The 144179-nt window shown below is 38.6% G+C and overlaps 3 protein-coding genes and 2 long non-coding RNA genes across 8 annotated transcripts; 1 reads left to right on the plus strand and 4 right to left on the minus strand.

Annotated features, from left to right (window-relative positions):
- Window positions 1-16246: 16246 nt before the first annotated feature.
- On the minus strand, window positions 16247-16798 carry LOC148803680 (uncharacterized). The gene has a single exon (XM_088897136.1). The coding sequence runs from the start codon at window positions 16796-16798 to the stop codon at window positions 16247-16249; it is 552 nt and encodes a 183-aa protein (XP_088753262.1).
- Window positions 16799-51849: 35051 nt separating this feature from the next.
- Window positions 51850-54076, minus strand: LOC104605951 (uncharacterized). The gene is made up of 2 exons (XR_736714.2): window positions 52489-54076; window positions 51850-52234 (listed from the first exon to the last, which is right to left on the minus strand). It is a non-coding gene; the product is annotated as an uncharacterized LOC104605951 (long non-coding RNA).
- A 3165-nt stretch (window positions 54077-57241) lies between these two features.
- On the plus strand, window positions 57242-107713 carry LOC104605949 (uncharacterized). Of its 4 annotated transcripts, XM_088891946.1 has the most exons (14): window positions 57347-57512; window positions 57614-57841; window positions 78082-78155; window positions 78766-78849; window positions 79052-79132; window positions 79556-79636; window positions 80134-80226; window positions 82531-82710; window positions 82825-82892; window positions 83013-83064; window positions 94864-94917; window positions 95012-95104; window positions 105434-105500; window positions 107425-107713. In XM_088891946.1, the coding sequence occupies exons 2-14, from the start codon at window positions 57700-57702 to the stop codon at window positions 107514-107516; spliced, it is 1161 nt and encodes a 386-aa protein (XP_088748072.1). In that variant the 5' UTR covers window positions 57347-57512; window positions 57614-57699; the 3' UTR covers window positions 107517-107713. The 4 variants fall into 4 exon arrangements, with proteins under 4 accessions (XP_010269216.1, XP_010269217.1, XP_088748072.1 ...); XM_010270914.3 differs by having other exon boundaries at window positions 57242-57841; XM_010270915.3 differs by lacking the exon at window positions 95012-95104 and having other exon boundaries at window positions 57242-57841.
- A 23199-nt stretch (window positions 107714-130912) lies between these two features.
- On the minus strand, window positions 130913-133224 carry LOC104605948 (ethylene-responsive transcription factor RAP2-4). The gene has a single exon (XM_010270913.3). The coding sequence runs from the start codon at window positions 132491-132493 to the stop codon at window positions 131318-131320; it is 1176 nt and encodes a 391-aa protein (XP_010269215.1). The 5' UTR covers window positions 132494-133224; the 3' UTR covers window positions 130913-131317.
- A 2904-nt stretch (window positions 133225-136128) lies between these two features.
- Window positions 136129-139944, minus strand: LOC148803681 (uncharacterized). Its single transcript, XR_016081460.1, has 3 exons — window positions 139434-139944; window positions 138929-139058; window positions 136129-136683 (listed from the first exon to the last, which is right to left on the minus strand). It is a non-coding gene; the product is annotated as an uncharacterized LOC148803681 (long non-coding RNA).
- Window positions 139945-144179: the final 4235 nt, after the last annotated feature.

Genomic DNA, 144179 nt, shown 5'->3' on the forward strand with positions numbered 1-144179 from the left:
CTATTTAGAAAATCATATTTTCAAGGATCAATCTTGAACCATAAACTGAACCAGATCTGAACCAAAAGTAGTAGGAGAAGATTATACCTGATACGGAGAAGTAATATCTCCCAACGAAGGTGTTCACACCCAAGGAAGGATCCAAAGATTGCTCCCACTGAAGATGGCACAGTGCAGGATGGAGCAGAATCAACAGTATTCTTCTCCAAGAATTCTGTACTTTGCAAGAAACAGCAGGATGGCACGTGAGCACAACTTTCAATCAATTCTTCCACAAAGAACTGATGTCAAGATCGAATCTTGACTTCTCCCACAGAGTTGGAGATCAAACTGGATGTCTGGCGGCTGCAGGAAGGAGGCGGCAAAAAGATTTTCGCAGGGATTGCAAAAATCTTTCTTCTGTGTTTTTTATCACTAAAGAGGATGTGGATAATCTCTGCTAAAGGCTTCCGCCCCCTCCTTAATTGTAACCCCAAAGGATCAGCTCCTAATCCTATTACGAGTTGCTGATCCAAATCTTATTTGGATCAAAACATCTCTTTAGGTGATAAGGATTAACCCCTATCTTATCTGCAGATTAGATTAGCTTTCTCCTAATCTCATTAGGAGGTTTCTAGATCTGAATCACATTTAGATCTGGACTCTCTGAGTGGATAGGGTCAAGACCTTATCCAATTTGCTAATCCATCTCAGAATTCTTCCCATATTTAACTAATTAAATTGCCCAGTTTGAAATGGGCTTTAGGCCCATTAAGCTTATATGCTCACTTAACCTTCCTAACTGCTGCCCAATTGGGCTTCCTTGTATGGCGTGGGACCCAAGCATTGATCTACACATCAACCACATGGGTTCGGCCCAGCCTTTGTTACAAGGCCTGGCCGAATACACTGTTATGGACAGTGCACCCCCTGAAACCCATCAAATGGGCTCTATGGGCCCAACACTTACCCTAAGTGGTCCCTGGGCCAAGCAACCTTGTAACTCCCAGGGACTGTGGGCAGATGCAAGATTAGCCCATCAGGTATTATCCTCAATAGTCTTACACTTAACCTCTTAGCCCATAATGATCATACACTGCCCGACAAGAGAGGACCTCTCCCTCGGCTGCAAGGAACAGTGTTGCACTCTCTACTTATATGGATCCCGGGAATTAAAACCTTTTTGCAAACCTTTTAGAAACCATAATATATATACTTTTATATCTCATATAAAATATACTTTGCAAAACAAATCTCAACGATTGAAATCGGTTGCCGGTAGTCTTGGTTTCCATCAGTGAGAGTGCATCCCCAGTCATCACCTTTGTCCCACAAAGGGGCTGATCCTGTCACTATGATCACCCACTCAGATGACTTCTCAGACTGTCCCAACATACCCAGGTTTTGACCCCCTCTAAGGATCTCACTGATTGGTACATCAAAGACAGCCCAATCCGACACCTAGTGCAGTATCATAATCGAGTCTAGGGGTCGGGTGCAACTTTCCAGTTACCCATCAATCTCCAAGGTCCAGGGCAATATTGGAAATCTGGTCCAGTTCAAAGATTCAATTAATCCTACATTGTATGCACCTAGGGTCTCACCCTGGCAGCTGAGACAGGCCACCCCAACCAACTTGGTGGCACAACAGTGTCAGCCTTATCGGATAGGTCTCCCCAGACCAACCCACTGGCTGTGAACATTCTAAACTAACACGAGTCTCATTAAGTGTCCAGTTTAAGGGTATTACACAAAAACATACCAAGGGAACATGAATCAAATATGTACTTTTATTCATTTACATTAAACCCATAATGTATATCATTTTGATTGAAGCTAAGGGCATACAAAACTGTCTAACAGAGGGACCATAGATGTAATCCCTGGAGGCTCGATAATAGTAGGTTGCACCACATCAGCTAGCAAGATTGCGGTGCTAGAACTGAAGCAAGAGGACAGCCAGCCATGCAAGCGTCCCCGGAAGGAGGAAGTAATTTATTTTATGGAAGACAATATGTGTGGGGTTCAGTTCCCCCTTGATGATGCCCTAGTGGTAAAATTACTCATTAACGATTTCAAGGTAAAGAGGATCCTAGTAGATTCGGGTAGCTCAACAGATGTTTTGTTCGTAGAAGCATTTAACAGGATGGAACTCAGAAAAGGCAACCTGCAGCCCGCCGATGTACCTTTAGTGGGATTCAACGGTGAGGTAGTTCGCTTGATTGGCAGGGTCAAGTTGCTAGTTGAGGCAGGCTCTCTACCCCACACGGTGCGTTTCGAGCATGATTTCCTAGTAGTGGCCGCATCCTCACCTTACAATGCAATTTTAGGGCGACCAATTTTACATGCACTACGGGCTGTGGTTTCAACATTTCACCTAGCACTAAAATTCTCGATAGACACAAGGGTAGGAGTGTTATGAGGCAACCAACTAGAGTCCCGGAAATGTTTTGTGGCTTCGTTGAAGGCCAAAGCCAAGATGAGAGTTGACATAGACTTAGAGCCGCCACCAGAGAATGTAGAGGAAAGAGCTCGCCCCATCGAGGAAACGGTTGCAGTACAGGTCTCCGAAGTTGAGCCTGAGAAAACATTCCCAATAGGAGCCCACTTGAAGGAACCTTTGTGATCTGAACTAGTAAGCTTTTTATTAAATAATTTATATGTTTTCGCCTAGTCAGCTGCTGAAATCCCTGGTATAGACCCTAGTTTAATAACTCATAAGCTTAATGTGCACCCTACAGTCAGACCAGTCCGGTAGAGGAAGAGAAACCTTGCCTCGGAAAGGTGGAACATAGTGAACGATGAGGTGGGGAAGCTATTAGCAGCGGACTTCATAGAGGAAGTCTAATACCCGAGCTGGGTGGCAAACCCGGTCCAAGTAAAGAAAGCAAATGGTGAATGGTGAATGTGCATAGATTTTACAGGCGTGAACTGAGCCTGCCCAAAAGACAGCTTCCCCTTGCCCAATATAGACCGCCTAGTGGATGCAACCTCTGGATATGAACTACTCAGTTTTATGGGTGCCTATTCAGGCTACAATCAAATTCTAATGGACCCAAGAGACCGCAAGAAGACTGCCTTCATCACCGAGACAGGCTTGTACTACTACAAGGTCTTGCGATTTGGTTTAAAAAATGCTGGGGCAACCTATCAACACTTAATAAACTTTGCTTCTTCTGAATTGATTGGCAATAAAGTCAAATGTTATGTCGATGATATGGTTATAAAAATGCTTTTTCTAAAGATCTAGTTTCCGATTTAAATCTTGTGTTTGATGTTTTGCGAAAACATGACTTAAAATTAAATCTGAACAAGTGCGCTTTCGGTGTAACCTCTGTCAAGTTCCTGGGTTACATTGTTAGCAAATGCAGTATAGAGGCCAACCTTGAGAAGATCCAAACTATCCTAGACATGAGACCACCTAGGTCGGTTAAAGAAACCCATAGACTAACAGGACGAATAGCGGCCTTTAACTGGTTTATGTCTAAACCGGCTAGGAAGTGCCTTCCCTTTTTTTAAGGCCATAAAAAAGAACCAGGCCTTTGAGTGGACCGAAGAGTGTCAGCTCACTTTTGACGAGCTGAAGCATTCGCCCCCCCTATTGACCAGGCCAAAGGTGGGAGACGAACTCAAACTCTATCTCTCTACAAGTGACAAGGTGATAAGCTCAGTCCTTGTAAGGGAGGTAGACAAAGTACAATGACTTGTGTATTAAGTCAACAAGGTTCTCCACGCCACCGATACAAGGTACCCCAAATTTCCAAGCCCACACCATAGTGGTGCAAACTGACCAACCTCTGAAACAAGTACTCCTGAAACCTAAGGTCTCAGAAAGGCTCACCAAATGGTCAATCGAGCTTAGTGAATATGATATTCAGTTCGGACCGTGCACAGGTCCTAGCAAATTTCTTTGTCGAGTATACCTTCAACTTGCCATCGCCCGAATAGATAGAGCTGGAAGCGAGAACTCCATCCAACGTGGAGCCCCCTCCTCGCGAGATAGCGAGTTGGGATACGGTGCCCAGGAAACTTCACGTAGATGGCTCATCCAACCAAGGCGGGAGCAGAGCTTTGTTAATGCTATACGGACCCTGTGAGACAAAGCTAGAATACGCGCTCCGGTTTCAATTCTGAGCATCGAATAACGAAGCTGAATACGAGGGCATACTAGCAAGCATAGCACTAGCAAAAGAAGTGGGAGCTAGACACATAGTCATATGTAGCGATTCACAACCCTCCATGGTAGCATACATCGCCAAAGTAAGAGAGCTCCTCCCTGGTTTTGACTCTTGGTACCTCCAACAAATTCCGAGATCAGATAACACAGAGGAAGATGCCCTTTCTAAACTTCCGAAAATGTTTTACTCGACAAAACAAACTATCTACATAGAAGAACTACCTCGCTCTTCGATAGAAAGAGTGGGTGAAGAAATCACCAGCATCGCAGATGCAAAGCTGGGTTGGACTGACCCAATCTACAACTACCTAAGACATAGAATGCTACTAACAGAAAGAAACACAGCTCGGCAAATCGAACGACAAGCAGCCCGCTACGTGATAGTAGGCGAGTTGCTCTATAGGAGATCCTTGACATTGCCCTACCTGTGATGCCTAAGGCAAGCTAAAGTGAGCCAAGTGGTGCACGAGATCCATGAGGGCCTTTGCGGAGGACACCTGGGGGGCAGGTCCCTTGCCTAGAAAACCTTACGATAAGGATACTACTGGCCCACCATGAAAGCAGATGCAGCCGAGCTGGTCCAACGGTGTGAGAAATGTCAACGACACACGAACATCCCACAGCAACCCACTGCCGACCTGATATACTTGGCCAACCCATGGCCGTTCGCACAGTGGGGTGTAGATTTACTAGGACCCTTTCTACCAGCTAAAGGACAGATGAAGTTTTTGGTAGTACCCGTGGATTACTTCACTAAATGGGTGGAAGATGAACCTTTAGTAATAAAAACAGCTCGTAATGTCCAGAACTTTTTTTGGTAGAACATAGTATGCAGATTTAGCCTACCAAGAGTACTAGTATCCAACAACGGAAAGTAGTTTGAAGACATTAAGTTTCAGGATTGGTGTGGACAAATGAGAATAAGGCAAAATTTCACATCAGTAACACACCCCCAAACCAATGGACAAGCTGAAGTTACCAATAGAGAAATCCTACGAGGACTCAAGGATCGATTGTCTCGAGCCAAAGGTTTGTGGGTGGACGAGCTACCCAGCATGCTATGGGCATACAGGACCACTATCATGTTAGACAGTGTATGCCCTTAGCTCCAATCAGAGTGATGTAAATTATGACATTTAATATAAATGAATAAAGTACATATTTGATTCATGTTATTATGGTATGTTTCTGTGTAATACCCTTAAAGTGGACACATATGAAACTAGTATTAGTTTAGAATCTTCATAGCCGTTGGATAGATCTGGGGAGATTTATCCTGCCAAGGCTAACACTGATATGCCGCCAAGTTGGTTGGGGTGGCTTGTCTCAGCTGCTAGGGTGAGACCTGAGGTACATGCAGTGTGGGTTTTCTTGAAATCCTAAACTAGACAAGAATTCCAGTATTGCCCTGGACCTTGGATATAGATGGGCAAAACTGAAATGTTAGACCTGACCCCTAGACTCGATTATGATACTGCACTAAGTGTTGGATTGGACTGTCTTTGATATGTCAATCAGTGAGATCCTTAGAGGGGGTCAAAACCTGGGTATGTTGGGACAGTCCGAGAATTCATCTGAGTGGGTGATCATAGTGACAAGATCAGCCCCTTTGTCGGACAAAGTGAATGATCGGAGATGCACTCTCTCTGATGAAAACCAAAACTACCGGCAGTCGATTTCAACCGTTGAAATTTGTTTTTGCAAAATATATTTATATAGAGATATACATATATATTATGGTTTCAAAATGTTTGCAAAAGGTTTTAATTCCCGGGATCCATGTGAGTAGGGAGTGCAGCACTATACCTTGCAACCGAGGGAGAGGTCCTCTCTTCTTGGGCAATGCTTAATCATTATGGGCTGAGAGGTTAAGTGTAAGACCATTGAGGGTAATACCTAATGGGCTAATCTTGCATGTGCCCATAGTCCTTGGGACCATTTAGTGTAAATGTTGGGCCCCTTAAGAGCCCATGGTGATGGACTCAGGGGTTCACTGTCTCCTACAGTGAATTCGGTCAGGCCTTGTAATAGAGGCTGGGCTGAACCCATGTGGCTGATGTGTAGATCAATGTTTGGTTCCCACGCCACACAAGGATATCCAACAGGGCAGCATATAGGAGGGTAAGTGAGCAATTGGACTTAATGGGCCTAAAGCCCAAGTCGAACTAGCTTAATGTGATTATATAAAAGAGGGCGATTTTGGGATTCAGATCAGCATATAGGATAAGGGGTCATTCCTATCCACTCAGAGAGTCTAGATCCAAATAAAGATTTGGATCAGGAAACTCCTAATTAGATTAGGAGGGCTGATAGATTAGGAAACTCCTTATCTCTTAAAGAGAGTCAAGATCCAAATACAAGATTTGGATTAAGAAACTCCTAATGGGATTAGGAGAACCTCTCTTTAAGGCTATAAACAGAGCAGCAAGGGACGAACCAAAAAAACACTGACACTGAAAAGAAGAGAGATCTTCTGGTTCGCAGATCACATGAAAGAAATCTTGCAGTTCGACTACATCAGATTTCTACCCTTCCCTGCTCTTGCCGCCTCTGCTAGTTCGATCTCATCCTGTAGGAGCGATCAAGAAGAGTTCTTGATATTATCTTTTGGGAGAAAAGATAATCAGAAGTTGTGCTCACCTGCCCTCCATTGAGTTCTTGTTGAAGAATTCGGATCTTGCTTAAGAACCATCCTGCTGATTCTGCTCCACCCTACGCTGTGTCATCTTTAGTGGGAGCAGTCTTTGGTATTCTCCTTGGGCGTGAACACCTTCGTTGGGGGTTACTACTACTTCGTATCAGGTATATCCCTCTCCTACCTTTTGGTTTCAGATCTGGTCTAGTTTAGGTTCAAGATTGATCCTTGAAAATGCAATTTTCTAAAATAGGGAATGTGATTTTCACATGGGAGAGAGAGAAATTTTTGAAATTTCGCCCAACCTACCTGCAAGGTTCGGCCATCCATATGATGGATCTCTCATCCCTTCATATCAAGACAGCGACTGGTGAAACGCCATTCAACCTAACTTATGGAACTGGGGCTGTGATGCCAACTGATATAGAGATTCCAACCTTGTGATCTGAGGTATATATTGAGGACTCAAATGAGGAAGAGCTACAAGCTAACCTCGACCTGATAGAAGAAACTAGAGACCTCGCCCACATTGGGACTGCAGCATACCAGCAACGTGTAGCACAATACTACAATGCTAAAGTCAAAAAACGTAACATCAGAGTTGGTGACCTAGTACTCAAGAAAATTATGATGCCCGAGCTAAGAGTAGGGAAGCTCGGTCTGAACTGAGAAGGTCCCTATAGAGTCTCTAAGATTTTCAATGGGAATGCATACAAACTTGAGACACTTGAAAGCAAAATGGTCCCACAGGCATGGAACATAGACAACCTGCACCGATATTATGTGTAAAATGGGGATTCAAGCAATTCGTCAGTAGTAGTTAGCAGCTCGTCCAGCAGTAAGCATAAGGTAATAGATAAACCCAAAGCCACACGATGCAGCTAAGTCACGTAGAACAGACAAGCACAGAACATTAACGGAAACAAACATTTTATTGTTGAAAAAGGAAAAAGGGGAACCAGAACCCCCCTACAAGAGGTAGGCCAAGTGGTCGCCTTAAAAAAAAAGGTCTGACAAGTTCGAACAGTACGGGGCACGCAGGCCCCAAGATCTTACAAGAGCATAAAGCCCCTAGAACAATTTAGAGAATCACCAACACCACCACAAATTCCTCAGCTAAGCAAAGAAGCAGGCTACTCGTCACCACACCATCATCCTGAGCCTCCTCGCCATCTTCTCCTTTAAACCCCTCTTCGTTGTCTTCCTCCTCCTCTTCCAGGGTCAGTGGCTCCTTGTCCACCTATGTGATGAGCTCGGGCGGGATCTTCCATGAAGTAACGGAGCTGGCGTCAAGGTCAGAAAACAGAGACTTGAGGTAGTGGCAACACAACTTGAAACCCCTCTTCATCGAAGAGATACCATCCAATGCCCGTTGCTTATCATAGGCAAGAGACTCAAAATAAGAGGCAACCGCCTCCTCCCTAGCTTGCTCAACCCCCAGGAACTCCTTCTGGAAACACTTTAACCTCGCCTCGGTCATCTCGCGCTGGAAACATTGACGCTCCACGCGCTCCCCCACCGAGTCCAGCCTGAGTTTTTGCACCTCGGCATTAAGCAAACCGACGTTGGTATACAAATTAGCTTGCTCCTTCTGACTAAAGTAAGCACGATCCAGCAAGCCCTAGCCATAAGAGTTCGCCTACAAAAAGAAAAGCAAAAGTAAGACACCTTGAATAGAGAAAGGCAAAAAATGCCATAAAGAAAAAGCAATAAACCTGTATGATGCACTGGGTCATCCGAGCCCCAGCTTCCACAAGATCCATCTCGCTGATCCGCTTAATATCCGTTGGAAGAAGAATGCCCCTACTGATTTGAAGTGCCACCCGGGTGTCATTCGACCGATCAATCACTTTTACATTAGGAATACAAGGGATAAAAGGGGGGATGTCGGAGAGATAAGGGCCTGTCTCCCATGCAGGCCGGGGACCATAAGAGTCCTGCTCTGTGAGCATCAGGTCCCCACCCCCTCCAGGTCGACAATGGGAGGAGTCTGGGAAGAAGAGGCTCCACCCCTCGATAGCCTGCATTTAGCTTGGCGCTCCTTGCGAAAGGACCCCGCTCCACATCAACAGACATCATGGAAGCCAAGCTCGCTATACCTGTAGGAAACAAAGAATCTTAGTTGCCGAGCTAATCAAAGGGAGAAATAAATAGACAAGCGACCTGAAGTGAATGTGCAATAAGTGGCCAAACATCCGACCCACCTATCCGACTCAGGCTCACCCGCACGAGCATCAACTCGGCCAGAAAATCCTCAATTCTAACACGTTCTCAAGCAAGCCATTGAACAGCGTCCCATAACTTGTCATTCTTGCACTCAACAACCTTTTGGGGATTACTGTACCAGGCAGTATCACAATCCCAGCCACCTGCCTTCTTAAGGAAGAAGTACCGTTGCCTCAAATTCTTAACCTTGTTTGGGAAATTAAAAAATTTTCTCCTGTTGTGGAAGGGAAGATAGAAACAGAAGGGACCCGAAACCCACTTCATTTACACCAAAGCCGAGAAGGCCTCGATGCTCAGAGGAAAGCCACGGTGATGGAACAAGCTGATCAACCCAATCAGCATCCCAACCCCATTAGGGGTGAGCTGGCCCAAAGACACCCGATAACGCCTCAGGACTGCAACAATGAAAGGATGAAGGGGAAAGCGAAGATTAACCGCCAAAGACTCCTCGTAGACACATAGCCCGTCGCGTTCATGCTCCCAAGGATAGTTACTAGGACCAAGTGCAATCCATTGGTACTCATCTGGGACCTCATACTTATGACACAACTCTACTATTTCTTCACTTGACAATTGGGTCCCCCCGAATGAACCCGTTGCTGCCTCAACTTCTTCCTGCTTGCCTACTAAAGCCCCATCAAAAAAGGTCTCAAAAGACTCCTCACCAAAGGAACTAGATTCCTCCTCTGACCCACTACAATGAACTCTATTCTCAGTGGAACTTTGAGACATGTTGAGAGAATGGAGGAAGTACTCACCAGGAAACATTAAGAGGGACTCGAAATGATAGCCGTCGAACTCAACAAAGGAAGAAAATACAGCTTGCTTGTGGAGGACGGAGCTCGCCTCAGCAGTTCAGCGACAAAACCCCAAAACTCTCACCTCACACCTTTCTCCAAAAAAGTCCAAAGAACAATGACAGAGTGGGGACCTCGAGAGACCCCATATTTAAAGCTCACAAAGATTAAAATCAATGGCTTAGATTTGAAACCGATTTGATAAGAGCACGCCTCTATGATCAAACGACGCCTGCACCTGACAAGCCATTGATAGTTGAAGACCTGCGTGCGTTGAACTTGTCAACACACCAGTCTCAAAAATTGCACTAACCGCACTAGAACATTATAAAAAAAAAGGGGGCAAGGCAGAACCGAACGAGCTGAACTGATAATGATAGCCAACCAGGCCGACCGAAAAGGCAAACTGAACTTGTGATCAAAGTGAGTCAGCCCAAAATGCCCCAAAAACTTTTACTCTCTTCGCTTACTAGGTAGTGGCTCGAAAGTGGGGGACATTTTGGTCAACTGACATAATTGCAGACACGTGGACGCTGTCAGCAACACAGCATCCAACTCAGCAAGGTAGCTCGCCAGTTTGGTACGTGGCAGTCTATGACAAGTGCGTGGCCGAGCTGAGGCTAGCTCAGCCCACCAACAACAACAGCTCGCCCCAAAACTGTCCCACACACCACGCCAGCTCGAACACCGTTACTACAACTATAGGAATAGCTCGCTGAACCATGCGCCATGAGACCCGCAAGCGACCTATAACCTTCACACGAATCTAGCAACTAACAGTCCAGCACCCCCCCCCCCCAAACTGTGGAAACAGCTCTGCAGAAGACTCAGAGACATTGTCTAATGGCACCTAAACATCAGATAGCTATAAAAAGGACCCAAGATCACTCTAAAAGGTATGCGCACTGAAGCTCTTGAACTCTCTCAAAGATTCTCACTAAATCTCCTTACTGACTTAAGCATCGGAGTATTCTCCTGGGTAAAACCTACCTAGGCACTCTGACCCTTGTTTTTTCACAGTATCTCTCAGCTCGACATCACCAAGTTGAAACCCAGTTCCAGCCACATCACTAAGACACAAGGGTGTGAGCGGGTTTGTGCCTCATTAGATGTGTTATGGGGACACGCTATATGGGACGCAGATATGAATTCCTAATTTAGAGCCTAATCTTTTGAGGCCCATAACTATAGCTATTATCATATAAAGCGAATACTTGCATCATATTCTTTTATGGTTTAATGCTCGATTGCACACATGGTATTACACTAATTATGTAGATACTTACCTTGGGTTTGGTCTAGATTATAAAAGTTATATCCAAATGTCAATGCTTAATTGCATACATGCATAGGAAATATTCATACACTAGAACATGAAAAAATCTAAGGGCATTTACTCTATATTGGTATTAAATATATGGAGGTTTGGTAAGGGTAGCCTGAATATAGTCCTAACTTTGGTATTTTAAATATATGGAGTTTTATTCTATCAGCCCAAGACTACCATTACCCATGTTCGGGATGGTTGAGTAGGCCCCGAGTGCCACGTGCCGCCTATGTGCCCTCCTTATCTCCTCGGCCATGTTAGCACCATGCCGCCTCCGCGACTCACCTTATCTCTTCGGCCACATCAGCACCACGTCATGTGGATAAGCGCAACCAAGACAAGAGATCACCGTAAGGATGAGGACACCTCCACTGGGGATTAGGTCTTATCCCGAAGACATCGGCGGTTAACCTCATCTCAACAACCCCGGAAGCCTCATCCGACTGGGACACTAATCTTCAGCTATGAAAAGGTACCTCCTGCTCAAGGTAAAGGATCAAACTCTTGATTTCCATACTGTTACTCTGCTCAAACCAGCACCATTCTCTAACTACTCATCCAGACCGCCCACCTTTCCTCGACTAATTTAAGCATCGGAGTATCTACCCGAGGATAACTCCTCGGACCTCTGACTTTTCTTACTTTCAGATCTGGGAGCGTGGCTTCGTCCTTCCACCTCAGCTCCGCCCAGTTGGCAGGATCATCTGACTGCAACCTCGGTTCAAGCACTTCCTCGAATCGAGCAACATCTAATTGGCACCATCTATGGGAAACACACAAAAAACCTTCCCAAAACTCTCTCTTTACCATGCAATCAAGAAAGATGCCGAGAAACACCTCTAAATGTTTAACATGCTGATCCCCATCTACGGGATCTCGTTCTCATCGCAGCCCTCCTTACCGCAAAACTCAACAACCTCAGCAGCAAGCCACGGTCGACCCCGTCCAATTCTAAGCGATGCAAAAAAAGGTCGACCAGATCTTGGCGATGATGCAGTCACTAGGATCTATGGCACTGCCTCCTCAGACCATCCCCCTCCTGCCCCGACGCGTACTATGGCTGATCCTCTCCCAAGGACCCCAAAACACATCGGTCGAACAAGGACAGAGCGCAGCCTGATCAAGAGAAGCAGCAAACTTAGAGAAGATTGAGCTCCTCAGCTCGATCACGCGAACGTGACAACCGCAACAGAACTCACCAGACCACCCTAGTACTTTCCAAAGAAAGGCACAGCAAATCGATGCCGCACCATCCAGTCTCCATTGCCGAGTCCAATTCGGTCAAGGATCGCCAAGTGCCGCCCAAAAAGGAAAGAGTTGCGCCTGGTGCAGCCTCGGACAACATGGATGTAGAAATCGGAGAACTCCGACAGTGCCTAACCGAGTTGGAGCGCAATCAGGCTCAAAGAAGTACAGCCCCTTCGGTAGTCCAGCCCATGGAGCTGAACAGCTAGCTTGCCAAGGAGCCGCCCTTCATACAAGACATCGTAGACAAGCTCCCCCTAGCTGGATGGTGAGCATCGCAGTTCGAGAGGTTCTATGGAACTGCGGACCCTAGCAATCACGCTGAGGCATTCAAAGCACAAATGATGCTACACGGCTCGTCCGAAGGGTTGATGTGTAAAGATTTCATGGCAACCCTTAAAGGGGTAGCCCTGACTTGGTATTCTTCCCTTCCCCCACACTCCGTCTCCTCTTGAGAGAAGTTGGAGAGCCGGTTTTTAGCGTAGTTTACAGCTAGCCAAAAGCACTAGAAGAGTTCGACAAGCCTCATGCAAGTGTGGTAGAGGAAGGGAGAGTCCCTTAGAGACTACCTAACGAGATTCAACATTGAGTTCCTGAAAGTCCGATCGTTGAATCAGTCAATGGCAGTCACCGCCATCCAGCAAGGCCTCCACCCCTCCCCTTCAACTTCACCATCTCAAAGAATCCACCTCAAACCATAACCGCGCTAATGAGCCACGTACAGAAGTACATCAACGCGGAAGAAGCACAAGCACAGCAAAGAGATGAGGAGGAATGACCAGACAAGAAGAAACAAGATCCCGAGGAGCACAAGCCAGAGAGGGAGGACCGGGACAGCAAACGGCCGGACCGCCAAACAAACCGGAGGCCGATGACCCCCCACTGACCTATAGGAACTTCATGCCACTAATTGCCTCACGGTCTGAAATCTTAATTCAAATCCATGACAACAAGTACATTAGGTGGCCCGAGAAGATGAAGACCCAAACAATTAAGAGGAACTGGGACAAATACTGCGAGTACCATCGAGACCACGGCCACAAGACCAACAATTGTCACAACCTGAATCACCACGTCGAGGACCTGATCAGGCATGGCTACCTCAGGGGCTTCATTGACATAAAAGAGGACAAGCCAAAGCAGAAAGAATCGTGCCCCAGACCCCCAGGCTGAGCTCCCTTGCAGGAATCATTGTCATAATTGCAAGAGCGATAGCTGACGGAGGAGAGAGCATCTCGGGCCACAAGGCGAATGTGTAGCTGCTCGAGATCAATGATAGGGAGCAAAAGAGAAGGCGAGAAGACCCAAGCACCTTCACAAAGAATGCCCTGGTGATCACGGTTGAGATCGCAAAATTTGAGGTGCGGCGCATCCTTGAGGACATGAGGAGGTCAGCCAACATACTATTCGAAGATGCCTTTGAACAACTCGGCATCAGCCAAGACTACCTCATCCCAATCAACACTCCCCTGGTGATCACGGCTGAGATCGTGAACTTTGAGCTGCGATGAATCCTTGTAAACATGGGGAGTGGTGTGATCCGGAGCCCGTCGTTAAACACTTTGGAACACCAGTTTAAATATTTATAATTTTCTCGACTCTCAAACAACTACAAACACAGTAAATGGGTGACAACGGGTCGTATCCATAGGGAAGCGAGGGAAAAATTAATACATATCAAATCCGGACAAGAAAACACAAGAGGGAAGAGCATAATTATAAAAATTAATTAATTAAACTAAGGAAAATATAGAATTTGAATTGTACTAAAAGTTACGTGTAGAAACATAAATAAATACAGAAATAAATTAACAAAAGAAATGAAATAAAAATCTATAATCTGATCAAAGGTAGCAATCTCCGGATCTCTCCTTTGACCCCCGAACTTCTCGAGCTAGGCCTTCCGTCTTACCTGGCCGAATTGCAGAAAGTAAAACGAAGATCAAACGGAATGAAAATAAATTGCAGAAAGTAAATAACGAAACTGGAATTGAAAGAACAAAAATTAAAACAAAAATAAAGTAAAAGTGGTTGGGATCTGATTCCAGAGGTGATAGTAGTGGTGTTGGCAAACTACAAGTAGGAACCCCTAGTCTTTCCTGAACGTCCTCTTGTTCTACCCTTGCAATTCTCAAGATCAGCCTTCCATCTTACCTGGGGGCAAAATCCAACCCTTTCTTAGGAGCCCTTGGGTCCTTTTATAGAGAAGGGTGGATACAACAGGGATTAGAGAGAAAGAGGGGGTTGGCAGTTTGGTTTTAGCAAATATATTGGCGCCCTTGGGTTTCTAATGGAGGGTTAGGATGATTCTAGGGAGATCTTAGGGCTGAGAAGAAAAGCAAAGGGTGCCCAATATTATGTAGGGCTGATATTTGGGCGCCCAAAAATGAATGTGGAGATTGAGGTGCCTAGGGTTTAAAGGTGAAGATCAAAAGAGGTGGGTGGCACTCTAGAGTGGATGGCTAAGATATAAGATGAAGTGAAGGGTTGAGATCTAGTGGTTAGGGGCTGAATGGTGAAGATTAGAAGTTAGGTGGCTCCCAAGGGTTAGAATGCTAAAAAGAGAGTGCCCTAGAATGGATGGTGGAGATTAGAAGGGATGGAAGGTGAGAATTTAGCAGTTAGGGGTGGCTAGGGTTTGTTAAGGATGAAAAGAATGAGTGGAGAGGCGCCCTAGGGATTTTTAAGGAGATGTGAGTATGCTAATACAGTGGGAGGGGGACCAAACTGGGTTTAGCAGATAGGAAGCGCCCTTCTATTCTCAGTTTTTCACAAAAACACCCCCTCTCTCAGCTAGACTTCACACCAGATTCCCAAAACCTGCATTCCAGCCATGAAAACTTCCCAGTTTTCTACATAATTTGCACAGAGACCCTCAAAGGTCACATAATTGATTTTAACTGGAAAAATGGTGCACTTTGACTACTCTAAGATCGAAAATACCTCTCAAATGATGCCCTTAAGGCATCAAAATGCATAACCCCCCAACTTAACCATAGCTAGTCCCTTAGCAATGCAGCCTTAAAATTACACTGAGTATATAGATCATTCCCATCTCAAGATCATCCCAAACAGAATTATTCAAGCATCCTGATTCCAGCATTCTCAAACTCTGTATAGATCGGTATTGGACTTTTGGGGTAAAACTGTCATGTTTTGAATATTACATAAATTAGGCATAAAAATCATATATACCCTTCCATTTGCAGACTGTATTGATAAGCTGAGATTGAATTTTGAAAATTAGACGGGTATTCTTCTTATCATTTTTTACAATTGATTTCTACCCCTAAACTTGATATGCACACTTATTTTTATTTCTACCTTCCACCGTTTTATGCGAATCCTGGCACTTATCGTAGGTGAAGAGACCTGGTTACTAAGTGTTAGGTAAGTGTCTTTGGCATTCCCTTTTCCGTTTGACGCAAATCTCAACACTTGACTTAGGTGAAGAGACCCGGTTACTAAGCCTAGAGTATCTATTGATATTTTATTCTCCTTTTTTTTTTTGCAATACTATGTTCAGGGTAGTCCACTGTTTCTAACAATTTAAAGATTTTTTATTTAATTTCTCCATCTTTCTCTTCTTATCTTAGCTTCTCATTTTTTTCAATTTTTTTCTCTCTTTCCTCACCCCCAACTTAAATGTCATTGTCCCCAATGGCATGACAAGGATGACGCAAACGGGACTTGAGCCAAAGGGAACAATCAAGAGGGTTTTCCCGAGGGGTTCAAGGTCTGCCACCTAGTCTCGAATCAAGAAAACAAAAGGAACTCAAATCCTAGAAGCAGAAATGCTAAAATCTACGTTGGGTTGCCTCCCAACCAGTGCTAACTTTAACGTCTTCAGCTGGACACATTTATGCACTTTTTCCATCTACATTCTCCGACTCACTTTCATCTTCATACAAACAGGGCTCAAATTGGGCTAACCAAGGGACAGACAGGGCATCTAAAAGATCATCAACTACATCTATCTTGCCCTCATTTTTCCCTAGATTTGGATACTTAGAGGCAATGAAAACATTTAACTGGACTTTTTGCTTCCCAAATGAAATGTCCATTTCTCCTGAGTTATAGTTGATGTTTGTATTGACCGTTGCTAGAAACAGACATCTTAAGATTATCGGGATATGGTTCAATTCCTCAATTAGGATCATGTCTAGGATACAATCCAATGGGAAGTGACAACCCTCTACCTTGACAATGACGTCCTCAATAACACTTTGAGGAGACTTGATTGACCAATCAACGAGTTGCAGAATTACTAGGGTATGTTTTAATTTGCCAATCCTGAACTTATCATAAGTGGACGAAAGCAGATTTATACTAGCCCTAAGATCCAATAGAGCCCGATCAAAGGTGATTCTAGAGATGACACAGCTTACGATAGGAGCACCTGAGTCTTTCATTTTTTGGGGAAGTTGGTTTAGGAGAGATACACTAACATTTGCCAAGAGCATCATTTTTTGTGGGGCCGATCGTGGCTCCATCATTTGAGTACACAACTCTTTCAAGAACTTGGCATGGGTCGGGACAAGTTGGATCGCGTCGTAGGAGGGGGAAGTTAATATGGACTTCCATGCTCTCCTCGTTGTGAGTTTCTTTCTTCTTTTGTTCCGACCCAACTGTGAGTGCAACTAGAATGGGAACTACAAGTTGGTTCACTAAAGATTCTTCTTCTAGGGTTTCCTTTCCTTCTTCTTCTCCCCCCAACTTAGGGTCTTCCTGCTCCTTTTCTTCTTCATTAACTCTTTTTTTCTCATACGGGTCTCTCTAACATCCTCCCACTCCTTACGGTTGTAACAATTTTGGCATTTTCAGGCTGAGGGTTCTTAGGAGGTGGTTGAAATTGTTGTGGAGGAAAACCAGTGGATGATTTCTAGGAGTCGCAACCAGTTGACTCGGTATTTGCCCTAATTCTCTCCTCGCTTTGGCTTCGGCTAGTTGTCCTATTTGGCTTTCTAATCTATCGATGGACTGTTGCTGATTTAGGATCAACTATTGAACCTGCATGAATTGGTCATCTACTGTACGAGTCTGAGAAGGTTGAGGGTAAGCCTAATATAGTTTGGCCGATTGGTTCCCAAGATACATCTACTGGAATTGGGACTTCCCTTGTGGCCTCCGAAATTGCTGGGCTCTAGAGTTAGATGAATGGTACTGCTAGGACTGTGTGTAGGTTTGACATGGTTGAGCTGGTTGAGTCCCAGGGTAATCATTGTACTCCCAGTGGGTCTAGCCTTCAGACCATTGAGAGTGCACATCTAGTAAGGGGTTTCTTGGGCTTAGGCCTTGTAAGTGAAGTTGGGCTGATTTTCCCACCCAGGGTTATATGGACTAAAGAGTAGGTTAGCATTGGGTTGGAAAAATCTGTTGGCCGCATGTACTTGGTTTGGACTGACTGGTTGACATGGGCCTGCCGTAGGGCACTGGCTAACAAGATGGGTCGGGCTTGCACAGATGGAACATGATGGATAGGATGACAAGGTTGGGTATGGGCCACTTTGTTGATGATATGCAAGGACTTGGTCAATTTTGTTTGTCGTCCCATTTATCTTGTCCAGTTGTCGAGACACATGGTTCCAATCCATCTGTGGCTCAGGTTGGAAGTAGTTTTTCATTCCACAAACTCCAGCCGTTGAATTCATTTTATCTTATTTTAACCCCCTTTTTCTTCTTTTTTTTTTGAAATTTGAAATTTAAATTCAATTTTTGAAACTTTCTATTTTTTATTATTTTTTATTTTTATTTTCTCTCTTTTTTTTTAATTCAAAATTCAAATTCCTAAAATTTAAATTCAAATTTGAATTTTTAAACTTTCAAAGAAAATGCAAACAAATCAACCACATGACCTAGGACTGACCTAGGGTTTCCTAAACTAGTGGTTCAACCAATGTGAATCCTTTTAGGTTCACTTAGAATTACACCACTTCCTTTGGTTAGCCAGGTAAGAGGTGGGGATGTAGGAGACTCCCCTTGCTCTCGCAATGACCTAATTAAGTAGCCACAAAACCCGCTTTGGCGTAGCCATTTAACCACTTTTCTTAGACACAACCGTCGGTTATGGAAAGTAATTACAACCTTTCCTAAAATTCAGCACACCTTTAAACCAAATGTGAGGCTTCCCTAAAGGATAGTGATTTTTGGGCCAAGGAAGGGTGATGAAATCCCCACCTTATCTTATTTAAGTTGGATGCCCTTAAATGGATTAACGGAAAGAAAAACAATCAAACAAAATGAATGCATCTAACTACAATGCATGAACAATTATTTCTAAAATGCAATTTAGCATTATAACATAAAATAATAAAATAAACAAATCAAGATAAGCAATTAAAATAATAAAAAGAAAGAAAACCTAACACATTCACAACTAGCAATGATAATTTAACAATTAAATAAACCTATATGATGCATGCTCTAGAATATGAAACCCTAAATGTTGGAATGCAAATGCAATAATTTTAAAATATTAAAAATTTTATCGATTTTTTTTATTTTTTTATTTATTATTTTTTTAATTTTGAAATTCATAATTTAAAATTTAAATTTTGAAATTTGAAATTGAAATTCACATTCAGATTTGAATTTAAATTTAAATTTGAAAATTAAATTCAAAATTCAAAAATTTGGCCAACTTTCTTTTTTTAACAAATTATTATTCAATTAAAGCACTAATAAAAAGGAAATTAAATAAGGCAACAAATAATTATAACAAACAAAAAATAAAAGAAATAATTATGCTAAAAAGATTAACAACTACTAATATAAATTCTAACAAAAAATTTGCTATTATAAAAATTAAACTGAAAAAAATAAAATAAACAAAAGAAAATTATGCAACAATAAATAAAATAAACATTTTTTTTCAAATAAAAGAAAAACACAATCCTAATAAAATAGAAATTCGTACAAGAAATTAAAATAAAGAAAGAAAAATAGATCTATAAACAAAACTGAAGAAAAATAACACTAAAAGAAAATAAATTGGATTTAGGAAATAATAATTCAAAATTTCAAAAATTACTATTCGACCCAAAAAAGAGTTTGAAAATAAAAACAAAAAAATTAAAATAAAATGGGAAGACTACACCAGAAATGCAATCCAATTTCTCTTATCTTCTCTTCTCTTCTCTTTCGTCTCGCAGTTCCGCAACGCTCCAGTACCCCACCTTTCGCTATACCGTCTGGCAGAATCAAAGAGAAACAAGAATTAAACTGAGATAACGGATCACGTAATGAAACAAAAAAGAAAAAATAATGAAACAGATCTGGATAAGGCAAATAAAATTTTTTCTTCGTTGCTTCCCTAGCAACGGCGCCAAAAACTTGGTGTGATCTGGAGTGCGTCGTTAAACACTTCGGAACACCAGTTTAAACATTTATAATTTTTCTGACTCTCAAACAACTACTAATGTAGTAAATGGGTGAGAATGGGTCATATCCACAGGGAAGCAAGGGAAAAATTAATACATACTCAAATCCGAACAAAAGAACACAAGAGGGAAGTGCAGAATTATAAAAATTAATTAACTAAGCTGATGAAAATATAGAATTTGAACAATACTAAAAGTTAAATGTGCAGAAACATAAATAAATACAAAAATAAATTAACAAAAGAAACAAAATAAAAATCTGTAATCCAATCAGAGGTAGTAGTCTCCGGATCTCTCCTTTGACCCCCGAACTTCTTGAACTAGGCCTTCCGTCTTACCTAGCCGAATTGTAGATCTACAGAAAATAAAACGAAGATCAAACAGAACAAAAATAAATTGTAGAAAGTAAATAACGAAACTGGAATTAAAAGAACATAAATTAAAACTAAAATAAAGTAAAAGTGGTTGGGATCCGATTCCAAAAGTGGCAGTAGTGGTGTTGGCGAACTGCAAGTAGGAACCCCTCCTCTTGCCAGAGCGTCCTCCTCTACCCTTAAACTTCTCAAGATCAGCATTCCGTCTTACTTGGGGGCAGAATCCAACCCTTTCTCAAGAGCCCTTGGGTCATTTTATAGAAAAGGGTGAATACAACAGGGATTAGTGAGAAAGAGGGGGGCGGAAGTTGGGTTTTAGCATAGATATGGGCGCACTAGGGTTTCTAATGGAGGATTAGGAAGATTCTGGGGTGATCCTTGGGCTGAGAAGAAAAGGAGAGGGTGCCCAATATTATGTAGGGCTGATATTTGGGTGCCCAAAAATGAATGGAGGAGATTGAGGTGCCTAGGGTTGAAAGGTGGAGATTAAAAGAAGTGGGTGGCGCCCTAGAGTGGGTGGCCTAGATATAAGATGAAGTGGAGGGCTGAGATCTAGTGGTTAGGAGCTGAATGGTGAGGATTAGAAGTTAGGGGGCTCCCTAGGGTTAGAATGCTAAAAAGAGAGTGCCCTAGAATAGATGGTGAAGATTAGAAGGGATGGAAGGTGAGGATTTAGCAGTTAGGGGCGATTAGGGTTTGTTAAGGATGAAAAAAATGAGTAGAGAGGCACCCTAGGGTTTTCTAAGGAGAGGGGAGTATGCTAATACAGTAGGAGGGGTGCCAAACTGGGTTTAGCAGATTGGAGGCACCCTCTTGTTCTTAGTTTTTCACAAAAACACCCTCTTTCCCAGTTGGACTTCACACTAGATTTCCAAAATCTACATTTCAACCATGAAAACTTCCCAGTTTTCTACATAATTTGCATAGAGACCCTCAGAGGTCACATAATTGATTTTAACTAGAAAAAGGGTGCCGTTTGACTAATCTAAGGCCGAAAATACCCTTGAAATGATGCCCTTAAGGCATCAAAATGTAGGGTTATCAAGGATCTCGGCCGACATACCGTTCAAAGACGCCCATGAACAACTCAGCATTAGCCACGACTACCTCATCCCAATCAACAATCCCCTGATGGGTTTCTCCACGGAGTTGCTCATGCCTATGGGGAAGATCACCTTACCCCAGTTGATCGGAGATGGTGAGATAACTTTCATAGCAATGGGGGACTTCATCGTCGTCCGCTATCTCTCAACCTATAACTATTAGATAGTGTATGCCCTTAGCTCCAATTAGAATGATGTACATTAACACATTTAATGTAAATGAATAAAGTACATATTTGATTCATTTTATTATGGTGTGTTTCTGTGTAATACCCTTAAACTGGACACTAATGAGATTCGTGTTAGTTTATAATCTTCACAATAGTTGGATAGATCTGGGGAGATTTATCTTGCCAAGGTTGACACTGATGTGCCGCCAAGTTGGTTGGCATGGCTTGTCTCAACTGCCATGGTGAGACCTGAGGTACATGCAGTATGGGTTTTCTTGAAACCCTGACCCCTAGACTCGATTATGATATTGCACTAGGTGTCGGATTGGGCTGTCTTTGATATGCCAATTAGTGAGATCCTTAGAGGGGGTCAAAACCTGGGTACATTGGGACAATCCAAGAATTCATCTGAGCGGATGATCATAGTGACAGGATCAGCCCCTTTGTCGGACAAAGTGAATGATCAGGGATGCACTCTTTGTGATGGAAACCAAAGCTGCCGGCAGCCGATTTCAACCGGTGAAATTTGTTTTGCTAAATACATTTATATAAAGATATACATATATATATTATGGTTTCAAAATGTTTGCAAAAGGTTTTAATTCCCGGGATCCATGTGAGTAGAGAGTGCAACACTATTCCTTGCAGGTGAGGGAGAGGTCCTTTCTTGTCGGGTAGTGTTTGATCATTATGGGCTAAGAGGTTAAGTGTAAAACCATTGAGGGTAATACCTGATGGGCTAATCTTGCATCTGCCCATAGTCCTTGGCTAAGAGGTTCATTGTCTCCTATAGTGAATTCGGCCAAGCCTTGTAAAAGAGGCTGGGCTGAACCCATGTGGCTGATGTGTTGATCAATGTTTAGGTCCCAGACCATACAAGGATATCCAACTGGGTAGCAGTTTGGAGGATATGTGAGCACATTGACTTAATAGGCCTAAAGCCCAATTCAAACTAGCTTAATTAGATTAATTAAAGAAGGGTGGTTCTAAGATTTAGATTAGAAGATAGGATAATGGATTGTTCCTATCCACTCAAAGAGTCCAGATCCAAATAAAGATTTGGATCAGGAAACTCCTAATTAGATTAGGAGGGCTGATCTTTATTTGCATATAAGATAAGGGATTATCCTTATCTCTTAAAGAGAGTCCAGATCCAAATACAAGATTTGGATTAGGAAACTCCTAATGGGATTAGGAGAATCTCTCTTTAAGGCTATAAATAGAGGATGAGGGTGAACTCCAATTCATCAATCAGTCTTACTGATTCAAGAGAGAAGACAACATACAGTTGGACTGATGCCATCTTCTGCTCTTGCCTTCTCTTGCTATTGCCACCATTACCAGTTTGATCTCCACCTGTAGGAGCGATCAAGGAAGGGTTCTTGATATCACCTTTTGGTAGAAAAGGTGATCTGAATTCGTGCTCACTCGCCCTCCATCATATTCTTGGTGAAGAACCAGGTTTTTGCTGAAGAGCTATCTTGTTGATTCTACTTCACCCTACGCTGTGTCATCTTCTGTGGAAGCAGTCTTTGGTAATCTCCTTGGGCGTGAACACCTTCCTTGGGGGTTACTACTACTCCGTATCAGGTATATCCCTCTCCTACCTTTTGGTTTCAGATCTGGTCTGATTTAGATTCAAGATTGATCCTTAAAAATGCAGTTTTCTAAAATAGGGAATGTGATTCCCACGTGCTAGAGAGAGACATTTTTTAAATTTCTCCCAACCTACCTGCAGGGTTCAGCCATCCATATGATGGATCTCTCATCCCTTCAATAACGCCATCCTCGGTTGGCCGACCTTGAATGCTTTGTGGGCCTCTGTCTCTACCTTCCATCTCACCATGAAGTTTCCAAGCCCGTATGGAGTGGGAGTGGCACATGGAGACTAGAGGGCAGCACGGCGATGCTACTTAATGTCATGCCGTGGAAGCTGCCCTGCCACAGAAACTCTTATAACATAGTATAGATCTACGAGACAAATTGAGGACACAACGCGGTCAGCCTGTCGAAGATCTCATCCAGGTGCCGCTCTCTAAAGAAAACCCCGAGAAGACAGTCCATGTCAGATCTCTTCCGGATAATCGTCTTCAGGAGGACCTTGTGCAGCTGCTAAGGGGCCATGCCAACGTGTTTGCTTGGTCGTCGGCGCACATGCCGGGGATTGACCCCAAGGTCATCACCCGCCGCTTGAATGTCAACCCACGCTACCGACCAATTTGGCAGAACAAGAAGAGCTTCAATGTAGAACAATGGCAAGTAATCAATGAGGAGGTCCAGAAGCTACTCGACGCTGACTTCATCCAGGAAGTAAAGTACCTAGACTAGATGGCCAACAAGATGATGGTAAAGAAGGCAAATGGGAAGTGGAGGTTCTGTACCGATTTCACTGACCTAAATAGGGCTTGTCCCAAAGATAGCTTCCCCCTGCTGAGGTTTGATCAGCTTGTCGACGCAACAGCAGGGCATGAACTCCAAAGTTTTATGGATGCATTCTCTAGATATAACCAGATCCAAATGCATCCCGACAACCAGGAGAAGATCGCCTTCATCACAGACCTTGGATTGTACTACTACAAGGCAATGCCCTTCGGCCTCAAGAACGCCAGCGCCACTCATTGGCGGCTGGTGAACGAGGTATTCAAGGATTAACACGCCCGCAATGTTGAAGCATACGTCGACGACATGCTAGTGAAAAGGAAGAATGTTGAGCATCACCTAACCGACCTAAGAAAAGTCTTCGACACCCTTAGGAAATATAGGATGAAGCTGAACCCGACCAAATGTGTCTTTGGGGTCGGCTCCAACAAACTCCTGGTGGATGACATTTTAGAAGACCTGTCTACCCCTTGGTTACCCAGTTTGAGCCCTATTTCTGTGAAGATGAAAGTGAGTCAGAGAGTTTAGGTGAAGAAAGCATGTGAATGTGTCCGACTGAAGACGTTAAACTTAGCATTGGTTGGGAGGCAACCCAACGTAGCTTTTAGTGTTTTCTGCCTTTAGAATTTAAGTTTTCCTTTTTTTTGAGTTGAGACTAGGTGGCAGACCTTAAACCCCTTAGGAAAACCCTATTTATTGTTCCCTTTGGCCCAAATCCTTTTTGCATCATTTTATACATTCCATTAGGGACAATGGCATTTAAATTGGGGGGTGAGGAAAGAGAGAAAAAATTGAAAAAAAAATGAGAAGCTAAGCCTTTAAATATGTATAATTAAAATTTCACTGAAATTTAAAAAAAAATCCATTTAAAGAGACTCCCAAACAGAAAAAGTTGAGGAAACTGATAAAAGAATATTGATTTTTTTAGAAATTGCTAGCAAGTGATAGGAGTCAAAATTGGTCTCATTTAAATATTGTCGAAACTGTTTAGAAATTGGAATATATTCCTAGGTTTTCCCCTGCCAAGATAAGAAGAGAAAGATGGAGAAATTAGACAAAAATTCTTCAAATTGTTAGAAATAATGGACTATCCTGAACAGTGCTACAAAAAAAAACAAAAAAAAAAGAGAATAAAAGATCAATGGATACCCTAGACTTAGTAACCGGGTCTCTTCACCTAAGTCAAGTGTCGAGATTCACGTCAAACGGGAAAGGGAATGCCAAAGACAATCACCTAACTTAGTAATCGGGTCTCTTCACCTAAGGCAAGTGTCGAGATTTGCGTCAAACGGTGGAAAGTAGCAACAAAAAAAAAGTGTGCAAATCAATTTCAGGGATAGAAATCCACTATAAAAAAATGATAAGAAGAATATGTCTAACTTTAAAATCAATCTAAGATTATCAAGACAGTCTGCAAATGGAAGGATAAATTAGATTTTTAAGCCAAGTTTCTGTGATATTCAAAGAAAGACGATTTTACCCCTTAAGCCCAATACCGATCTATATAGAGTTTCAAAATGCTGGAATCAGGATGCTTAACTAATTCTGTCAGGGAGGATCTTGAGATGGGAAAGATCTCTATGATCAATGTAATTTTAAGGCTGCATTGCTAAGGGACTAGCAATGTTTAAATTGGGGTGTGATAACTCTGCATTTTGACGCCTTAAAGGCATCAATTCAGGAGTACTTTTGGCCTTAGAACAGTCAAGATGTTCCCTTTTCCCAGTTAAATGCAATGTTGCGGCCTCTAAGGGTCTTTGTGCAAATTCTGGTGAAAACTGGGAAGCTTTCATGGCAGAAATGCAGATTTTGGGAAGTTGTTGTGAAGTCCAACTGAGAAAGGGGGTGTTTTTGTGAAAAATTGAAAGCAGGAGGGCACCTCCTAGCTGCTAAACCCAGTTTAGCGGCCCTCCTACTATATTAGCATGCTCCCCATGCCTTAGCAAACCCTAGGGCGCCTTTTAAGCCATTCCTTTCACTCTTAACAAACCCAAGCCGCCCCTAACTGCTAACCCTTCTAATCTCCACCATCCATTCTAGGGCACTCTCTTTTTAGCATTCTAACCCTAGGATCCAGCTAACTTCTAATCTTCACCATTCAGCCTTTAGCCATTAAATCTCAGCCTTACATGATATTGGATGCCTTCTCCATTACTTCTCAGCCTTAGGATCACCCTAGAACCATCCTAACCCTTCATTCTAAACCCTAAGGCACCGATATTTTTGCTAAAACCCAGCAGCCGCCCCCCTCTTTCTATCTAATTCCAGTTATATCCACTCTTCTCTATAAAAAGGACCCTAGGGGCCTTGGAGAAGGGGTTGGTCAATTCACCCAGTTCACAAGGCTAAGGTTTGTTGAGGAGTTCAAGGGTTGTAGAACGGGAGGACGCCCAGATCTTGTCAGTAGGGGTTCCTGCAAGCTGCTCAACCATTCTGCAACTACCGCCACTAGATCTGATCAACCATTCTTTTCTTTTCCTTATTTTCTTTTCCATTATTTTTATTTCTGCAATCTTCAAGATTTAATTCTTGTTTGTTTCTCTGTTTTGCAGATCTGAATTCGTTTGGTTCAAGGCTAAGGTGTCTCGAGGGGTTCGAGGGTTGTAGAAAGGATAGATGCCCGGTTCTTGTCAGGAGGAGTTTCTACAAGCTGCCTGGCCAATCTGCAACTACCGCCACTGGATTCGGATTTTGGATCGTGTTTTTTATTTATTTCTTTTATTTCCTTTGTTGATTCCCATACTTTATTAAATTCTGATTTTTATTTATTGTCTTGTTTAAATTTGAAACATTTAATTTCAACAATAATACATTCTATTTTCTTATTCTCTGCAATTTTTTATTGTATTCTCTTCTCCGAATCTAAGTATATATTAATTTTTCACTTGCTTCCCAGTGGATACGACTTGTTCTCACCCATTTACTACATTAGTAGTTGTTTGAGAAACGGTGAAAATTATAAATGTTTAAACTGGTGTTCCAGGGTGTTTAACGACATGCTTCCGAAGACAGCATATCTCGCTAGACAAGTAGTCGCCCTTAGCAGGTTCATGTCCAAGTCCGCAGACCGGTGCCTCTCTTCAAGGCCTTAAAGAAAATGAAGGACTTCTAGTGGACCAAGGAATGCGAGCGGTCCTTTCAAGAGCCGAAGAGGCACCTAAGCTCGCCGCCTCTCCTCACTAAGCTGAGCCCTAGGAACGAGTTGTTGCTTTACCTCTCGGCCAGAGAGGAGGTGGTCAGCTCAGTATTGAGTACAAAGGCTGATGTACTATACCAACAAAGTACTTAACAGCACAGAGGCCCGGTACACAAACTTAGAGAAGGTAGCCTTGGCCCTAGTCACTATGAAAAGAAACCTCAGGTCATACTTTCAAGTTCATAACGTTCGAGGGTTCACCGATCAACCTCTCAAGCAAGTGCTGCAAAGGCCAGAAGCATCTAGTCACCTAGTCAACTGAAGTGTAGAGCTGAGTGAATTCGACATTGACTATGCACCTCGACCCACCATCAAGGCCCAATCCTTGGCTGACTTCTTGGCGGAGTGCAACTTCACAACTCAAGATCCAGCCCCGGCACCGCAGATATGGACTCTTCATGTGGACGGTTCATCCAACAAGTAAGGCAATGGGGCTAGCCTCATCCTCTTCGGCCCAGAAAACACAGTGCTGGAGCATGCTCTCAGGTTCGAGTTCAAGGCCTGCAACAACGAAGCTAAGTATGAAGCTCTGATTGGCCGACTCAGACTTGCCCTAGACTTTGGTGCTCGGCACGTCAAAGCCTTCAACGATTCCCACCTAGTAGTCAACCAGATCCACAGTCAGTTCGAGACACGGACCCCAACCAAGTTGAGCTACCTACAAAAAGGTGCAAGAGCTCATTCAATGACTCGACCACTGTGTTATTCAGCAAATCCCCTGAGCCAAAAACATCTGAGCTAATGCACTATCAAAGTTGGCTAGCTCGCCACAGACCGACCTTGACCCAATGGTATGGATGAACACATTGGCCCAACCCGACATAGCACTAACGGCTCTCCTCACCCTCCCCGTTCAACAAGGCCCATCCTAGATGGACCCCATAATGCAGTACTTATGGGACGAAACATTACCAAAAGACCAAGTAGAAGCCAAGAAACTTGCACACAGGTCGGCCCAGCACTATCTTAAACACGGACAACTCTACCACCAGTCACATACTCTCCCCTACCTGAGGTGTCTCCCCCCTTCCGACACTGACTACGTCCTAAAGGAGATACACGAAGGTATCTACGGAGACCATACCGGCGCCTGAACTCTAGCTCACAAGGCATTACGGCAAGGTTACTACTAGCCGACCATGAAACAAGACACAGCCTAGCTCGTCAGAAAGTGTGATCACTATTAGAGGCACTCCAATCTTCATCACCAACTAGCAGTCTCCCTTAAGCCGATCACCAGCCTGTGGCCCTTCACTCAATGGGGAATGGACATCCTCGAACCTTTCCCTACCGTGGTCAGGAAAAAGAGGTTCCTCCTAGTCACTGTGGACTACTTCACCAAGTGGGTGGAAGCCGAGGACCTAGCACGCATCACCACACACAATGCCTGGAAGTTCTTTTGGAAAGGTATTGTTGCCGCTTTGGTATTCCTTGGGTTCTCATCAACGGTACGCAGTTCACTAATTGGAAGTTCAAAGCCCTCTACACTAACCTGAAGATCGACCACCGGACTATGGTCGTGCACCAACCTTAGAGTAATGGGCAGACCGAAGTGACCAACCAAACCCTACAGCATGGCCTGAAAACCAGACTTGACCAAGCCAAGGGAAGGTGGATCAAGGAGTTGCCTAGTATTCTCTAGGCATATAGGACCACTCTGTAGACAACTACTGGAGAGACACCCTTCACCTAACCTATGTGGTCGAAGCTATGATCCCTGTGGAGATAGGCTCGCCAACTCTTCAAACCAAGTTCTACAATGAGGAGCAGAACGACGAAGACCTCCGCGCAGAGCTCGACTCGGTAGAAGAAGCACGTGACCGAGCACACCTCAAGATGGTCGTGCAGCAACAAAGGATGGCTAAGTACTACGACTCCAAAGTCCGAAGAAGGGAGTTCAAGACTGGCAACCTTGTTCATCATAAAGTCATAGTGCCCACACCAGGACAAGGAAAGCTCAAACTAAACTGGGAAGGACCCTACAAAGTCACCAAAGTGATAGGACCCGGTACCTACAGACTGGAAGACCTTGATGGCAGGTCCATACAGAGGAGTTGGAATACTGGAAAACTCCGGATGTACTATCAATAATTCGACATCAATAAAGGGCTTTTTTCTACAAAGTAGTTATTCAACACACACTGCATGGCACACATAACACACACAAACTACACGACACACACCACACACACACAAATTGTATGGCAAACACTGCACAGCATACACCACGCAACGCATGTCACCAAATCGAACTCGCAATGGTTGGAATGCCCGCGCACCGACTTGGATGACCCTTGACACAGATGTTGACGGCCAAAGCCCAAAGCGGAGAATGCTCCCACCTCCCAAGGCTAAAGGGCGATCATCAAACTCCACACACCTTACTGACGAATCATCATATCAGAGCTAGCTGAGGGACAACTAGCCCACGAAGAGCAAAAATCTCCACGATACCAAGTGTAACTGAGCTTCCCCCAATGAGACAAGAGCTCAAAAAGCACTTCCGCCAACAAAAGCCGATGACTGAAGACTTCGGCTACCCTTGACCTCGGCCAGGATAAGACCGAGGCCTACAATTACTTTCAACAACATAGAACAAAAAGAACAAGATTCAACAAGCTTGGAGCTAAAATGTACCTTTCCATTAATCAAAAAGCTTTGTACAAAGTTTAAAGCTCGACATACCAAGTCGTTTACATGATAAAAAAAGAAAAGAAAAGAGTAAAGACAACATCAACAAAAGACAGGACAAAATCAAATCAGCAGCAACAACAATGGTCGGCAGACGCCTCAGTCCTTGGCAGCGCGGTCCTCAGCCTCTTCGTTCTCCTCAGGCATGTCGACAACAGCCGTATTATCCTCGGCGAGAGGGGTTTCAGGATCATAAGTACCCAAGCCCTGGGCGGCCTCAGCATTGTCGGGAAACTGGCGTAGAATCCTGTTCCGGAAGAGACTGAACCCCATCTCAAAGGAGTGTGCAGCAAAGTCATCCATCTCAAGTTGATACTCCTCGGAGGCCCTAAACTAAGCAATTGCCTCCTCCCTTGCTCGAGCCTCCCTCTCGGCAGCCTTCTTCTTCAGTTGCTCCCGCGCCGCCTTCAACTCGGCGATTCGTGCTTTCAGCTTGCAGACAGTCTCGAACCATTCATAGATGTCGCGCTTCAGCTTGGTAACCTCATCTTCTAGTGCGGCCGTCAACACACCAGCTGCCTCAAGCTCAGCTAACCGAGCCTTCAAGTTTAGGACCTCGATATGGCTTGCTTCATAGAGGCGCCACACTACCTGAAAACAATCAACCACCGCAACCGCCAAACAAGCATTATGGAGAAGAAAAACCTAATGTCAGCACTAGAGATGTAGTGGGTCGTGTTGGGCAGGCACGGCACAGTCCGTGGGTCGTTACGGGCCGTGCTGCCCTCCCCGGTGAAAAATTTGGGGGTCAGCCCGACAAGGCCCATACCCAGGCCCATGCTATGCCATCGGCCTAGGCCGGTTCAGGACGTGGTCTTGGGCCTAGGCCGAACCGGGCTAGACTGATTTTTTGACTTTTTTGTTTTTTTTTTGAAAATTTTTATTTTTTTTCTAAGTAAAAGTGTAAAACTAAAATAGTTAACTTAGTAAGGCCTTTGGAAACCATTTGATAAATTAAGAAATGAGAAAAGAGAAATCTAACACATAAATGAAAAAAAAAATACTTAAGCAAATAAGAATCAAGAATGATGGAATAACAAATTGGAAGAAAAATATGAATTTTATTTCATTTAAATTTGAATCTTACAAATTACAAATACAATGGTTGGATACTTCATACTTGGATGAATGAAATATGAAAATGGAATAAATTAATAAAATATAAAAAATACAATATAGTTACAAATTGAAAATACAAAATTACATTGTCAAAAATAGCAAATAAATTAAATAAAATTTACAATAATTTGAAAAAAATAAAAAATTCTATACAACTAGTCAACTATTGTTCATCAATCATGACTTTCATCATTTGCTTCAGGTGAATTATCCAGTGTATATAGTAGTATCATGCCCTCATTTGTCTTGTAATCTATCTTCTACATGACTGCATCTAGCCAATGCTTAAAGTGGATGCAAATCTCTATACTTTCATTGTTCATGTAGCTTTTCTTATCATTCAACACCCTGGTACCTACACTAAAACAAGACTCCGATGGAACTATAGACACTGGAGGGGTTAGTAAATCACGTGCCAAGGCGACAAGAACTAAATAATTTTTTGAATGTTCACTCCACCAGGCTAAAATATCAAAATTATTTGTTTCCTCACCTAAACTAGAAAAAAATTGCCTGTAAATAAAAATTAAGTTCAGTAAATGAACTTGTTGTAGAAGTAGCAGATTTCTGCCTTCTACTTATTAAATAAAAAAGTTTTTCTCTTCTACTAGACTACTACTAGGCTCAAGATCAGAAGTAGAAGATCTGAAGATGTTAGATGATGTACAAGTTGTAGGATTATTTCTTACTGCTTTAAAAAATCAAATTCATAAAAACTGTACATTTCAAATAATAAATTATTAATTTATTCTTTTTTATTTCCAATTTCAATATTCATATTTTCACAACATGTTTCAAGTAAAATATCTAAACCATCTTTCCTAATCCTAGGATCTAATATTGTAGCTAAGCAATAAAGGGGTGAAATGTCCTCCCAATATTGTTAAAATTTATTTTTCATTATTTCAACAATTCATTTAAATTGTGGGTTATTTCTTCTTCCTTCTCATGTGTAAGAAAATGTCTGCTCAAATGGCCAGTACCACCCTTGCTACCATAGCTAAAGTCTTTGCTACGTTTTTGGCAAACTGCTCTTTTCCCCTTCCCCTCAACATCCTCTATTTTAAATATTTTCCAAACTGGGCTACTAAACTTGAGGAATTAGTTTTGGGAAGAGCCAGCCATTTTTTTTAATTCTAAAAAAATTAAATTAACTTAGTTGGACTTACCCGGATTGCCAGTTTAGAATTCCAACTTGATTTCAACGGTTAAAGCCTTTCAACGTCCAAGCCTCCCAAATTGCTAACTTGAGATACTTGAGCTGGTTGAGCAAGGCAGCAAGCCTTCTTCTTGTTGAAACTTCAATAAAGTTGAGAATTGGAGAATCAGACAATCAGCCAATCAGACTATCAAAGTTCACTCAGATTGTAGAGAATGTATGAGAGAGAGAGAAGAGATTAAGAGAATTGTTGAATGTTGAATTGGTGTGATGAAAAGAATGGTGAAGGATAGAGCTATTTATAGGAGTTTAAAATAATTCAATTGCCCAAAGTACCCTTAAAACTAACTATTTTTTAGTTGTTGGGAGGGATATTTTGGTCATTGTAAAGTTATTTATAACTTTACCCAAAAAGCCCCCTAAACTAGTTGTTATATAGCTGTTGGGGGGCATTTGTGTCATTTTTCTTCCCCTTTATAAGCAAAATACATAAGTACCCCCCTATATAGCCATTTATAGTTGTTAGGGGGGGGGGGTGGACACTGGGCTAGACGGCTAGTTTTCGGATAGGCTGAGCGTGGCCCGCTATGGGCCCTGCGGACCGTGTCGTGCCGATCCATGGGCCATGGGCGGCACAGCATGCATAGTCGTGTCATGTCGTGCCAATCCGTGGACTATGAACCCCCGGCCCAGCACAGCATGAACCATCGTGCTGAGCCTGCACAGCTTGTGAGCTGTCGGGGCGGGCCTACACAGCTTGCGAGCTACCCTACCGTGCCGGTCCAAATTCATGTCGTGCCGCCCGCCAATTTACACCTCTAGTCAGCACAACAACTTCAACCAACCAAAAAAGAAACTTAGTGCAAGCAAGGATTTACCTGATGTAGCCTCAAGAATGTGCTCACTCTCTAGGGCGCCAGTCGTGGACTCTGCCACCTCCCCCCTCATGGCCTACATCAAGATGTAGTAGAGAAGCTACATGGGTACACACCTTTCATTCCAATCCCGTCCTCAGAACGAACGTTTCACTACGTCATTTGGAGGGGTGGACTGCCGCCCTCTGACACATTCACTCATGGGAAGGGGGGTGAACGGCCTGGGTGCCCTCCTCCGGGTCGACCACCACGACCTCTTCCTTGGCCCGTTGCCTAGCTCTTTTCTATTGCCGGGGAGTCCTCTCTATAGACCTTGACAACACCACTTCGGATCGGGGATAGGCCCCTTGAGCACCACGGCTGCGCCTGTCTTGCCTAACCCTCATCCAATGAAGGATCTCTTCTTGACTCACCATCTCAGGGCCTGCACCAAAACAAACGCCTAATCATACAAGCCACAAGCTTGGAAAAGAAGAGATCGACAAATAAAGAACCAAAGCGACAAAATGGATTGGCCTCCTCGCTCATCAGCTTGACGCGAATCAACATCGAGAAGGAGGTGTAGTGCATCACGTCAATCTTCTTGATCATGCCTATTGCCGCTCTCTCCTCCTCGATAAGCCAGACCAACTCAGGTTGCTTCACCTTAGTCCTCGGTTTCTAGAGCTCGGCCGGTAGAGGTGAGCCTCTAGGACAACACACAAAGAAGAATTTCTCTTTCCAGTGCTTCACAGAGGACGAGGTCCCAACTAACACCTTGACGCGTTGCCTAACGGAGAAGTAGTATTACCGCTTGATGCTTCAGTTGAAGGAAGTAGGTGACCATCCCAGGATAAGCTCAACATTGTGGATTAAGCAGAAGGACATGAGACTAATCAGAAATCTAAACGAGTTGGGCATCAACTGCACCGGCAATACCTAGTACCACTCAAACACCCTGACTACCCCCTCGTGTAAAGATAACCTCAGCCCAGACTCCAGACTCTTCTCATACACACAGAGCTCGCCCGGCTGAGCATTTGTGAGCCTCTCATCGGTCCTCAAACATCTGAGCTTGTATTCCGTGGGGATGCAATACAAAGCCCAAATCTGAGCTATATCCCCGGGGGTTAGACAATATGGAGTGGTCCCAAGCCGATGACCAGCTCGCGGCGAGAGGACAACTTCCTCTCTGGTTGACGACTCAGCCTCGACCTCCTATTCAGCAACCCGCTCAGGGTCAAATGCCTCAAAGTCTTCGGCTTCGGCCCCCTGGCCATCAGCCTCAGGAACATCAAGTGCAACAGCCTCGGTGAAAGACCCCAGCTCGAACTCAGAATAGGAAGTAGTGAAATCAGAGGAAGAAGAAGTAGAAGAAGTGGAAGAAGAACGGAAAGACGAGGAAGACATCTTACAAAGTCTTGTAGGTTAAGGCTGCGGAACTGAAGCAAACACTGAGCACTAAAGACTACTCGTTGAGCTCTGCAAGTGATTTCATTCGCAAATAACGAAGGGGAAATGCTCTTCTCCCCCCATTTATAGGATTCCCAATGATCCAGATCAAGGCAAGATCAACGGTGTGGATCAAGTGCCTCTCTGATTAGCTTGGGAAGGCCAATCGGCATTACAGCCCTTCGCACGCGTAGAGCCTTAGGAAGTGAATTGACACTTCTGACAACCCATTTCGAAGATGGGATTTGCATTGAACCAGCTGACTCATCTAGAAAAACCAGCCCAACCTCGAGCCACTCGGTCCAGACTAAATGCTCAACCAAACTTCAACTTCAAGTTCCTTAGTCGAGAACCGAAGAACTCTTCCATGCCACACCGCGGCCAAGCACTACACTCCTCGAATTCGGAACTGGGGGAGTGGTGTTTAGGTTATGATTGAGCTGGCCCCAGATGCCACGTGTTGCCTACGTGCCTTCGTTATCTCCTTGGCCATGTTAGTGCCATGCCGCCTCCGCGTCTCACCTTATCTCTTCAGCCACATTGGCACCACGTCATGTGGATAAGCACGACCAAGACAGGAGATCATCGTATAGATGAGGACAACTCCATTGGGGATTAAGTCTTATCCCGAAGACCTTGACGGTTAACCTCATCCTCACAACCCCGAAAGCCTCATCCGACCAGGACACGAATCTTCGGCCAGGAACAGACCAAGTTGTTTAAAAGACAACATGAAGTAGACCAAAAAACAAATAACAACAGCCAGGAACAAACCAAGTTGTTGAAAAAATGAAGCGTATGTTTGGTTTCATGGGTGTTTCCTGATAGGCATTTTTAGATAAACATTTATCTGAAAAATGCTACTTTAAACGTTTTTGCTTTTTCTATTAATTTGGTTGGACGTTTTATGAGCGTTTCAAGTAACACCCCATAAAGTTACTTTCTACCTCAGATAAAGTGTACCACATCAGCATTTCATTTCAAAAAATGTCCAGGTATTAGGGGAAATATGAATTTGGCGTTTCCCTACATGCCCCATATACATAAATCAAAGCATTTCAGTTTTCTAACTAGTGTTTATTTGATAAACGATGAACTAAACAGTGGTTTCATATGCAATAAACCCCAACGCCTATGTGGCACTAATGTTGTGGCATTTTTACAATAAACGCCCATGAAACCAAACATATACGAAGTAAGCTGAGTATGGGAATAGACCACTGGAGAGACCTCTGAAAACAGCGAAACAAATTCAGAGAGCAAAGCTCCCGTAACAAAACAGATCCAAACATCAAATCCTTGCCTACCTGGGTTATTTTAGAAGAAATTTTTCCAACCCCTACCCGTTGCAATTCAAATCTGAAGTGAGGGCAAGAGATGATCAAAGACCCCCTTCTGCTACATCAGATCAGACGTGATAAACAAGCGCCCCAAAGAATTTAGCCAGTTGATGGGAAGTCATGTCCAGTAGAGTAGGGGGATGTGAATGAGACTTGGATTTTTTTTGGGATGGATGTAGGTCCAATCAAGGCCCAGCCAAAAGAGTGGTATCACCAGCTCAAGGTATAGCCCAGCCCGAGATAGAGACTGAGTTTAACTCAACCCAACCAGTAACCACTGCTGCAACTCGGTTGGGCTTGGGTTGGAGGGCTTAAACAATTCAAGAGCCACTATGTCATCTTTCCACTTCCAGTGACAAGGCATGGAGTTAGTTCAGCTTAAAAATGCCTTGCCATGTGGCATAATATGTCACTTTAAATCATTTTTAAATTAAAAATTTAATTCGTGTGACTTGGGAAAGATCCAATATCAAGCGGGCTAGGGGGGCTCACGCAAGGTAGGAAGTGAATGTGAACAATCTTGAATGAATCGTCATTCAATGAACAGTTTTCATAAGACATAAGTTTTATGGACATGAAATTGGTTTTTGTTTTAAGAACCGATTTATTATCAAACCAGCTGGTTTTGTTTTGGTTTTATTACTCACAACAAGAAAAACAATTTACATTGAAGAATACCTCTCAATTTTGATGGAAAACGTTTATGAGGAACAGGGCTAGACATTTTGAAACCACTAATTTTGGAGATGGAAAAATCTTTTCTGGTTTTATCGCCCCTCCAAATTCAATTACAAGGTTGAGTTAAGAAATGCATGAAGGATTTTCTCATGCCTTTCTCATTTTTTAAATTACTAATAATTAAGTACATGCGTAGCACATGAGAAATTTTTCTTCATATTAATTACATGAATTTTAGATATAGCATAGTTAATAGAGATATTGAAAATTAATAAAAGTAACAATATGATTAAAAATAAACTTAAATGCTTGTAGCAAATAACAATTATTATTATTATTATTATTATTATTATTATTGATGATGCACAATTTGTGACTCGAACAAGGGTCCAACCTAGTAGTGACGAACTGTATGGTCGAGCTGATATCTATGTGACTGAGCTGAGTGCGAGCTGTAAAAGGAAAGGAGATGAGAGTGCACGGGTAGTTTTTACCCGAGGAGGGCACTCCAATGCTTAAGTCAGTGAGTGTGTAGGAGTATAATCTCTGAGAACATAAGGGAGTTTTGAGGGTATCAGTGTGCATACCTTTCAGAGTGATCTTGGGTTCTTTTTATAGCTACCCGAGGTTCAGGTGCCATCAGGCAACGTCTCTGAGAACATTAGAGAGTTTGGGGGCATGTTGGACTGTTAGTTGCTAGATTCGCGCGGCAGTTACAGGTCGTCCGCAAGTCCTAGGCATATGGTTCGGCGAGCTATTCCTATAGTCGCGGTAACAGTGTTCGAGCGGGGGTGGCGCGCGGGACGGTTTCGGGGCGAGCTGTTATTGTTGGCAGGCCGAGCTCACCCCAGCTCGGTCATGCACCTGATGTCGATTGCCATATGCTGATCTGTCGAGCTGTCCTACTGAGTTGGACGTTGTGTCGCCGACAGGGTCCATGTGTCTGTAACTGTGTGGGGTGACCAAAATGTCCCTCATCAATTATTATTATTATTATTATTATTATTATTATTATTATTATTATTATTATTATTATTATTATTATTATTATTATTATTATTATTATTATTATTATTATTATTATTATTATTATTATTGATGATGATGATGATGATGATGCAGAATCTAGATGCTCCCTTGTGTCTTGTGATCTGGCTCGAACAGGGGTCCAACCTAGCATTGACGAGCTGTATGGCCGAGCTGGTATCTGTGTGACCGAGCTGAGTGCGAGCTATAAAAAGAAAGGATGTGAGGGTGCCCGGTAGTTTTTACCCGAGGAGGGCACTCCGATGCTTAAGTCAGTGAGTGTGTAGGAGTAATTAATGGGTTTGTCGAAGCCATCAAAATTAGTATTAGTTCCACAATAAGATATTTGCGGTAAAAGTGGTACTAGGTCGAATCCCACAGGGAGCAATTCAGTAATCTCTTAGCCGAATGGATAAAGTAATTGAGTGGGAAAATTTAATAACTAAAATTAAAAGAATAAGAAAGCAATAACAAACTAAACAAACAAGAGAAAATCAGTCTTACCGAATTCTGGTTCAAGGGTTCGGGTTGAATCGATTATAGGTATCCTTGGAAATCTTGCAATTCAAGCATTTAACCTTAGATTTATTAGGATAGCCATAATAAACCTTGTGTTTTCCTAATTCAGTTGACCAAACCCAGCATTCGATCAACACTTGTCACCACTCAACTAGGTATGATAGCGTTCCATATTAACCGGTGATAGCATTAAGATTTGTGAAAATAGTTAAACCAAAACAACAATAATTGAGATAGTTGCAATTATTGAATCTTTTTCCATCGATTCCTTTTAGGTTAAACCATGTCAATACATTGGTCAAAGGCTGTCACGAACAATTGACCCAAAAAGATATTAACCTAATTGCTACTTGTACCACTATTCGTGACAATTACGAATCGCCGAAATCATGGATAGCAGTAGAAAAATCAACATTAATTCAATTTATCAGACTAATTAACATTAACATCCAATAAAAATGTGCACAAGAACCAATGAATACTTGAATTAAAAAGCAAGAAAATAAATTAACTACAGAACCTCACAATGGCACAATCGAACCTCCCCCTTGAACCAGAAAAAGAAGCTTAATTGCTCATGATCTGCGAAACCTCCATGCTCTGCTTCTCCATGGCCGAACTACTCTCTTGAGTTTCTTGAGTTGCTTGGTGATCTCTTGGATCTTGGAGTGAGAGATGCTAGAGCTGGTTCGCCTTCCTCTTTATATAGCCAAAGAAGATTGGCTGTTTTCCAACTCCTTCTAGGAGATCATCTTATCTTTATGGAGTCTTGATCTTCTTTGAACTAATCCTATCCTATCTCTTATCTAATGATCTAATGTCAATCTTCTTATCTCTCTAGGATTACATTCAAGACTTTAGATCTAATAAGACTCTCTCCTTCGAGATTACATTCGAAATTTGGACTCTTGACTCTTGAATTTGAGTTGGGCTGCTTTAAAACTTGGGTTGCTTCAAGGTACTTCTGCGAGTTGGGCTTAAGTTGTGAAATGGGCCTGGCTGCGAACTTGCTCCGACTTCGGGCTCATTTTCATACTCGATGCGAGTCGAATGTGTCAAAACCCAAAATATAAAAGTTGTGGACCTTCCTTTCATCTTTCTAATACTTCTTTAATTGTCCAATTCGGAGTCCGGAATTGAGAGTTAGTCCCAGATTACTGATTGTTGCCGAAACTGTGCAAAATCACCCGATTTGCCCTGTTTTCTTCCAATTGCCTTGTTTATTGCCCTGGATCGAAATACAAGAGTAATGAGTTCATTTAAGTGCTAAAGTAATGTAAAAAGATGAAAATTAGGGGACAAAAATAGGGTTCTTTTTTGTCTCATCAAATCCCCCACACTTAAACCTTGCCCGTCCTCGGGCAAGACAAAATTCAAACAAAAACAACTCAACTCTTCTTCATCTTTCTTCACAAATATTGTAGGTTAACTATTGCGAACCGTTAAATCAAGACAACCAAGTCATACACGACTCATTCATCAGTCAATCCAATTTCTGCTACTGCAAACCAGGTAGTAAATCAGGGAAAACATTTTTATCTTCTCTCTGTTTTTATTTTCTTTTTCTTTCCTCTAAAGAAGTGAGTACATTTTATGCTCCATCTCACTTTTGGATTACTTGGTCAGTAGGTGCATTTTATGCTCCATCCTACTTTTTGATTTACTAGCTAGTAAGTGCATCTTATGCTCCGTCCTACTATCATATGACTTGGTTGGTAGGTGCATTTTATGCTCCATCCTACCATCGGATTAATTAACCGGTAGGTGCATTTTATGCTCCATCCTACCAATTGTGGCAATGGTGAAGTATTTACCCTATTTACTTAAACCTGAATTTAGGACTAGCTTAACTAGAAATGGCTTTAGATAAGTCATGTACTCCTTGATCGTACCTCATTACTAGGTTCACCATAATTTCCCTAGAACATTGTTTCAATTGATTTCGAAAGAGTTGAGGTTTTTTTTTTCTTTTTTTTTTTAATGCAAGAATTACAGGGTCTCGCCACCTGATCCATAAATTCATTGATTGTGGTCTCAATCTGCCTAACACAGCAAGTTCTAGAATAGTCAAACCATGTTTGACAGATATTTATGCATCTTGCCTATTGATCGATTAAAATCATGAGGTACCATATGCAGCCAAGAACGATTCAGTTAGTCATGCTTGCATCCTATCCAATCTATTCAGTCTAGGCACATGATTCCAGATAAGTTGAAATCATTCAAGGATAAGCTTCTAGGGAATAGAGTTTCCAAAATGCAAGGTTAAGAAGAGATGATCGAAGCATGCTAGGGTTTTCTGTCAAATTTCCCTAATCCCCCCACACTTAAGCTGTACATTATCCCCAATGTATGTGATTATGCATAAAGTAGAAGGATTTGGGGGCACTTCCCTGTTTGTCTTGTTGGGTTCCTGCTAAACACACAAAAAAAAAATCAAAACTTAAACAAAATAACAAAAAATCACAATGGGTTGCCTCCCACAAGCGCAATTGTTTAACGTCGTTATGCTCGACATTCTCCTCTGCTTCTTTAATCCAATGAATACCAAGGAATGTCCAACGAGATGTTTATCGTAGAGGAGACATTTGCATCCTCATGGAACAACTTCAATCGATGCCCATTCACCTTGAAGATCTTACCTGTGTTGAGACTTTTTATCTCTACTGCACCATAAGGGAATACACTAGTCACACTTAAAGGACCCATCCATCTGGAACGCAGCTTACCTGGCATGAGTTGGAGGCAAGAGTTGTACAGTAAGACCTTTTGTCCAACTTTAAATTGTTTTCTTAAGAGTACATTGTCATGGAACAATTTGTTCTTTTCTTTGTAGATTCTGGAATTTTCATATGCCTCTAACCTCAACTCTTCCAGCTCTTGCAACTGGAGCTTCCTTTCCTTCCCTGCTTCTTCCATATTCATGTTGCATCGCTTTATTACCCAATAGGCCCTATGTTCAATTTCGACTGGCAAGTGGCAAGATTTGCCAAAAGTTAACCTGTAAGGGGACATACCTATTGGGGTCTTGTAAGCTGTTCGATATGCCCAGAGAGCATCATCCAGGCATAGGCTTCAATCCTTCATACCTGGATTCACCGTCTTTTCCAAGATGGAATTTATCTCTCTATTAGAAATTTCAGCTTGCCCATTAGTCTGGGGATGATAGGCAGTGGCGATTCGGTGATGCACCCCATACCTTCTCAACAAGGCTTCTACTATTCTATTGCAAAAGTGTGTCCCTTGATTGCTTTTGATGGCTCGAGGAATGCCAAACCTGCTGAAGATGTTAGATTTGATAAACCCTACAACACAATTAGAATCATCAGTCTTGGTGGCCTTGGCTTCCACCCATTTTGAGACATAATCGACTGCCAAAAGTATATAAGAAAAACCACAAGAAGGAGGAAAGGGTCCCATGAAATCGATGCCCCACACATCAAATATTTCACATATAAGAATGGGTGTTTGGGGCTTCTCATTTGTGCGAGACAGTGTACCTGTTTGCTGACATCTTTCACAATTTTTAGAAAACAAGTATGCATCTATAAATAGGGTTGCCCAATACAGCCCACTATCTAAAACCTTTCGAGCAGTCCTCTTTGGCTCAAAATGGCCACCACAAGCATAATTATGGCAAAAAATTAGAATCGACATCTGCTCATCCTCAGGGACACATCTCCTAATCATTTGATCAGAACAGAATTTCCATAGATAAGGTTCATCCCAAACATAATATTTTGCCTCATACCTGATTTTGTTCTTCATGGATTTGCTAAGGTCATTAGGCAAAAATCCGATAACCAAGTAGTTCACAATGTCAGCATACCATGGAACCATACCTCTCATGTGAAACAACTGCTCATCAGGAAACAACTCATCGATGGGTGAGGAGTCCTCATCTTTCACCAACCTACTTAGGTGATCCGCCACCGAGTTTTCAACTCCCTTTCGATCCATGATCTCTAAATCGAACTCTTGGAGCAAAAGTATCCACCTTATCAACCTCGGTTTCGACTCCTTCTTTGCTAGTAGGTATTTCAAAGCTGCATGGTCAAAAAATACAATCACTTTAGAGCCAAGTAAATATGATCTAAATTTTTCTAAAGCAAACACAATAGCTAATAGATCTTTTTTAGTGGTTGTGTAATTGCTCTGTGCAGCATTCAGTGTTTTGGAAGCATAGTAGATGACGTGGCTTTTCCCATCAATTCGCTGACCTAGAACCGCCCCTACCACATAGTTGCTCGCATCTGCCATGATCTCAAAGGGCAAGTTCCAATCGAGTGGTTGAATGATGGGTGCAATTGTCAATAAATTTTCCAGCTTATCAAATGCTTCCCTGCACTCATCACCAAAATCGAAAGGCATATCTTTTTGCAGCAACTTGGACAATGACAGGGCAATCCTTGAAAAATCTTTGATGAACCTGCGATAAAAACCTGCATGTCCAAGGAATGAACGAACCTCCCTAACATTTGTAGGGTAGGGTAAGCTCACAATTAAATCAATTTTAGCTTTATCGACCTCTATTCCACTTGTTGAAATTACATGTCCCAACACAATGCCTTCCTTCACCATGAAGTGGCATTTTTCATAGTTTAAGACAAGATTTGTTTCAACACATCGATTCAGAATTTTGCTTAAACTATTTAGGCAGTCATCAAATGAATCACCATAAACAGTAAAATCATCCATAAACACTTCAATGCATTTTTCAATAAAATCAAAAAATATACTCATCATGCATTTTTGAAAGGTGCCTGGAGCGTTACACAAACCGAAAGGCATTCGTCTGTAGGCAAAGGTGCCGAATGGGAAAGTAAATGTTGTTTTCTCTTGGTCCTCCTGTGCAATAACAATCTGGTAATAACCTGAGAAAACGTCAAGAAAACAAAAGAAAGACTTACCTGCTAATCGCTCTAGCATCTGATCGATGAAGGGTAAGGGGAAATGGTCCTTTCGAATGGCCAAGTTTAGTTTTCGAAAATCTATTACCATTCGCCAGCCACTTTGTACGCTCATGGGAATTAGTTTATTATTTTGATTTTTTACTACAGTAATCCTAGTTTTCTTAGGTACAACATGAATAGGACTTACCCATTTACTGTCTGAGATTGGATAAATTATCCCTTCATCTAACAGTTTAAGCACTTCTTTCAGTACTACCTCTTTCATTACCGGGTTGAGTTTTCTTTGTGGTTCCCTAACCGGTTTGGCACCATCTTCCAAAAGGATCCTATGCATGCAAATCGAGGGGATGACCCCCTTTATATTAGCTAGGGTCCAACCGATCGCCTCCTTATGGTCCTTTAGGACTTTGATGAGCCTCTCCTCTTACTCCTCAGTCAACCCTTTTGCAATGATTACGGGCAGTGTCGCTTTTTTGCCCAAGTATGCATATTTCAAATGATCAGGTAGGGTCTTTAGTTCCAGCTCCAGAGCCTGCAAAACAAAAGGCAGCAATTTTGTGTGAGAAATATTTGATTGAATATCAGAATTACTTACCTCTTGTCCTGGTTCCGTAGTGCCATAGGATGCATCGAACTCCTCTTCCTTGTCCGATTGTCCCTTATATTCCAGCTCATCGCCCATGTCTTCCTCTCCAAAGACTTCCTGCACAATCGAATCAATGTTGTCAATAGAGCAGATCGAATGACATTCACTAGGATATTTCATTGCTTAAAAAATATTAAATTTTACAATCTCTCTGTCAAACTCGACGGAGAGGGTACCCTCGTCCACATCTATTTTGGTCTTGGCTGTTTTCATGAATGGTCGGCCTAATAGAAGTGGGGCTAAACTCGTGGATGTGTCCTCTTCCATCTTCAGGATGTAAAAATCAGTTGGAAAGATCAAATCGTTAACCTGCACCAATACATCCTCAACAATCCCCTCAGGGTAGGCATTAGAACGATCAACTAATTGGATAACAACTCTAGTCTCTTTCAAAGGACCCAGTCCCAATGCACAGTAAATCGAGTATGGCATGACATTAATAGATGCACCTAAGTCCAGCATGGCACGCTCGATTCGTTTGTTTCCAATCACACAAGGTAGGGTAAACATACCTGGATCAGCCCGTTTTTCTGGCAGGGTCCTCTTGATCACGGCTGAAATGTTCTCCCCAACTCTTACATTTTCATCAATTCGCAGCCTCCTCTTGTTAGTGCATAATTCTTTTAAAAATTTGGCATATTTTGGGATTTGTTTTATTGCATCTAACAAGGGGATGTTGATTTCCACCTTCCTGAAGGTTTCCAGCACTTCTTGCTCATATTCCTCCTTCTTGGACTTTTCCAACCTGCTAGGAAAAGGAGGTACAACAGCATTAGTAACTTTAGGAAGAGGGGGGTCGGATGTTACCTCAATGGGGTTGTCGTTTGACCCTTGTCTTTCCTCTTCCTTGGCTGCCTTCGATGGTGAGCTTGGTTGGGACTGCAACTCTCTTCCACTTCTCAGCATCACTGCACTTGCATTCTCTTTTGGCTAACTACCGTTTGTGAGGGTAGTTTCCCGGAGCTCTACGCCTCCAACTTGCTAATGGAAGTGGCAAGTTGGCTAATTTGGTTCCCCAAATTTTGAATGCTGGCTCTTGTTTCCTGTTGAAATTGCTAAGTATTAGTAGCTAGAGCCTTAACTACATCATCTAAGGACATACCTGAATTCGAGGGTTGGCCTTGCGCCGTGATGGGTGCCGAAAACTGGGGCTTCTGATTGAAAAACTGGGGCTGGTATTTCTGTTGTGCTCCTTGGTTCCCATAGCTTAAATTTGGATGATCTCTCCACCCCGGATTGTAATAATTGGAGTAGGGATCATACTTTCATTGGGGCTGCCCCGGGAATCCTCCTACGGCATTTACTTGCTGCATCGATCCATCTTGTAATGATGGACACATGTCCGTAGGATGACTAGGGATCGAACAGATACCACACACCCTAGCTGTTTGTAATTGCCCTGCAGCAAGTTGCTTAACCAAAGTTGTTAAATCTGAAATCTGATTTTCTAAATTGATATGGCTTACCTCATTAACCCGTCTAGTGGTGCCATCTATCCTTGCACCGAACTGTTGTGAATTTTCGGCCATGTTGGAAATTAATTCCCTGGTCGCTTCGGGTGTCTTGTTCACTAAGGCTCCTCAACTGGCTACATCAACCATACTTCTATCTATGGGCTGAAGCCCTTCATAGAAGTATTGGATCAAAAGTTGTTCGGGTATTTGGTGGTGTGGACAGCTAGCAACAAGTTGTTTAAATCTTTCATAATATTCATATAGCATTTCACCACCAAATTGCCGAACTCCACATATTTCTTTTCTTATATTTGCAGCCCGGGATGCTGATAGCTATAAATATATAACCATAGCAAGTGCACTAGTTATCAAGTAGTATAAAATATTGTTCCCATGGGGATTTAACAAAATAAGTATTAAAACCACAGTCTTCCCTAATTATCTAGACAAACGAAATTCAGATTTGAGCAGGAACTACTAAAATTAAAAACTAGAAGCAAGGGTGATCACTAATCGAATATGCAATGGATGAAATCGCTGACTTTAGGTCCACCTAACCAATGTAATGAATATTAATGGATTCGATTTACCAAGATTATTTGTCATTCCCATAAGCTGAGGTCTTTCCAAATTTATTTAATATTCTCTCTCGAGATATATTAAAACTACATCCATCAGGTAACCCTTCGATCTCTCAAGTAAAGCTCTCAAGATGGAAATGCATCAAGTCCAAGAAAAACCATTAAATTCAGATTAAATCATGTATATATATCTCTATATACCATTCAATTCACACTATGAATTATTCAGTCGATTATGTGAATTCCTCTCTCGATTCATTCACATAACATAAATCAATTAAGAGGTAGCCAAGCTCTTAATTGCATTAAGCACAATAATTCATAGACTATATGGAAATCACAATCTTGGATAAATCATAAAGATAAAAATATATTCATTAACATGGTTAGGCTTTCAACAGCCCTAGTAATAAGCAAATCAGTTCATGATAAGAGAATTAAAGCAAACAAAGGGAAAGAAAGAACTCTTGAATTCACCCATGGTGCTGAGATCTCCTCTTCTTGCCGCCACCTTCTTCTTGAAGTTTCTTGAATTCTTTTCTCCTTTCTTGACTGATTTCTCAATGCAATTCATGATCCCCTCTAGAGATTGAGTCCTCCTAAAGCTGGTCCACCCCCTTCTTTATATAACTTAAAGGGGAGGGGGTGGTCTTCTACTTCCTCTTAAGTTTATCTTACAAGAATAGAAAGTCCTATTCTAATCCTACTCTGATCTCTTTATCTAATGAACTCAATCCTTTTATCTCTCTAAGATTACATCAAGAGTTTAGATCTGGGAGGACTCTTCTCAGTTTCTTGTTCTTGGATTCGTATTAGACCTCCTCTGCGAATTGGGATGCTGTCAGGCTTTTCTACAAGTTGGGCTTCAGCTGCGGATTAGGTCTTCCTATGAATTTGCCCTGACTTTGGGCCCGGATTTGATTTCGATGTAAGCCAAATCTGCGAAATCCCAAAACACGAAAGTTGTGGATTTTTCTCTTATCTTTCCAGTGGGTCTTGAATCAGCCCAATCGAAGTTCAGATACGCGAGTTAGGCCTAAATTACTGAATGATGCCGAAACTGTGAAAAATCATCCGATTTGCCTTTCTTTGCTTCTGATGCCTTTTTTCATGCCCTGAACCGAAATACAACAAATATGAGTCCAATTAAGTACTAATTCAGTATGAAAGACAGAATATTTGGGGATAAAAATATGATAAATTCTACTCTCATCAAATCCCCCCACACTTAAATTTTGCCCATCCTCGGGCAAGACAAAATTCAAAACAAAATTAAAACAAGAACAAGCTAACTAAAATATTGTTTTGGATTTTTTCTCAACAGGGTATTGGTTCTCCCGCATGCCTTGATCTAGTATTAATGGTCCTTCCCTTTGTCCACTTTTTTTCCTCTTTAACTTGTCAATGAATAATCTTAAATCGCCAATCCTCATGATCCCAAATGAGATCGACAATCGAGGGAAACAAGCATCTCTTCGCATGAATAATTTAGGACTAGAGTAATCCCACTTTGTTTTTACAATCACATGTAGCAAGATTCAAAAATACCCTCTCACAATTTTTCAGAACGAAACAAGGAATGTTATCACCATAAGCTTGCTTATGCATCACATCTCCACCACTTATCATGAGTCCATTGCATCGAAAGGAGAATTAGGGTTTGGGATCTAGGAATGAGTGCATTTTATGCTCCATCTCACCATTTTCTTATATTTTTAGTGTGAGTGCATTTTATGCTCCATCTCACACTTTTTCATAAATAATTTTTTTTTGGATAAATCATAAAGATAAAAATATAATAAATCACGTTCCAATCCATGAACTCATTATCGTGGTCTCAACATGCCTAATAAGACAAGTTCTAGAATAATCAAACCATGTTTGTCCGTCAGAAACTGAATGCTCACAAGGGTCGAATCTGTATTGCATCTTACCCGTTGATCATTCAAATTACTGAGATACCTTCCATAGCCAAAAAAATTTCAGTTAGATTTGCCTGCATCCTTTCTTGTCTATCCTACCTAAGCACATGATTCATGACGGTTTACAATTATTCAAAAACAAGTCTCTAAGGAGCAGAAATTTCGAAAAGAAAGGTTAGAGAGGGGTAATCGAAGCATGCTAGAGTCCGAAACAAAAAATTTATCAACCCCCTTAATCCTCCCCCACACTTAGGATATACATTGTCCTCAATGTATAGAATATGCATAACAAGAACAAGGAGAGAAATATTTAAGAGGACTTCCCCAAATGCCTCGTTAAGATCCTGCAGATGTGAGATACGAAAAAAAAACACTCATAAGAAAAAAAAAAAAACTGAACAAAACAAACAACTACTTAATGGGTTGCCTCCCACAAGCGCTCTTTTTAAGTTGTGAGCTTGACTTTCACCTTTCTTTCATGGCGGTTTCAAAGAGAGAATGGGCCCATGGTGGATGGATTGCTCTCATTCAATATAATGCTTCAACCACTGTCCATTTACCTTGAATGTACTCCCATCATCATTATGTAGTTCAATTGCTCCATGAAGGAATACCCTAGCTACTTCAAAGGGTCCGCTCCACCTGGTTTTCAACTTCCTATGTTTCCCCCTTTCATCCTTCATAGGTGGGTTTAAACTTGGAAAAGGGGCCTACACAATAGATGGGAGGGGTTTTGTGTGAAATGGAGGTAAATTAATAAAAGATGCATTATGAGTTGCAATTTCAAAAGAGTCTAGCTCAGAAGTCAAATTCCGCAGTTCTGATTTCAGTACAAACTTTTGCTCTACTTGTTGCAATTGATTAGGACTATTATTAAGTGCAACTTTCAGCGTGTCTTCTGATTTAGATGTATCTACTCCATCAATGCAATCAATTGCATATATTTTGACGGGTTTGTCGAACCCCTCAAAATTAGTACTAGTCCCACAACAAGATATTTGCAGTAAAAGTGGTACTAGGTCGAATCCCATAGGGAGAAATTCAGTAATCTCTTAGCCAAATGGATAAAGCAATTGAGTGGAAAAATTTAATAACTAAAATTAAAAGAATAAGAAAGCAATAACAAACTAAACAAACAAGAGAAAATCAATCTTACCGAATTCTGGTTCAATGGTTCGGGTTAAATCGATTGGCCATCGATTATAGGTATCCCTGGAAATCTTGCAATTCAAGCATTTAACCTTAGATTTATTAGGATAGCCATAATAAACCTTGTGTTTTCCTAATTCTACCATAGAAAGTTTTCGAGGTTTATATGTTTGGGTTGTTTATTATTTAGGGATATTATCTTAAATTCACCATGGCTTTTTTTTGCATTTCTTTTAAATTTTTATCTATAAAGCCCCATGTCAATAAGTTTTGTTGTCTAAAACTCACATTCCTAGACCACCATTAGTGAATATTAACAGAAATTATCCACATAAACATTTAAGTATTTTGCATGACAAAATTGCCCATAAATGGCAAGTTAAGCTTATAAAATGTTTATATGACAAAGTTACCTCTTACTATCCATATATGATAATTATATGGTTAGGGGTAAGACAGGATGGAGCAGTCTTGAACCGGCTATTATTGAATTGTATAAAATAGACCCAGGAATGAACTAATGATTAGGTAAGATAATTGGGCCTGACCCAATAGGCCCAATTATATTTGACATTTATAATTACCTATGATAATAACAACTTTGAACTTTATTTTTGATAATATAACCTTAATAATAATGACATCAAATTAATAATAAGTTATTTACATGTTGATAAAACAAATGTTTTTAACCAAAATTATCTTATATATTGTGTCTATAAAATTTACCCATTTAGACATAATTATAACAGAATTACAAGAAAATCAACAGAGACCTTTATATATTATTAGTTATATAATCAGTTTAGAACAACAAGAACCAGTCCCAACCCAGTTATTAATACGTAAACCACTGAACTAAAATTGGCATATGCTCAGTTCGGACTCGATCCATTGACAGTTCCATGTTTGAAACCAACAAAGCAATGTAAAAAAAAAGGGAAAGTATGTTTCGTTTCTAGCTAGCTTGGACTATTAATCAGTGTGTCATGTGCATTAAAGATGCCTTTTTGATGGATAACATTGAAATTGCCTTTACATCCTCTTACAAACACCGCTTTGAATCTCGTATGGATTACAATAATTGACATCTAAATTCAAGGCACAAATAAAACAAAGCAAATATAAAAATATAAATAAGAAAGCCAAACAAATGTTAGATAGATTAGAATATGTATCCAGTTGTGTTCTTATAACATAATTTGGAAAACATATTTTTGAAACAAATTTTAATGATGTGTTTCCTAGTAGCACACAACCAAAATGCTTTAGGTGTGTTTTATGAACCCAAAATGATTTGTTTTCTTAGATTTGGATATTAGCAAACCTTGGGGACATAACTTGTAATGTATCCTATGATCAAATTATTGAAATTTACTATTAACTAGTAAGGGGCGCCCATGCTTAGCACGGGATAAAAGTTGTGGTAGCAGGATTCAAATCCTAGTCTTTATTGGAATGAACCAACTAATATATATTACATAAAAAAGAGAAAAAATATAAAATTTATATGTATCATAGAACAAAACTATCTTACAAACAAAGTTATTAAACATATAATTCCTAAAATAGCATGCTATTCATCTTCTAAATTTAATTTAAGTTCACTCAACCTATCCAAAAAAGTTGTTCAAATGGCCACTATAGTTTACTTTTAAAATATATGGAAAAATCTCAACTAATAAGACATATTTAGCTAAAATGAGAAAATGGTTAAATACAAAAAATTAAACTACATGGCCACTAAATGAGTGGTTGAACAAGTTAGATACCGCAATTTTTTACCAACACTAACACATGTAACCCACTAAAACCCATATTTTAGGATGTAGGTTGAAATTGGGTTGATTAACCATTGGGTGAAATACAAAGAGTTGGGTTAGGTTGGGTCATGCACATCCATTTGGGTCAATTATATCAAAGATGTTATATTCTTTTTTTTTTCGCCTTTCCCTACAAATTCTCTCACTATTTACTATCCTCTCTCTCTCTCTCTCTCTCCTCACCTTTTCCCTTTTGTCTCTCTTCCAAGTTTCTCTCTCCTTATCCTCTCTTCTTCTCTACAAATTCTCTCACTATACCATGTCTTTTCTATTCCTTCGTATTCCTCTTCTCTGATCTACAAATTCTATCTGCTTTATATTCATAATGCACAATATAGGCAACATACATCAAGTATTAATAAGCTTATGGAAAAAATAATGAACATTCCTTTTAAACCAATTTACATAAAAGCTCATTTCTAAATATAGAAATAACAAAATACTTCTAAACTAAGAAATAGAGCTGAGAACAATTATGTGCAAAATGGAATACAACCAATTATAAGATCTCATGCTTCTTCAAGAAGGCCTATGTATACAAGGTTGCTAATGAAATACAACCAAGAACAAATATAGGCAACAATAAATGAAGTAATAATAAGCTTCTTAAAAAACAACTACTAAACACAAAAGAAAATCATGATATCACAAGAGCTCCCTTGTAACTAAATAGACAAAAGTTCAAAAACACCCATACCTAGAACAAAACTAATACTTGAAAACAGTAGACCCAAAATGAGAATACAATAAAAACTAATACTTAGAAATAGGGGTGGCCACGAGCCGAGCTTGGCTCGTGAAAAGCTTGGCTCAGCTCGGTTTCAATCGAGTTTCAAGTCGAGCTCGAGCCTAATAGAACTCGGCTCGTGAGGTTCTTGAATATATATATATATATATATATATATATATATCTATATATATATATATATAATAAAATTATAGAAAATAATATATAATAAAAATATTATAATTCTTAATTTTTTCACAAATCGAGCTTGAGCCTTGTACTTCCTAGGCGAGTCAAGCTTGAGCCTCATACTATTTGGCTCATCTCGGCTCGAATCCGCCCCTACTTGGAAACATTCCAAAGAGCTCAGTCATTCTATGTTAATGTAAGGGGTGCCTTGTGAGTAGCAAATTTGATTTCCGTAACGGACAAGTACAGGAGATTTTCTTGTTGTGCCATTGGAATTATTAGTGTTTACAAATTACAATGGTGACTGTTCCATTTGGTCAACTTCTAGTTTGTTGACTAGAACAAATCAACTAACAAACCTTTCATGCATGATATAAATTGTGAATAAACTTTCTAAAAAAAGACATTAATGATCACAATGACGCCCTTAGATGATCGAGTAAATTGTCACTAGTTAATTAACGATGACTTTTTAATTAAGATAAATCCTCATGTTGCCAAAATTATCAGTTTAATTAAATGAAAAAATATTATATACACCACTTGTAAACCAAATACAATCACAATATAAAGAAGAAATGGTACAATTAATGTCGGCAAATTTTTTCCACAAAAGGAAATTTTACACCAACCACAACCTATAGTACTAATTTGATTTACCCACAAAAAGTTACACAATATTACATGGCGACAACCAAGGTCTCACTCTCAGCATCCCACATGGTTTAAAACAAAATCAAGATCAAACCCAAATCGTCATGTCACCAACCAGCTTTTTGTCATGTAGAATCCTAAATCTATACAACAAAAGTTTTTTGTCCTCAATCAGCTAAGCTCCTCGAGTAGAAGCCCTAGCATAGAAATCGCAAAAAGACAATGTAGCGTACTTGAATCACGAGCTCTCACATCGTAAGACCCCTTTCAAGGATCGAAACCACGAGAAGATTCAATCTTCAAAATATTGTTATGTGATCGAAAGTCTTAGATCCCAACCACCAATAGTATCTGTGAAATAAATTTTAGAAAGAAGGAACAAATGCAAGGATTAGTAATGAAAGCTATGAGAATGAAGAAAGAAATGAGAGAGATTAATCAGAAATAGACAGAATAAACAAAGGAGAGAAGTGTGTTTAAAGCTACGACAATTGCATAGAAACCCCTAAAAATCCACAAAGAAAGAGAAATGAACGACGAACATCATATATGCGTGAAGCGAAAACGATGGAAGGAAGGAAAGCATAGAACAGGATGATACTTACAACAACTGCAACAAAGATCCAGAGATGTCCTTGCGTGCATTTTGTATTGTATAAAGAAAATTTAAGAAAAGAATTTGTTGGAAAAAGGGGGTGGACCAAAAGCTTTTTTTCGTAGTGCTTCCTCGGTTTTGAAATCCAGGCTTCCACACACCTTGGCACTGCAAATATCATTGATAAACAAACCCATACTAAAACCTTAATTAGCAACAGAGTGAGGGAAGAGAGAGAGAGAGAGAGTGCAAAGAGAGCGAGGAAAACAATGAATCGAGAAGAGAGGTAGAAAAGAAAGGGAAAGTGGCAAACGGAAGTGGTTCAAGAAAGAGGGAGGAGGGGAGAGAGAGAGAGGTGGAAGAGAGATGGGGAGAGTGAGAAGAAGGAAGACAGGGAAAGTAGTTATAAGGGAGGGAGATAAATACACATGGACAAATGTCGAGTCATGCAAGGAAATAAGATAGAAAAATATAAATATGTGTTCATCGTTAATTAATTAATGATGACTTATTAATTAAGATAAATCCTCATGTTGCTAGAATTGTTAATTAAAAAAAAATATTATATACACCAATTGCAAACCAAATACAGTTACAGTATAAAGAAGAAATGATCCACAACCTACACCACTAATTTGATTCCCACAAAAAGTTACTCGATATCTCCCAACCATAACCAAGGTCTCACTCTCACCATCCCACTTGGTTTAAAACAAAATCAAGATAAAACCCAAATCGTCATGTCACCAACTCTCAAAAGACAAATTGAATTTGTAGAATCTTGAATCTATACAACAAAAGCTTTTTGTGCTCAATCAGCTAAGCTCCTTGGGTAGAAGCCCTTGCATAGAAATCAGGAGAAGACGACAGTATCATACTTGAATCACAAGCTCTCACACCGTAAGGCTCCTTTCAAGGATCGAGACCATGAGAAGATTTAATCTTCAAAATGTTGTTATGAGATCGAAAGTCTTAAATCTTGACCACCAATAATATTCGTGAAATCAATTTTAGAAAGTAAGAACAAATGCGAAGATAAGCAATGAAATCTATGAGAATGAAGAAAGAAACAAGAGAAATAAATTGAAAATAGACAGAAGAAACAAGGAGAGTAGCACATTTAAAGCTATGACAATTACATAGAAACCCCTAGAAACCCACAGAGAAAGAGAAACGAACAATGAATGTCATATATGCGCAAAGCAAAAACGATGAAAGGAAGAAAAGCACAAAACAATATGATACTTACAACAACTGCAACAAAATCCAGAGATCTCCTTGCGCGCATTTTGTATTGTATGAAGAAAATCAAGAAAATAATTTGTTGGAAAGAGGGGGTGGACCAAAATCCTTTTTTCGTAATACTTCCACAATTTTGAAATCGAGGCTTCCGCACACCTTGGCCTTGAAAACATCATGGATAAACAAACCCACACTAAAACCTTGATTAGCAACAGAGGGTGGAGAGAGAGAGGAAAACAATGAAGTAGGAAGAGAGGTAGAGAAGAGAGGGAGAGTGGCATGCGGAAGTGGTTCAAGAGAGAGAGAGATGAGTAAAAGTGGAAGATAGACAGGGGGAGTGTGAAGAAGGAAGATAGGGAAAGTGGTTACAGGGAAGGGAAACAAATATATATGGACAAATGTCAAGTCATGTAAAGAAAAAAGACAGAGAAATATGAATATGTGTCCTAACATGCAATGAAATATTGTAAGTATGTGAATCTACAGTATATCTAGTAAGATTCGATTTTGAAAAAGGGGAAAGCATTCCTTTTGCTTATATATATATAATAAGATTTGATTTTGCAAAAGGGGAAAGCACCCCTTTTGCTTTTATATATATATATATATATATATATATATATATATATTTAGATATGACTCAAGGATTAATTATGTCTTACCATACAAATATTTGGTTTTAGATATGACTCTATGTAAGAGGAAAACGTACATATTAAGGGGAAAGCACCCCTTGTGTGTGTGTGTTTTGTTTTCAAAACTAAACCAAAAACATGTTTTTATCTGATTATTTAACATCATATTCCATAATCATATAATTTCTATACTAGAAGTTGTGTTTTTGTTTTAAAAACCATTATTTTGTTACTTCCAAAAACATGTTTTTTTAAACAAAACCAACTTATTTTTTTCCCTTTGAAAACAAAAATAGAGTTCAAGAACATGTTTTTGTGTTTTTTTTGTTGATGTGACAATTCAAAAAACAAATGGTCTGAAAATCACGTTTGAGCATGTTGGGTTTGATGACTTTTAGGGCAATATTTTTTATGTGTGATGTATTGATTCACAAGCGACCACCCACAAGATCATGAACGTATTTGAAGTAAAAAAGCAATCAAGACAATGTAATAATAATAAAAATAAAGAAATCCAAGCAAATACAAGAAAAGCGAACAATGCTTAGAAGATAAAAGATTTATTGATTAGACTATACCACCTAAGTCCATCCATGGGAGAAATGAAACTGTTATTAACATGAGAGATAATGAGAAATAGTACATAAATACATAATACATTGTGTATTATAGTTTGTAGCACAAGCCGATCATACTTGATTCTTGTACACGTATTCTTCTTTTTCTCTATTAATATGAAGATGCCATATATAGAAAGGAATCAGTTCTTACACTGAAATCATTGTTCTTTTTTTAACCTCTTTTTTTAGAGAAACCTTTACTATTTTTTTTTTAAAATATAAAGGAAACCTTTTATATGTAGAATGCACCATTGAATTACACCCACCATTCACTTTTTTTTTCACATATAAACCAATTATACTTCACCTTTTTTTGGACATTGAATTACAACATGAACCAACAGTTGAAAAATAAGATACACACTCAATAGGATGGTCCAATGCTAGTGGTTTTGATTGATATTTTGATTATCCACCTCATAGCAGCAAGGTGTGGAGGTTGTAGATTATGATGGCATGACATTTCTAATGATTCCTAAAGGAGGTTGTGAGTTTCTAAAATTTTGGTTTCAAACAACAATGATACTTTTACGAATTTTGGATTTTTGGACATTTTTTTGATAAACCTTATTTATTAATATTTAACATTATTTTTGTGATATTTTAAAAGTTGCAATTTGAGGTCAAAAAAGGTTTTTTTTTTCATAAAAATAGCAGGGGCACATAGATCTCGAAAAGTTATCCAAAATAAAAAAAAAAACACCCCAATTGGACATTGAAGTGCAAAGTTATGGCCTCCAAATGTTTTGCATTCATTAAGTGTGCAGTCCGCGACCTGGTCACCGGGTCGAATGGGTCAACGGTTGAACTGGCTGAGTTGAACAATTCTTGACCAAGTCAATGTTTTTTGACCATTTGACGGGTCTTGACTGAACTAGACTCAAAATCTTGGCTAGGTGACAGTTCGAATGGTTTGACCGGTCAGGTCAACAATGGGTTGAAAACATTGCTTATTCATGTAACTCTCCCGTTGGTGTAATTTATTCACAAAAATAATAAAACCATGATCTAGGCCAAAGACAGTTCAATGTTAAAAAGAATACATATTTGGAAAATCAGATTTCAACTTGAGCCAATCGCAAAATGACTAAAAATTCTTTGCCAATTTGGTACATGATTATGGTTATGCAATAGGGTCTAAAATTGGCCATGACTCGATTTAATTTTGATTGAGTTAACTGAGTTTGACCAAATCATGCCATCCATGATTTGTCAATTATATGACCAAACCATGCAATTTTTTTAGTAATAATAATAATAATAATAATAATAATAATAATATTTTTTGTTAATTTTCTTTAGAACAATTTTTACATAATTAGAACAATTTTTACATTAGGAAATTGAAAAAACATCTTTTTTTTTTATTGTTTAATGGAAAATTAGGATTGGGTTGACTCATCATTCACGTTGCCCAAGTCATTTTTTTCTCTTGTTAATTGAATCTTGTCAAATAAAATAGGGAAAATTCCAATTAGTACCCTGTACTTTGGGCCTAGTGCCACTTTGCTCATTGAACTTTAAAATGCAACAATTCAGTATTCGAACTTTTAAAACGTGTCAATCCAGTACCTACTATTAATCAGCAATTTAGTGGCATTTGAAAAAGACACAAATGCCCTTCGAGTGTCATTTAATTTTCTTTAACAATCATAAATCCCTTCTTCAGACCCCAACTTTCTTGAATAAAAGAGGTAAGGATTTAGGATTGTTAATTTTTTGTCAACGTTTGGATGGTTGATAATAAAAATTAGATGAAACTCGAAGGGCATTTGTGTCTTTTTCAAATGCAATTTAACAGATGGTTAACGGTAGGTACTGGATTGACACATTTTGAAAGTTTAGGTACTGAATTGTTACACTTTAAAATTTGGGGACCAAAGTGGCACTAGATGCAAAATATTGGATATTAATTGGGAATTTTCTAAATAAAATAACCCTGTTTTTTTAAAGCATGACAAATGGAGAGTCTTTTCTTTTTGGTTGAAACAAATGGAGAGTCCATCCACTTCTTTGGATGGTTCGAGTCTTTTGACTAGGGAATGACGATCCCGAATCACAGGGATTGATGGTTGGGTCAGCTTGGTTTGGTTTGGTAGTACGGCGTAGTCCGGTTCATCCGGTTGGACCGGTTATGGATGTTCGCGAATCGCGACTTCGCGTATCGGGAAACGAGTCAAATTCAAACATGCGACATGCCCATTGCCATTGGCCAATATCCGCAGATGGAGGGAGATAAAGCTAAAAATAGGGGAAGCTATGTTTAGAACCCGGTCGAGTCGGGACAGGAAGGAATCGCGTTCCTGTAATACAGAAGAGATAAGTAAGAACATGTGATGTCTATATACGGTAAAGCAAAAATAATACAAACGAGGCGAGAGTTTGAAGGAGAAACAAGGAGGGGTTAGAGATTGAACGGGAGAAGAGCGAAGAAGGAAGTTCCCTCCACCACCACCTCCTCCTCCTCAAACACTTGGTTAAGCTATGCAGATGCAGATCAATTCATTTTTATTTCGTCGTTCAGAGTTTCAGACAAGGCAATGTGCTCAGGGTTTTTGAGCAAACAAGAAACAACCAATTCCAATTATTTCATTTCACTTTCACATGTATAAAATTAATTAATTAATTAATTAATCAGGATTCAGGAACCTCGTAAGCCTCCACCCGTCAATCTTGTGTTTGTGCACGCGCTGGGTTTGTCACTAGTAAGTTATATCGCGCGCCATGAACACCATCTTCAGCAAACTCCGGAACCTGGACGCTTATCCAAAGATCAATGAAGATTTCTACAGCAGAACCCTCTCTGGTGGTGTTATCACGCTCGCCTCCTCCATCGTTATGTTCTTTCTTTTCATCTCCGAATTCCGTATGCTCTCTCTCTCCCTCTCCACTTATTCTGGTCTTCAGAATTTAGGGTTTCCTTCTTTCAAATTACTGCTTTTTTGTATAATTTTTTTTTCCTGCTGAGGACTTTGCATACAATTCCTCTTTTACTCTTCACGAGTTCGAGAATAACAGGATGTGGAGATAATCCATTGCAATACGTTTTGCATTGCTTGATCCATGCATTTGGCTGCTTTATGTTGTATTTTTTTCTCACTTTGGTTCATTTGTTTCTGGTATGAGTAAAATCGTTTCAAGATTAGTTACAATCACTCGCCTTTGTCTTAAAGAAAAATTGACACGGTTTCTAAAGTTGACCTTGGGCTGGTATCCTTAGTTTTTGAACTGAACACTTCAAGAGCACGAATTAGAAGTGCACGTCTATCCAGCAGATTCTGGATATTTAGTTTCATATTTTGAACATGGGCAGAATAGGTTATGATGAGTTGGACATTCTGCTACTTGGTGTCAACGTAAGCCTTGTCATTTTCACTGAAAGGGAATTACAATCAACCTAGAAGCTGGACGAGTTTGACTTGGTTGAGGAGGATATCTTTAAGCAGCAGAAGCTGGTGCTCGTGCCTTAGGCTTCTAATGGATTCGGAAACCAGGGATGAGTCGGCTGACTATTGATAAAAAAAAAAAAAGAGTCAGCTGACTAGGAACATAAAGATATTTTAATACCATACAAGGGTGAATTGCAGTAACCTTGGCTAAGTTTAGAGTTCATAGAAGTGAGACCCTTTTGGTGGTCTACCAGAGTCTGATTGAGGATGGCAACTCCATTAGGTCAAAGTTTTTGCTGTACTGCAGTGGTTGAAATTGATATATTCCTTGGTTATGACTTATGAGAAGATTGAGGAGGGGAATTGCAGATTGTTGTTTCTGGTTTCGTAATGGTTCAACCCACTCAAGTCTGTGGGCAGCCTTTTTGATATGGTGGGAAATCAGGAAACATAGATTTGACAAGCATGGTTATTCTACTCGATAAATTGTGATTTTTCTGTTAGGTTACCAACAACATTTTAAATTTCTCCATCAATGGATCACAAGATTTGTCGAACATAGGAAGGTCAGTAATGGGGTTTCACTGGACATTCTATGTGTGGATCATTCAGATATAAACAAGAAAAAGCTAATAGAATCTGCAAAAACAAGTCAGAAAAGTTCTTGTAGACATTGGCATGAAAAAAGGATCTAACAAGGGAAGATGGGTTTGCTTTGAAGGTTTTGAAGCAGGACGACCCATGATACACTTTTTTTTTGAAGTGGGCAAGGATTAAGCAGGATAGCCTCTAGAGATATGGAAGGGAAAATGAGATAATGGCAGTTGGTGAGGTAGAAAACCTACCTGAGCCAGTAGAAGTCCTTGGCTGCAAGGTGGGTTCACTATGCTCGAATTACCTGGGACTGCCATTGGGCGATAGGCGTGTGTCCAAAGCTATTTGGAAGGTGGTGTTAGAAAATGTGGAAAGAAAGCTTGCAAATTGGAAAGCAAGATAATAAAGGAGGTAAATTGATACTAATTAAGTGTGTTGGCTGGTAATCCAACCTATTCCATGTCATTATTTCCCATCCCAGTGGATGCTGAGAAAATTGAGAAACTCGTGAGGAAAGGGTATCATTGAAGGTTTTAAAGTGGGTTTGCTTGAGGAAGGGGTGCAGGTTCTCCATTTTGCAGATGACACAATCTTCTTTGTGGGATTGAGTAGGGAGCAACTAAAAATCCCAAGGGGAGTCTTAATTTGGTTTGAAGTTGTTTCAGTCTTAAGAGTAAACTTGGGGTGAAACTTCAATCATCCCTGTTTGAAAGGCTGAGGATGTGGAGGTGCTGAAGGAGATTGTGGCTTGTAAGGTGGATAACTTTCCAATTACTTAGGCCTGCCTTTGGGTGCAAAGAGCATGATCACCTCTGTTTGCACATCTGTGCTGGAAAGAATGGAAAGAAAGTTGACCCTTTGGAAGGCCAAATATCTGTCTAAGGGGGTAGAGTTACTACCATTAACAGTATTATATCTAATTTACCTACTTATTACTTATCTTTATTCCCCATTCCTACTATGGTTGCAAGAAGTTTTGTCAAGTTACAAAGGACTTCCTATGACATGGCTGGCAAGATGAGAAGAAGGTGCATGCTGTGTGAATTGGGACCAAATCTGGATATCTCGTAGTGAAGAGGGTTTGGGGATAAGGAAGATTAAAGACTTTAATGTGGTTCTCTTGTGCACATGGCTGTGGAGGTTTGGGACTAAAGTGGATGGATAGTGGAGAAAATTAATTGCTAGTAAATTTGGGGTGGACAAAGGGTAATTGGCCTTCGGGGGATCCCTAATTTCCTACCTTTCTTGGGTTGCTCTCTTTGGAAGAGTATCATGAAAATATATCCAACTTTTTTGCAAGGGTGAGCTTCAAAGTAGGGAGAGGAGACAGACTTAGCTTCTAGTGTGACAGATGGTGTGGGGATAGGTCACTGGAAGAGCTATTCCCCCAGCTTTATTTGATTTCTGATAACAAGGAGGTATTGGCGTCTGAGACTTATTCTACTAGGGTGATACTGTGATTTGGACCCTGAGGTTTCAAGAAATCTGCAACATTGGGAGGTGGAAGTTGTGTTGTGTTGATGCAGTGCTTGGAAAACCAGCTTATTAGGATAAGCCAGGTGGATGAATGGAGTTGGAAGGGGGAGAGCTCAGTTCTTTCACTGTTCATCCTTGCACTAAAATGTTGAGAGCCCTTTCCAACAACCTCCCCCAGAAAACTGATTTGGAATTCTTTGGTGCCCTCCAAAGTTGCCTTTTTGGTATGGTCTGCAGCTTTAGGAACGTGCCTCACAAGCGATACTCCAGTTCAAAGAGGAGTGTTGATTCAGGGTCAGAGCTGCTCAATGGGTGGATAGGTGATGAAATCAAATAATCATCTGCTCTTGCATTGTAAAATTGCTGGCTGGATTTGTGATCATTTCTTCGAGCACATGTTTGCTGGTCAATGCCTGAATCTATTAGGAACTTGTTATTGGCTTGGGAGTTGCATGACCTAAGCTCGAAGGGCAAGTGAGTTTGGGGTCTAGTTCCAACAAATGTGTTGTGTACTATTTGGTCAGAGAGGAATAGTAGAACTTTCAAAGCTAAGGTTAATCCAGTAGAAGATCTCATCAGCATGACTGTGAGCAGATTTGGGTTGTGGTTATCTGTATCTAAGGAGCTCTGTGTCTAATGAACTCTCTCAGAATCATCACTTACATTCCATGTATTCTATTGAGCTTGATCTGTACTGATGCGTTCTGCCTGTGTTTTGGGGATCCTTAACTTGGAGCTCAGCCAGGTGGCTTGTTGTACTATTATCTCTTTTTCATCAGTAAAATTTACCATATCTTTCTCAAAAAAACAAAGAAAGAAAAAAGTAAAATTGAGAAACTCATGTAGGACTTCTCATGGATTGGTTGGAAGGACTCCTAAAATACTATTTGGTAAATTGGGAACAGAGAATTTTTATGTCAACTTGGCTTTCTGAAGGCTGAAGCCGCGTAAGAATCAAAGGTTTCAATTAGAGCTAAAATCCTTGCTTCTCTTCAAGGTCTTCATGTCCTCACACTATTTGATGGAAGTGGGCTCCTATATTTTGATTGGGTAAACTCCAGGCCAGTGGAGTTCCTTCCATGAAAGGTATGTCAGAAGCCTCATGTCCAGGATATACACCCAAGATTCAAAATTTGAAGCAGGGATTAAAATTGCAGGAAATTCTAAGTGGTAGTGTGTTGACAGTGTTGTGGTTGTCTGCAACTCTGACGGGCCTAAAGGCGATATTGTTGTCCAGTAACTCTGCAATTTAGAAAGAGAGATGGATAGGGGGGGATTGAAGGAGGAAGGAGATTTTATCATGGCAACAAGCTGGAGAAGGACCTTGAAGGTTGAGGCTAAGCAATTTCTTTTTGAAAGCTTTAGGGTGAAAGGGAAGAAAGCTCTGAAAATCAGAGAACTAAACAAGGCTATGGTATTACTGGTCGGGAAAGAAGCTGTAGTTTGGTTTTGGACATTCTTGGAGAAAGCAGTTCAGGTGAGTAGAAAGTTAGAGTGCAAAGAATCAAATGAGGTTAATGGTAGGAGATTTGTAGCAAAGAGGAGGAAGAACTATATAGGAAGGTTTGTGGCTTTGTTGGAGTTTTTTGGGGAAGGAAAAAAACAAATGGTTTGTTTCCCTGAAGGAAAGTTGGGGATTGGATGGAAAGAAGTGTCAACTGTTTTGAAGGACTTCTTTGCCCAATAGGGATTTGGAGAAGGTAGCAGCTCTAAGAAGGAAGAACAGTTACAGGTAGTGAATGGAGTTGGTGGAGCTAGGAAATAAGAGTTCTAGAAAGAGGTTGCAAGTGTACAAATTCTGGGTAAAGCAGCAAAAGATTGCAGAATAGTATGCAATGAGCTCAAGAATGAGTGGGAGAAAAAGTTTATAGTAACTTCTACAGTACCTTCGAAAAACTGGAGGACAGTTGCAGAAGAGTTATTAAAGAAGTTAAACTTGAACTGTACTATCATCTTAACCCCCTTTGAGTCTTGTAAGGCCTTGCTTGAGGTAGTTGGAGAGGAGTTACAACTATATGCTTTGTGTTGTAAATTGCACTCAGCTTCTGTATCTATCACAAAAGGGACCCCTCATTCAAACTCTAAGGATCTGCATGCAAGGGACAAAGAAATAGTTCAGATATCGGGTTTGCCGTTTAATCTTTGGACCTCAGAGGTGTTTGATTCTATAGCTGCTTTGTGTAAGGCAAGACTGGAAGGTTCCTTTGTGGAAGACCTCCATTCAGCTGCAATTTGCTTGAGTAATGTGCATCTGGAAGATATCCCTCGTTCAGTAAAGCTGATGGTTGATGGAGTGTTCTATGTAGCCTGGCTGGTTACAGCCATTGAAGTTGCCTTGTGGAGTGAGGGGAGAAGGAAGGAGGATGAGAAGGTTGAAGAAGAAAGGCTATGTGGAAGTGAGGGATTGGTGTATTCAAATCTGGTTGACACTTGCACTAAAATGGTATTCTTGGGAAAGGATAACTCAAAAGGAAAGTTACCAGCAATCAAGGGGAAAGAGCCATTAGGAGAAGAGGAAAAGGTGGTGAGCTACAGGTCTTATGCTTAGTTTCTGACAGAAAGAGGGAGTAAGGAGAAGGCTATTCGACAAGTTTCACCAAATAAGAGTGGTTCTAGTCAAGGTGGAGAGAAAGGACTGAAACATTCTTTAAAAAAGCAAGGGGGTAAGGTGGTAAGAGTAGAGGGACACGTGGGCACAAGTAGAGAGGGAACTTGTCTTAGCCACAGGGAAAGTTGTTCTAATGGGCCTAAAGAGGGCTGGTGGGGTGGGCCCATGTGGGCACAAGGGATTACTGCAGCCTAGAAGAGGGCAGTTGGGGTGGGCTGAGTCATTTCAAAGGCTGATTGTCAATAGGTCCTTAAAGGAGTTTTTGGGTTTGGCCCAGCCAGCCCACTTAAAATTAAGTTAAGTGGTCACGTGGGCCAACTAAAGGCACAGATGATGGACTCTAGCTTTGGTCCATCATCTCTTTCAATTCGAAGGGACGCAGGGAGGGGAGGTTCTGGGAGTTTCAGCTCGTTGTAGTGGAGACCTGTGTCAGTGCTGGAGCTAGGCTCGCCGGAAAGATGTAATCCAAGAAACAAGAGAGCCGGTTTAACAGAGGGTGTAGCAAAGGAGGACGATTTTCTGGAACTCAGTGAGGAAGATTTTGAGTTTGACAAATCTGAAACTTCAAGTATTGGGAGTGTTCAGCCAGAGGAATCCCTTGGGTTTCGAGGGGATGAAAGTTTTGACACAGAGCTGTTTTTCTTGGAGGAAGAGGAAGGCAAAAAAGATGATGGTGAGACTGTTATCATCACCTCTGAAGCCGCCTTGGAGGTGGGTAGGGAAGAAGAGATGCGAACCAGCCTGGGTATTGGACACTGCCCGGGGGATCCGGAAGCTATCTCGAGGTCTCAACAGGTGCAGGGTGTTGTGGTTTTGGTTTCTAACTGCTCTTCTGAGCAAAGTAGGGGTGTAACCAGTAAGGGGGCACCGATTTCTCAAGTTCATCCGCCCATTCAACTTCAGTCCAACACCGAACCTCTGGAAACCGGTTCTTGTAGGTTTAGTCCCAAGACAAAAACTTTCTTTGGAAGTCCTTCAACAAAACCATCCTTTCCAGGTATGTTAGTCTTTGATTTTAAGAATAATAATGAGCCTTCTATGAGTGCAACAAACTTCATTCAAACCCTTCCATTGTCTGCCACAATCCAGCAAGTTCCTATTAGAGATAAGGAAGAAGGGTTTAATGGAGGGAGTATGGAAGCTGAATGGAAGGCACAAGGTGATAAAATTTGGGATTTAGTTTGTGATTCCTTTGAGGAGTTGAGTAGGAGGGGTGCAAAAGTTGGATACATTGAAAAAGACTTGAATCTACAGGAGGCTAGCCAGAGAAAAGGGAAGGAAAGGAGTGAGGGTGAGGGAATGGGGAAGCAACCGATGAATCAAGTGGTTGAAGATATGGGCCTGAAAATGAAAGAAGTAGTGAGTGTCATAGCATATTCCAGAAAGAAGGGGAAGAAGGAACAAGATCGTCCAAGAAAGAGGAAGCTTTCGGAGGTAGAAAGATTAAAATCAGATGTGACAACAGACTTAGAGTTCAGTACAAGGGGGGAAAGAAGGAAAGGAACCAAGTAAGGGATGGTGGTGTCTAGGGTGGAAATTTAAGTAATCCAATGAAGATACTAAGCTGGAATGTTAGAGGGTTGGGTAGTGCTAGGAAAAGGAGGGTGATAAAGGATTTGATTAGAAAGGAAAACCCGAATATAGTCTTGCTTCAAGAAACAAAAGTGGTAGTTTGGGATAGGAAATGGGTAAGAAGTGTGTGGTGTTCTAGAGGAGTAGGGTGGTCTTTTCTGCCGCCCTGCGGGGCTTCAGGAGGTTTAGTGACTGTGGAGGAAAGAGGTAGTGGAGCCAATGGAAGAGCTAATAGGTCGGTTTATGGTTTCTTTGAATTTTAAGGGTGTGGGAGAAGAGTTTACCTGGGTGATGACGAATGTCTATGGCTCGAATAGATATGGAGAGAGAGGCGAAATGTGGGAGAGCTCTATGATATAAGGGGTTTGTGGGAGGGAACGTGGTGTTTAGGTGGGGATTTTAATATTATTAGGTTTACAAATGAGACCAATAACCCCAATCAAGCGATCACAATTAGCATGAGGAGATTCAATGAGTGTGGTTTGTTAGAAATCCCCCTCCAATAAGCTGTCTTCACTTGGTCCAACCTACAATCTAACTCGAGATTCTCTAAGCTGGATAGGTTCATCTTTAATTCAGATTGGGGAGAGCATTGGTTAGGTCTGTCAGCTAGGGCCTTGCCAAGAGTCACTTAAGACCATTGGCCGATAAGCATTGGAACTAGGAATTTCCTGAGTGGGCCTAAACCTTTCAGATTTGAAAATATGTGGTTAACACATCCAGACTTTACCCAAAATGTCAAAGAGTGGTGGAGTGAAGAAGTGGTGGGTACCCTTGGGAGGGGTGTCAAATTTCACAAGAAAATTCAAAGGCTAAAATGTAAAATTAAAGAGTGGAACATGGAGCATTTCGGGAGAGTGGAGGAGAAGAAATTAAGTGTTATTTCCTAGATTGAACTTTTGGATGAAAAAGGACACAACTCTCTCTCAGAAGAAAAAAGGACCTTAAGATGGAATCTGAAGAAGGAATTGGAAGAGATAGTGCTAAGGGAAGAGATGTGTTGGAGACAAAAATCAAGGCATCAATGGATTAAGGAAGGGGATGGTAATACTAAATTTTTCCACGCAATCGCTAATGGGAGAAGGAGAAAAAACTTCGTGGAAAAGTTAGAGATTAATAGCGAAGTAGTGGATGATCAAGAGGAGATTGCTAATGTTTTCATGAATCATTTCAAGGCAGTTTACAAAAGACAGGGGGATGTGAGGCTTAGAGTGGCCTAGATTGGACTCAGAGATGGAAAATCAGTTGGAAAAGGAGTTTGAATTGGAAGAAATAAATGGAGTCGTGTTTTCAATGGATAGATCTAAAGCTCCTGGACCTGACAGTTTCACTATGGCTTTCTTTCAGGATTGTTGGGATATCATCAAGTTAGATCTGTTGGCTGTATTTGAGGAGTTTGCAGAGACTCATTTTATAAGTCCAGGGATCAACTCCACCTTCCTAGCTTTGATCCCTAAAAAGGGAGAGGTTGTTCAACCGAAAGACTTTAGACCCATCAGTCTAGTGACTAGCATTTATAAAATTTTGGCGAAGTGTTGTCGTTAAGATTAAAATCAGCCCTGCCAACTTTAATAAGCCAATCACAAGGGGCCTTTATTCAAGGTAGACATCATAGATCAAATCTTGATAGCAAATGAATGTGTGGAGGACTTCAAGAGAAGCAGGAAGAAAGGTTTTGTATGTAAACTGGACTTGGAGAAAGCGTATGACATGGTCGCTTGGTCTTTTCTATTGGAAGCGCTGAGGAATTTTGGGTTTGGAGAGAAATGGTGTGGCTGGATTGAGGCTTGTTTAAAAACTTGCCATTTTTTAGTTTTAGTTAACGGAGTGGTTAGAGAATTCTTTCCAGCCTCTAGAGGGTTGAGACAAGGGGATCCTCTTTCTCCTTTCCTTTTCACCTTGGTGGCTGATGTATTTAGTAGGCTCATTTCGTGAGCTGATGGGTTGGATATGTTTAGAGGATGGAGGGTAGAAGAGAGGGTATTGTGGTGTCACACTTGCAATTTGCGGATGACAATCATTTTTGGTGAGTCTGGAGATCCCTCAAAGGCTAGAAACTTGAAAGGAGTAATAAAGTTGTTTGAATGTGTGTCGAAGATGAAGGTCAATTTTGAAAAGAGTTGTGTAGTGGGGGTAAATTTGGAGATGGAGGAATTGAGTGAGGTAGCAAAGTCCTTAGGTTGCCTTACATCTAGCTGGCCCTTGAAGTACTTGGGTATGCCTCTAGGAGATAATCCAAGAGAAGGAAGATTGTGGAATTCTATTGTAGAAAAATGCACAAAGAAGCTGGCAGTTTGGAAGAGAAACTACATTTCCCTTGGAGGTCGGATCACTTTAATTAGAGCTAATCTTGCGAACTTGCCAACTTACCATGTATCTGTCTTTAGAATGCCACAAAAGGTGATTTTGAAGGTAGAGAAAGTCATGAGGGATTTCTTGTGGGAGTCAGGAGAAGGGAGGAAGGATCATGTGGTTAGGTGGGAAATAGTGTGTAGGAGGAAGGAGCAGGGGGAATTGGGATTAGGCAATCTAAGGAAGAAAAATACAGCATTATTAGGTAAATGGCTATGGAGGTGGCCTCTAGAAAGGGAGAGACTTTGGCATAAAGTGGTTAGGAGTTTTCATGGTGTTGCAGACAATGGATGGGATGCTGGTGTATCTCGGCGTGTTACGCTGAAATCCCCATGGAAGGCTATTCATAGTATTCTTCCCGTTTTCCTGAACCTGATCAGGTATGATGTTAGTACTGGAGATAGGGTTTTGTTTTGGGAGGATATTTGGATTGGTAACTATGCCCTCAAGGACCTCTTTCCCTCCTTGTATTTCATCTCGTGTTTTAAAAACGAGCCAATTCAAAGGTTTGTATCATCATCCTTTTCTTTTGGCATAAACTGGAATCTGGGTTTTAGAAGAGGTTTGAGAGATTCTGAGCTTGACCAGGCTGCTTTGCTCCTCAAAACTATTGATTCTGTTTGCTTGGACCCTCCTTCTGTAGATTCCCATATTTGGAAGCCATTACCTTTGGATTCCTTTTCTTGCGCCTCCTTCTTTGCTTCCTTGTGTTCCTCTCCATTGCCTCAACCTTTTCATAACAAGGAAGTTTGGCCCAAACCTGTCCCTCCTAAAGTTGGAGCCTTTTGTTGGGAAGTCTCCCTCGGGAAAATCAACACTTTGGATGTTTTGCAAAAACGAAGACCTAGTCTTTGTATCTCTCCTAACTGGTGCACCCTATGCAAAGCTAACGAGGAAAGTTGCTACCATATACTAATCACTTGCCCTTTTGTTGTAGGCCTTTGGGAAAAGCTTTTTGATCTTTTTGGGTGCAGGTGGACAGAACCGGTGCAGATTTGCAATCCTTTTGATCCTACAACTTTCAGGTGGCCAAAGAGAAGAGGAAGAGTTTTGTGGAGGTGTGTTAGAGCTGCTTTGGTGTGGACTGTGTGGGAGGAACAAAATGCTAGAATCTTTAATGACAAGGAGAGGGATCAAACACGTGTGTTAGAAAGTATCTTATGTAGGGCCGTAAGTTGGGTAAAATCCTTGGATCTGTTTTCCACCTACACTTTCGATGACATAAGGAGAAATTGGGAACAACTAGCTAAAAGTTCTGCAATCAGAAGCAAGCCGGTGGTGGATTGGAAGCCTCCTGATGTGGGCGTCATTAAACTAAATTTTGATGGCAGTAGTTTGGGCAACCCGGGGCCATTTGGAATAGGGGGGAGTCTTCAGAAATGATGAGGGTCAGATTGTAGCTCTATTTTCTGGTCCTATAGGGTGGGGAGAGTCTGTAAATGCAGAACTCCAACCTGTGTTACAAGGAGCAGAATATGCAAGAGAGTTGGCAGTGGAGCATTTAATGGTTGAAGGTGATTCTAAATTGGTTATTAGATGTCTAAAAGAACCAAAGACGGCAGCCTGGCCGTATAGGGGGCTTTGAGAAGATTTAAGTGGCGGACTTCAAATATTTCAGTCAGTTCAATGGGAAAGAAGATCGGCAAATGGGCTGGCAGACCTTCTAGCTAAACAAGGAGTACATAGGAATCAGCTCTTTTGGGCTCAATTATAAGCTTTATGATGTAGTTTGGAGGCTGCACCTTGCACCTCTTTGTGGGGAATTGTATGATGAATACTTGGTTCTTTATTTAATAAAATTTTCATTATCATTATCTATCAAAAAAAAAAAAAATGGGAACAGATTTGTCAACCTTTATCAATTGGTGGTTTGGGTATAAGGTGAAAAGACTCAACATGGCTTTGTTAGGTAGACGGCTCTGGCATTTTAACTCAGAACCTAATGGGCTTTGGAGAAGACTAACTGTAGAATTATTTGGTGCTGATTGAAATGGTTGGGACACAATCGCCCCCATACAACCGTAGGGATGTGATGTATGGAGAAGAATTTACAAGGCCTTCCCTTGCTTTATGAATACAAACTTGGAATTGGTGACAGGCTAAAATTTTGTATGGATCCTTGGTGTGAAGATAAACCTCTATGTGAGCTGTTTTCCAAACTCTACATGTTGGCTTGCAATTGGCAACAGGAGCGTTTTGGTGTATGTTGTGGAAGAAGGTTCTGTTGGTTATGCCCCAGAATTCAGGATAAATTTTAATGACTGGAAACTATCCCAGGTATCAGAATCATTGGTTCTGCTTCAATCTCATTCAGTTAATATTCATACTCAAGATTCCATATGCTGGAAATGGTCTAAATCTGGTCTGTTCTTTGTTAAGTCTTGTTATCATTGGTCTGGATACAGCAGTTAGCTCTGAGTTTCTAGTAATGCCATATGGAGGTCCTCTGCCCACTTGAAGGTGAAGTTCTTAATTGGGTTGTGGCTTGGGAGAAATGTCTGACCAAACAAATGTTAATAAGAAAAGGGGTTAATCTGCTGGACTCCTTCTGCCCCTTATGCAGGGAGGAGGAGGAAGAAGAGTCTTTCAATCATATTTTTTTTCTGCATTGTAGTTTCATTTATAAGATATGGATGCATTTCTATAAGGCCATATTGTATCAGAGGTGCATGCCTTGTGATATCCAGGCTCTGTTACAAGGGTGGAAGGTTGCTGGAATGGGAAAGAAAGGAAGTTATTTTTGGGCTGAAATTCCATTGGCAGTCATGTGGATGGTGTGGCTCGAAAGGAACTCAAGGGTTTTTGAGCATCAACTTTCATATGCCCTTGTTTTTCAAATAGGAGTCCAGTCCCAGGAAATTTTTTCAAATATCTAAGAACTCTGTATGCTGCCTCCAAGTGTGTTATCCTAGGAGCATGCATAAACTAACTAAGGACTCCCACTGCATGCGCAATGTCAGGTCTTGTCATAGATAGGTAGAGAAGTCTGCCCACCAATCTTTGATACTGCTTTGTATCTGCTATGGGCTCATTACTGCAATCCCCAAGCCTATGGTTTACATCTATAGGAGTGTCAGTAGTTTTTGCTCCAAGCTTCCCCACATCTTTCAAGAGATCTAGAATATATTTCCTCTGGGAGATGAAGATACCCTGATTTGAGTAGGCAACTTCAATTCCAAGGAAATAACGTAAAGGGCCCAATTCCTTCACTTCAAACTGAGTAGCCAAGAACCTCTTCAATCTCTGTATCTCTGAGTCCCAATCACCGGTGATAATAATGTCGTTGACATACACAATTAAAGCTGCCATTCTTCCTTGTTCTCTCTTCACAAAGAGTGTGTGATCAGACTGACACTTCTTAAAGCCCATCTGTTGAACTACCTTGTGGAACCTACTGAACTAGGCCCTTGGAGACTGTTTTAAGCCATATAGAGATTTCTTTAGTTTGCAGACTTTCTGCTCATTTCCCTTAGCACAAAAACCTGGAGGTTGGGTCTTAGACACTTCTTCTAAGTCACCATTCAAAAAGGCATTTTTAATGTCTAGTTGATGAAGCTCCCAACCTAGATTTGCTGCTAAAGAAAGGAGAACTTGAATAAAAATCATTTTTCTACAGGAACAAAGGTTTCTGCATAATCAACTCCATACACCTGTGAAAAACCTTTTGCAACTAGCTGGGCCTTGTACCTTTCCACTGTGCCATTTGCCTTATGTTTCATAGAGAATACCCATTTGCACCCGATAGGTTCCTTTCCCTCAGGAAGATCTACCAACTCCTACGTGCCACTTTTGTGAAGGGCATCGATCTCCTCCTTCATTGCATCTGTTCACTCAGGAATAAGTAAAGCTTCTACAACACTTTTAGGAAGGGAAACACTGTCAATAGCTGAGAGGAAAGCACAGAAAGAGGGTGAAACATTCTCATAGGATAAGGAGTGAGGCATTGGGTGGTGTTTGGTGCATGATCTGACACCCTTCTTCTTAGCAATAGGAAGGTCCAGATCACAATTAGAAGTATCAATATCAATGGGTTCAGGGACATTAACTGGAACAATAGTACCTGGATGCGGTGATGGATTCAACCCCTGAGAGTTTGATGGCATAGGTTGCACAACTTCAGGATGCTTTGTGTTTATTGAACTTTGTTGACCCCGGCCTTGACTTTTGTATCGCTGTCTACGAAAGACTTGGAATGGAGGAGGGTCAGGAGGAGAAGGCAACAGAACCTATCTCTGTTTCTCCTCACTTGGGACTCTCCCCTTGAGGAGAAGCAAGGAAGAAAGACACATCTTCAAAGAAAGAAACATCCATGGATACAAAGTATTTTTTGGAAATAGGGTCAAAGCAATGATAACCCTTTTGGGAAAGGGGGTAGCCAAGGAAAACACAAACAATGGCTTTGGGATCTAGCTTCCTGCGAGTAGGAAACAAATCATGAACAAAACATTTACACCCAAAGACACGCATAGGGATAGGAAACAATGGAGTAGTGGGGAAGATGATTTGATGAGGGGACTTGTATTCCAAGAGACGAGATGGCATATGATTGATAAGACAAGCCGCAGTCATCACAACATCCACCCAAAATCTTTTGGGAACATTCATGTGTATCAACAACCCCCGAGCAACCTCTAGAAGATGACGGTTCTTTCTCTCTACAACCCCATTTGAGGGGTTCTAGCACAAGAGCTACGATGAAGAGAGCCACAGGTTTCAAAAAATTCAGTGAAGTCACCATGAAAATACTCTTTGGCATTGTTTGATTGGAAAATTTTAATCTCTGTCTGAAATTGTATGTATACCATACGTTGGAAGGCTTTCACAAGTTTAGGAACTTCTTGAGAATGCATAGGGTACATCCATGTGTATCAAGAGAAGTCATCAGTGAAAGATATGAAGTATTTGTAGTCATTCTCTGTTGGAATATTTACAGGTCCCCAAACATTATAATACACAATGGAAAAAGAAACATTTTATCTTTTATTACGTAAAGGAAATGAAGTTCTACAATGTTTACTTAGTTGACACACTTGCCATTGAAAATCATTAATTGACAGACTTAAACAATTTCAGAAACAAGTACTTTAAAGACTCAAAGGACATATGACCCAAACGATTGTGCCATAAAGTAACCTGACTTTTATTTGACTGACTCAAAGACTCTGAGGCCACAAGACCCACTTTATTCTCCAGCACATAGAGACCATTCACCATGTTCCCTTTACCAATCGTCATCCTGGAGGCCAAATCCTGAAAGACACAAGATCAAGGAAAAAGGTCACTGAGTAGTTCAAAGAGTGTGTAATGCTACTAATAGATAGCAAATTAATAGGTAGTTTTGGAACATGTAAAACATTGGATAGAGGTAAGCCAAATGGCAAAGATATAGATCCTCGACCAGTAATGGAGGAGAAGGATCCATTGGCTAACCTCACTTTATCTTTGCCAGAAAGAAGGGTGTATGATTGGAAAAAAGTTGACTTACCAGTCATGTGATTAGAAGCACCAGAATCAATAATCCATGGAGATTTTAAGGTATCAGTAGACACATGAAATGCAGAAGCTTACCTGAGGTAGAAGCAAAGGAGGTTGAAGGAGTGGATCCAGAATCTGCTTGTGTGAGAGCCCTACCACATTGCTCCAAATGGTCTCGAAAGGCAGAGATAATATTTTCCTTGAGATCAGACCTAGGGGGGCAATCCTGAGAGTTCACAGTAGTTCCTTCACTCTGCGACTCATGAGAGGCTAAGTTAGTCAAGGTGAGCATCTTCTGATTTGGTTTCTTGTTCTGTTCTTGAATTGATTTCTTATTTAGGTCTTGCGCCCACTTCGGCTTTCCATGCAATTCCAACATGTCTCCCGTGTGTGTTGGGATTTCTAACAATGAGTGCACCATAGTTTATCTTTATCATCAACCCTTTTCTGACCATCTCCCTTTCTTGCTGAAGTGGTATTACTTCTTGCAGCTAAAATAATGGTCCCCTTGGGGGGATTCATGGCAGATTTTCTACTTTCCTTGGATTGAACCAGAGCATACACCTCTTGGACAAAAGGAAGGTCCTTACTATCCAAAATTTGAACTCGAATGGGTTCATACATAGGATTAAGCCCTAACAAAAAAGCAAAGATCCGCTGCTGCGACACTAACTGTTTGTAAGCTTTGGCATCCTTTTCACTCTCCCAGTCAATGTTTTGATAGTAATCTAATTCTTTCCTGATAGATGTAAGGGTAGAGTAGTAGGTGGATAAGCTTCTTTCCCCTTGTTTACAAGTTGCAGACTCGGCTTGCAATTGATAGATTCTAGCATAGTGTCTCTGCTCGGTGTAAGTTGACCTTGGTTGTTCCCAAATTTCCTTGGCTGTCTCAGCCCACATAAAATTCTGCTTAACTGATGGTAGCATAGTAGTCAAAAGCCATGACATAATCATGTAGTTTTCCTGGTTCCACTTATCATATTCAGCAGTACCAATCCTAGGTTCCTTCACTTTTCCATTGATATACCTTGCCTTACCCTGGGTTGTGATGTACAATCACATCTCCTCAGACCATGTCAAATAATTTCTGCCATCTAAGGGAGTAATGGTCGTTGGAAAGTTCATAGAGTCAAGATTGTTGTTCATTCCTCCTTGGTTAAAAGAGGTTCCAGAAGTTGCAGAGTCTTCAGAGGCCATAACAAGGGCTGCTAGCAGAAGTTTCAGACCTCAACCCTTCTCCCGCAGTCCACACACTCACAAACACACAACCCCCACTGTAAGATTTAAGGTCAAATTGCAGTCACAGTAACACAGCACCTGCTGTCACAGATTTACAGTTCTAACTGACCTCACAAGGGCTAGTTTAAGCCACACATAACATCTATGCTTCTGCTGATGTATTTCTTCATCTGAACCAGGTCACACATGAACTACACAGGTTCTTCACCCACACAGTTCTGGATCACCAACCCACATAAGTCATTAAACACACCTACACCATTTGGCTAGGGCAGATTTTAGGATGTTCTTGGTAAAAATACCAAGAGCCAATGATAAAAAATCACTTCAGTCTAGGTTCCTGATCAGTTTGACTGATTTTTGGAAGTTACAGTCCAGAGAAGAATGGGAGAGAAGAAGAAAAACAGCCACAACCTCTAGAAAAACTCAGTCAATCATCTTCCAATCTCTGAGTGTGATTTTCTTTTCAATTTCTGTTTAAAAATAATAGAATAGGGTCCAACAACAGTTCTCAGTGCAAGGTCGAACCAGTTTTCTCATTCTCAGTCCAGGTATGTGATTTGTAAGATCTTCTATCAGATAAAAATACCTTTTACAGAGTGCTGTCCTGCTCTGATACCATGATTTCGTTAGTTCATCTTAAAGGACAAATACAGATTATATATATATATATATCAGAATTTGAATTTGAGGCACCAGTTAAGCAATTCTAAGGTGACTATTGGAACCATTGAGCCTCCTTGCTTCTTTTTAAGAAATGAGTTTAAGTCTTAAATAGCAAGTCATATTGGTTAAATAAATAGGGATCTCCTTTGCAGGTGGCTATGGAGATTTACTGAGGTGAAGAATCAGATTTTAAGGTGGGTAGTTGGCACCAAAGTTGAACTCTGTCTCATACACAGGGAGATCCTCATGCCATCACAATGCCATTGATCTAGTCTATGGAAAAGGATCATGAAGCCAAAGTTGGATTTTGTTGCTGAAGCCTGGTGATAGGGAGAACACTTTCTTTTTGAGAGACTTATGGTGTCCCAACCAACCCCCTTTGTGACATACTTCCAGCCTTTTTTCACATTGTAGCAGATAAGGAGGCCTCTGTTAACAATTGTGCTGATTGGATAGGATCTCAAGTTCAGCTGGTGTAGGCACCAAAATTCAGACACAATCTGAACAATTGGGAGGTAGACCTCCTCGGGGACATGTTAGGGAGACTGCCTTCAGTGTGACTGGATCCACATTTAACGGATTCTAAACTGCAGCTGAGAGAGAAGTCTGGGTATTTTCAACCAAATCTTGCTACAAAGCCTTCATTGGTGACTTTCAGCCAGTGATGTGGAACTGAATCTGGAGTGTACATGCCCCCTTAAAGTCTATTTTTCTCTTGTGGACAACAGCCTGTGGAAAGATCCTAAGTTCCTAACAATCAATTGCATGCTGCATAAAGGGGCAACCATCATCAATATTTGCAGCTTTATGTGGGGTGGATCTGGAGTTAGTTAATTGTCTTCTTATCCATTGTCCACTTACTCATCAGATTTGCACCATTTTCTGCAGCTCTTTAAAGGGCAATGGCTTTCTCCTTCCAATCTGGCAGTGCTCCTCTAACTTAGAGGGTTGGTGTTTTTTTTTTTTTGTGAAGGGGATGGTCCTTTGGAATTGGACTGTATGGAAGGAGAGAAAGTCAAATTTTTGGGGACAAGGCCTCATCCTTGGAAGAGATTCTCAGGAAAGCTGAATGGACTCTCATGTGCTGGGCTGGAGTCTCTAGACATCTTTTGGGTATCTCGACAGCCTGTTTTAGGGTTCATTGGACAAGCATCTCTTTTATGCCATGCCACTTGACCCTCAGTGTTTATATTGTGAGGGACTCACCCTCTTTACAGTAATACAATACACCATTTATAAAAAAAAGCAAATAACCCTTTTATTGAAATTGAAAATGTCCCATTGAAACAAAGCTTGCAAAGTGCCAATTCTTCCACTTCCAGTTGTATTCTAGGCTGCCTCCTTACTTTCTAATTGCTTTGTTTCGAATTTCCCCATCTTATTGATTTGCTTATCAGGACCCAGGAGCCCTGTATAGACTTTTGGCCAAGGCTATGTCTCTTTCTTCATAAATTTCCTTTTATTGGAAGAAAAAGGCCACAATATCTTCAAGTCCATGGCTGGTATAATGAATCTTGTTAATTTGGAATTGACCTCAATGCTGGATGCTTGGATCTTTCCTCCTCAGTCATTTAAAGCCCATGATTTTTTTTTTTGATCAGCAATAAATTTCATTTATTAATCTGAAACAAGATTACATGTGCTTTAGCCATTGAGCTGCCCAAGTTACAAAGGAATCAAGAAATCTCAAGTACATAGGTCACCTAGTTTCCTTTTCACTGCAGAAATTATAGCTTTGCCCAAAATAAGGTTGGCCTATCCGCTCCCTGTTTTGCTAGAACATCTGCCAACCCATTTGCTGTCCTTTTTACCCATCCAAAATTTGCATTAACCTTTCTTGCAAGACAATCAATCTTCCTTAAAAAATCTGTACTTCCAGGGTACTAATGGGTTTTCTTTGCCCAAGAAATCACCAAGAGTGAATCTCCTTCAACTTCCAAATCTCTAACTCCTAGTTGTGATGTCAGTTTCAAGCCTTGCAAAAGAGCCATAACTCTGGCCTGAACTGAATCTCCAAAGCCTACTGGTCCTGAGTGTAGAGCCATTACTACTTGAAAGTTTCAGAAAACTCCCCCTATGCCTGCCCTCCCTGGATTGTGAGCTGCCATCAACGTTTAACTTAATGTTATCTACCTCTGGTGGTTTCCAGTCCATTATGACTACTTTATGTATGTCTGTTTGTACCACTTCAGTCCATTTCCATATTATGTCGTTTGTAGAAATGTCTCTGAAGAGGTCCACAATTTTTACCTAGTGTGCTGATCTATCTCTTAGTTTCAATCACTTCCTCCTTGGACCTTATCTTTTCATTGAAAATCCTATTGTTTCTTTCTTCTTAAATAGTCTAGACCACAGCCACCCTTACTTTCCTCCACAAACATCTTCCCCTTTTTTCTGTTGCCTCAAGAAGTCAGGGTTGAATAAACTAGCAACATCTTGTGGGGGAGCCCATTTGCAACCAAAGAGAATAGAAAATGTCCCATATGCAAGACACAAAGGAGTAGGAGATTAATAAATGAGGAAGGGTCTACCACAAGCCTTACAAAGGAAACACACATGAGGAGAGAGGCATTTATTTGGCCTTCTTTTCTGTAGCACGTCACAGGTGTTAACTTTTCCAAGGAGCACTTCCCAACAAAGAGTTTGTACCTTGGGAGGGATTGATTTGCACCAAATTTCTCTCACTGGTAAATTTACTCCCAAAGAGTTTGAATGGATGAGCAGGTTGAAGAAGGAAGCACACAAAAATAGGCCATTTGGGGAAGTAAACCAAACCCTGCCATCCAGAGAGTTCTGGTCCAAAAACACCTTTTCCAAAAATGAAGTAATAGGATAAGTGAATCACACTCGTTATCCCTTAATCCCCTTTTGAAGCCAAAATCCCAATTTAAACTAAAGCCTAAGGACACCCCAAATCTAGAAAACAGGTTCCGCCTTAAGATTTGATAGAGAAAAGAGTCAAGGGAATTGCAAATTAAAGGGGGTATCCCCAATCTAGAGGTCTTCCCAGAATAGGACACGGTCCTCACAACCCACATCAAAATGGATAAAATTAAGAAAGGTTGGTAATACCTCAGAGATTGCTTTCCACAGGGAATTTGAGGTTGCATGAGGCGCTAGCTTTGCATCCCAACCATTGTCCACCACACTGTGGATGCTTCTGATGACCTTGTGCCAAAGTCTATCTCCTTCTAAAGGGAACCTCCAAAGCCGTTTTCCTAGAAGAGTTGTGCTCCTTTTAACTAAGTTTTCAATACCTACTCCTCCTTGTTCCTTTGATTTACAAACCTGTTCCCATTTGACAAAATGATCTTTCTTTTTGTCTCCTTGCTCCCACAAGAAATCCCTCATTAATTTTTGTAACTGTCTTGCTATTTTAACTAGGATTCTAAAGGTGGACAGAAAGTAGGTGGGAAAGTTGGCTAGGGTAGACTTGATCAAAATATTTTTCCCTCCCATAGAGGTGTAGCTTCTTTTCCACAATGCTAACTTTTTAGAGACATAATCAAGCCATCTTGCTATTTTAAACCCCATGATATTCCAATCATTTGATTATATTCTCATACAATTTTGTGTTTTTCTCTTCTAAGTTCTTTAATTTGTGATTGTGATTATGTCCTGGATATGGCACTGGACAGAACGAAATGGTGGAACAGGATTCATGTAGCTGATCCCATATGATTACGATGAAGCTTGGACGATGATGATTAACTTATGCCCTGGATTTGGTTGCAGGATTTTACCTCCATTCAGTTACTGAAACAAAGCTTGTTGTAGATACTTCGAGAGGAGAAACCCTACGTATAAATGTAATACCTTATTGTTCTTCTTTTTCATAGATATCAAATATATACTCATTTTGGCCTTTGAATATAAAATTTTGTCTTTATTCATTTTTATTTAATTATAGTTTTGTTCAAATGGTTGGGATTTAATGTTTTGTTGAACAAAGTTGATATTTGTTCAACCTTTTTTCAGGAAATATTTAATGGCTGGAGTGATGGGTTTTGTGTCTCATACTTCTGTAGTTACTTCCCCATGGTTTCACCACCTGCAGTTTTGTTGTTAACATAAAAGTATATATCAATAAATATACGTGCTTGTATATATGTATTCTTGTGGGCATACGTAATATACATTGATTTTCATGGTATGTGGCATGAAAATGACAGCCATTATCAATTGTCCATGAGACACCTGCATGTGTCTTGAGAATTTCTTGAACTATTCAGTTTTTTTTTGGGTGATTATCTTGTATGGATTGTCTACTAATTTGCAACCCCCATAGAGTTAGGATAAAGGTTTGTTGAGTTGCTGGTTTATCTTCTACTTGTGGTAATAGCTAGGATTGTTGATTAAGTAATTGCTTGATTTTTTACTTTTTCTTGACCATGTTTCTTTCTGTTTCTGAAAGTGCAGTTTGATGTCACTTTTCCTGCCCTTGCATGTTCTATACTCAGCCTTGATGCCATGGATATCAGCGGGGAGCAACATCTTGACGTAGTATGTATTGCAAATAGTTGCATCCTTCAGTGCTATTCTTGCTGTTTATATTGCTAAATAGATTTTTCCAACATCGTTATTGTCTTGCTGAATCCTTCATTTTACCCCTATTACTTCTAATCTGTTGGTTGTTGAATATGGGCATGGTAGCATGGTATTTGTCTAGTCTTGATTTATATGCTCATGTCTTATTTATATGCAGAGGCATGATATAATCAAGAAAAGAATTGATGCTAATGGGAATGTAATTGAAGCCAGGCAGGATGGAATTGGTGCACCCAAGGTTTGTCAAAGGTTACTTGAAATCTTTTTCTTATGACTTGCAATTGCGAACATGGTTGGTTCAATTTTGAGGCCTAGGTTATCACATCTTACTCTGGGAGAATTCTGGTTAATATCACATGATAGGAACTTTTCTTATACAGGCATGTTATATATGCATGTGACTGTATATATTATTAGATGGTAAAATTTTGAGTGTTCCTGTGAACAGAGGACCAACAACTAAGATACAAGATGAATTTATACTCTGGATCTCTCTCATGATCAGTTAGATAACATCTGCAATCCTGTCTTTCTTTGATCTTGTTAATATTAGACTTCTGCAGCATTTACAATTTGATATTCACTTGCTTTCTCTGTATGTCTTTTCTTTTCCCTTTTTTGCATCCTAAGTTCACTTGTTATTTCTTCTTTATCGTCACAGATTGAAAAGCCTCTGCAGAGACATGGTGGGCGGCTTGAACACAATGAGACATATTGTGGTTCATGTTATGGTGCAGAAACGGTATGTTTTTCTGTTCCTGTCACTTTGTGCTTATGCATTATAAAATATCAAAATTTAAGCATTCTCCATTAGGGTCTAGTACAAAATGCAGAACTGGCAAACCTATAAAGTAGGATTTGTGGATATCCAAAATGTTTTAGTTGGTTTAAGAGATAAATATTTTATCCAAACCTAGGGCTGTAAAAGGGTATAAAATATCTATTCTTATATATGATAAACCTAGTGAAAGAACGTAACTCACATGCACTTTTGACACTTAAAAATTGTGAGAAGGTATGTTTTGTCTTTTGTTCTAGTCAAGGCATTGTTCGGAAGCATTTACTTTCTCTTTTAAGTTGTCTTTTCTTGGTACCTTGGTCTTGGCCTTAAGCAGCTCATGTTAATTAAAAGCAGGATCCATTGATATGTACCAGAATATGTTCTTTATATAACTAGTTAGAAAAAGGTAATGGTATTGGTTTTGTCTCTTGTGTCTGAGTTTCTTATTTATGTTGCAGTCTGATGACCATTGTTGCAACTCATGTGAAGAAGTCCGTGACGCATATAGAAGGAAAGGTTGGGGGCTGTCGAATCCAGATATGATTGACCAGGTCTGTGTGGTTTTAGTTTTTGGCTTTATTTTCTAAATCGACCTTCTTTTAAGGGCTGGAGAGATTGTTAATACTAAACCTTTTCTAGCAGCTTCTACTATGGCAATTCTGTGAAATTAAAGAGCTTTCCTAATTATTCTTATAATGGAAGCTGAGTGTTTGGTGGCTAAAATAGTAGTTTCAAGACATTCTAACTATCACATTAAGCATAAAAAAAGGCATTCTAACTATCAGTCCAAGACCTTGAGATTGCATGAAGTTATGTATTTCTTCTAGTTATTTTAATCAAGTCCAGGGCCAAATTAGGAAATGCCACTATGGTTCACAAGTGTTGACATACACAATACAACAAACTTCAAAGGGCTAATACTCTTTTTCTTTACTTTTATTTTTTCAGTCTGAGATTTCAATGATAAACATGTTAGAAGGGGTTCTAATGTTTAAACTTAAAGACCCCCCTATATCCCTGTATATGGCATTTTAGTGGGTTCAAAAACCGATACATTACACTGATAATTTGTGATATTTTGAACTTTGAATGCCACAGTATTCATTATGGGGTAAATCATTAGGACATGATGCAAGTTTCTAGGTTTACACACTGATAAGTCATTGCATAATCAAGAAGTCCTGTACGGTTGTGGATATCTTAGGAGGTTCTGCTCAAGATGTTACACCACTCCATACAACCTAGGAACATTTAATCTCAAAGGTATTTGTTAACATATACATACATGTTTGCATATAAAACATGTACTTATCTGCATGCCCCATTGATCCCTTGCCAACTTTATTAAAAGCATAATCTATTAAATAGAGCGTATTGGAAACCTATAATAATTGATATTTATAGAAAAATGAGCCCAGTTTAAGTGAAGGAATGGAGCATTGATGAAGGGATCCACATAGGGAGCTAAAGTCTGATCAACCCAAGCATATTCTTTCCTTACATGAGGGTTGATTAATAAAAAGAGTAAATAAATTTTAAGGTCACCCAACACATTGAAGAGCCAGATTAACAAGTACAAAGAAAGCATTTACAATGAATGGAGACCTTTTATTAATTAGAAAAGAAAGAATTCTATGTACCAGAAGCTGTATATGTTTGTGAAAGAGTGATTATGGGACCCATCCGAACAAGATGTCACTCTGGAGTCTGGATGCCAGAGATCTAGGTTTTTTCTGATACATGGTAGAGTCCAAGGTCCCACAGTGAGGGCACTTCCACCCACTCCTCACTACCTGTGAGTTTCCCTCTACAAACAGATGCATAAAAGGTGCATGCATATGTTTTTTCTTGATGGAGAATGTGCATAGTAGAAACTGTTGCATACATTTTCCTGTGAGGCACATACCTCTATAAATTTTCACAAGTTTTGGTGCTTCAACATACTAATCTGGAGATACCAATGGCTCATGTTAATCAAAATTTCAGCAGTGTTACATGGACATGGATATGGGAGTCAGAATCTGATACGTGCCCAATAGTCTGAATCTGCAAGATGAGAAAACATAGACTTGCAGACATGTCTATGTCAAAGTATATACTACTAAACTAATTCATATTTTTGAATTCTAACATTAGATACCTACAAAAAAATGTTGCCTTTGTTACTAAGTGACATTTGATGCAAAAATTGATTCATCTTGTAGATTAACTGTTGCTACTGTTCATTTATGTCAAATAAGCTATGACAAAAAGGAAATGTTTATGCATAAGTGCCCTCAGGAACCTGTAGAGTGTTGGACTTGGACCCAGATGCATGTCCGACACAACATGTCCATTTAGGAGAATCCATGCCACACTGATTTTCAGTGTAAAATTGGCTATTTGAATATTATGGAGGTGGTTTAATTGAAGCTTGAATACATGATGTCCTAAGTGGTTCTCATCATGTACTACACACAGAACAAGGGCATTTTAGTCCCTTAAATTTGGGGGAAGTGAAAACTAATTTATCTATGGAAGCAATACATAGATTTTAGAAAGGTCAGAAAGAAATACATATTTTTAGTTCTGATCATTCATTTATGTGCGGCTGGTAACCTGCAAACCCATCGAACCAAATGCCAATGGCTGTATATCACCCCAGACCGTGTTTGATCCTCCAAAAAGGCATAATGTATAAAATGGTAAGATCATTGTCTAGAGCTTGTAAATGTGAGAAAAACATGAGAAATTACCATTGATCAACTTGTTCTGAAAGCACTTAATTTCTTATTTGGTTGAATGTATGAACCACAAATGTTCATCAAATGTTTAGGCGGATATTTTATTTCTGATTCCTATTTGGTGATGTTTAGTGCAAAAGAGAAGGTTTCCTGCAAAGAATTAAAGATGAAGAAGGAGAAGGATGTAATGTTTATGGATTCTTGGAAGTTAATAAGGTAGCTGGAAATTTTCATTTTGCCCCTGGGAAAAGCTTTCAACAGTCAAATGTTCATATACATGATTTGCTGTCTTTCCAGAAGGATAGTTACAATGTAAGGCAAACACCAACTGCTTAATATTCTTAGACTTGAAAGAGAAGACATATTGGCGTTAAAAGATTTTTATAATAAAATGACCATCTTATTTATATGTTTTTCATGATACAGATTAGTCACAAAATAAATAGATTAGCTTTTGGTGAATACTTCCCAGGTGTTTTAAATCCTCTTGATGGGTAATTTTCTCCTCCCTGTCTCACTTTTTTTTTTGTCAGCCAAAATGCTTGAACCCTCTATTTTTTAATTATTTTTGAGATTAGTCATGTGTCTGTACTCTTTACTGTTAAAACTTACAGGGTGCACTGGACACAAAAAACACCAAGTGGGATGTATCAGTATTTCATTAAGGTTAGTTTTCTTGAGGTCTTCAGGAATGAAAACTTTGATGTTATTTTTGGAACTTAGTATCTAGAAACGTTTTCTTAGTGTAAATGGTGTGGATCACTCTACATACACATAAATACCCAATGTCACAAGGGGCAGCGGCTATCCAGATTATCTATTTGGTTGGACACTCTCTGAATTGGTGAAATCCAGTCTCTTGTCCACATCAATCCTATACCCCTTGATTGATTGGAGCTTTTGTCAAGCAAGTTAAAACTGGTTTAAATTTAAATATTCTTTTACTCAATTAAAGCTTAGAAAAGAGTCACAAGACAAGGGATTTTGGTCTGAAATTTGCTAGATGAATTAGAGTATGGCTAGTGAAAATTGGGCCAACTTTGGGGCCCAACCATGCTATCATATAGTAAGATTCCTGGGTTGTATAGAGCAGGCAGGACAAATACTGAAATAAGGATGATATGGCAACTACAACACTCTAATGGGAATTTGACCAGTGGTCATTCTTGGAGGAGTCAAGTGCTGACACCAACTTTACCAAGAGGAGATAAGTAACCATGTGGAATGTGCAAGAGAGGGTGATAAATTAATAATTGGGAGCTTGCAGTTATAGCCACATTAATATTTGGGGTATTAACTGCTTCAATCATGCCTACAAGTGAAAGTTTTCACTCAAAAGAAGTGATTTTCATTTCCTGCCTTAAAATGTTATGTGCAGCCCATACCCCATAGTTGTCAAGGCGATGCCTAGGTGGCAAGGCACCCTTTGAGGCTCACCTCGCTTAATCGCCAAGCAGTTTTGTACTACGTATTATAAAATACTTTTTAATTCTTTATTTTTTGACATTAAATTATAAAATAGTAAAATATTCATTTTGTGTGTTTGTATACTAATTTCCTTTTATTATTTTCTTATTTGTTAGGGTTTAATCAATATAAACATTGCTAAATGCTGTATTGAACCCCCAAAGACTTTAAAACCTGAACCAATAAGTAAGGAAGAACCTAAAGTTTTGTCTAATCAACACATTTTCTACTACTACTTTTTCTTTTCTTCTTTTCCTATAACAAAAATAAGGGTTCAGCCCCTATATTTTTTTGAGTTTTCTTTTCCGTCTTTTTCTTCTCATGAACATGTAACATTTACTCTATACTTTTCTTATGAAAAGTATGAATAATTATTTAGGAAATATGGTTATGGTACCTAGGGAACTACCCTAGGATCTATGTTTTCTACATTAAAAAATCCATCGCCTAGGTGATGCCTAGGTTAGGCGACTAGGCAACAAGGTGCCCCCCTGTCGCCTAGCCTCGCCTTGGTGCCTTGAAAACTATGGTGCAACCATAGTTAGACTCCTCGAAGCTTTCTAATCTAGACCCACTCAAACTCCTATATCTAGATACATTTCTTAATAGCTTAGGTAAACCACATTCTGAAGTTGGTATTGTTTGACTCCACTTTCAAGGACTAGCTTAACAACTAAGCTTTAACAAATTCTTGAAACCAACATTAATGGAGACACATGCTAATAAAACAGTAGTCGATCAAGACTACAATCAGTCTTGAATCCCAACTGATTTCGGATTGAGAAAAATAGAAGGAAGAGGAAGAAGAAAGGAGAAGAAAGGAGGAGAAAGGAGAAGCAACAGAAGTGCACAAGGGTTTTGAAAGGAGGGACAGATTGAATCATCCTGCCGCCGCCACTCTCTTAATATTTATAGGTTATGTTCACTACATGTAGGAAGGGACAGAACTGCCCTTAATACTTACATGGCAAATAAAACAAATAAAAGACTAAGATAAATAACAAACTGAAATAACAAGTTGTCTAAGATAACTACCAACTAACACTGACATGACTAACAAAGGTTACACATGCTGTCATACGAACATAGTGGGGACCACAGCCATGGGGCCCACATCAGTGTTCTCTACACTCCCCCTCAAGTTGGGAATAGATATTTGTCATTCCCAACTTGAATAGGTCTGCCTCTAACTTCTTCCTTGGTACAGCCTTGGTGAGAAGATCTGCGAGCTGCATGTTGGAGGTGATATACGGGAGACACACTTCCTGTGATGAGACCCTTTCTCTGACAAAATGCCGATCAACTTCGATATGCTTAGTTCTGTCATGTTGCACCGGATTGTGAGCTATATTAATAGCCGCCTGATTATCACAATACAACATCAGGGGCTTCTCATACTCAATACCCAACTCTTCAGCCATTGGATTTCAGCCACTCCGTTAGCCATTGACCTGTATTCAGCTTCGACACTAGAGCGGGAAACAACACTTTGTTTCTTACTCCTCCAAGAGACAAGGTTACCTCCCACAAGGGCACAATATGCAGAGGTAGACCTCCTGTCATCAGCACTCCCAGCCCAATCAGCATCTGTATAGACCTCTACCTTCATGTGATTATTGTTCTTGAACAGTATACCTCTACCTGGGCATCTCTTCAAGTATGCTAATATTCTCTCTGCTGCAAGAAGATGAGTAGTTCTAGGGGAATGGATGTACTGGCTGACAACACTGACTGCATAACTGATATCTGGCCGAGTGAGGCAGAGATATAGGAGCTTTCCAACCAACCGTTGGAACATAATTTTGTCTTCAAGAGGCTCCCCACCCTCTGCACTGATCTTGTGATTCTGTTCAATGGATGTATCAGCAGGCTTGACACCTAACTTTCCAGTTTCCGCCAACAGAGCTAGAACATATTTCCTCTGAGAGATAAAGATCCCCTGTTTAGATTTAGCAACCTCAATACCCAAAAAATATCGCAGTGCACCAAGATCTTTCACCTCAAACTCTTGACGAAGAAGCTGTTTGAGGGACTCAATCTCACTACTATTATTCCCTGTCACTACAATATCATCCACATATACAACAAGCAGGGTCAAAGAAGAGTCTACCCTTTTAATGAACAGTGTATGATTTGACTGGGCCTATACATAACCGAATTTTCCAAGGGCTAGTCTGAATCTATCAAACCAAGCTCTAGGGGACTGCTTTAATCCATACAATGCCTTATTCAGTCGGCAAACCTTCTTACCTATCTCTGTATCATAGAATCTAGGGGGCAACTGCATGTAGACCTCGAATAGTGGTCATCTTGCTGCAAGGGCTAATAGAACTCGAATAGTGGTCATCTTGGCTACTGGGGCAAAGGTCTCCAAGTAGTCTATACCATAAGTCTGAGTGAACCCTTTTGCAACCAATTGGGCTTTGTACCTTTCAATGGAGCCATCATCATTATGTTTCATAGTGAATACCCATCTACATCCAACTGGTTTCTTTCCTTTGAGTAGGTCAACTAGCTCCCAAGTATTATTTTTCAAAAGGGCATCCATTTCAACTTTCATTGCATCTTTCCACTCTGGAACTGATAAGGCTTCTTGCACTCTGGGGATAGGGATATTAGCAATGGAAGTGAGATAGGACCTGTAAGAGGGAGACAAGCGATCATAGGATAGAAACTGGGAAATGCAGTGAGCTGTGGATGTGGTGTAGTGCCGTTTCCCTTTACGGACCGCAGTAGGGAGGTCAAGGTCATCCGAAAAAGGAGGGGAAGTAGCAACAGTGAAAGGTATCTTAGTGGGCCCTGGGCTGTAGTACCTGGATCTGGATCCGCAGAAGGAGCTGGGGCTGGCCTGGACTGCTGATGATCGAGATCAACCTGCCTGCATCGCCTGTGATAGACTTTCAACTCCTGATCCCTCTGACAACCCTCACCAGTACAACCTTCATCACTCAATGGAATGGGTAAAGGAACAACCTTAGATGAGTTAACCCCACTCTCACTGCACTCCCCCTGAGGAAAAAAACCCAAATTCTCATTCTCACTACTCTCCCCTTGAGGAGGAACCTTAGGATAATAGGGTGCCTCCTCAAAGAAGGTGACATCCATTGAGACAAATCTCCTCCCCGAAACAGGATCATAGTAGCAATAACCCTTTTGAGTTTGTGCATAACCGAGAAAAATGCATTTGGAGGCCTTAGGGTCAAATTTTGAATGATGAGGTCCGAGAAGCTGAACAAAACAGGTGCACCCAAAGGTTTTAAGAGGAACAATAAACAACTCCTCGTCTGGGTATAGAAGGGTAAACGGAGGCTTCATATCAAGAACCCGTGAAGGAACCCGATTAATGAGATACACTGCCGTGAGGATAGCATCACCCCAGAAACGGATAGGCACATTGGAGGTAAACAGAATGCTTCTAGCTACCTCCAAAATGTGCCTATTCTTCCTCTCGGCAACCCCATTCTGCTGTGGTGTATGAGGACAAGTGCTCTGGTGAATAACCCCATGAACAAGTAGATAAGAGGCCAGTGGCTTAGCAAAGTATTCTTTTGCATTATCAGATCTGAGGACTTTGATTTTGACCCCAAACTGGGTTAAAATCATCTGATGAAAGTTTTGGGTCAAAGTAGGAACCTCATCTCGAGAACACATAAGGTAGACCCAAGAAAAACGGGTATGGTCATCAACAAACAACAGAAGATACCTGTACCCACCCATAGAAGGGATGTGATATGGCCCCCAAACATCGGTATGCACAATATCAAAAGAATTATTACTTCTTTTATTACTCAAGGAATAAGATGTTCTACAATGTTTGGCAAGCTGACAACTCTCACATCTCAAATTTGACATCTCAACAGACTCAAATAAAGTAGGAAACATACTCTTCAAAGACCGAAAAGATAAGTGACCTAATCGATTATGCCAAAGCATAACCGGACTCACACAGTGAGGAACAAAAGACTTCTTATCCACTGGCTCTTTTCAATGAGGACTCTCTCCAAGCAGGTAGATCCCATTCGTCTCACGGCCAGTCCCAATCACCTTCCTCGTCTCCAAGTCCTGAAAAACACATCGGTCAGGAAAAAAGGTTACTGAACAGTTTCGATGTTTGGTAATACTACTGACTGAAAGCAAATTAGTGTCAAGTTTAGGAACATGCAAGATAGAGGATAAAGAGATAGTATCAGATAACTTGATGTCACCCTTGCCAGAAATGGGAACAAGAGAGCCATCAACAATGGATACTTTATCTCTACCAAGAGACAAGTGATAAGTAGTGAACAATGATGGCAAGCTAGTCATATGGTCAGATGCTCCTGAGTCTATTACCCAACAGTGTTCAGTATTACCTGGAGCTGAAGCATGGTAGGCTGAGGCCCGGGTACCTGAATGAGCAAATGCAGATGTGGCAGAGGCTGATGGTGACTGAGATGACTGGGCCGAATTCCCAACCTCCTTTTCCAACTGTATCAGGGCAGCCCAAACAGCAGCTAAGGTATCTAGGGATGTGCCTTTTGTGCCTGACGAGGATGCAGAATCAGTATTCACAGCCATATGAGCATTACCCCTTTTATTCCTCAATTTTGCTGGGACTAAATGAGGGTGGAGCTTCCAACATGTATCTTTCGTATGCTTGGGTTTCTTGCAATGTTCACATACCAGATCCCGTTTGTCTTCCTTCTTCATGTCTCTTTCTATATCACCCCCAGACTTAGGTTTAATTGCTGCCAGGACTGGGGGAAAGGGCTGATGTTGCATCATAACCTTCCTCCTGGTCTCTTCACTATGCACCAGGGAGTATGCTTGAGAAAGGGTCACACTGTCTCTTGTCAGTATCTGTTGTCTCACAATGTCATAATCTGAATTCAGGCCAGCCAGAAATTCAAACACCCTATTGGTCTCGACTTGCTTTCTATGAGTCTATGCATCTTTTGGACTTTCCCACTCAAGAGTCTCCAGATGGTCAATTTCATGCCACAGTGATTTTAGTGTAGAGAAATACACAGAGACTGGTTTCTCTCCTTGTTTAAGGTTATTCACTTCACACTTTAGTTCATAGGCCCTAGCAACATTAAGGGGTTGGGAGTAGGTCTCCTTCATGACATCCCATATCTCCTTGGCTGTCTTTGCCTACAAGTAATTTTGGCTGATATGTGGCTGCATCAAGTTGCACAGCCATGTCATAACCAAGTAGTTCTCCTGAACCCACTTGGTATACATTGGGTCCTCCTTGGAAGGCTCTTTCCTATCTCCCAATAGATAGTTAAGTTTTCCCCTTCCCCCAATAGCCATCATGGCTGATTGGGCCCGTTCCAAGTAATTGGATCCATCAAATCTCACAGTTGTAATCTGAAACGCAGTCTCAGACATACTCCCAGAACTGCTGTTCCCAAACACACCTTCTCCCTGATTTTTGAACTCCATTCTTGGTCAAGAATCAGTAGTTAAGAACTATTACGGTTTCCACACTAGAAAACAGCACTGAAGCAATCGTTCACAATCAGAAAACTGTATGAAATCAGTTCAGATCTGATCTGAAACCAATCGGCAGTCAGAAACTCACTTAGAAAGCACTCTGTAGAGCTGAGGCAGAATTAGGGTTTCAATTGTAAAGTTAGGAAGACCCTTGTGAGAACATAAACAATGCTCAGCCGCACTTTCCAAGAGAATTCACAGTCAAGTCTAGCCGTAGGGTTAATGACAAACCCTAAAAAAAAAACTGATCACCTCTGAGAGAAAATAGGAGGGTTCGGCCGCTCTCCTCCTAGGCAGGTCCAACCTATCTTGACTGACAGCAATCTCAAGGGAAAAATAAAGACTTGCCCAGAGAATTCTGATCGCTACCTTCAATCGTGGCCTGAACCCTAACCTCCTCTGATTCTTCCTGATTACCAAAACACTTTGCAAGCCGCGACAAGTCTTCGAACAACTGCTAAACTTTTCTGGTAACCTCCAAGAATCAGCCAACGAACAGTCCTTTATAAGCTTCCAGCCCTAGATAGTTCTCATGTAGTCGGCTGGACTAGACTCACATGAGAAACCCTAGATAGGTTCTGATACCAAGTAGTCGATCAAGACTACAATCAGTCTTGAATCCCAACTGATTTCGGATTGAGAAAAATAGAAGGAAGAGGAAGAAGAAAGGAGAAGAAAGGAGGAGAAAGGACAAGAAGCAGAAGTGCACAAGGGTTTTGAAAGGAGGGACAGATTGAATCATCCTGCCGCCGCCACTCTCTTAATATTTATAGGTTATGTTCACTACATGTAGGAAAGGACAGAACTGCCCTTAATACTTACATGGCAAATAAAACAAATAAAAGACTGAAATAAATAACAAACTGAAATAACAAGCTGTCTAAGATAACTACCAACTAACACTGACATGACTAACAAAGGTTACACATGCTGTCATACAAACACAGTGGGGACCACAGCCGTGGGGCCCATATCAGTGTTCTCTACAAAAAACAATTACATGACCTGATTTTAACTTAACTTTTGTATTTTTCCCATGCACAAAATTCATAGTTCCTGCTTATTTGTGAATGGATCAAAATATGTCCTTTTACTTAAAATTCCTGCTTTGCCTTTATTTGACAAAAGGACTAAAATATCCTTCTGCTGCTGTTTACACCAAGCAGCTTTAGATTTGTGGTCATTATAGTATTCCTGTAAATCAAAGTTGCATTTCTTTTTTTTTTTCTGAGTTAGTAAAATATTGTATTTCTTCAGAAAAAAACTTACAGAACAGAAGCCCATGTACATTGAGAGACTGTATGCTGAGGGTATACATCAGTATGTCACATTGTCACCTGTATGAATTGAGCTTAAAACAAATGTATCAGTATAAAAAAAAAAAAATTGTGGGATTACTTGAAATGGTTTGTGTGCTCATCCATGAATACAGAAATCCTTTCAGATTTCTCTTCATCACATCCATCTTGTTCACTTTATTTTCAAAAATACACAAGTTTCTCTCTTTCCAAACCACCTGTGATATTACAGCTGGTGTATCCCACAAAACCTTGCCCCTTCTCAATTCCTGAAACTTCCATCCTTGGAAAAGATTGATAACAGACTCAGGTGGGAATACCTTTGATGCAGCAGTGTGCACTTGGTTAGATCAGTTTGAGCCTCTTTAGAGGCCTAAAAAGAAGTTAACAGATCTGAAGAGAAGGAAGAAATTGTCTGAAAAATACTTTTGGCCTCATTATCATCTTGAGGGAAATTTATGGGAGAACCGGAAAAAACTGAAAGTGGACTTTCTATTTATAGTAATTCTTGTAATTACTATTTATGGTTACTTTTGGACTTTCTATTTATAGTAATTCTTGTAATTACTATTTTTTAGTGAGTTCGCAGTTTATTATTTTTAGTAATTTCTGATGTCTTCAAATTATAGTAGTTTTGGTGGGATTAGGAAGGTGTTATTTAGGACTTGGAATCCTTATTTAAGTGTCCTAATGGGTTTAGTTATGGATTTGTCTTAGAGTTAGAGGCTGTTTGATAACTGCCGAAGTTGCTGAACTGAAAGACTTATTGTTTTGCTTAGTTGATAAAATAATTAAATACTAAAATTTCACAGGTGTAGTGATCTGTCCAACTTCAGTTTCAGACATTAAGGACCCCACAACCTCCTTAAAAACTTAATTCACTAAAAGACAACACAATCTTTTCACTTCAGAATCTTCAGCTGTTATCAAACGCACTCTTAGTTCTAAAGCAATCAGGAGTTTCTTTGGGTCAATTTCCTAGTCCAAATTGGAGTCTGAAAGGGGACATCTGAGTTAGTAAGTTGTGTGTATAAATAGAGTCGTAATTGGAGTTCAAGAAGAGTGATTTGGTAACATAAAGTTTGGTTTAGTGAATTCTGGTTGTTGCCAGAAATTTTTCTCTTTTTTGTCCCCTCTCTCTCACCTGTTTCTTCTTATAAGTGACCTATCTCATTGCTGTTTACCCTAACAGAGAGCATCTTACTTTCTTCTCCATTCATATTCTTCATGTCTAATCACCCACAGCCCTCATTCAACCCCACAAGGCTCAGTACCAGATCCTAAGTTGGTAGGACCCCCTGCCCATCCTACATCACAAAACAAGATAGTGCCAACATCCAAAGTTATTTGGATAAGCTACAATGAATGAACAGATGGTTTGTGCTCAGTCTTAGATAGGACAAAACAGTCAGTTCTCAGATTCATACCTCTCCTGATTAGGATATCAGTTGTCAAACATCTTGCTAATGTATGGTTTCTGTTCAGTTTCAGATAGGACACAACAGTCACTTCTCAGATTCATACCTTTTCTAATTAGGATATCAGTTGTCAAACTTCTTGCTAATGTAGCTGTTCAAGCAAGAAAATCCACCTTCGATGGAATATAGTTGATCCACATTTTAGGCTGGGCAACAGATTCTTCTGATTATGACTGATTTTGTTGTAAAACAACTGCAGTGAGAACCAGCCCAACTTGTTGCAAGCCTAAAATATTACACTTGAACTCTCTGGATGAAACTTTTTTTTTTTATGTTTCCACTCAAGTAGGCTAGCTATTGGTTCAATTTCCCAGTCATTAAGATTTCTTGAGTTGAAGGCTCTAAACCTCCCATTCTCATGCTGTTCATAGCAATCCATTACCAATGCTTCCTCTTTCTGAGCTACCTCAATGACCTCATACAGAGATGAAAATGTCAAGGATGAATTCCTGCACCATTTTTTGTCCAGAATGTCACCCTATTATCCTCCCAATCTTGTATATGCCTTCTGTGTGTTCAGAGAATGCTTTTTCAGTGCTCTACCACACTGCACATCTCGTGGGACTTGTTGCTGCCCAGGATCCCAACACCTACTACTTAACCTGTATTTTCCTGCAATGCCGTGTCTCCACAGCCCTTCCATGTCTTCCTTGAATCTCCAGAACCATTTTCCTGAAAGAGCATTATTCATTACCCTTAGCTTCCTTAGCCTCAATTCCACAAACTTTTGGGAGATGCATATTCATTTTTATAGAGGGTGGGTCTTGGCGCGATAGCTTCTGTGTGTGCAGGGGTAAGGCTGCGTATATCTGTCCCTCCCCAGACCCCGCATTGGTGGGAGCCTTGTGCACTGGGCTGCCCTAGTGCCCCTTATATTCATTTTTATGGTCAATATAAACTTTAATTTGTTATAATAAGAATATTGGAAGAGAGTAAGTGCAAAGCCCCAGAACCATAAAATGGGTAGCAGGGGTAGATTATACCACATTTGGGGTTCCCCTATACATAAAATACAAGTTATCCCAAGCTTAGCAGTGAAGTATCCCAAAATGAGTAAGTTATTTTTTTTTATCAGTAAGCATGTATTTTATTTAAATTCCTGATGGGAATGATGATCCCATTTAATCACTCTTTTCTGTCCCTCATTACAATGTAGCCCAAAATAATTGCTGTCTCAATGCCCCTTGTTTTGCTAGATGATCAGCTAACCCATTTGCACTCCTTCGGACCAATTTAAATTCAGCCTCAACCTCCTTTGCAATCTTTTCCACTTCCCTAATCTCATGTTTAAACGTCCACAGGGTATGGCTACTGTTTTCCGCCCAGGAAATGACCACTTTTGAATCCCCTTCCACCTCAATATGCCTGTATCCCATCTATTTAGCTAGCTTCAAACCTTGTAGTAATGCCAAAAGTTTAGCCTTCAGTGAATTCCCAGTGCCAATTGGTCCTGAGAACATAACCAGTATCCTCTTTTCAGAATTTCTGATTACTCCACCTATACCTGATAGTCCCAGATTTCCAAGGGAGCTCCCATCAAAATTCAGTTTCACTTTATTGCCTTCTGGTGGTTTCCGCTCCAGCCTTACTTTGTCTCTCACTCTCGAGGACTGTGGTACTTCAGACCAGGTTCTTAGAATGTCTGTGACTGAGAAGACTTGAAAGCTGTCCAAGGATTTTACCCAATGAGCTTCTTTCACCTTGATGCTGTCAATCACTTCCAAGTTATTATTACCTTTCTATGGTTATTGAATCAGCTTAGTATCTATAGATTATCATCAAGCCTAGATGAAAGGGAGGTTTGACCTGGAACTGGATGCCCTCGGAACCCTTAATGAAGTTAAGATAGCTTAGCTCTCAATGAGTTGCCCAAACTACTGGCCTCAAATAAAGAAGGATAATTTTACCATTGCTTTTCCTATAGCCCCACTGATGCTGCAAGATCTGCTGTTGCCTACACTACAGAGCATTAGTCAAAATTTAGTATTTTAGTTTGACTATTTTTTCTTTATTTTCCTTTTTTGCCTTTTTGTTTGTGTATATGTATGTGTGTTTCCTTTTGGGAGGGGGAGAAGGATGCCATAACTGTATCACTTTTCTTTAAAATGGCGAGCCCACATATTGACTATTGCTATGAAGGCGACCCCATATAGTTGGAATAAGACATGGATGATGATGATGGTGGCCTCCCAACCATAAGATGATATCTGGTTATTGAACCAATAGGAAATAGAAATGGATATGTATATCAGTTGCTTTGCTGGTGATCACGGTTTAAAGTATCAATACACCCAGACGTGTTGGCAGGGGTGTACGTTTTACCCCACGCTTTTTATTTTTTTATTTTTATTTTTTCAAAATTTCATTTTTACACATTTTTATATTGTTTAATCAATAAACATATTGGTTTCCTGAAAACACCTTTAAATAGGTGTATCGGAAACCCAAAGATATGATACAATATGCCTGATCAGGGGCATCATATCATATCGATGCTTTGAACCTTGCCGTTGATCCATGATTGTTCCATGTATTGTGAACACTGATATCATCATCATCATCAACTATTACAAGTTCTGAAGGAAAATAGGATAATTTTACTTCATGTGGTATTAATCATCATACAGAAGATGGTATAGTCTCGTTTGTATAGTCTGTATGCACATGTGAACATGCACAGAGTGATGAAAATTGTTGGAAGCACATTTTACAAATGTTTATTAGGTTCTTCTGTCTGTTTGCAGGTTGTTCCCACTGTATACACTGACATAAATGGGCATGCTATCCAGTCAAATCAGGTATAGATAAACATACTGAGACTCCCTCTTTCTGATTGTTCAATGTCATTTATTTAACCATGATCTGAGGTGCACTAGTATGGGCATTGTGCAGTTCTCTGTAACAGAGCATTATAGGGATGCAGAATTTACATATCCTCAGTTTCTTCCTGGTGTTTTCTTCTTTTATGACCTTTCTCCAATCAAGGCGAGTCTTTTGTATGAATATATTTAGCCTGACTTATAAATCTGATTATGTTCCTTATGATTTTTATGACTCTTCAGGTAAGTAACTGATGGTATTTGTTCATATTGAGTTTATAGATAATTAGTTTTATCCATTTATATTAGTAAACAAAATCTCCTCCCAACCCCCAAAAATTCAATTGTTCTTTTCTTTTCATACTCTACTCCCGGACATGAAGCTGAAAATCTGATCTGATAATGTTCAAGTACATTATGCACACCTGTAATACCTCGATACCTATACAAGGGTGTTGTATCATGTCAGATGCTTTATTTTTTAGTTTAAATTTTGTATCTGGTACTGCTATATCCAGGTAACATAGATGCACACCTGTGGGAAAATGTAGAGGAAAGATGGTGATGGTTTCTCCATTATTTTCTTTTGAAGCAGGTTAGACATGTTTATCTTTATAGACACACAATCCCTGCCTTCCAAATAAAAAAAACATACATTAGCAAATGATCACTAGCCACTTGGCCCAATATCTCTACACTCCCCTCAAGTTGAGCATAGATGTCAATCAAGCCCAAATTGCTTACATAATGTTGTAACATTTCCTTAGGAATTCCCTTGGTCAAAGCATCCACTAATTGCTCTTCTGAAGCAATGAATAGTAGGCAAACTTCTCCTTATGCTATTCTCTCATGTATAAAATGTCTGTCTACCTCAATGTGCTTTATTCTGTCATGTTGAATCGGATTATGAGCAATGTTGATGGCGGATTGATTATCATAATATGACATTAAGCCACAACTCTGAAACTCCATGATCCATAGCCTTGTATTCTACCTCAATTGAGGATCTAGCTACCATAGACTGTTTCTTACTTCTCCAAGAGACAATATTCCTTGCCACCATAGCACAGTAGCCATAAGTAGACCTTCTGTCATCTAGACAACCAGCCCAATTAGCATCTATTATAAGCTTCCAACTTCATATCTCCATGCTTAGCAAATAGGATGCCTTTTCCCAGAGTTCCCTTTAAGTGATATAGAACCCTTTCTGCAACAACCATATTTATGTTTCTGGGGACCATGCATAAATTGGCTGATTATACTCAACATATAAAATGTCAAGTCGTATCATACAAAGATACAATAGTTTCCCCAGAAGTCTTTGAAATACTCCCCTGTCAATTAAAAGTTCACCATCATTGGCTAAAAGTTTATTATTCAGATTAATAGGGGTCGAGGTAGGTTTAGCACCAAGTTTTCCAGTTTTAGTAAGATGATCTGGGTACCTTTCAATAGTACCATCAACATGGTACTTAATGGTGTAAACCCATTTGCACCCAATTGAATCCTTCCCCTCAGGTAGGTTTACAATATCCTAGGTATTGTTTTCTTGAAGTGCCTTTGTTTTAGCTCTCATAGCATCCCTCCATTATGGTTTGGATAAGGCATCTAATACCAATTTAGGTATAGGTGGAAAGGAAATGGAGGCTAAGAAAGAATAGTAGGAAGGGGAAAGTAAGCTGTAAGAAAGGTGCTTTGAGGTACAATGAGTAGTGCAATTTCTCTTGCCTTCTTTTTGATTAGTAATAATGAAATTTATTAATTCAATATAGATTTATTGTCTCATGCAACAACCCTTGGAGAAGTGCAAGCTGCAGCCTCTCCTAACAGATTGCAAAGAAACTAGGAAAAGAGTACAGAAATATCAATTGAGCCCAGAACAAATCTTCCCTATTTTGTTTTTCCCCTTGCTTGGCTAACACATCAGCCAAAGCATTTGATGATCTCCCCATGCACTGAACAGAAACCGACATATTCCTTGGCTGGTTCTTATAGCACCAAACAACATCCTTAGGGTTCTTCAACCAGCCCACCACCACCTTGGAGTCCCCTTCAATAATTAGTTGTTGTACCCCCAATTGGTTTGCAAATTGCACCCCTTGTATAGCAGCTAGTGATTTTGTCCTAATAGAATCTTTAAATCCCAAAGGACCTAAGTACAAAAGAGCATCCTCTCCAATTTCTTCAACCAGTATATTGCCCTAGCCAACACACAATCCTTCAATTCCTAACTGCTCCTTTCCTTCTCTTGAAAGATTCTAGCATTCCTTTCCACATTAATCTTCCTCTTTTTGTAGGCCAATTGAAAGTAAAATGGTCAAAGATCAAGTGTACTTCTACCGGCAAGCTCCAACCAAACAAAGAGAGTAGCTTAGCCCATGACTCTGCAGAGAACGGACAAGATATGGATAGATGGTAACAATCCTCCCATGAGTTCTACAAAGGGTACACCAGTTCAGAGAAAAATAAAGGAAGGGACTTTTCTTTTGTAAGTTATCTAAAGTGTTTATTTCTCATAGTACACTTCCCAACAAAGTCATAATCTTTGGGGGAATTGGATTGCACCAAATTTCATTTGAGGGAAAAACCTGTTGAATAGAAGACTGAGACATGGACTTAAAGAAAGAGGCACAAGTAAAAGTCCCTTTGGGCCTAGGAGCCCACACCCTTTGGTTTGGCTTGAAAGGATCCAAACAAACCTGATTAAGGAGGCAAAAAAAAAAAAAAATAGATAAAGAGTCAATTTCAGCATCCCTTAACCCCCTATGAAACCCAAAATCCCAATTTGAAGCCAAGGGTGTTCTTGAGGGTGAGACAAATTTTGAGACCTCTTTTTTATACAACAAAACGGAGAACAAGGGGAAAGGGTCCTTTAAAGTGGTGTTTCCCACCCAAGTATCCTCCCAAAATTGGAGAAAGTTACTAGAACAAACTTCGTACCTAACAAACCTGAGAAACTGAGGAAGAGTGTTGTGGATGGCCCTCCAAGGTGTTGCCAGATTAGCCCGCCTTGATACACTTGTGCCCCATCCATTCTCTAAGATACCATGAATGCTCCCCACCACTTCATGCCAAAGCCTCTCGTTCTCTAACGACCAATGCTAAAGCCATTTCCCCAACAATGCTAGATTTTATGGAACCACCCTCCCTTTCCCCAAACCCCTCCCCTCTTTGCTTCTACACACAATTTCCCACTTAATCAAATGATCCTTTTTTCCTTGTCTTGGTTCCCAAAGGAAGTATTTCATTAACTTCTACAACTTTCTAGCTTCCCTAGGTGGTATCCTAAAGATAAACAAAAAGTAAGTGGGTTAGTTCGCCAATGTAGCTCTTATTAAAGTGATCCAATTGCCTGAAGAAATGTAATTCCTTTTTCCATGAAGCTAATCTCTTCTCAAACTTTTCTAGCACTAGAGTCCAAAACCTACTCTCCCTGGGATTTGCTCCTAATGGAAGCCCTAAATAGGGCAAAGGCCAAGATGAAATGGAGCACTGAAGACACTCGGCAATAGCCTCAACCTCTCTATCCTCCAAATTAATACCCACCATGTGACTCTTTTCCAAATTTATTTTTAGATTAGAGATTCTTTCAAAACCTTTGATTAACTCTTCCAAGTTTGCTACATTCTCACTAATACCCCTTTGCAAAAAATCATCAAATCATCTACAAACTGAAGATGGGTGACTGGGATCTAGGTCCTCCCTACTCTCCAATCCCTAATGATATCTTCCCTATTGGCCTTAGCAATGATTCTACTAAACACATTAGCTACTAAAGTAAAGAGGAACAGGGAGAGTGGATCCCCTTGTCTGATACCCCTGAATGCTAGAAAGAAATCCTTCACCACACCATTTACCAAGATAGAGTAATGAAAGGTATTAACACACCTAAATATCCATCTACACCATCTCTCCCCAAATCCACAATTTCTCAACACCTCTGATAATAACTACCAATCTACACATTCATAGGCCTTTTCAAGGTCCAATTTGCAAAAAAAACTTTTTTGCCTAGGTCTTTTTATCTCCTTTCACACATCCATTTGCAATTAGGATATGGTCTATTATTTGTTGTCCTTGAGTGAAAGCCCCTTGATTTTGGCTGATGATAGAAGGAAGAACTTTAAGCCTCAGAAAAAGCACTTTAGCTAGGATTTTATAGATACTTGTCATCAAACTAATAGCCCTAAAATCTTTTGGGTGGTTAGCATCGGTCTTCTTAGGGATTAGAGCCAAGAACTTGGCATTGACTCTAGGGTTACTATGTAATTGTTTGCAAATTCCTTAAAGGCATCACACAAATCATCTTTTAGCACCTCCCAACAGTTTTAATAAAAAAGCCATTGTAAAACCATCTTCCACAACTGCTCTCTCATTCAAAGGCTTTTTGAAGATTGACTTAAAATGATCCACGAACTTCCTAGCTATATCATCCTAGTTGATAATCACCTCCTCATCCTCTAGTTTGGTTACAAAATTCTTCCTCCTTCCATTGGCTAGGTCATGAAAGAAGTGGGTGTTCCCATCACCTTCCTTAATCCACTTGTGTCTAGATTTCTGCCTCCAACTAATGATAGGTAGGTTAAGGTTTGGAAAGGTGGGCATTGGAGAAGGGGATGTAGGACTTGTTATCGCTTCAGTAACTAGGAGTGCAGGAGTCCAATTGAAGACCGGGGAACAACCTGCTCATGCTTGGACCTTTGCCTTTGGTTCCACCTTTGAAGAACCGGAGTAGGGAAAACTAGAGGACCTAGAGGGGGAACAATGCTAAATAGGAGGGACAAAAGAGGCATGATCAAACTCAATAAAGGATTGCAAGGGGAGGGGTAAATCAAACATTTCAACTAAGTGCTCCCCCTCAGAAGGATGATTGTAGAAAGGAGCTGACTCTACAAAAGTGACATCCATGGAAATAAAGTGGGTGCCATTGACAAGATCAAAACAACAATAGCTCTTCTGTGTGGAGCCATAACCAAGAAAGATACACTTTTTTTTAGAAAAGGTGAAGTATTTCATTAAAAGAAGAAAAACATAATTACAAAGATTTGCACAGGAAGACATTGAGTAGGAAATAGAGAAAACTTTATGTCTCATAACCTTCTTGGCTGTTTGGCATCACTCCGCGGGAGCGATTCTGTCGATTCTGGTATTCTTGGGATGAGAATCGCGTTTGGCTAAAACCAGTTGATCGATTCTTATTTGAAATGGAATGAAAAAAATCCCTCTAGAATTGCAATTCTGCAGAGTGAAAAAAAGACACTTCTAAGAATTTGATTCTCGCGGCCCAACAATTCTCGCTACGTCCTTTAAAAAAACGAACATGTGAGATCAATTTACGCATGAGAAAATGGGTATTAATGTAATTTTGTATAAAAATATGACATTGACAAGCCCCAAGTCCATAACCCCTCTTCTTTCATCTTCTTTTCACTGTCTTCTCAATGGATCTCTCTCTCTCTCTCTCTCTCTCAACGGCTCTTCTTCTCAACAGTTACATAAAATCTGATCGTCTTCTCCATCAGTGGTCATCCTCTCTGGTAAGGTATTTTTTTTTGTTTGTAAACACAATATTTGTATCAGTGGTCAAGAGATCTTCTTAACGACTCTCCCATTCATTCTATGTTTTATCAAATAGTTTTCATTTAAATGTGTTTTTCCTTTTTCTGTTATCCAGTTGAAGCCTCTCTTTGTTTTTTTCTTCAAACTTTCTTCCATTGCTGGTTTTATATCCGTTGGCAACTATTTCTTTGAACTAGTTTGCTATCTACTTTTCTTCAGAGTTTTGATTACTTGTTCCTAGCTTTATTATTTCAGAGAACTTATTTGAAACATCTTTATTCTATGATTTTAGCATCACCCCAAACAATTCCTATGACAATTATTTTTGGTAAGAAGATGAGGGCGGAAGATGGTAGGAGTTGAAGGAGCTGTGTTGATGACAGGGGCTAGAAGTGGAAATGAACTTCAAAGTGTAAATAATGTAGGTAACAGAGATCACAAGAATGAGAAAGACCAAGAGCTTTGTGAGAACTTGAGATGGAGATGCAGAGAAGGGAACGGGATTACCGGAGGGGCTCCTCGTATGAATATGATCCCAAAGCAGCTTCTCTGTCCCGTTCCCCTTCATTGTCTATGGCTTGGCAGTCAAGAGTTAGGTTTCCAGGTTTTTCTGGGTTATTATGGTCACAGCAGAGACGAAAAGCAGAAAAACAAAGAGCAGTACTAGAAATCAAAAGGAGGACTTTGATTACTGTTTAAACATAAAACTGAAAAATTTTGACCCTGTTTATTACTTTTAAGTTAGGATTTATTAATCCTAATAGCATATTCAATAGCAGAAAGAAAATGAAGAAGAAAGCAAAACTAGGGAATGTTTGTTTATTACTTTTTAATGTATTGTTTTTATTTTTTATTTTAGTAGCATCCCCAAGTAGTATCTCTGTTTTTAACAATTGAAAATGTGTTTAATGTAGATTAGGGCCATTCCTTCTATTGAAGCTTTGAACTGTAATTATGATTTTGAACGGCAATGAGATGTGGTGGATAACTTATTTACAAGTTGGCTTTATGTGGTTGTCACTTATAGAATTAATTTGAAGAAATTGATTCATGCCAAACACCATTCTTATTCTGAGAAATAAGAATTATGAATATTTGTTGTTGGTTCGGCTGATATTTTGTTATCCTCTTGTCTGGGTTGGGTATTAAGTCTTTAGTTAATGGGCCTATTTTTATTTAGTGTCTTATTTGACTGGGTGTCCCATCACTAATCAGGGGCATCCTGGTTCTTTTATGTAACTTTAGGTACTGTTATTATATAAGTGAACAGGGCCGGCTGATGAACAGTGCCCATTCGAACATTTCTTCCTTTCTCCTCTTCTTCTTCCTCTTCTTCTTCTCTGCTCACTTGACAGGTTCAGTTCGGCAAACATGGTATCAGAGCACTAAAACTCGCCTGGTTACAGCAGCTGCCTCACACCTCTCTCTCTCTCTCTCACCTTTCCCTCTATCTCGGTACTGCAAAGAAACCCTAGGTCTGGTCGTAGAACCCAGCAGAACCTATATCTAGGGTTTCCCTTGGTTGTAGGGCCCAAGGGGAGTTAGTCCCAGTAGCTGATGCCCTAAGAGACACACACAGCAAGTTGTAGCCATTCGGTTAAGTAAGATCTGTGTAGAACAGATCTGGAAGAGAGGACTGATCTCAGCAGTCCTAGAACAGTTCGTGGGTGAGGGTTCAGCCTGCAATAGCAGTGGTTAGCGCGTGGTAGAAGCCACAACAGCAAGGTCCAGGCTGCGGCAACAGTGGCTAAACACAGCAGAAGGGTTTCAGTTCGGTGCTTCAGCAGTTTGGTGGCAGCTTGCAACAGCAGTTGTTAGAGTAGTACTGCAGAGTGGAACTTGGTATTTCAGTCCTGATACGGACCCTCCGGTCTGAGTTTACAGTGCTGCAAGCTCCGTAGTCTGAAGTGGTTTCATATAACTTGTGTGACAGTTTTTGGTACTCTTGCAAGTCGGAGAAGATGTCTTCAATATCCGGGGAAGTGTCTTCTAGAGATGTTAGGGCTAGTGGGAGGTCTCCTAATCTGGAGAACCCAAATCTGCATAGCCTGCAGATAACAAATGTGTTGCTAGACGAATACAACTTTAGGGAATTGTCTGTTTCAGCAATGCTCTTGATCACATCCCGGGATCTTACCGGCTACTTGGACGGGCAGAAGAAAGAACCCGAAATAGGGAGTGCTGAATATGCTATTTGGAGAAGAGAGAATGCTACAGTCATGTCCTGGCTACTTGCTTCAATGAGTACTTGAATGCGCACAAGAGGAAGGCCCATTGCTCGGAGTAGGAGCAACAACAATGGTCCTAGGTGGTTGATGATTCAACCATATCTCTCATACTCTACCCTTGTGGTTGCAAGCTGTTCCCCAACAAATTTATCCTCATCAATTCCCTTCTCACCGTCAAAAGAAGAATTGTTGCCTTTCCCACTCCCATTCTTCCTGTTGTCGTAAGTGTGTGGGTGCAGTTTCTAGCATTTGTCCTTTGTGTGTTTAGGTTTCTTGTAGTATTCACAAACAATGTCCTCATCAGCACCCCTAGGCTTTCATTTTAGCATTTGCAAAGTGATCAATTGGTGCCTTTGGAACCTGGACCTGCCTCCTGCTTTCCTCACTACTGACCATTGCATAAGCCTGAGATAAGGTGACTTAATCTTTTGCTAGAATATCCTGTTTGGTGATATTGTATTTTGGGTTGAGTCCAGTAAGAAACTTGAATACCCTATTCATCTCTACCAACTTCCATGAGTCTCAGCATCTTTAGTACTCTCCCACACTACAGTCTCCATTAGATCAATCTCCTACCAGAGAGATTTCAGCATTGAATAGTACACAGCCAAAGGCTTCTCCCCTTGTCTTAGATTATTCACATCACACCTCAACGTATAAGCCCTAAGCCCTAATTACATCCAATTTCTGTGAATAAGTTTTCCACCACACTATCACAGATTTCTTTTGTTGTATTCGTCCACAAGTAGTTCTAGCTAAAATGAGGCTGCATAGAATTTACTAACCAGTCAGTGACTATAATTCTCTTGCATCCATTTTTTCATAACTGAGATCATCTTCTGCCAGCTTTTTCTTACTCCTAGAAATAAACCCTCATTTGCCTCTAGTGCATACATGAATCTTTATGGACTGCGACCAACCCAAATAGTTGGTTCCATCTAGCTTTACAGTGGTCACAGCTGCTAATAGGGTGTCTATATCCCTCCTAAACAAAGCCTGGAATCAATATTTTGCTTACTCTCTACTTTGGATTGTTCCATTGGTCCAAAACTTCAACCAACAACAGTTTAGAAGCAAACGAAACAACCTGACCACAAAACACTGACCTCCAAGCAAAGAAAACTCAAAAACTTAGGTTTTCACTGCCCTGCAATCCTGGGAGAAACAAGGAAAAATTCAGCTGTTCCAACTAGGGCTGTCTGAAAGCTCTCTTGCCTAAATCAATCTCAAATAGGGATGAAAAGAAGACCAAAGCGCCATACTAGATTTGTCTCTTTGATCCTTAATTCAAGTTTCCTTTTGTTTTCTCTAGTCGGATTAGGGTTTGGGCAGGGAACTCTGAGACATTTCCTTGCACTGTTAACAGCAACAGGAAAAACTCCAAATACTCCTTCCAACTAGGCGAACACAGTGGAACAGAAATCAGCTCTCTATACTTCCATACACATGGCTGATCAGATTGTGTATGGAGTCACTGGAGAAAGAAAAAAGAGAGAAAGGTGCTCTGATTCCAAGAAGAAATATAGAACAGCAGTAAAAGATGTCTTAACTGGAGAAATAAAAGAGAAAGAGGGAGGAAGAAGTTCAGATCAGAGAGAAGAATGAAAGGAGGAAAATATCAGTTCGTTAATCTGTCTTCAATCCCCTATTAACCATTTTAAACATAATATGTAAATTACAATAGTGCCCCTAGGAGGGTGGCAGCTCTATGAACACAAATAAAAGAACAACATGCCTATAACCAAGGCCCATTAGCCCAAGAAATAAAACTAATGAAGGACTAAAATAACTAGGGAAGGACTGGGGCCCACTTGGCCCTAGGAATGGCAACGGGCGGGTTTAAGGCAGGGATCATATTCCCTGTCCCCGTCCTTGCTAGGGATAAAAGTTGTCCTCCATCCCTGATGGGGATGGGTTCCCCGCGGGGACCTGAATCCCCAAAATTTTTTTAGATTATAGTATTTTTGAAAAATAAATTAACTTAAAATAAATAAAAATTTTAAAATATAAATAATGTTTTAAATATGTTTTGATATATATATATATATAATTGGGGTCGGGGTGGGGACCTCAACCCCCATACCTGACCCCGACCTCGATCGGGGATTCCTATTAATCCATGTCCCCGTCCCCGCCCTGCCAAACCAATCCTCATCCCCAACCCCATCGGGTTGTGGAAGTCGGGTCCCCGTCGGGGATGGAGAAAATTGCCATCCCTACTTGGCCCTCAAACCCAGAGAAGATTTGAAGAAACTTTCAGGGGTTTTGTTTACCAATACAACGAACATCCTGAGCTAATCTAGCTGACTATACCACTTTATGGCTTTTTTTGCTCTTCTTTTATGATTTTTTTTTTTTTTTTACAATTTTCTTTTCTTATGGTTTGTAGATATCTGGGATAACTATATGTAATGCAAACTTTCAGTTTGCAAGCTTTGCACATAGCACATGTAACATGTAACATGTGGTAGCCCCGGTACATGTCAGTTGAATTAATATACTTGATATCTTATTCTTAACTGTTTTCTTTAATGGTTAGAAAGAATATCCAAATAAATTGGTAATATTTTGAAACTGTATAAATGGTATATATAAATAGCATTTGGAGGGTAGTGCATGTAACATGTTGCAATATTAATGTATTTTATATTTACCTGTATCATACTCAGGTTTTCCACATCCACATCTCATATGATTGTATATTGCAGGTGACTTTCACAGAGGAACATGTGTCATTTTTACACTTCTTGACTAATGTTTGTGCTATTGTTGGAGGTATTATTACCACCCTTATCTCTCTCATATAAACACATACACACACAGACACACAAGGCCTCCTCTGTCAAGCAAGTAGACTATAATCTTAAAACTTTTATTCCTTTGTTAGCTTCAGTGTCAACTTTGTAGTTTAGGTATGAATGCATGCGGATTAGGCACAATTTTATGAAGGTATATCTTTTGATAAATTTTGTTAGCATGGAGTGGTTTCCCAAAAGGAAGACTTGAGGTTCATGGAGAGTTTGACACAGGAGCAGCTTTTCATGTATAATTTTTTTCTCACAAATGTAATGTGCTCTTGTTAGGCTATATGCAGTCATCCTCAGCATTTTTTGAAGATGTCTTCTATTATTACTCATGTTTATGAATGCAAATATGATATTATCCCAGTAATTGTTTTAAAAGGTGGTGAGGCATACACCTTTAGGTGAGGAGCCAAACCGCCTTCTGTGATTAGGCATATGCCTCACCTAAGTAATATTAAAATATTAAATATAAAACATTAAATCTAGAATATTAAGTATATAATATAAAACATTAAATATATATATGACATGTAATTTATGTATAAAATTTATGTTATAATTAATAATTTATATAATATAAAATAACAGACAAAAGTCTCATTATTTCGCAAGGCCGGGCTACAAACGATCACCCCTAGTTACATTTAAAAGTCTTTTACAATATATCTCTTAAACCCAAAGAAGTTTCATTGTTTTTCTACTAAAAAGTAAATATAACAATAATCATAGTGTGTGGCTCTATGTCTTAATGTACCACATGTGAGAATAGCATCTCCATTTATATATTGACCTATGACATGATAGTGGGACTCACCAATCTAGACAGTAAAGATGATATTTGGTTCTAATAAAGTAGTATATTATAAAGATATTCATTTCAAAAAGTTTATAAATTAGTTGATATTGAAAACTAGACTAGAGTATATGTAAATGAAGTAAAAGATTGTTTTTTATCAATAAAAATGTTATTTTATTTAGGGGAAAAGGTTATTAATGTATAGTAAAATTTAAAACAAAGAAATTCACATTAAGGCCCCTTTCGTTTACCGGTAAATAAGAGGGGGGAAAGTTGATCAATGGGTATCTGTTTCCCACTGACCAACTTTACAATGTTGTACTGGGCCCAACGGTAAAGAGAGCCTCATTTACTTGGGTAAAACTTACCCATGTCCGAGGTGGGTAAGTAACTTTCCCACTCGGGGGGAAAAGTTTATAAAACACAATAGGACAAGTTTGCCCATTTTAACATTAGCTTTTTATGGGTAAAAAAGTTGTTATATTACTTACCCGGAAATCAAAAGAACATGGATAAGTGAGTTTACCCGGGTAAGTGAGAAATTTGTAAACTAACAAGGCCTAAAAGGAATATACATGTAATGAAAGGTAAATGTATAATTTAATTGTGGAAAATAGCATACCTGAAAATAATGTATAATTTATTGTATATATATCACTTGAGGCTTACACCTTGCCTCTGACACCCAACCACCTTACTTCTGCCTTTTGCCTTTTAATGCTTGATCCCAGTGGAGCCTCTTGACAAACTACTGAATTTGATCTTTATTGAGTTTCATGTTCCAATACACCACCAACATAACAAGTCCTACCCCCCTTGGATCTTCTAATTCATGCAACTAGCGTATGAAGTTTTAAGTTCTTTTGACATGATGAAATTGAGGTCTTCCTGTTTCTGTAGTTGGAAAATTCCACAATGAACTCTTTACTTTTTATTTTGTGGGAACTAAGTGTGTAATTTACTGTTTTAAATTCTGTAATTAGTGGACAACCGTGAAATTTCATACCCCAAGTTTCAATAAATTTTTGGATTGCAGCATCCGATCTACAATTGTGAATCTTTTTTTTACTTACTATGATTTTCTTGTATTTTGGTTCAGGTATTTTCACAGTTTCGGGAATAGTAGATTCATTCATATACCATGGCCAAAGGGTGATAAAGAAGAAAAGTGAAATTGGCAAGTTCAGCTGATTTTTTGGCCATTACATATAAATTTCAGTTTTATCGTTCATGGCCTTATGGGAAGAATTGATAAATGGAAGAAACAATCGACTGGGTTTTCCCTTGGATTTTGATCTGGGCCCTCGGGATCCTTTAACTCAAAAGAAGAATGTCATGTAGCAAGTTCCATCAATTAATGAGGTTAATTTTCTTCTCTTCTGTTCTAACTTTTTCTCATGTTTTCTATTTATTATATTCTAACTGCAATATGAATTTCTGTTCTGGAAGTAGATTGATATTACTGCTTTTATCGAAAATGTTGCTTGGGGTGTCTCCCGAAAGGCTGAAACCATCTTACTATCTTACGTGATCAATTCAGAAGTTAAACGATTGTATACAGTTTACGTCAGTGTTTTCGAACCGTCGTTGACCCGGACAGTCTGGACCTTTCAGCCTGGGAACCATCCAGGCAACTGGTTCCATTTCACCCTTAACCCGCTGACCAAGGTGGTTAAACAATTTATTGGTTTGACCCGGACAACAGTTTTTGATCATTTTTATTTTAATTCTTTTAATTTGTGATGGGCCATCTATTTGAATGAGATGGTCAAACCGCTGAAACAGAAACTGGTGGCCATAGCGATTTCGATCCGGGTCGGTTTTTAAAATATTAGTTACGTTTCACTGGTGCAAATGATGAAGTGGTGTTGGATTCATGGACCTCATTAACAACTTAAATTTGTAGGTTGAATGGTTTCTTGACAGTGGGTGGGCCTGTGCATGGCCATGCTTCAAGCCCAATAGCCCTTTATGTGAGGGAGTTTCTATAACATTGGTTTACGTTTCACTGGTGCAGAGGATGAAGTGGTGTTGAATTCATGGACCTCACTAACAACTTAAATTTGTAGGTTGAATAGTTTCTTGACAGTGGGTGGGCTTGTGCATGGCCATGCTTCAAGCCCAATAGCCCTTTATGCTAGGGAGTGTGTTACAGAATAAAAACCTTTTCAAAGATCTCACTTAACAACAAATTACTAATGCCAGAGGATGTAGATGTAATAGCATTTTGATCTTTCTTGTTTGATGGTTTGTATCATTCGTGTCCTTATTTCTTTAGACTGTCCATGATTTGTAGTGTAGGACATTATCAAGGCTCAGTTTGGGAAAAGTGCAAATACAATTTGTTTGATGTAAAACTTTGTAAATGGTATTTCAAAACCTTGTATTTGTGTACATGTTTGTATTTGTATTTTTCCAGGGCTCAGTTTGGGAAGAGTACAACTACAAAAATGTACAGTACAAAATCTTGTATATTATATATTTATATTTATATACCTTATATTTGTATTTTGTACTGCACATATTTGTATTTGTACTCTTTCCAAACTGAGCCTTAAGCTATATTTGGTTGAAGTGCAATTTTAATTTGCACTAATACAAATGCATATGAGTGCAGATGAAAACAAAATAAGATAAAATTTGTAACAAAAATAAATCAAAATTCACACTCAAATCATATGCACCACTAGGGATGTCAATGGACTGGTTTTGGATTGGACCTATCCAAACCAAAATCTATCCGAACTAGTACCACTGGTTTTTTTATTTCTCCAAATCAAAACTGAGACGGTATCACCGGTTAATCGGTCCGTCGGTTTCATTTTTTGATCGGTTTGGTTCTTCGGTTTTTTAGCTTTTTATATTTATATATAATATATAGAAAATATGTGATATATTAAAAACCGAACCAATCCTTTGGTTAATCGCCGGTTTTTTTATAGGTTAACTAAAAGTCAAACCGATCCTTTGGTTTTTTAGAAACACCAAATCAAAACCGAACCGATTGGTTTGGTTAAGTGCATTTTTTGGTTCAGTTTTCTCGATTCAGTTCGGTTTTTCGGTTTTTCATGGACACCCCTAGATTGGACGGACCAACAAGACATTGAATTGGACCAATGTAGACTTAATGGTCCAAAGTATTTATTTGATTGGATTAGACCTGGTCCATCCATAATGAATTTATATTGGATTGAGGTAATATATAGTCGATTGATATAAAATAAGAACAGAGGTGTCCATGGACCATATTTGAGTTAAAACCAATGTAAATTAAAACAATTGTGAACAGATTGGACATCTAGATATTAAATTGAACTGGTCCAAAATGGTCCAAAATGGTCCATACCATCTGTTATAAAACCTCGACATACCATACCATCTGTTATAAAACATGATGAGCTTCGGAGCTTGTCATTTGAATGTGACATCACATGACATCTTTCAAAACCCTAAAGATTGTAATTATAGCTTGTCATTTGAATGTGTATCGGGATGTTTCAGATCTGTATCAGCCAATATGGGCCCGAAACAGTCAGTTTAATTTTTCTTCATTAATTAGTTAATTACTCCAAGGCAAATTTAAATTTAAATTTGAATTTTATCGCCTAATTCAAATTCTCTCATTAATTCTTTTAATTAATGATCATCTTTCAATAATTTTGTTTTGTTTTGTTAGTGTAAAAACTTCAAATTTTAGCAATAGCAAGATTTGAACCTTGAACACTTGATTTTAACAAACACAAGTTAGCCAATGAGTCAAACATATTTGTTTGCTATAATTATATGCATTTTTTATCGTAAATTAATTTTCACTTTTCTTAATGAGTGACAAGTGTTTATTAATAAATGTTAGAATTAACTATTAAAATTTATATACTAATAAATATTAAGATTAATTATATTAGTTTTTAAAAATTGACATTCACATATTTGTTTTTTTTTTGTTTATTTTACATTCTAGTTATTCCATCATTTTTAAATGATTACTAATTGTTTCCCGATATGTCACACTTTATATAAACCATTAAATTATAGTTTTTTACATTTAAAAGACTTATTCACAATCATATAAAATTTGTAAATATATAGCTAGTAATATATTTTTTAGGATTTATTTGAATTTTTTACCATATTTATGCATATCTTGATTTTTCGCCCGCATCCATATGTATCCAAAGCGTCGTCTCTTAAAATTGTCTTTCCAATACACCTTATATTTTCAATTCTTTGAACCTTGGTTTTACCCTTTTGCACTGAGCATTGTTGTTGCCCCTGCCTCCTTGGATTTTGTCCCAACAAGCATCCCAACAAGTGTCCCAACATACCCCTACAACCGCACATTGGGAAGATGTTCCCAATGTATAGCTGCAATGCCTTCTTGGGACATGATCCGGACTCTTGGTCTGCAACTCCATTGTGGAGGTTCAAATTGAATTTGAAATAGATTTCTCTGCATTTTCTCTGAGTTATAACTTCCAATAACTGCAAGGATTCTGATCTTCCAACAGATTGCCAAATTGCCCATTTGAGGCTAACCGGTTCGTGGCCTCCGGGTCTCCGAACAGCCATATATACTCATCAATCATCACAACTACCGCTATGGTAATCGGACCCCTGACCAGTTTATGGTCTCTGCGTCAAATGTTAGTTAATTTTTAAACAGTTAAGGTACATTAGTGAATGAGATAAACCATAAAGGTAGTTTAAGAAATTTATCCAATACTTAAATTACTCCTATTATTTGAAAAATAACTTAAAGTACCCCTTTTTTATTTCAACAATTGACGATCTATAACATCTGGTAAAAGAAAAAACGGAAAAGACTACTTCTTTCATTTTCATTTAAAATTTCAAAATTCTACCATCTAGATACCAGAGCTTTTTTTATTGTTTTTTCAACAAAATACAATAAAAAACCATCATATTAGCCCAAAACGGAAGAACACCACAAACAAAACATACAAGATAATTCCGACACTCCAGATAATAACTTCGGGTCCATAGTTGCGCTATGGACTAAATCATACATCATATTTTAGGGTAAAGAGACTTAAACCTCCCTTCAAATTTCTCCTGAATACCGAAACCTCCAACAAAATCATTAAAAAGTTTCTTTTGTCCTTATTAAATCATTAAATTTTCAAAACAGCGTAATCGTTTGAAAATAGAAAATAGAAAGTGCCCCTTCAGCTTCAAATTCCTGTCCTATTTCAAGCTATAATAATCATGGTTTTCAAAATCGGATTGGACCACAGTCAGGCTAGAAAAATCGGGAATTGGTCAGATGACTGATTTCGGTTTTCACACCACTGACCCGGGCGGTTAACTGTTCGAATCGTTCAAACGGTTTTGCCTGTTGTTTAAATTTTTTAATTTTTTTTCAAAACAGGCCGACTGTTTGAATTGAACGGTTGAACCGTTCAATCCGATAACTGGACCCCTGACCTGTTCGGTCTCCGGGTTGTTTTTAAAAGCCATGATAATAATTGAAACCGGGCAATTCCATCCACCTACTTGTACTTGTTTCAGCTATATATATTGGGATTTGTTGCACTTTTTTTGGCACTTCTTCGATAAAATTAGGGTTCCTAGCCAATAAGGTCAATTTTTTTGCCCCTAATATCAATAAAAATAACATTTTTCATATAATAACCAGAATGAGATAGCTTTTTTGAAAAAACATCAAATAAGGGCATTGGGTACTGTTGTTCATCTTCCTCTTCCTCTGTATTCATGCAAACGGAACTTTCACTAGAAATCCAAAGAGCTTTGGCAAACGGAACGAGACAAGAGCCCCTTTGCTTGCCTTACTACTCATGTAACGAAAATGTTGTATTGCAACGAGCTGCCAGTCATTCTACAATCAAACGATCTGCCGGAAATACAATGCAGGAAAAAAGATTCTTTTCTATAGCTCGTTGTCGTTTCTATTGCAAAGGTTGTTGGAATCCTACCAGAAATACGAGTTGTCGTTTTTTTCCGACTGTGCACATGAGAAAAGCCCATCGATTTATCACTGGGATTCTTGTTTTCTCTCATCCTTCTTTAAAAGTTCCATTTGCATGAATACAAAGGTAAAGGAAAAAGACGAGCAACAGTGCCCATTGCCCTTGTTTGATATTTTCCCAAAAATGTTATCCTGTTTTGGTTATTATATGAAAATATTATTTTTCATTGATATTAAGGACAAAAAGTTGCCCTTATCTGCTTCTTGAATTTTTTAGGGGAAAATTCTCAATAAGTACCTTGTACTTTAGGCTTAGTGCCAATTTGGTCTCCGAACTTTAAAACACAACTTTCAAAGTGCGACAATCTTGACGTCAACTCACTATTAGTCAGAATGCAAAAAGACATAACTACCCTTTGTGGTTTTACAATTGTATGAATTATTTTTTAAAATGACAAAAATGACCCCATTATAACATATTTTTTTCTCTACGAAACAAATCGCATTTGTTGCTGGTACAGCCTTGGAGTCACCAATCTATTGTCCTCTAGACCTCCCTTGTAAACAGCCCCAGAGCCACCCCTACCCAGCTCTTCTCTAAACTTATTGGTTGCCTTTTTTAGCTCAGAATAAGTAAATCTCCTAAACTGATTGAACATCACAAGGTATTCATCCTCGGTTGACATTGGTGGGTCCGGATGTAGTAGGCACGTTAGGTAAGCACAATGAGTGAGCACATAATAGCTGTGTGACACATGTCCCAGTTAATGTGCTTTTCATTCAAACGTTTTTGCTCTGTTAGATAGAAATTATCCATTATTTTATTATTTGTCAAAATAATTAAAAGTAAAAATAATGAAAAAAGAAAACCTAAACATGTTGGGAGTTGGGACTCATTTATGTTTTCATTTTTTATTGTTTTTTATTTTTAATTATTTTGACAAAAATAATAAAATAATGAATAATTTTTGTCTAACGGAGCATAAATGTTTTAGATGAAAGGGGCATTAGCTAGGACATGTGTCACATAACTATTATGTACTCACTCATTGTGCTTACGTAACGTACCTACTACATCCAGACCCGACGTTGGCTCTCTGTCTCTCCTGAAAAAACACCACCAACCAGAAGCAAAAAGGAGGACTTCTATGGCGCCAATTGACAAATTAAGCAAATGGATAGAGATAAACCCATTTTGCCTTGCTTTCTGAATGAAAGATACCAGAGGAACCCACCGAGATTTCTGGCTCTCCAGATCCACAAACTGGATAGGAGGGATCTGATACTGGTGATTCTTCTAAATTTTTGGGCAGCTTCAAATATATGGTATAGCCGGAAAGGCGGGAAAGGTGTATCCATTATAGAGTGCACTTTTCAAGAAGCAGCTAGTATTGTTCTCCTGATAGCCTGTAAGTAAAGGCCACACATGAGATTCCTGCAAGATTATAGGGGTAAGTAGGTTTCAGTTTTAATATCAAACCCACAGAAATCTGTGGGGAAGCTCCACGAATTTCACCTCCTCGGGATGGTGGCAGGTGATTGAACTTCGGCTTGCAATCTTTGCTCCAGTCGTTTGGATTCGTCTTCTTGTAACCAGGTGGGCATGAGCACCTGGGCATTGGCGTGTAGACACAAATGCCATTTCTTTCACACAGCCTACTCACATTTCTTTTATTTAGTTATTTAAATACTTAAAGTAGTATGTAAAATATTTAAAATTTAAAATATTAATTATTTACTGAATTTAATTATCCATAAAATCATAATTTATACTATTATTATATAATTTAATTATTAATTTTGTAATATATTAAATTATTATTAATTTCAATATTTATGTTATAATTATTTTCTAGTTTGAATAAATTTTTTAAATTCATTACATAATTCCATTGTTTTAATTATTTAAAATCTAGTTATGATAAATATTTAAATAATCTACAAAATATTTAAAGTTTTTTGTTATTTGAATTTTATTTATTTAAAGTTATTAAATATTTGAAAAGCATTTAAATTGATAATCCAAAAAAATATAATTTAAATTGTTAGTACATAATTTTGTGATATATTTTGTAAAAATATAAAATTATTTTTTGTGTTTTTAATAAATATTTTAAAGTTATATATAATTTTGTCAGAATATTTAAATAATTCTTAAACTTTTTAATACAAACTTTCTTTAGATAGATATAGATAAAAGTAGGGGAGAGGATAAATAGAAATTAGAGATAATTTAGAAGATAAATAGAAATTAGAAATAATTTTGAAGAAAGTGGGGGATAGTAGAGGAGGTAGTTTAGGATAAGAGATTATTTAGATTCCAGAAAAGTACATCTCATTGGTTGTTTCAAAATTAACATAAAATAAAAAAATAAAAAATTCAAACAAAAGAGAATTGTACAACCGATTATTTAGTACTTTGTATAATAATTAACGTTTTGGGAATTGGGTGTTAGATGGGCGAGGGTCGAAATTGGTTTGGATCTGAGCCTTTAGTATCATCCTCTTAATCGGCCAATAATTGTACAACCGAATCAAGATGATTGAAATCGATCCTCGTACTGCCGGGGTGACCCAAATCATGGAATCCCAGTTGTTGTAAATCATCGTCAGCACAAAATATTCATTAACCCGACCTGATAGTAATGTAATACGAAAATTTCAGTATTATAAATTCATAACTAATTTGATAGGCTTTTCAAAACGAGTAACAATTTGGCGTAACTAAATGTAATACCAAACCATGATTCGATATACATTGCCATGACAAAAAACAGAGCATTAGGAAGTGAAAACGGATCGAAAAAGATGAGCAATCTCCATTTTGCTTAGATGGTCAATTAGAGAAAACCTTGGAAGATGAGAAAAAAAAAATCACTGGTTTGAATAGATGGGCAATTTAGAATTAGCTCAAGATCTCCTTTCCACGTACATCTTGGCTAACCCCTACAGAACAAAATCAGTTGCTTGACTCTCTTACGTAGATGAAATACGAATGGAAAAACAGACGGGCGATTTAGAATTAACTCTTAGATCTCCTTTCCATCTACTTGACCTCATTGCCATTTACGTCAAACGTCAAGCTTTGAAATTCAAAGTTATCTCCAATAACTGCTTTCCATTTAGGCTACTTCAATCAAGGCTACTGATTTCACGTTTTCCATGTATAGCATGATGGTTATGGAATTGAGAGTTAGTGAGTGCGTGATGACATGGTAGATTAAGAATGGTGGGAAGGAGAGAGGAGAGAGAGTCAAGGAGAATGAAAGGTGAAGGTAATGGAGCAAGGAGAGGGCTGCTGATATGGACACACCAATTTTAATATATATTAGTAGGGACCCGTGCGATGCACTGGAAAATCTGAAAGATTTAATAATTTTATTTTTCATTTAATATTGATTTATAAAAAATAATTATTGTTAATTTAATATGAACAAATATTTTTAATAAATTTAGTTTTATTAATAATTTGTAGTAATTTTAATAATTTTTATTCTTTTTATTATTTTTAAATGAAATTTTGATTAACTTTAAATAAATAAAAATAATTATAAAAGCTAACATTTTTATTAATTCCACTAATAATTAACAATTATATAGGAATGACAACGGGGTGGGTTTAGGACAAGGCACCCAATCCCTATCATTGCCCCATAGTCAAGACACTCTACCCCATTCCCGCCCCGTCTTTAATGTCATGCAGGTTCAGGGCAAGGTAACCACTCCTCAATGAAGAATCCTCGAATTTCCCTGTCTCGTCCCCAGTATAGGGCGAGTTCAAGTAGAGATGTAAATTGGGTTGACACGACACAACCCGCATGTGGCCCGCACAAAGTGCGAGTCGTGTTGTGTTGGCCCATGAGGCGTCTTGGGCCGTGCCTCCCTCCTCTAGGATAATTTGGGGGGTCGGTTTGACACGACCCATGGCCCAAAACCGCACAGGCCTATGTCATGCCGTGGGTCGGGCTGGTCCATGGGTCGGACCTTGGGCTAAGCCATGCCACACACCCAGCCAAGCTCAAGGCAAGGCACCTACTCCCCTATCCAAGGTTTTTAAAATTGGACCGGATAGGGAACCGTTAAAGGGTTGAACAGTTCGAACGGATGACCTACTCTGACAAAAATAAATAAAAATTTAGAAAAACAAAAAAAAGGCTAAAAACTATTGTTTGGGTTGACGGTTCAACCACCCAGGTCAACGGTTCTCTAACCAATTAAACGGTTTTTGGACAAAAAAAGCGATTTTGAGGTGAAATGGTGTCTGGTTCCTAATTTTTTCGGTCTAACCATCTAGTTTGATCCAGTTTTGAAAACATTGTCCTCGTCAACCCAATATTAAATTTGATGATAGAAATGACCAAAAGGATATATTGAGTATCAACCACATGGTAAATTTCTAAAAGTACACTAAATTGTCTTTAATATTAAAAAATATAGTTTTATAAAAAATTTGGAAAATTTATTGTACTTGTGTAATTTTGAAAATGTATTTAAACTTATTTAAATTTTTATTAAATATTTTTTTTTCTTTTTAAATGGTTTACTCACTGTTTTCAAAACCAGACTGGACTAGATGGTCGGATCGGAAAAACCGGGAACCGGTCACCTGACTGGTTCCGTTTTCCTCCAAAACCGCTTTTTCCCCCAAAACCGTTGATTTTGGTCAGCAAACTGCTGAACCGGCCGATTAACCATTCGAACCATTCAAACCGTTATAACTTATCTTAGAATTTCTAATATAAACTAACCAATAATTTCCTCTTTCCAATATTGTACTAATTTATCTTAATAATTTGTGTAATTATTTGTTCAAATTATAATTTTCCATTTCCCATAGTCATTTATCTTTAATCAATTTCAATAATTTGCAATGAAAATTACATAATTTTTCAATGGTTTTTCAAAATCAATCAAATGTAATAAATTTTCATAAAATTTCCAAAATATTCTAATAATTTTCAAAAATTATTTAATGTATTTTAAATAAACTTTCAAAAACTTTATATCTTTTAATTTCAAAAATGTTATTTTACGAAAATGTAGTTTTATGAAATTTTCTGAAAATTTTATTACATTTGTGTAACTATGGGGATTTATTGAAAATTTTTTAAATTGTTATTAAATATATATTTTTATTTGGTATTTTACTAACAAAATTACACTAATTTATCTTTCATTTTTCAATATAAATTAATTAATAATTTCATTTTCTAACATTATAATATTTTGTTCCCCATTTGTATTTGGTTATTAATTATAATAATAACAATAACTAAAATTTTATACTTTTGATAATTGTTAAATATTATTCTCAAATTTATAGAAATTAGTTAAAGAGTTTGCAATTTCTATAAAATGTTGTTAATGAGTTAATTAATAACAATATTTATTAATTTTTGATAATTTACTAACCATACTAATAAGAATATTTTATTTTTGGTAATTTACTAACCATACTAATAAGAATATTTAATTTTTGGTAATTTACTAACCGTATTTATTAACTTTTGGTAATAGCACTATTTAATACTTATTGAATATGGGTGGGATTAAATATTAACCGTATTTAACTATTTATTAATTAATATGAATATTTTAAATGAGGGAGAGTGGATATAGATGGGGGGATGCATTTTAGAAATTGATTAGGGAGTGGGTCAACATGATACTTTCCTATTGGTTTAAATAAGATACCTTTAGGAGAGAGATTATATGAATATTTTTCGGTAGTTGGGTGACATGGCTTAATGGGAGTAGTGGAAAGGGGAGAGGAGAGAAAGTCAAAGAGAATGCAAGGTGGGGATAATGGAGAAGGAGAGGCATGGTGACGGGGACCCGTGCGATGCAGGGGCTTTGTTAAGATAAAGTTAAACAATAGAAGTACATAAGAGTATATAATTGTTTTATATTTTAATGTTTTAATAAACAATCCGACCAAACTTAATCAGAGTTGGTCGATTTTTTAGTATTTCAAATCGGCTTTGGTTTAATAAATATATATTAATATTTTATATTTTTAATTTAATTTCTTATTACTAGAAAGTTGGAAAATTCCCATATTTCTTAGTCTAAAATATTTTATATCATAGATTTAACTTTTGTAATTTATTTTTTAATAATATCATTGCAATTTAAAGTTAATTTTTAAGTTTAAATCTTTTGAACAAACAAACTAAACCGAAAATAGACCCAAATCGATACAACCCGAGTTAGTGGGTTTTCGGTAATGGTCAATCAGTTTCGAGTGACAAACTACGGACTTGACCAGATCGATTTGGTTGGTGAAACAGCCTGCAATTGAACTGAACCAACCATTGAACACTCCTAATTTCAACTAAATTTATAGTCTAATCTCTAATAAACAACAATAGTTTAATTTCAATAATTATTGAAAATTTATAGCAAACGTACACAATCATTGGAAATAAGTATATAATGAAAAAATAATAGATATATAATAAAAATACAATAATTACAAAAATATAATAAATACTAAAAGTATACTAAATTGGTCAATAAATAGTGTAATCTCAAATAATAGTTTAATCTCTAATAAGTATTAATTTATACATTATAAAAAATATATAATTACTAAAGATAAATTTATAACAAAAATACAATAAATACGATAAATTAAATTTCAGAAGTTAAATAATAGTTGTTTAATATCCAATAATTATTGATAATTTTCTATTAAATAAAAAATAAAAATAGATTTATAAATAGTTATTGAAAGCATATTTATATAAAAACAATAAATAATTACTGAAAATAAAATAAATATTAATTATAGTATATATAAATATGTAATGAATATACACTATTATTGTAAAATTGTTACTAATAAATATAAGTTTTTCATAGTTATTTTCTATAATTATTAATTGATATAAGTGAAATTAGTTATTTACAATATTATTTAGTTATTGAAATAATATCATTATTTAAATTCTTAAAATATTAATTATTTATTGAATTTAATAATCCATAAAATTATAATTGTACTATTATTACATAATTTGTTATTAATTTTGTAAAATATTAAATTATTATTAATATGAATATTATGAATTCTATTATAATTATTTTTCTACTTTTAAGATTTCTTTTAAATTTATTACATAATTTCGTTATTTTAACTATTTAAAATTTTGTCATGTTAAATATTTAAATGATATGTAAAATATTTAAAAATTTTCATTATTTGAATTTTATTTATTTTAATGTTATTACGTAATGTTAAATAGTTTGTTATATTATTTAGCTACTATTAATGTTTTTATATAATATTTTTAGTTATTGAAATATTTAAGTAATGTTTTATTTTTTGATGTTAAATTTTTATTATTGAATAATTCATAAAATTATAATTTATATTATTACTACATAATTTCATGAAGAATTTTGTAAAAATATTGAATTATTAATAATATATATTATTAAATATATTAATTTTTTGTGTTTTGAATAAATATTTTAAATTTAGTATATAATTTCGTTATAACTTTTAAATAGTTCTGAATTTTTTTAATTGAAAATTTCTTTAGATAGATATAGATAAAAAGTGGGGGAGAGGATAAATAGGAATTAGAGATATTTAGATAGACATAGATAAAAAGTGGGGAGAGGATAAATAGGAATTAGAGATAATTTAGGAGAGAATCTCTCTACTAAATTAGAGATAATTTAAGAGATAAATAGGAGTTAGACATAATTTAGGAGATAAATAGGAATTAGAGACAATTTAGGAGGAAGTGGGGGAAAGTGGTGCCACTTGGCTATACATTAAAAAAGCTTTATGGTTGTTAGAAATAGTTAGGTATATGTGATTTCCTGTTGGTTTAATGGGTAATTATGTGAAATTAAGAAAATAAAAATTCAAAAAAAAACAGAAAATTAGGAAGGGGGATTTCTTGCAAGGAGAGCTATGCTAACATGGTAGGACCACTTTCAATATATATACACTAAAACACAATAGTCTAGAAATTTTCTCCTTTTCTCCTTTTTGAATTTTTTTATTCCATGTCATTTTTTAAACAACCAATGAGATGCTCTCCCTCACTTTTTATCCATATCTATTTAAAGAAAATTTGAATTAAAAATTTAAGGATTATTTAAATATTCTAAAGAAATTATATAATAATTTTAAAATATTTATTAAAACACAAAAAATAATTATAATAGATGTAATAATATTCATATTATTAATAATTTTATATTTTTACAAAAATCATCATGAAATTATGTATTAACAATATAAATTATGACTTTATGATTTCCCAAATTATTCAATTTAATTGTTATTCAAATAATAAAAATTAACATTAAAAACAAAATATTATTTAAATATTTTAATAACTAAATATCTTAAATAAAAAATTATTAAAAATATATAAATAATTCTATAACAAAATATTTAATATTATGACATAACTTTAAAATAAATAAAATTCAAATAACGAAAAGCTTTGAATATTCTACATATTATTTAAATATTTAAACAACTAAATATTTTAAATAACTAAATATTTAACATAACAAGATTTTAAATAGTTAAAATAACGAAATTATGAAATAAATTTAAAACTATTATTCAAAGTAGAAAATCATTATAACATAATACTCAAAATAATAATAATTTAATATTTTACAAAATTAAATATGAAATTATGTAATAATAGTATAAATTATAATTTTTTGGATTATTAAATTCAATAGACAATTAATATTTTAAATTCAAATAATGTTATTATTTGAATAACTAAATAATATTGTAAATAATAAATTAATTTCACTTATATCAATTAATAATTCTAAAAATGATCTTTCAGAAAATAATATTTATTAATAATAATGTTAAAATCCTAATCTTTATTTTTTATATATTTATATATACTAAGATTAATATTTTTGTATTTTCAGTAATTATTCATTGTTTTTTTGATAAATATATCAATAATTATATATAAATCTACTTTTGTTTTGTTGTTTAATAGAAAATTTTCAATAATTATATGAGATTAAACTACTGTTATTTAACTTTTAAATTTAATTTGTTGTATTTTTGTTATAATTTATTGATTAATATTTCTTAGAGATTAAACTATTATTTGAGATTACACTATTTTCGCTATAATATTAATTATTTATTATATTTTCAATAATTGTGAATTTTTGCTATAAATTTTCAATAATTATTGAAGATTAAACTATTGTTATTTATTAGAGACTAGACTATTAATTTTGTTGTAATCAGGAGTGTTCATACGTTGGTTTGGTTCAGTTGTAGGTTGTTTCGCCAACCAAATTGACCTGGTTAGGTTGGGGAGTTGGTCACCTAAAACCGATTGACTATTAGTGAAAATTGACTAACTTGGGTTGTATTGGTTTGGGTTGATTTTTGGTCTGATTAGATAGTTTAAAAGATTTAAAAGTAAAAAGTTAAATATAAATTAAAAATTACAGTGGCACTATTAAAAAATAAATATAAAAATTAAACAAATGGGTAAAGCAAAACTGGTCCAACTTGGTTGGGTTGGTCGGTTTCATCTGTTTGATGAACAATCATAGATGAAATTAATTATTGTTATTTTTGTATTGTAAAAAATCTTATTAAAAATAGTATATAAAATATAAATAATTATTAATTATTTAAAAATTAGAAATATAAAATAATTTTGTACTCTTATGTGTTTCTATTGTTTAGCTTTCGCTGAACAAATCCCAAGAGTCGCACGGGTCCCCACTAGCAATTTATTAAGATTTGGTTTTTCGAAATCAAACAATATTTATATCTATAAACATGATTTCAAGCAAATTAAAGAGGGGAATAAGGGGAAGTCGATGTTTCCTATATATCCATGGCATCTTCCATTATTGTTAAATAATCTATTCCTAAATAATAATCTATTGTTAAATAATCAATTAGTTATGAAAATTATTAAAAATTTCCGGAAAATATTATTACCAAAAATTATGAAATAATTATTTCAGAAATAGTCCATTGTTTAACAAATATTAAATAATTTAATAATCTACCAAACATTAATAAAAAATTCATTATTTAATAATTTTTGGTTATTAGTAAATGTTCAAATTTTCAATATTTAGCGTAAATTACATTAATCATTGTAATTTAATAAATTTTCATTAAATTTTTTACAATAATAATTTATTGATAAAAGATATTACTAATTAGCGTAATTTACTAATTCCTATAAAATCAATAATCATAGTTAACAATTATCGAATAATTTAGGGAAACTCTTTAACTTATAATCCATAATTATTTTTTAAATAAGTAATTAAAAAAATTCAGAAATTAATCTATGAAAAAAATATTCTCCAAAACTATTTAAATATTTATCCATTATTATTATTCAGCTAAATAATTATTAAAATTTTAGGAAAATTAAATTAGGAATTTAATCTATCAGAAATTGTTTCATAATTATTTAAATAGCAATCCATTATTATTATTATTATTTCAATAAATAATTATTAAATAATTTAGGAAAATTATGAAGTCTATCCACATTGATCTAGATGACTTGGTTGACTTCGACCATACCCGGTTTTACATTAATTAACAAAAAATGGTTTACTTTTAATTAAAACTAATGTAATTTACGATAATTACATTAATTTACTACAATTACTTTTACTTTGATTAATAGTAAATAATTTAGGCTTAAAAAGTAAATAATTTACATTAATTTATTGTTATCGTAAATATTTAATTTACTATACATTACTACTAATCAATAGCAATTTCAATATTTTTTTGGAAACTATCATAAAATACTATAATTCATTATTATTTAATTTATTGTTAGCTAATTATTTATGGAAAACTATTAGAATTGTAGGGAAGACAATTTTCCCTGTAAAACTAAGGTCCTACTTTGCCTTGCCCTGAATGGGCAAGTTTTCTCATATCTTAAATGCGGACGAGGTAAAGATGGGGTGAGGACAGGGAAAAAAAATTTTGCCCCAAATTACTGAATTAGGGATGGGGTTTGCATATAATTCCCCGAACCCAATGGTAAATTAGTAAAATATCCGTAGATTTAATATTGACTTAAAATATCTATAATTTTTTCTCATATTCTTATAAACCTAGGATCCCATAATTTCAATTACAAAATACTTCCAAATTGTCATAATCGAATTCTTAAAATACCCCCAAATTCCCATAATCCTATTTATAAAATATCCATAAGTTAGAATTTTTAGGTGGTTGCCACCGGGTGGGGAAAATTTTGGTATTCCCCATCCCTGATGGGGAATGGGTGCCTCGCCCCAAACCCGCCCCACCATTGAGGTTGAGGCAGGGTTGGAGTAGAGTGTCTTGACTTAGAGATATCCTCCCCTAAAATTTCTACTAAACTACCTCCCCCACTTTCTCCTAAATTATCTCTAATTCCTATTTATCTCATGAATTATCTCTAATTCCTATTTATCTCATAAATTATCTCTAATTTGGTAGACACTTTCTCTCCTAAATTATCTCTAATTCCTATTTATCCTCTCCCCCACTTTTTATCAATATCTATCTAAAGAAATTTTGAATTAAAAATTTAAAATATTATTTAAATATTTTAGCGAAATTATATAATAACATTAAGATATTAATTACAAACACATAAAGCAATTATAATAGATTTAATAATTTTCATATTACTAATCATTTAATATTTTTACAAAATTCATCACGGAATTATGTACTAACAATATAAATTATGGTTTTCCAGATTATTCAACTTAAATGTTATTCAAATAATAATAATTTAACATTAAAAATAAAATATTTTTTAAATATTTTAGTAACTAAATATCTTAAATAAAAAATATTAAAAATAGCTAAATAATCATATAAAAAATATTTAATATTATGTAATAACTTTAAAATAAATAAAATTCAAACAATGAAGAATATTCAATATTATATATATTATTTAAATATTTAAATAACTAAATATTTTAACTAAGGAAATATTTAACATAACTAGATTTTAAATAGTTAAAATAAATAAATTCTGTAATAAATTTATTAAAAAATTTCCTAAAACTAGAAAATAATTATAACATAATATTCAAATTAATAATAATTTAGTATTTTAAAAAATTATATAATAAAAGTATAAATTATAATTTTATGGTTTATTAAATTCAATAAATAATTAATATTTGAAAATTTAAATAATGGTATTATTTAAATAACTAAATAATAATGTAAATAACTAGTTTCCTTATATCAATTAATAATTCTAGAAAATAACTTAAACAGTATTTATTAATAATAATTTGAAAATCTTTGTCTATATTTATATATGCTAAAATTAATATTTATTGTATTCTCAGTAATTATTTATTGTTTTTTCTGATAAATATAGTTTCAATAATTATGCACAAATATATTTTTGTTTTGTTATTTAACAAAAAAATGTCAATAACTATTGGAGATTAAAATATATACTATTATATAAATATTTAAATTTAATTTATTGTACTTATTGTATTTTTGTTATAACGTATTGAGTAAAATTTATTAGAGATTAAACTATTATTTGAGATTACACTATTTATTGAATAATTTAATATATTTTTTAATATTTATTGTATTTTTGTAATTATTATGTTTATTGTATTTTTATTACTTATTTATTGTATTTTCAATTATTGTGTACTTTTGCTATAAATTCTCAATAATTATTGGAGATTAAACTATTATTATTTAATAGAGATTAGACTATTAATTTAGTTGAAATTAGGAGTTTTCACATGGTGGTTCATTCGATTGTATGTTGTTTGGCCAACCAAATCGACCTAGTCAAGTTGGGGAGTTGGTTGCCCAAAACTGATTAACCATTAGTGAAAACTGGCCAAATCGAGTTGTATCGGTTTGGTCGATCATTTCAAAAGATTTAAACTTAAAAATTTAAATTAAATTAAAAAATACAATGACATTATTCAAAAAATAATTTTATGATATAAAAGTTTTTAGACTAACAAATATGGGAACTTTCCCACTTTCCCATATTAAAAATATAAAATTTTAATATATATCTATGGCTAGGTTATTCGTTTTGATTGATTTACAAATGACCAAAGAAAAGCTGATCCAACTTGATCAGGTTGGGTAGTTGTTGAACCAAAGTCAATTGGAAATACTAGAAAATTGGTCGGTTTTCATCAATTTGATGAATAACCCTAGCTGAAATTAATTATTGTTATTTTTGTATTGTAAAATATTATTAAAAAGAGAATATAAAATATAAATACTTATTAATTATTTACAAAATTAAAAACATAAAATAATTGTATACTCTTATATGTTTCTATTGTTTTACTTTCGCTTAACATATACCGTGCACCACAGGGGTCCCCACTCGTAAAATGTATGGACCAACATTCAATATGGCCAGGGAAATGTAGTTGAGTATTTCAGCATGAGCATTTGTACAGTGGATGGGAAGTTAAGCTACCTAGTCTCTATATACTATATAAAACGAATATCAAGAAAGGCACAAATGTTAAATCCAAATACCATATATGAATGTTGTGGTTAATACATGTTATACTTGATTCTACACTAATGTACACATTCTCTTAAGTTAATTTATTATAAATCTAAATCTACAGTATAAATTAAATAGGCCAAAATTTTCCTAACTAATCTAATTTTTGGTGCATTATATCCTTTTGGGTGGCTTTAACTTTTGAGAGCCCATGGCACTAGCAATATTTCTCATATATAGTCATATCCATATATGCAAAACACATTCTATATTGTCGATAATCATAAAACTTTTGCACTATTATTAGCTTTTAGATATAAAATATATATTAGAGAAATAATGTTTGCCACAAACTGCACAAATTATTCAAACATACTATTAATTAATATGAGGTTCCACTTCTACAGGAATCTACGACACTGCTAGCTCTTATAAATAGCTACATGTTTTTGTCCCATTTTGGCAGCAAATATTAATGAGAGACCACCAAAAGGAAGAAGAGCCCATTATGGCCCACTAATTAAAGTTGCATTTTGATGAAGGTGCTATCTTGGCCCAAAAATATCTATGTTCAAGATAAGAATGGAATCTAATATCCTATCTGGATAGATGTTGTTGGTCCTGTTGGAACATTAACTGGAGTTAACAGGGTCCATGGGTTGCGGTTCATCGAGTCCACCCAAGATTGGTTATGGCAGTTGATAGGAACCTCCAATAAGCCTCCATCAAATTGGTCCAGTTGATCTGTTGAAGAGGAGACAAGCTATTTATGGATGGAACGATTTTGGATTCGTTGTCTCGTGAAATTCTGAAATAAAAAAAAAAAAATGTTATTCTTCATACAACATGGCGGAATTTCGTATATATATAGTTGGGGATAAATTTTCTGTAAAAATTAATTAAACCAGGTTCCAAGCTATTTCTCCCTAAAAGGAGAATCTTCGAAACAATGCGGAGAGCTTTATTATCAAGAATGCTCAGGAATGAATATAAAATGATGTACAGTATTGCCTTACTGAATTGAGATTTCATCCACACAAAGTTGTATACCGTCCTTACAGTTAGGGGTGTCAATTAGACTGGATTTGATCCTATCCGAATCAGTTTAATAGTGTAAGTTCATTATAAATGGACCAGGTCCAATCCAATCCAATGAATATTTTTGATCAATTTAGACCGATCCAATTCAATGTTTAGACCATTCAATCTGTTTAAATTCATTTTGATTTAGATTAATTTCAACCCAAACCCGGTCTATTGACACATATATTCTTATCTTATATCAATGAACCAGATATTGAACAAGTAGAATTAATTAATACAGAAAACTTGTTGAGATTTTTATGTTAATGGGGCTGTACAAGTTGAATAATTAATATCGTCTTGGTCTATGTATTGGTGTGGCCTGTGGGATCTACATTCTACAAGGACGTTGCGGCCACGTGAATGAAAACTGATAAGTTGGGGTTGTCGGATAGCCCAATTGGTCAAAGTAATTATTGGGGCATTTTGAAGAAGATGTAAATTAATTGTCATTGGTCCAATCAATCCTTCTGCAGCTGATGATAACAACATCAGCTGCATTTTGAAGAAGATGGTGCTTGAATAAAGACTGTTGATCAAGAATTTCTAATTGTAAGGTCCAGATTTGAATTCAAATAACGTTTTTATTTAAACTTGAAATGGTATGATTGATTTGGGTTATATATACAGTTCCTAACTTTCTCCTTTGTAGCCAAAGCAAATCATGTAGATGCTAATTGATGAACTAGGTTGTCGGATATATATATATATATATATCTTATTAGCAGGCCGACCGGCCCGCTTGAAGAATCAAGGTAGTTTACAAAAATGGTTAACAGCTGGTTAATTAATTGAGTTTGAAATGGGGTTAAAGGATAGAGTTAAAAAAGTTGAAGAGAAGGCGAAAATAAGTAGTTCAATTTGTTTTATTTAAAAAAGATATCATGGGGTTTTTACTAGTGTACGTACATACTTTGGTAAAGAAGATAGAGGTGAGGTGTCCTCGTGTTGTTGGAGGAGTTGAGTCAGGTCAGGTCCGCGTACGCAGTACAGTACAGTCCAACAACTACTAAACTTGGCTGGATTATTTCAGGTTTGGATCATGTCCAGACAAGGCTAAGTAGGTGGTTGAACGTCCTGCTGGCTGGATTGGAACTTTGGAAGAGCGCGTGCAACTGCAGGCTGCACCACTCCATATATATATGACAACTGACAAGAAAGTTTCATATATGCACCATGGTTTAATTCCATGCATGTTCCCTTTAATTTTCTTTTCTTCTGGCCTGTTTAATTTCCATCAATTTCAAAGGAGAAAGGAGAGGGCCACTCCCACAGTCCCACTCCGATCGAAGTCCTAGCTAGCTAGTTTTCAAAACTTGAATCCCAGGGAAAGGCCCATAGTTATCAGAACCGGCCGGTTTAGATGACAAAATGGGACGACTTGTTTATATATATATATATATATATATCAACTCTCAACTCTCAAGCAAGAATAACAGATAGAGAGAGAAGCAAATTTAGTGGAGTAGTCTTCCAGGAGAAGGCTGCTTAAGTGTAACACAAAGGCAAATAAGGTGAGACTGCAGCTGGTCCATTTCAGGTTTATAAATGGGATTCCAATTTCCAAACGAATCTGATCTCTTCTGGTCAATGCATATCTCTATGTCCCCATTATTCCTATAGACTTTGTTGTTCACTCAATATGACGCGTGGGTGGCAAGAATCATTGCTCTCTCTCTCTATATCTCTAGATTTCTGGCCTGCTGAGCCTAGAAAAATTCTAGTTTGTTGATGACCCATGGCCATGGGCAGGTCCAGCTTTAGAGAAAAGTCGAGATTCTTGGCCCATGCTATAGATGCAAAGCTCACACAAAACCACATCATCAGCACTGCTGAATATACGCTTTCCTGACCTGTAAAGCAAGAGAAGGCCACTTGGGTCTCTACTTTTCTTGCTACTTAATTAGAGTTGCACCTTGGGAGGGATGTGTATGTACTCCACTCCACTGATCCCTATTCACACCACTTTTTGTTTCTTATCTTGTGCTTTGGACGAAACATGAAGGAACATATATATATATATATATATATATATATATATATATATTGATATTTAAAAACATGTACACAGGTAAGTATTAATTAAATTTAATACAAAAGACAAACTTAGTGATGGCCTGGGTGAAAGGACTTTGATCGCCTTTAAGCTTTAAGGTAAGGATTTCCTAACAAGGTGAAGGATATATACCTCTCTCTCTCTCCTTGAACGGTCGTGTGAATTTGTCTTTGCATGTTGAGATGAGAAGAAAGAATAAGAATAAAGAGGTGGGAAGGTGGCCTCCAAACTGCGGACTGCGCTGCTTATGTAGCTCATCAGGAGATATAATATAATAATAAGCATCTGACATGATTGGGTCCTTTTAAAGAATTTCCTTACAAAAGGTGGGAGATTACAGTGCCAGATGCTGTGGTTTTCTCTGCAAGTTTGATCGAATACCCTAAAAACCTGAAAATTGGAGCAGAAGAGCAACGTAACTCCAGTTTGGGGTATATATCAAATGGGTATTATATTGATCAGCAATTATCTGTATTATTTAATTAAGAGGGCATGCATGAATCAAATTAAAACTTAAGTGGACCAGATCGATCAATAATCGCCCGGCTCCATACATTAATTAGTGTATATCTTAAATAATGTGGTCCTATATATATCGAGTCGAGTCTGGCATTCAGGTATCTGTTGGGTGAGTGTCGACTGTCGAGTGCAATTATGACCATTTGCCTTCATTTTTCTTCTTTACTCGGGAAACTGGATGTCACGGACCTTTCAATATATATATGTTAACAGTTTGAGAGCAAAACTGTCAATTAATTTGTCCCTTAAAGATGACGAGGGAGATAATTTCAAGCTTCTAATGCTAAGGAGGCACGGGCGCCCTCACATAATTACAAGAATCAAGGGACCTTGCTTAATTAATTTGGATAAACCATGGATGCATGGTTAATAAATATATAGATTCTAGACGATGACCTGGTCCTGACCCTAGTGCAGATGATTCCCGAACACTGTACCTAAGTTTGGATAACTGGGTTTTCAAAACCTATTAATGGCAGAGTGACTCAGTTACCAAAATGAAGGACCTTGTAATTTTGCTGCAAGAGCTAAGCTTGTGAATGGGTGGCTGAATAGTTAGAAGAACCTGCTGGTTAATAGAGATGTTTTTGCGTGGCCAAGAACTGGAAAGTGGAAACAATTGATCGCATTTATTCCCTTTATTGTGATTATATTTTACCTGATCGATCTTTATGGGTTTGACTCGTTTCTTCAGAGTGTATGGAAAGCTTTTGGCTTAAGCTGCATGGGCACAATCCATTCCATGTGCTAATCGACTTTGTTCAGTCAATAATCTAGCTATTTTTATGTCGAAGGTGGTTGGAACTTGGAAGTAATTAATTGCAGGCGGGAGAGACAAATCAATCACAGCAAATTAAAAGCTCATTGGAGGGAGTAGGAGAAATAGCCCAGAAATGGCTAATATTTCTGTCGTAGGCTGTCTCTGCTGGTTTGAATCGATGAACATGAACCCCCCCTCGTACTGGTTACTGGTTGCCTGGTTGGTAGGACGTAGGAGAAATATCAGCTCATCATGTTTATTTATATTCTTGCTTTTGACTGAAGCAATTCGATAACTCCTGTTCACTTCTTTCTCTCAATAAATTACAAATTACTACCAGGATATATTCTCTCATTAATAAATTTTGTTTCAGATCAGGAAAGAAAAACTCAACTCCTTGTAGGGGAGAGTTAGAGAGTTGAAACATTTTGTTAAAATAAAAAAAAAAAACAAAGAAAGAAAGTAAAATAAAAGAAAAAGGTTAGTAGGTTACTTTATGATGATATTAATGGAATTTTTCCAGAAAATAAATAATTTTCATTAATCCCAATTTTCACCTCATTACCCACCCTTGTTAATAATAATAATAATATCATCATCATCACCAGCTCACCCATGACCATGCAACAGAACAAACACATGGAGAGACCAACATCATCACATGCTTGGTTATTGTTGTACAGTACATTCACACCAAACAAGGAAGGCCACACACCATTCATTTTACATAATAATATTCAGAAGTAATTACAATTTACTACATCATGATACAGATTATAGACTACAAGACTACAACCAATAAAAAACATTCAAGAAGAAGAAGAAGCCTCCCCGGTCCCGCAAGAAAAAAACCAGCAACGACCAGATGGAGATTGGAGGGAGGGAGAGATGAGATATTAACAACATAGAAAAAGAAAACACTAAATCCGAACACTATTAAACTAAACCTTACTCTGACTACTCAACAGTAGCTCTGCTGTGCTAAAAACCCATTGCAGTAACTACCGGAGATTACCACTTTAAACCCCCCAGAAAAAAAATAAATGAAGAAAAGAAAGCACCTAGAAACAAAGACGAAGGGAAAAACAAGACCACAACAGATGCCAATTAAGACAGAATAGACTCCCAATCGATATCCCATGAAGGATATCTCTGCAACGAAAGGTTCTCGGACTCATCCCATGGCGGCTCTGTGAAATCCGGTAACTTAAAATCAGGATCAGGCGAAGACCCTGCAGACTCATCGCTGTCTGTCGACGACGGCGATGAGGAGTTCTCCACCTTACAATTCTCTGATGGCAGAAACCCGGATTCGCCTTGTGATGACTTCTCCAAAACCAAAGTCTGCAGCGGCTGAGCTGGTGAAACTGTCGAATCCGCTTGCGGTTGCCCGTCCATCGTCGTCTTCTTTTTGCCGGCGAGGAACACAGGCTTACTTAAGTTCCCCTGCTTCTGCGAAATGGCCAAGCTTTGACAAATGGCTTGAAGCTTCGCGTCCACGGAGGATTGGAGAGGCTTGTAATCGCCGAATTCCCCTGCCACATGAGCTCCTTGGTGCCGGAGATTCGGAAAATTCAGCCTTGCAAACTCTCCCCTGAGCTTGTAAGCGGCCTTATCATAAGCCAAAGCCGCTTCCTCGGCGGTATCGAAAGTGCCCAGCCAAAGCCGGGTGCGGTTCTTCGGTAAACGGATCTCAGCAACCCACTTCCCCCAATGCCGTTGTCTCACCCCTCTGTAAAGCTTCGTGGCCTTTGGTACTGAACCAGCCACTTGCTTCATCGGGATGGCCTTCGGGCTAAGGAAATTAAGGGTATGCTGCTGTTGTTGTTTCTGCTGCCATTGTCCTGGATTATTCTGGTTCTGGACGACGGGAGCTGCAGCCATGGCAGCCATAGCAGCCAGCTGCTGCTGGAACTGGATCTGGGCTTGGATCTGCTGAATCTGAGATGGGCTAAGGTAGTTAAGCCCGATAGATCCTGATCGGTCGAGACCCAGTTGATCATGGCTCGAGAACCCTTGAGAAAACATATGGGTTGTCGATGTCGAGCAAAAGTTTGGGATAGGATTTGGTTGGGAAGGGATAGAAGAAGGGAAATAAGATAAAGGGTAAGAAGAGGAAGAAGTAGAAGGTAATGAAGAAGAGGGAGAGGAGGTTGATGGGGTTGCAGAGGAGGCCGGTGAAGCACCTTTGATAAAAGGTTCCAGTGCTTTCATGAGCTCCTCTCTAAAGGGATCTGAAACGACAGGGCTACTGCTACTGTAAATGTCTATAGCTGCTGCCATGCCTTCAAGATGAAGTAAAGAAAACCTCCAATAGTTTAACCAAGAAAATTACAAAAAGAAGAGAAAAGAAAGAAACTGCAAACCAACCTGTAAATTACCAAAACTACAGAACCAGGTCAGAATTTTGAAGAACGGAAGAGAAGAATAAAAAGGGTTTTTCCACAAAATAAAAAGAAAAGAAGATCAAAGAGGTCTTAAAACAAAGAAAACCTCTAGAACTAGAAGAATCAACAGGAGGGACAGAAAAAAAAACCCTCTCAGTTGATCAAATAAAAAAGAAAAAGCAGATCATCAACTAAAAAAAACACCTAAAGTTACCATGAAGTAATTTCATTAAGAAAAAACTGGATCACTATTCTGAACCACCTGACCTCCAAAAACCATTCCAAGTTTGCTTTTTTCTTGTTCAAAATACCCCCCAAAAAAAATATTTTGAAAGACAGATGATGACAGAAAGGGATACAGAGAAGCGGGATTCAGAGGAGGGGGGGGGAGAGGAGAAGAAGAAGAAGAACGATCAAACACGGCTGAAAATAAAAAACACAGAGAGAATTGTCTCTCCAACACTCGGTTGCTTTTTGTGTTTATCGCTCAACCTCACCTTTGAGTTTACCTTTTGCAGCAGCCTCCGTCACCCACAGCCTTTATATAACCATCCAAGCGTGGCTTTCTCTCTCTTGAATTCATTGTTAATTTCGTATTTCTCTCTCTAACATCACTTGTTTAGTAAAGTAAACAAAGATATCTCTCACCTGTTGTCAACCTCGACCCATGACGCAAGGCTCCTCTAATCAATGGGTTTTCACCAACCAAGAAAGACACGTATATGCACACCTTCATTCAACTGCCATCTGTCCAGCAACAACTGACAGATGTCCTTCATATTATTACGTGGCGAGCCTTGATTAAACAGCAAATATGTTGACTTCGCGTTCTCATTATAAGTTTGGGGGGTTTTAAGAATTTTATACGAAAATGTCATTTATCTACTACCAGGTACCAGCACGCACGCCTTGGCTCTTTCTCTCTCTCAGTCCCAGCTTTGAGTTTGAGAAAATCAAAACACAATATAGAATTTTTATACTAATTTGTGTAACTTCCAAGACTACCACACTATAATCTCGTAGAGTAAGCTGAGCTTGAGAATAACAAGCTTATTATGATTTATGAATATGAATGCGGACTGGAATGAAATTGAGGAAAGGTCGGGGGGAGATTAACTCAACCATGGTTATGGTTAGAAGGAACTTGGGTTGGGGGGAGCAGGTCATGTGATGCGAGAAACCAAAGTAGTGGGACAAGGGTTCGTCGATTGCGGCGAGGGAAGCCTTGGATTTCACGGCCCATTAAATCTCCTTTTTCTCTCTCTCTCTTAATTTACTGCTTCAATATTTCATTCAAAGATACGCAAAGCAGAGATGAAAATCCTCTCCGCCCACAACTCAAGCACGGGTGTGCATGCGTATATTTTTGGAAGAAAAAGAAGAGAAGTTGGTGAAGGTTTTCTACTGAAAGTTGAAATATTCTTTGCAAGTTTGGATTAATGCCACTTTTAATCACTAGGATTGATACAGGACTCCAAGTGATCCATCCATGGTGAGGAAAAGGGTTTCCAACCTCTGCTATTTGTATTTGAAAAGCAATCGGCATCACCAACCCCAACCCAACCTCAATTCAAAAATTTACACCGATTGGGTTAACCATCCAAGCAAGCATGAGAAAAATAAAAAATTATGAAAGTAACTGCTTTCGAGCTAAGCATCCAACAAAGAAAAGAAGGAAAGACAAAGCTTGGCCTTTTGGGTCTGAATGCAAATTCACCGTTCGAAGGCATAGAAAAAAAAAAGATAAATTTTGGAGGCGTTATTGATTTGAAATCTTTAAATAATAAACAATAATTTGTATGCAAGCATGCTTTCTATGGTTGAAATTAAACTGCTAAACCATGGTTAGTTAACAAGTCAAAAATACGAGAATATTATATGGGAATATAGAGGGAGAGGGGTTTTGAGATGGTGGAACCCCAACTTCTTCTGATGCTGCAACGATTCAGGAAATTGTTTATTATTATTTTTCTTCCTGTTTCCGTATCTGCATTCTTGAATTTAGCGCCATCTTATTCAACTGCTGCCACTGTCGACACTCTCATGTGCAAGCCACATATACAGGGTATGTAAAGACGAAACCCACAACCATTTTTGAAGCAGCAAAGGCTTCACAGCAGTACAGTACTAGGGAGGGGCACCGAAATCTATTGGAGATGAAGAGATGTTGTTATTAACACAAATTAATATATAATTTCTTTATTATGAATGGAAGGTTGTAATACAAAACTTTAAAGATTAATTAATTATGTAAATTGAGCTGAATTTAATTTACCATTTGTTTTATAGGTGAAATTAAAATATTAACATCCTTCTTCTATGTTGATTGAGGCGATTTTTCAAAAATTGGCAATTTTTATTGTTTGGTATAAGTTGATTTTTGAGAAATTGGCTTTAAATTTGTTTGGTAGTGATAGAATCAGCTAAAAATTGGGGGAACATAAAATTGATTATTCGTCATCCAGGCCCGGCCGATTTAAGCCTTTAAGGATCTATTATTCAGCAATTTCTCAAAAATAGCTGAAATCAGCCAAACAAGCAGCGTTTTCATCGCTGATTTGTTGAGATGATGCTGTGGCTTTGATGCGACACGATTGTGGAGAAATCTGCAATGGTGCCAAACACCACCCTTAATTTGGAAGAAAATATAAACTATCGAATAGCTAGGACCATCTATTATGAAAATATTAAGACACGATAAATTATTACCTCGAGCCATTTTTTATTGAAGCATTTGGATTTTTGAAGGAATGGAATGGAAGCAACACTAATCATCGCTTATTCTTAATAATAATAATAAATCTGTTTATATATATGTTTTGTTTTGTTGTGTTTCTGAAACGCTACTGAGCCACTCACTATTCTTTCTTGAAATATCAGCGTCCACCCCATCATCAATCATCATTCAATAAAATTAGATAAAAAAAAAAACAAAAACTGAAACTATGAGAACGATATTTTGTCCATGGGCAATAAAACCAAAAATAATGCGTTTGTGTAAACAAGAGGCAGCTCAGCGCAGGCAAATCTCCTTTCACTTCCGGAATTTGACTATCATCATTATCGTCCTACCTACTCTAATACAACTCTCAGAAGTCAGAAGCAGAGCAACGCCAATTTTTATTAATGAAACTTCTTAACTTCTTATTTATAAATCAGGTTGTGATGAGGAGGTCCTAGCATTGCACTCGGCCAATCGCTGGTCCTCTTCTCAAAAAAAAAAAAAATAAACGCCGATCCCATCTCTGTAAAGTTTGCATTTCTGGGTGAAGTCAGAACGGCTCTTGGATTCTCACATCCAGTCTTGGCTGGGCTGATCGCGTAGGAATTTAATTCATTCTTAATTAATGGGGAGATCAGATCAGAATATCACCTGAATTTGAACGAATAAATACTTTAATTTATATAACACTTGTCACGATTCACGAGTAACGGCCCTTACGAATCCGCGTTCTGTCATCTGTGCACCGCGTTCTATGCACCCATGGGTGCAGTGGACGAGTGCACCCACGAATCAGTGCACCCATGAATCACGTTCGACCACGTCGACCAAGTGGAGAACGCATAAGTAAAAGGCCCATTAACACGAGTTCGACGGTTCAATCGGACACAAATCCTTATTAGTCCTTCATTTCCAAGTTTGGTTGTCTTTTTTTTTTTTAATTTCTACACAGAACGATGACAACTTAAACAAAAAGACCATTTTCATCCGTTTTTCCAATTCTTCGTTTTCTATTTTCAGTGGAGTTGGAGAGGTAAACAGCTGTATGTGATCGAGAAACAGTGATTTGATTTCTGGAGATGATGTCTCTCTCTCTCTTCATTGCTTGGTGCTGCTGTATCTGCTAAAGTTGGAATGCATTATCGTTGTAGAAATCGTTGATCTTTCATCGCTTGACGTCTCTTTAGCCTGCTCTTATAATAGTGGTAAGCTATAGTAGAGCCGGTCTTCTCGCTTTCCATGCTGGAGTATTGCTGGTCAAGCACATTGTCTGGCGTGTCCAAACTAGAAACAATATTGAATGCCGATTCGTAGCCATCTATCGCTATGTCTTGCATAACTTTGCAGCAATCGAACAAGTTTTCCTGCAATGAAAAAATATTGTATTATAAATCAAATTTACTGGAAAAAAAAGGAAATTATAAATCATTAAATCAGATATTTGTCTTCAAGAATCAAGACTGATGTAACCGTTTTTTGTCACGTACCATTTTTTGTGATGTATAAATTTTTTTGGCTAAGTACCTTGTTGTTTGACCCGGTGGTGACGTGCCTTGGTGATGAGCTACTTAGTGGCGAACTCCTTGGGGAGAACTACTTGGTGACGAACTGCCTGGTGGTGCTCCCTGGTGGCGAACTGCCTAGTGAACTCCCTGGTGGCGAACTGCCTGATGGCGAACTGCCCGGTGGCGAGCTGCCTGGTGGCGAACTACCTGGTAGTGCTCCCTAGTGGCGAACTGCCTGATGGCGAACTGCCTGATAGTGCTCCCTGGTGGCGAGCTACTTGGGGGCGAACTGCCTGGTGGCAAACTGCCTGATGGTGAACTGCCTGATGGCGAACTGCCTGGTAGTGCTCCCTGGTGGCGAGCTACCTGGTGGCGAACTGCCTGGGGGCGAACTGCCTGGTGGCGAACTGCCTGATGGCGAACTGCCTGGTAGTGCTCCCTGGTGGCGAACTGCCTGGTGGCGAGCTACCTGGTGGCGAACTGCCTGGGGGCGAACTGCCTGCTGGCGAACTTCCTGATGGCAAACTGCCTGGTAGTGCTCCCTGGTGGCGAACTGCCTGGTGGCGAGCTACCTGGTGGCGAACTGCCTGGGGGCGAACTGCCTGCTGGCGAACTGCCTGATGGCAAACTGCCTGGTAGTGCTCCCTGGTGGCGAACTGCCTGATGGTGAGCTACCTGGTGGCGAACTGCCTGGGGGCGAACAGCCTGGTGGCGAACTGCCTGGTAGTGCTCCCTGGTGGCGAACTGCCCGGTGGCGAACTGCCTGGTGGTGAACTCCCTGGTGGCGAACTGCCTGATGGCGAACTCGTCACTTGACTTGCTCCTAGGCGGTCTGCAACTCAGAGGATGGTGGAGCTCCCTGGTGCAGCGCAACCCGACTACCCTCCGCGTGAGGTGATTTTCTCTCCTTTGTAGACGGCGGGAGCTGAGGGACCTGTGAGAACTGAATGAGAGGACCCGGGGGTATTTTCCTGGCGGGGACTCTCCGATACCTAAGTTAGCATTCTGATTACAGAGGGCTTGGAGAGAAATGAGAGAGCTAGAGAGAGGGGGTTACCATACATTTTTTCCTCCTCTGGCTTTGGGGGTCGGAGTCCTTATATAGTGGTGCCCTCGCGGGTTAGGTGGGTGAAAAGCCTTCAAATGGTAAGACGTCATATCCCGTCAGAACCGGGGTACGGTGATGAACTCCTCGAGGTTGTCAGGCTGGCGCTTGTGCCAGGCGGCCAGGTCGGCGCCTGGGCCAGGTTGTCAGGTCGGCACCTATGTCAGTCAGCGGGTCAGTGTCCGGGCCAGGTTGCCAGGCCGGCGCCTGTGTCTGTCGGCGGGTCGGTGTCCGGGCCAGGTTGCCAGGTCGGCGCCTGTGTTAGTCGGCGGGTCGGTGTCCGGGCCAGGTTGCCAGGCCGGCGCCTGTGTCCGGGTCAGGTTGTCAGGTCGGCGCCTATGTCCGGGTCAGGTTGTCAAGTCGGCACCTGTGTCCGAGCCAGATTGCCAGGTCGGCGCCTGTGTCCGGGCCAGGTTGCCAGTTCGGCGCCTGTGTCCGGGTCAGGTTGTCATGTCGGCGCCTGTGTCCGGGCCAGATTGCCAGGTCGGCGCCTGTGTCCGGGTCAGGTTGCCAGGTCGGCGCCTGTGGCAGGCTGATCTGGCCAGGTCGCACAGGCCGCGCGCAGGTCGCGCCAGATTGCCAAGTCGGCGCCTGTGTCCGGGCCAGGTTGCTAGGTCGGCGCCTGTGTCCGGGTTAGGTTGTCAGGTTGGTGCCTGTGTCCGGGCCAGATTGCCAGGTCAGCGCCTGTGTCCGGGCCAGGTTGCCAGGTTGGCGCCTGTGTCCGGGCCAGGTTGCCAGGTCGGCGCCTGTGGCAGGCTGATTCGGCCAGGTCGCGCAGGCCGCGCGCAGGTCGCACGCAAGTCGCGCGCAGGTCGCACGCAGGTCGCGCGCAGGCCGCGCCAGGCCGCCCATGGGCCGCGTGCAGGTCGCGCCAGGCCAGCCAGACCGGTGCTCGGGGGGACACCAACTTGGTAAGTTGTTGCCTGGGTGCTTGCCTAATCCCTGGAGGGTCAAATCTGCCCTCATCAAAGACTATCGATAGAACAGGAAAATTCTTACTTTATTTACATATACACAAGAAGAAAGAGCTTTCTTGAAGTAGAAAAATTGCAAGGGAAGAACTCATGAGAGGCAGAGAGAAGTGTCAATGCAGCGATAATCGATGGTTTGGATTCCAAAAGCTTTATCTCTGTAATCAAAATAGGATTTCATGATCTGATATCGGGTTGCTGTAACGCAGAACCAAAGAAAACTAACTAATTTCACATGTTGTGTTTTACAATTTTGAGCTTTGTAGATAATCTCAGTTGGGGGCTCTTTTGATTTAACTTTTGTCATTTTGTGCTGATTTGTGTCCAATTGAACCACCAAATTCATGGTAATGGGCCTTTTACCGTGAACGTTATGAAAGCAGATTAGCTGGAGACAAAAACATTCACGCCAGTATTTAGTATAGCTGGGTCTCAAATGGTCACTGTGAGCACTGACGTGTTCAACTCTGATAGATAGTTCAGCCGAGTGTATATGCCAGCTCATCTGGACTAAAACGTTATACATTCTTCACCTGGTTGACGTGGTCGAACGTGATTCGTGGATGCACAGGGTAAAGGCGTACACGGCCCCATACGGTCAACTTTAGACTTCTCAACAACACCATACTTCATGACAACAATTAATACTTCTACTGCTCGTAATTATTGAACTGTTAGGCTTCTCTCTCTGTCTCTCTGACCCTTGTATTAGGCAGGTTGTCACGGTTTGTGATGGATACAGATGATCCTAACTTGGCAATGCGCGCGTGAAGCGGGATTTGCTCCTCACAGGCACATCCACCGTGCATTGGGAGCATCTCCGCTGAATAATAATTGATAAATATGTGCGTGTGAGGCGCCGGGTGTGAGGAGCAGATCCGGTGGCGTTGTACGATGAAGACAGTACAAATGTAACCAAGCGAGAGCTACCGGCCCATCCTTGGAATGGTGTAGAGTCGATTTAACGCTTCTTTCTTTCTTTCTAGTTTCTATCCACTGTCTACACTCTACACCGTCGTCTGTCATCACAGTTTGCCGTTTTATTTCTTTCAGGTGAAGAATATAAAGGGGCGAGATCTCCTGCTAATTAACTTCTATCTTTTCTTTACCAAAGAAAACTTTCCACGCAAGTCTTACGATTTCCAACCACAGCTTTCTGTTTGTTTAAAAAGCAATTAGTAGCTCCTAACAGAAAAGAACACGTAATTAGCCGAATTGAGTTGAATAGCCAATGCATTTCTTTTATTAATTCCAGAGTAGCTAGGGGGTAGACCAACTGAATCTTTTCAGAGCAAAGGAAGAAAGGAGACGTACAGAAAAAAAATAAAAGTTACGTTGCATTACGTGGGATCTTGTCGACTGCGATGAGATTTTGGTTTCTTGACAACACATATCTAATTCATCACACATGGAGCTGACTGGGCTGGGCTGGATTTCAAGTCATGACTCGTGAATGATGTTACCTTTTTTCTCCATCAACGTACGGTTCACAACTCCATGCACATCATCCTACCAATACTTCAATTTGTGACTTATTGGAATTACATTGCTCCACCATATATATACGAATTTTCCTCTTTCCTTCGTTTTTTTGTTTATGTTTCATTCTTATGACACGGCGGAGCCATGATTTTTGCTAAGACCTAAATGGAACTTTTTTAGGGGGAGGGGAAGCGGATAAATATGGATGGGCCAAGGTGGAGAGTGGGGGAGGGGAAAATATAGATGGATAAGGGGGTTTTTGGGTATACGAGGGGCCCAAAATAAAATTGTAAACTGACCCTAAGGCTGCATTTGTTTACTGTACAAACACCGAATCAGGAATCAGGATAAATATGTACATGGTTAAATTGTGTGGGCATTTGTTTGCGAATTGCGATAAAAATAATGCGTTGAAAATCGATACACATCTATAATCAAAATTTCCACCGTTAATCGATATAAAGTTTATTTAAAAAAAATAAAAAATTCCTTATTAGTACTTATATTTTGGGCCTAGTGTCACTTTGGCGTATAAATTCTAAAACACAATAATTTAGTATCTGAACTTTTAAAATGTGACAATCCAGTTATCTGTGTTAATTAGCCCGTTAATCAGCCGTTAAGTGTCATTTGAAAAGACACAAATGCCCTTTAAACGTCATCTAGTTCTCTTTATTAATCATCCAAACATTGACAAAAAAATGGACAGTTCCAAATCTTCGTCTCTTCTATTTAAGAAAGTTGGGGTCACCAAAATGTCCACTCAAACGTGACCCCAACTTTCTTGAATAAAAGAGGTACTTTGGATGGTTGATAAAGAGAATTAGATGACACTTGAAGGGCATTTGTTTCTTTTTAAATGCCATTTAATGGCTGGTTAATGGGTTGGTTAACGATAGGTACTGGATTGACACGTTTTAAAAGTTTGGGTAATGAATTGTCGCGCTTTAAAGTTCAGGGACCAATGTGGCACTAGGCCAAAAGTATAGGGTACTAATTGGGAATTTTCCCATATTGAAGTAAACTTTACACAGTTCTGTAATGACGTGCATTTGGTACAACAATTAGTGCCACCCAAGGGTCGTCTACTAAGGTTTCAAATTTCGATACGATACGCCTGATACGGGGCGTATCGTATCGTATCTTTAAAAATCTTATACGAGATACAGTGAAAAATTGGTGGTATCGTCTTTTTTTTCCATTATATCGGGGCATATCAACCAATACGCTATGAAAAAAGATACGGCCAAAAACTAAAAAAATAATAATAAAGGGGGAAACAAGCTTTCTTTCCCCTGAAATAAGCCTTTTTTTTCACCCTTAAAATGAATCTAAAACTTCAAAACTCATTCCTAAATTTGTAAGAAACAAGCGTAAATCATTAACTTTTTAATATTTCTTAAATTTTGAAAAAATATGTAAGTTTTTTAATTTTGATAATATCTTGTGATTTCTTTCTTTTTTGAATGTTCAAATTTATGTTGATCTACATTTCTTACATTCAAAATCATAATTTTTTGTGTTATGAGTAGATCTATGGAAATTTCATGAAGATATTTAAGGAAAATATAAATTAACAAAAATATGAAAATGTAATTTTTCTCTGCTTATAAAGATATGATATGTTTTAGATCTATGGATTTATCTATCATATCCATAGAGTAATTGAAATTTTTTCTTTAATATTTTTTTGATTTTTTATATTTTTAAAATTAAAAAATAATTAATAATTAATTATATTTTATCATTTGATCACAACAATTGAATATATTATAATTCTATGGAAGGTCTATCATATCCACTAATCCACAAAGCAATTGCAATTTTTTCTTTAATAATTGTTTTTATTTTTATATTTTTAGAATTAAAGATAAATAAAAATTAAGTATATTTTATCATTTGATCACAATGATTGAATATATTAAAATTCTATGGATGATCTATCATATCCACAAAGCAATTGAAATTTCTTCTTTAATAACTATTTTTTTTATAATTGAATATATCGTATAATGTTTATTTATTTTTAATTTTTGAAAATAAAAAATAATTATTAATAATGTTTTCACTTAGAAGTTGTGACAATGCATGTTTTGTGGTTGGATAAGGGAGTTGGGTTTTTCCCATCCCATAAAACTTAGGAATTTCAATTTATAAATTATAGTTAAGCATAGATTTTTTAATGAAATTATAATTAACTACAATGTATTTCTTCATAAAACCATTAAAATATATTAATTTAATGTATATATACCTCGTTGAGGTCTTATATTGTATTTTTATGATTTATTAAAAAATTATAGTGTTTTCATGCGTATCTTAATTTTTCTTCGATACATATGCATATCCAACACGTATCCCAATACATCTCTTAAAATTGTCTTTCTGATACACTTAGCATTTCCGATACTTTGAACCTAGTTGTCTGCAACTTCTCCACGCCTCAATAGTCATTTATTGTGAGAGTGCCCTCTACTTGAGATGATGAACCAGAGAATAACAAATTCCCTCTCCCTCCCTTAGGGAGAACTGGTCTCAAACCAATTATTAATTGGGACAAAATCACAAACCTAGAACTGCCCAGTTAATAGTCAAGTCTATTAGGTTTGGGCCAGATAGACCCATTTATGGTAAAAACTATATTTTTTTTTATTTAAGTAATAACTAAAATTTAAATTTTGATAATATAATCTTAATAAAAAATAGAAAAAAATAATATTTTATTTATATGTTAATAAATTAAACATTTTAAACTAATATTATCTTATTTATTATTTATCAAACATAAAATATGATAAAAATTATAAAAAAAAATAATAAAATACGATGTATATTATAAAATATTATATATATAATAAAATAATTTGTTCTAGGTCTAAATCGGTTTGGGACAAGCAAGAACCGGAACTGATCCAATTATTTATCTAGATAAAAAAATCAACTCATACTTTTAATAATATATCAAATCCGATTTAATTTTAAATTCAAATAAAAATCTCATAAAATACGCTTCCAATATGCTACATTGGTGCGATTACCATTAATAAGAATGGCAATGTGGTGGCCTGGTAGGTGGGATTGGTATTCATACACCCATCCTCGATCTCGAATTTTAAAATGTATCTCTACAGTACCCCAAACTTTCAAAATGTATCTAATAGATCCCTACCATTAACAGTTCATTAGTTATTGATCATGTGACAACTCGGGGTGGCAAATTTTCACCCAACCCACTCAGTATCTAACCCGCCCATTTACTTGGTGGGTTGGAAATGGGTTGATAGGTTGGGTTATGGATAACCATTAACCACTACGAATATAAGTATTAATTTCTTATCTTTTTGCTTTTAATTTTCTTCATTTGAATGAAATAATTTATAATTAATGCATTAATTTTCTATTAATTATTGATTAAATTTAATTTTATCTTAAATCAACACATTTCACCAAATTCAACATAAATCCAAATCAACTTGACTCGAGTTCAGACCAGCTCAACTTGGTCTAAATATGAACAGACCCGACCACCTCGGTCCGGTTCGTTTGGGTCGACCAATCGGTCCAGCCCGACCCGGCCCAGTACATGTTGATCCGGGTCGACCTGGATCCAAAATAGTCCGATGTGATGGGTTGGCAGATGCTTGCTTTGCATGGTTTGGATTGTCCGGGCCGACCAGTATTCATATAACCCGACCCGAATCCGGGCAGGACCGATTCACTTTTCTATTGACCCGTTTCGGGTTAGCTGGTTCGGGACCAAACTCATGCACAAACTTGATATGGGTCGGTCTAAGTCA

Source organism: Nelumbo nucifera, chromosome 1 (assembly GCF_055504915.1).
Source record: "Nelumbo nucifera cultivar China Antique chromosome 1, China Antique-T2T, whole genome shotgun sequence".
Classification (NCBI taxonomy): domain Eukaryota; kingdom Viridiplantae; phylum Streptophyta; class Magnoliopsida; order Proteales; family Nelumbonaceae; genus Nelumbo; species Nelumbo nucifera.

What these genes read in the sequence shown, in the direction of transcription:
- LOC104605949 (XM_010270914.3), top strand. Translation starts at nt 57,700, where the DNA reads ATGAACACCATCTTCAGCAAACTCCGGAACCTGGACGCTTATCCAAAG. An exon ending in GAGAAACCCTACGTATAAAT is followed by an intron (nt 78,156 to 78,765) that starts GTAATACCTTAT and finishes CTGAAAGTGCAG; the next exon opens with TTTGATGTCACTTTTCCTGC. An exon ending in ATGGAATTGGTGCACCCAAG is followed by an intron (nt 79,133 to 79,555) that starts GTTTGTCAAAGG and finishes TTATCGTCACAG; the next exon opens with ATTGAAAAGCCTCTGCAGAG.
- LOC148803680 (XM_088897136.1), bottom strand. Translation starts at nt 16,798, where the DNA reads ATGAAAGACTCAGGTGCTCCTATCGTAAGCTGTGTCATCTCTAGAATC.
- LOC104605948 (XM_010270913.3), bottom strand. Translation starts at nt 132,493, where the DNA reads ATGGCAGCAGCTATAGACATTTACAGTAGCAGTAGCCCTGTCGTTTCA.